At 40.1% G+C, this 144,179-nt stretch overlaps 1 protein-coding gene across 1 annotated transcript; it reads left to right on the top strand.

Annotated features, from left to right (window-relative positions):
- The first annotated feature begins 79,787 nt into the window (after window positions 1–79,787).
- TTC9 (tetratricopeptide repeat domain 9) lies at window positions 79,788–131,845 on the top strand. Its single transcript, XM_036736991.1, has 3 exons — window positions 79,788–80,467; window positions 110,206–110,388; window positions 129,729–131,845. The coding sequence occupies exons 1-3, from the start codon at window positions 80,041–80,043 to the stop codon at window positions 129,806–129,808; spliced, it is 690 nt and encodes a 229-aa protein (XP_036592886.1). The 5' UTR covers window positions 79,788–80,040; the 3' UTR covers window positions 129,809–131,845.
- The last annotated feature ends 12,334 nt before the right edge of the window (window positions 131,846–144,179 follow it).

Raw genomic sequence — 144,179 nt, 5'->3', positions numbered from 1 at the left:
CAAATCCACAGTGTAGAATAGGCTACTTATGAAAGGAATGATATAGTTATTTCCACTATACCATGCTATGTCCTGGTCGTGTAGCTACTAGACCTCTTGATTTTCATCCATTCATTGAAAGCTTACTGATGTAAGGACCCCCACACCAAGAACGTTCCTGTCTTTTCTTATTATTAGAAGACATCTTGTTTTCCAGGGCTAAGGCCCAATAGGCAAAATGTACCCTGAGCTTGGCATAACAACAGTCCTTTGTGTTCACCCTCTGGTGCAGCTAAATCACAGAATTGGCTCAAACCGGCCCTAGGTGGGCCCTGTGCTTAGACAAGCACCTGCAGGAAACACATTCCAGTCATGAAGCCCTGCTGTGAGCAGATTTTTTGTCACTAAACAAACTTGCCACATTGTTGCCTTTACACCTCAGGGCTGTTGTTACACCTCACTGCTTCATTCTTTGTCTTGCTACCTCTATGTGTATCAAGGCTTAGCCTCACTGCCTTGGGTCTCCTCAGTCCTAGACCAGGTTCCGGCACATGTCTAGTTTCCCTCCTCCAATGGAATAAAGAAGGCTTTTTGGCTATAACCTCTATGGGATTTTTGGTAATTTATTTTTCTGAGCTGATACTGAACACTTACTAGATAGGCCACTGTAATAATAAACAAGCATTTCTTAAACCCTTACTATGTTCCAGGCATAATGCTAAATGCTGGGGGTACAAAGAAATGTAAAAAAAAGTCCCTATCCTTAAGGAGATTACATTCAAATAGAGAAGACAACATGTAAAGAGCTATGTATAAACAAGATATATACAGTATAACTTGGAGGTAATCTTGGAGAGAAGCACCAGCATTAAGGAGGATAGGAAAAGGCCTCTTGCAGAGGGTAGAAATTTAGCTAAGTTGGTAGTTACCAGTTTTCAAAGCTCTAGAAATCATTTTTTTTCAGAATCTAAATCCATATATAGATCATTTCCCCCATTTATCCTAGTGACTTCTTATATCATTGGTTTATAGTTAAATTTAAAATTTATCTTTATATCTCAATTGATACAATATACATGTAAGAATATATCATTAATTTTAAGAAATATTAAGCTTATTTAAACATAAAAAGTTACAGATAAAGAATACTACACATAAAGATGCTTTTACATATGTATATTTTTACTTTTTAATGTCACTAAACCTCAACTGACTTAGTCCAAATGCTAGGCTAATGTGCTGCCTTGTCCACACTTAAGTGCTAACACTTTGGTTTTATTAACTTTATTTTCTAAGTATATAACTATATACCAATTGAAAAATCTTTAGACTAAACAATGTTTCCTGTTTCTTAAGTGTGTAAATGAGTGTGGAAATGAGACTCTAATATGTGCAATAGCTTCTTATCTTCTTTGGAATTGGATTCAAAATCCATAGAGAGTACCATCTACTTTTCAAATAACTTTTCCAACATTTTCAAACCAAATGGATTTAAACTGAAGGCTAGGGCCTCAGGTACTTCCTACCAGCTCTGGCCCCATGAAACTTTCAGTCCCCAGATGCTGTGTATGCTGTTACGGGTAAAGAAAGAAAGGAAAAATATGCCTATCCCAGGAAGCAGTTAAAAATTTCAGTCAGAATCCAAGAGATCTCTGGATACAGAATTTTACAAATGATTTTGGCCAACTACAGAACTAGCAAATTGAATAAAAACTATGCAACATTGGTCATAAAGCATATGAGCAGATTTTCTTTCCCTCCTTCTGGTTGACGATATAGGAACTTTGGAGGCTTGTGTCTAGTCATGCATGATGCAGGAACTTGCAGTGGAAGATGAGGAAGAGTCCCTGGAAGAGCTGATTACTCATTGTTTGTACAAAAGTAGCTATTGGTATTTCTGTCTTCCTTTTCTACTTCTAAGTAAGAGAAGAGTTTTGTGCGCTATCAAGAGAGAGGTGGGGGGAAGGGATAATTACTATGAACACATGGCCATCTTTGACTCTTTTATGTTACCTAATCTTAGAGAAATGAGCATCCCATGTCAGATACATTGTGAGCTTTTATGTGCTGAAGACCCTATATTTCAGTGAGGATCTGGCTGGTGGCCAGCTTCTGCCACAGAGATGATAGTTGCCACTGACAAGATGATCAGCCCAACCCCTGACGAAATGGCAAATTAGCAGTCCTGCCAATTGTTTTATTTCCTGATGGAGTTTAAATAGTATCCTTCTGGCTGACAGTAAATGCAGTTGTAAGTTGAGTTATTGAATTCTGCTCCGATCCTGTTATAATACATTGGGATTCTTTTATATTTACTTCTTTTTTGTGAGTAGGAATACATTGCTTATCCTCTACCTGATTCATATTGTCATTAAGTATCTCTTTTACTCCCCTGTTTTGGAGAAGGTACTAGCTATGATTCATAAGTAAAATCATTCCCTGGGTGTTTTTTGGTTTTTTTTTTTAAAGAGCCAATGAGTGTGACAAAGGGGAGATTAATTTCCCTAATTCCCCAGCACAACACCCAGCCCACAAACTACAGTGGTTGCTGCTAGAACAGGGAAGGTTTGAGGACTAAAGCTCCTTTATGCTCAGCTGAGTGGTCTCTCTCTACACTAGAATTTGAACTGTGTTATCTTTTAAATATCATGAAAAGTGTCCAAATTCATGACATTTTGCCCATAATATACTATCAGTCTTTGGCATATTCAAAATGTATGTATATTTAGTAAATTATTTCAGTTTTCTTGTGTGACTATTCTTGCCATGGTCTAAAAATACTTTAGCTTAGCATTTCTCTAACACCTTTTCTTCTGAGGCCCTCAAAGAATTTGAGCAAGGATTCCATTTTAAAGCCTTTAAACATCTCTGAGAATAAATAGGTTCTTTGTCACTACCACTGTTTTATATGTGGATATATTTTTTACTTAAAAAATGTACTATTATATAAAATCAAGAAGTCAGGAGTCCTGAACTAAACTCAAGAACAATTTCAGCATGCAGACTATTATTTATCAAGCTTATAATCTCTGCTTGGCCCACTGACAATATGGTAAGAGTATCGCTTTTTTTTTTAATTTCTTTATTTATTTTTAGTTTACCACACACGGTTCTACATAGTTTTGAGTTCCAGATTTTCTCCCCTCCCTCCCCCCTCCCTCCCCAAGACGGCATGGAATCTCATATAACTGTCATGTATGACTTCGCATTGAATTAATTTATGCACTAGTCAAGTCGTGGAGAAGAATTTTGACCAATGGAATGAATCATGAGAAAGAAGAGACAGAACCAAAAAAAAAACCCCAAAAACAAAAACAAGAAAAGAAGCAAAAAAGGCGAGCATGTAGTGCACCTCGATCTGTATTCAAACTTCGCAGTTCTTTCTCTGGATGAAGATAGCATTCTTCATCGTGAGTCCCCTGGAGTTGTCCTTGCCCCTTAGGTTGCTGAGAAAAGCGCAGTATGTCAGGGTTGGTCCTCACGGAATCCATATATCTGTGGCTGTGCACAATGTTCTCCTGGCTCTGCTCCGCTCACTCAGCATTATGTCGTGTAGGTTTTTCCAGGTTGTTATGAAGTCTGCATCAGAGTATCACTTTTTAAAATTAAAATTTCTCGCACTTTTATATTGCAGGGCCTTCCACTAAAAACTCTGATGCTGCATTATAACATAGAATTGACTCTGGGTTCTTGAAGATTTTGCCAATAGAGAAGAAGCTCTGGAAGTTAATGAGGATGGGTGGGTGTCATAGATTTAGAATTTAGAAGAATCTGAGAAATCATCTAGTCCAGCCTCCATACTTTACAGATAAGGAAACTGAGGCCTGCTGATTTCCTCAAGGTTGCATAAGTAGTGATAGAGACAGGATTTGAACCCAGACTCAGCCTGCTTTCCAAAATGCCATGCTGATCCTATAAAAGGCTTTAAATACATGCCTAGTGAATCTGTCTGGATCGCCAGAGGATGATATATTTTGTTGACAATAATCACTCACAAAAATTATCTCACCTAATCAAGTGTAGAGAAGTTATAATCTGTATCAGTGGATTAAATCTCCTACTCATATTGAGAAAATCACAGAACAGTGAAGTACAAGCAATAGCTTTCTGTTTCCAGTCTTTTCCCTTCCAATCTGTTCTTATACCTTGCTGTTGTCACTGGAAAAATTTTTCCTAAAGCCTTTCCATTCACGTTTAAAAAACGGTCCCATCAGCCAAAATGGTTTTCCATTGCCAACCCAATTCAATACAAACTTCTGAGTCAATTAATAAAACAGTCTTTGCCCTCAAGGAATTCACATTCTATTGGGAAAGAAGAGACCTGTATAAATATAAGCATTTGCAAAATAAATGGCAAGATAAATTTGAGGGGAAGGCACTAGCACTTAGGGTTATCAGGAAAGGAATTATGTAGGAGGTAGAGCATTAGCAGAGCTTTGATGTCTAATGTGGTCCTGGACACTGAGTCCAATCCTTGTGATTATTCACAAGATGCTTGCTGATGCAATTCCCCACAGGGAAGAGGCTGCAGACCCTACTTACAAAGAGTGATAATTTTGTGTAATGGGAGTGCCTTGGAAAGACTTTGGATCATACACAGACATTCTGCAACTCATTCTGGTTTGCTCACAAATGATGAATTGAGGTCTTTTTGATTGGCTATGTAGCTAGGACTGGGGATATGTCTAAATGGCACTAGGCTGGCTACCAGAGCATTAGCCTTTCCCTTCAGCTGACTTCTTCCTGTTGTCAGAGTGCCAGTGAGAGAAGAAAGACAATACCTCGAAAGAGAGTGACATAGGGCTTTCCCCATACTAGAACAACACATGGCCCATGATGACAGACCTCTGTTATTTACCTCAGTGTTTATAGGCTCCTCAACTGTTAGCACATCAGATTTTTACACAATATGGGTTGTGGGTGTCTTGGACACCCACAGAGACATGGACACAGATGAAATTACTTTATCTCTTGTGCCTAGTTTCTATTTTGGAGGAGTTTGAGAGGATGTGAGGATCTGAGAACATATCTAGTCCCCTATCTCATTGGTCATATGACCTCGAAGTCTATTCTATTGTTTCAAGTGAGAGATTGGAGGCAATGATCTTGGGAGTTTCAAAAGGACAGGAGAACAAGGCCATCCTGCCTCCCCCAACACCCCCTTGGGTCCATTCTGGGAGTTGAGTCCATTTCGGGCTTTATAGCCAGCTCAATATTGAAGGAGCAACTTTTAGGACCCAGCCCAATGATAACTGAGAGGAGATTCATCTGGTAGTAATGCCAAATTTGTCTGTGAACTTGGTGAGACCGATGCTATGTAGCAACTATGCTAAGTTTGAGCCTGGGAACATGTTGGAGGCACACACTCCCCTATATCTTCAAAGCAAATGTCGCTTGGTTAGATGGACCTGGGATGCTAGTGACTGATGGCTAACAGGAATACACCAAAATGAGGCTTAAGTCCATGGCAACCCCTCAGGGACACCCCCAGAACCCTGAGGTAAAGGTGTATCCAGTTTGGTTCTAGGTAGTGAGCCAAGAAAGTACTTACTGCAGAAGAAAACTAGGGATGGTAAGAGACAAAGCTGAGGAGCGAGTGAACTCTAGGCATGCCGAATTGTTGGTCTAAGTCACAGATCCAGGAGACGGAATGTCATATGTGAGGAACAGCAAGCAGACTAGTTTAGCTGACCAAAGGCTATGCGAAGAAGATTAAGGTGTAAAGCTGCAAAGGTAGGTTGGGCCAGGTTGTGATATATTTTAGTTTAATTCAAGAAACATCTATTAAGCACTTATTAATATTTAATAATTAATAAATAATTAATTTACATAGTACTTTAAAGTTTGTAAAGCAATATACATATTTTATCCCATTTAATACTCACAACATTATGAAGTAGGTGCTACTATTATCGCCATTTTCCAAATAAGGAAAGTGAGGGCTGAATGAGTTTAAGTGATTTGCTCAGGGTACCACTCCTAAGAGTCTGAGGAGGGATTTGAATTCAGGTCTTTGTGATTTCACCTCTTGCAATTTTAACCACTGCACCAACTAGTTGCTTAACCTACTAAGGTAAAACATTGCCCTTGTCATAAGAAGAGGTAGCACAAAAGAAACTAGTCCCTAACCCTAGGAGTTTACATTCTACTAGGAAATGTCATTCCTATAGTTATTGAATTCAGACTAGTTCCTCATATGTGAGACGCATCCTAACACTGGAAAATGAATCCCCTCTAGTCACTGTAATGGGAACCTTCAAAGTTCTCTCCCTAGGATGCAATTATTGTTTGTCCTTTACTTTCAAAGAGAACAAATGACATCATGGGGTGATGGCTTGACTTGGATTTACGTGAAGCAAAGTTTCACAAAGCTGTCAGCCTCACTTTCACTTCTAGAGTAATCAGAGTTTAGGGGCAAGATGAAAGTCAAGACAACTGATGATGGCCCGGGATGCAGTGGATGACCTTGGCATCTTTGATATCTGACCAAGATCAAGGCACTTCTTAGCTTCAGCAGCTGGAACAAATTGTTTTCATTTGCTCATTCCACATTGTGTGGTCAGGGAGAGCGGAGTCTTCACATGCTGGGTATAAGTATCATCCACGATGCAACAGGGGCTTTAGAATTATGCTTAAAGCTATTGCACCTATCTCCTTTTTCAGACCTGCAAATAAGAAAGGAGACCCACTATATCAGATTTAAAAGATGCTGCTTTGAAAAAGTAGAGAGATCAGGGTAGAACAATTCATTTACACATGTTTGGATCATCTGGTTCATCCCATTCAGTAGGTATTCCTCCCAGCTTTTAAGGTTCTTCCAGATTCACTCAAAATTTGGCAAATTATTAGGTTTTTGTGCAAATTTGGGAGATTTTTATTTGTGACAAACTGTATTTCTAAGTTTTACTGCAATACTGCCCTTGAACTCTCTTGTTGATTCTGATTACAAAAATTCTGATTGGCCCAGAATTTGCTTCAGTTAGATGCAAATTCAGAAGCTGCCTTTGGGGACAGTAGTAGACTATATCAGAAGGCAAGGCTCTGATCTAAAATTATGCTTACTACTGTGGACCACCAGACCACAGTAAAAACTCCATCAAAAAAACAGGGTGAACAAGTAGCCAAAGCAATCTGTTAGTAAGGAAGCTGTGATGAATTCTATTTCTCATTCTGCCAATTTATTCTGGTTTTTTCTCCTTAAAAGTAAGAACAGTTAATGCAAGGTATTGAGCATGTTGGCATTTGTAAGGAGCAATTATACAATAAAATTTACAAGTGAGAAATTCTAAATAATAAGTAACAGATGATACATATTTAACAATAACAACTTTTCCCTCTGCCTTGAAATCCCACACTCTGTTCTTCATTCTCACCACAACCTCCAAACCCTTCACCTCTCAATTCTTTACCAGGCCATCAAACATGCAATGGCTACATTTTCCTCCTTGTCCCCTTGGTGAACCAGTGCAACTCTACACTGTGCTCTTCTCTCAAGGCCCTTGCTCCCTTATCCTACTTATCTTGCTTTATCATGACTCAGCCTTGGTTTACTCCCACCATCCTCTCATGTGCTCTTAACAAAACTGGAGTAATAAATGAAATTCTTTTGACGGGATTGACTACAAATTTATAATACATAATCTCACCGTGACAAGGTGACAAATCCTTTTGCATCTTTCTAATTGACTCACTATTCCACTGACCACAGAGCCTTTTCCAAACCTTTTCAACTCTCCTTAATCCTCTTCTGACTCTCCACACACACATACCCCTACCTCATATTTTGCTGAAAAACTTGAGATCATTTTCCAAAATCTCTAACTTCTCCCCTCTTCTTCATCTCGTATCACTCAGATCCCTTCTGCTCTCTCTACTTTATCATACGAAGGGGTGGCTTCTCTTGCCAAGGCCAACCCCTCTACATGTATAAAGTCATCTCTTGCCATCCTGTCTTCTCTAGCACTATCATCTTCCTGTCCTCCTTCTTTCCCTGTCTCCTGGCTGCTTCCCTACTGCCTATATGTCCCCTTCTCTCCTCTGATAGAGGATCTCATCACCTCCTGCTTGGACTAAGGCAATAACCTGATGGTTGGTTTGTCTCCATTGTCTCCATTCTAGTCCATCTTCCACTTAGCTGTCAAGCTGATTTTTAGATCTGACTGTTACTCCCCCCTTCCCCATTCAATAAACTCCAATGATTCCTTATCACCATCAGAGTCAAATTTTAAAATCTTCTACTTAGTATTCAAAGCCTTTTATATCTGGCCCCCTCCTATCTTTCCAGTCTTACTTCATCTTATTCTCCTTCATCTAACCCCAGCCATATATCCACGTACTCCCTGATGAACTGACACTGGCCTCCTTGCTGTTTCTCACACAAGATACTCCATTTCCTGACTCTAGGCATTTCCACTGACTGTCCATGACCAGAATTCTCTCCCTCCTCATCTCTCTCTCCTGGATTCCCCATCTTCCTTCATGATCTAGCTAAAACCCTACCTTCTCTAAGAACCCTTTCCCAGTCCCCCTTAATGCTAGTGCCTTCTTTATGTTAATTATCTCCAATTTATCCTAGATAGATAGATAGATAATCTGTTTGTGCATAGTTATCTGCATGTTGTCTCTCCCGTTGGAATATGAGCTTTTTGAGAGCAGGACTATCTTTTGCCTTTCTTTGTATCTTCAGTGCTTAGTACAATTCCTGGCACATAATGGGTGCTTAATAAATGCTTATTGACTAACTTTTGCAATGGGCCCTGGACCTGGCGCTTATGGACTAGGTTCAGTCCTAGGGTAATCTGGCCCCTAATTGAGGGGGAAGACTCTTTTTCTCACAACTGACCCTAAACTCCTTTGAAACAGAGAAATTAACCACCAGGGAAATTATTTAAAACATGGGTTTTGTCTCAGTGTCTAAGGTCTCCTGAGATGCTCTATGTACAGTGTAAATCAGATAAGAAACAGCTATTTATTTCTTTCACACTAGACTCATAGGCACACATTGACAAAGACTTTAAAAAGCAGCAGTAATAACTAATAACAATGGTTATACTGTCCCAGGAGATTGAGAGTTAAAATATCAAAACATGAAGCAGATTGTGGGACTGCTAAGTAGAAATTTCACATTTTACCTCAGCTCTGGATTTTCTAAACCGGGGGCAGGGAACCTGTAGCCTCAAGGCCACATGTGGGCTTCTAGGGTGCGACCTTTTGACGAGTCCAAGTTTTACAGAACAAGTCCTTTTATTAAGGGGATTTGTTCTGTGAAGTTTGAATTCAGTCAAAAGGCTGCACTTGAGGACCTAAAGGGCTACATGTGGCCTCGAAGCCACAGGTTCCCCACTCCTGGTCTAAACCATTCCCTCCAGTTCCATGTGTTCTGATAAATCAGGCCAGAGATGGAGCTCCTTATCCTGTTGGTGCTTATCTTCTACACTGCAGAAGATCTCTTGATGCCAATCTGCTCTGATCAAGGGATTTACAATCTCCAGACCTCTCTAACTCGCAGAGTTGCTCCCAAGGCCATAAATGTCCACCAGAGGACTGCTGCTTAGTCACCTATATTTAAACAAAGATTTCAAAACAGAAGAAGCCAGGGACCCAGACTGAGGCTTGCCTTCATAAATACCTGTTCTTTAGCTGACATGTGCTGCTGAGATGGGAAAGGGCACACCTTTCTCTTCCCTTCACTAGAAGCCCAGGGAGTGAAAGATATTTTGTACACAATGAGTTGAAAGAAAGAGAGACAGAAACAGAAGGTGGAGTCATTCCTTTTTTAGGATGAACTGACTCAGTGGCTCTTCCTGCTTGGTGACCAGTACGGGGATTGCTTCATCATCTCAAAGCTTAAGTAATCCAGCACTGACACATGTACCAGAAGTCACCAGATGAACTCAGCACATGCTCCATGGGATGCAACTTCCATTACAAAGATAAAGATATATTTCTATCAGAAATAGTACCTGGAACTTAGATAAAGGGGAAATTAGTCTTTAAAGAATGAATAAAGAATGGTATAATTATACATTTGAAACCACATACTTCTTAAGAATTTTTCCTGCTTTTATTTAGTAAGAATTCCACTGCTGCCAAGTTTTAGAGGCACAATTTAAGGATATGGAATGTTTTTTTTTGTTCCCTGCTTCTTTGTCCCAAATGTGTTACAGTTAGTCTGGGGGCTTTTAGAGGGAAGGGAGGGAAGCAACTCCCTTATGGTTCCTGAAGGTTTCAGCACCATAGATTGAATGTTAGTACTGGATAAAGTATCAGTACCACTGATGGCTAGAAGAGGGTGTCAGAACTGCAGATGAGATGCCAGCACCCAAGAGAGCTCATGAGTTTTCTCTTTTTATACAGAATATGTCCCATTTATGATGAAGGTAAGTGGTATTTCATTTTTCTAGTTCTTAGAGATTTGGGTAAATTATTGGTTAGATGGGATAGTTAGCATAGAATTAAAATGTTTGTTGGTCTTGGCTTACTATGGAGAAATCTCTTATTTACAGGAACTACTGTGCTATAAGAAACTACTTCAGGAGTTGAAGGACCAAGGTTCAAACTGTATCTCTGACATTTGCTAGTTTTATGACCTCGTTAACCTCCCTGGGCCTCAGTTTCCTTTTCTGTAAAATGAGATGGGTTGGATTTGATGGCCTGAGGACCCTTTCAGCTCTGCATCTCTGATTCTGGGATCCATTTGAGCTGAGATGAGCATTATTGTAATTTGCAGAAAGCAGGGAGGGATCTTTGTCATTTTAGGAGTGCAAGGCAAGTTACTAAGGGATAATGAAGTAGGTAAGCTGGCTGGTTGTGGTCCTTTATTCTTGAAGAGGACCCAAATGACATTATGTTAAATTCAAGTTACAGTGTGTCCAGCTGGGGTTGATCAGACCAGTATGAACTCGGAATGCTCTACCACAAGACAGACACAAATGTAACATTCTCTAAATTTGTGCATTTCAAGTTTCTTTTGAGCTACTTCAATTCTATTTTGTTCATAGAGCACAGCACCTTCTTTGATAAGGGCATGCCATGCTGGGTGGTCCCATGCCAGTGTCTTCCATTCCACACAATCAATTGCAAAGTTCCTAAGAGAGATGTTGAGTGCCCTTGTATCGCTTTTTCTGACCATCATGTAAGTGCTTGCCCTTTGTGAGCTCTCCATAAAGTATTCTTTTTGGTAAGTACATTTGGCATTTGAACAACATGGCCAGCCCATTGGAGTTGTGCTCACTGAAGCAGAGTTTGAATGCTTGGCAGTTTAGTTCAAGAAAGGACCTCAATGTCTGGTACCTTATCCTGCCAGATGATCTTCAGAATCTTCCTAAGACAATTCAAATTGAAGCAATTCAGTCTCCTGGCATGGTGCTGTTTTACTGTCCAGGTTTCATGGGCATACAACAATGAGGTTAGCACAATGGCTCTGTAGACCTTCAGTTTGATAGTCAGTCTAATACTTTTTCTCTCCCACACTTTCATTTGGAGCCTCCCAAACACTGAGCTAGCTTTGGCAATGTGTACATCAACCACATGTCTATAATGGCCTTAGAAGTCCAGGGGCTGCATCGACCTACACTGATTGGCTCACTGTGTACCTAACCTATACCAAATAAGTGTGGATAACCCATTGAACCCCATTCAAGATGGCGATCAGAGATTGCAGTTATTCCCCATAAACGAGGAATTCCCAGTAAATGTAGGTCATAAGCTTATGTTAAGTCCCTGCTCTTTGTACACACTGCCTGTAACTGCTACCAATTGGATGGTTTAGTGAGGTCCTCAGATTGGCCCACCAGGGTCCACCCACAGCCCTAACTGAGCACTGAGAAGACAGTCAAACTTGACTATGTAGAGGTTTAAAGTTGGTTAGCTAGAAGATAATCAAAGTGCCCTAAGAAGTTTTCTTTATCTTATAAATAGAATAAGGGAAATAGCCTTTATGAATGATCTTTGGTGAAGCACAATAAAGCCTTGATTCTATATACAAATGTTGACCAACATGGGAAGGGGAAAACTCCAGGTTCTCAATATTAAGGAGCAAAAGGCCTCAACTTACCTATATGACTTCATATATGTGTTATACATGATATTATTTGCCTTGCAAATAATGCCAGTTGACTAGCATTCACAGAGGAGCAATGGAACTTGAAGTTGCAAAAATCCTAAAGAATAAATATATCCTTATATACATTATAGAGTGTATTGTAAATCTCAGTTTAGTTGACTCTGCCACAAATTAGGAGGTAGAAAGTTCAGAAGGAACTCTTTTAAAATTTAAAAGCATTAGTTCTTAAAAGTTCACAGAATCCAAAGGCTAAATGGATCTTTTGAAGATCGTTGATAAAGAAAAAAATCCATTTCAGACAAATTGCGTTTAACCACACTTGCGTCCCTTCTATGTTTAAAGATCCCCAACAAAGGAATTTTAAATTATCTTTATTTCTATAATGTGAACTATTATACATCTCCATAATTTAAAAATTACTCTTTGGAAGGAATAACCTTTCTTCCACAAGGAAATTTTAGAATATCATGTAATAACCATGGCTTCTATGATATGCTTTGACAATGAAACATGCATGGAACTGAGCTGTGGTTACCTGGACACTTCCAGCCACATACATGGCTCAGCACAGAGGGACTTGTTCTTTGAGATCCTGAAACAATCCCCTTATTGGCTTCTTTGTCTTATGAGGGTAGCAGGGAGTCCATGTGTCAAAGGGAATTGGCTGCTGAGCCAGGAAGATCCACCTACTCAATGGACTTTAAAATAAGAAACGACTCATAATCTCATTTCTCCTCTTCCTCTCTCTGGATTGTGTAGCAGTAGCCAAGACTCAGAGAACAATATAGAACCCGAAAGGAGACTTTGTGCTGATTCCAGGAAACAGTTTTTCCATTTTCTAAAATATCTGGGAAAAGCCATAAAGCTATCAACAAATCAACAAGTATTAAGTGATTACTACATGCCAGGCATGTAATTTACAAATGCCAATAGTTTTTATCCTTTGAGGAAGAGATAGCCAAGGACTGCGACTGAGCCCAGACAAAGCTTAATGCCACAGAGCATTCAGCTGAGCAACGATCAGTGGAGACTACATTTCCAGCAGAGAAATATCTGGCAGAAAGTACACATCCCTCTGATCAATGTCTGATAGAGACTTTGCTTATGGGCAAGGGGCATATTGCAGATGAGCACTTGCTTGAGCAGCAGAGACTTTGAGAATAGTTGGTAGCAGGCCAAGGGGGAGCAGTGTGACACCATCTTGATAATACTGCTCAAAGACAATAGTGACTCTGTACAATTGGGGGTGAGAAGTGCATATCTACATGCATGCCCTGACCATACATGTTCCATATAGACAGAGAAGTATAGCTACATAGATATCACACATGGTACATATATGTATAGATATGTGTAAAAGTGTGTGTATATATTTTTACCTGTGATATATATGATTTCAACATTTTACTTTCAAATTTGTCATGCTGACTATGATTCCTTCTGAACTTCCTTCTGTTCTCTAATGTACATTTTAAAATACTTCCATGGTGCTTTTTTCTTTGACTAGTCCCCTCTTCTTCCCAGACCCTCTCCTCCAAAGGAAAAAAAACCACAATCCTTGTAACAAATAAGCATAAATAAAATAAATCCACACATTTACTATGTCCAAAAATGTATGTCTCATTCTATACCTTGAGTTAAGTAACCCTCTGTCATGCTTTGTTGGAGTCATTGCTTGACAAAATTCTTGAGTAATTCCAAGTTATTTTTTTTTTACAATGTTGGTGCCATTACATAAATTGTTTTCCTGGTTGTATTCACTTCACTCTACATAAGTTCATATGAGTCTTCTCAAGATTCTCAGAATCCTGAATTCTTTTTATCGTTTCTTACAAAGTAATAATATTGCATTTGTGCAGTATTCTCCAACTGATCGGGCCTGTCTTTGTTTTCAGGTTGTTGTTGGTTTTTGGCTACTAAATTAACACTTAACTAAATATTAACATTCGACTGAAATTGTTCATTTCAATCAATAAAAATATATTTTCTCTCCCTCCCACATACCCCTCCTCATTGAGGAATGGCATAGAAAAAAAAATTTATAACAAATATGCATAGGCTAGCAAAACAAATTTTGTTTCTAGTTCATTATTGCAACAAAAATTGCTGCTACAAAGATTTTTGTACATAGGATTCTTTTCTTCTTTTTCATTTCTTTGCAATATAGGCCTAGTACTGGTATTGCTGGGTTAAAGAGTATGCACAATTTAGTGATAGTGGGTGGGGTGGGGTGGCAGCTTGAGCAATTCACAGCTTTACCAGCAGTGTACCAATGAATCTGTCTTCCTGTATCCTTTCTAATAATTCTTATTTTCCTTTCTTGTCATTTCTCTAACCTGACGCCTTGGAGGTGGAATCTCTAAGTTATCCTAATTTGCATTTTTTCTAATTATTTGTGATCTGGAACATTTTTATAAAGCTATTAATAACTTGAATTCCATCCTTCGAGAACTACCTATTCATATTCTTTGACTATATTGGAGAATAGCTGTCATTCTTATACATTTGGATTGGTTTCTTATATATGTAGTAAGTTCCTTCTGGAACTTTACTCTTCCAGAGTAAAGCTGGCTATGTCTCTCCAAGGGGTTGGGGATGTCTTTTCTTTATTGCTATTCCAGCCATTCCAGGTATGTTCCCCCATGCCATTAACTGACAATCATTAGCACTCCGGTTCCATTTAACCAATTAACATCAAGCATTTACAGTAGGATATATACCTAGCTATAGCAAAAATAGAAGTATAGTCATTTTTCCACAGCATCTCAGGGGGCATATTCTCTTCTTAACCCACCTCAGTCTCTGAGAGAGTGGGCTAAAACAATGCAGTTTTTACATAGCTTGGTTCCAACCAAGTTCAGGTCCAAAGGTTTTGCTGTTAGACGAATCCTGTCTCAGCTACCACTGAGCTGCGCCATAAAGATCACTCCCTGGGTCCTCAGAATTAGACTGGCTGCAAAATCTGATATAGATTTATGTCCCAGACTCCTGGACCTCAAGTGGTTTGCTTTCCTAATCTTTTGAATCTCTCAACTTTGTATCCTCCAGATTAATCTCCTTCACCTAAAATGCAATAACAAATGCTGAGACAATAAATCAAGGTTTGTCTTTATGGACCACATGTCAGCCTTGGAGAGAGATGGCCCAAGGCCTTTCCTCTTCCAGTATTGTCTCTCACTGGATGCCATCAGCCAAGAAGAACACCTACCAAGAGGAGAGGCCAAACCCAGAAAGACAGGCCTAGGCTCTGCTCAGCTAGAGCCTTTTGAATGTACCATCAGTCAATCCAAAAGGCTCCCCACTAACACATGGATAGACTACCAGAACCAATTATGGGATGTCTGCACATGCTTCAAACCCCTCCCAGGCACTTCTTTTGTACTTTATTATGACACTCCTGCAAGGAAGATCTCTAGCCTCTTCCACATGGGAAATTGCATTAGTGATCCTCTAAGAATACTTTTAAGAATGGGGCTCAGTGGATAACAATAATTATACATATATTCCATATTTATATACATGTGTATATAAATACTTATATACACATATATATGTATGTGTTTCTCTGATATCCTACATATGTATGTATGTATATGTGTATAGATATAGATATTTAGATATGGCTAATTTCCTGACAGTAGGACCTATTAGACATAAGAACTGGTTTTTAAGAGAATCTATGGACTCTCCCTGAAGATTTCCATTATATCAATCTAGATATAGATATAGATATAGATAATAGGTATTATCAATTCCTTTGCTATAATTGCCAGAAAGAACCGCAGAGTTCTCTCTTCCTTGGAAGAATAGCCTAGACCCACATTTCTCTGATAATATAGATGTATGTGCATATGTATGTATGTATATAAGTATGTATGTACATCCACACATGTATATGTATATGTGCACATGCACACATATACATCAAAAGCAGGAGTCTTCTGGGGGTGTCCTAACAGGTCTACCACCTTGCATCTTCCATTATTCCAGTCAAATGAGAAACTATCCTGTTTTTAAGGGCTTCCAGAGAAAGAGAATCCATAGATTCTCTTAAAAACCAGTTCCTGTGTCTAATAGGTCCTACCACCAGGAAATTAAATTTAAGTCTTTCTGAAATCTCACAAGTAATAGCTTAATCTTATTTCCTCAGTAGGGATGATGATAGACAATCCTCATCCTCTATATAACCCGTGCTGTACTTGCTGTCTGGGTTACCATTCCTTTGGCACTTATTTGCCTTAGATTATTTTTCAAAAGGTTCATGTGTGTATGTCTTAAATCCCTGATAATATTTTTAAGCTGCTTAAGGTCAGGGGCTCCTTTCATTTCCAAACACAGCCTGCCTCGGTGCTTTGCACATTAAAAAATCTACATTTATTAAGACCCTTACATATATTATCTCATTTGATCCTTACTACAACCCTGTGAGGCATGGACAGCTTTTGCTTTTGTTTTTACAGAAAAGGAAACATGGGCCTCAGAGAGGCTCCTAGTCACACAGCTAATCTCAAGGATGAGATTTGGTTCCAGGTCTTCCTGCTGCCAAGTCAGATAGTTGATGCACTTTAACATGTTGCCTCTGTCATATTTGCTTCTCAATACTTACTAAATGAATGAATTTATATGCTTAAAAATTCACAGAAGATAATTTACTGGGGAGAAGAAAAGGGAAACAGACATATCAAGCTTCACTTTCATAGCTGAACAAGACATCATACCATCAGTAGTAGTATCAGAGAAGGAGAAATGGAAGGAAGAGAGAGAAAAGAGGGGAGAGGGGGAATAAAATTGAGCTGTTTTTTATTTTTGCTTATTCTATCTTGTGAATAGCCTCCAGGTGCTGATGATGGTTTTTTTGAGTTTGCAATTTTTGGAGGTGTTGAGAACATCTCTGTAATCAAACAGGCCTCCTCTCTCAGTCCTCTCTCTGCTGACTCGTTGGGGATTGGGTTTCCTAAACCTCCGTGCAGTGGTAACATGTTCACTTCATCTCCTGCTCAGACACCTAATTGCCCAGGCTGCATGATGATTGGATGATTCCATCCCCATTCTCCTTTCATTACTCTTTTCTGGAGGCTGGTTGCTTGGTAACCCTGATCCCTGTCATTCTCTCCTACTAATTTTACCTGCTCTTCATACTTTTAATAAAGATGTTTCCTGCCTTGCATTTAAAATTTTTTAATTTATATTTCATCATGTATATGCGTTTCCTCCCAGAAACCCATTTAGAAATGTTTTTTCTTTCTTCCTTATATAGCATGCTTGCATAAGAACATGCGTATTAGACTTGAGAGAAAATAAAAGGTCCAGCACTGCTCTTACTTTCATAAAACCTCAGTGTGTAGTGGGGGAGGTGGCAGAGGTGGGGAGAGGTTGTTTGTATTTTTCCAAATCACCAGTTCCAATTCTTTCAAGTCAAGACCCCATTTGAATTAAGCTCTGTGTAGTGTGAGTAAATGCCTCCCCTATGTTACTGTTATAGCCACCTTGTTTTGCAGGTAATACAATAGGGTCTATATAGATTATAGGATTTATTCAAGGTCAAACAAGTCTTTATAATACAATGAGGATTCAAATTTAATGCCTCTTTATACCTTTTCTCAGGCTGCCAATCTATACTGCTTCCTATGTGTAAGTTGTACAACATATAATTTTGAAGTACAGAATATAAATGCTCAATCTAGAAGCATATCAGAAGTGTGCATAGTAAAGCTCAGGCACTAGGGGCAATGGGGTAGAAGAACCCAGCTGGGCTCATTCCAGCACAGTTCTGTACCTCTATCTCCCTTCTGTTTGTGGCTTTTGGATTGGCCAAAATGAATGGACATGTGCACACCTGCATACACACACACACACACACACACACACACACACACACACACACACACACACATAGATGGATAGGTAGATAGACAGATATTCAATCAGTCTAGAGGAAGGATGGCTCAGATTATAAATCCATCTCTTTGCTTTTATTTCTCCTGATTATCACACAAGGCTGATTTGTGGCAGGTGGCACCATCAAATTTAGAGGTTCCCTGGGGAAAGCCTATTGTTTAACCACTTCCTTGCCTAGTGCTTGCCTCAACAATATGTTCTGGAGAATGGGTTTTTCCCTGTCTCCAGACTGTAATGTATAAAATATCTGGTAATCTTCTTACTGAGACAGGCAGCAGAATCATATCAATTCAATTACAAAACATTCTTTACAGTGATAAAGAATGACTTAGTTAGGGAAGTATTAATTACTTATGAATGGACTGGGCTAATTTAAATAAAATTATAGCAATAACTAAATTAATAACATATTCATACAACATATTAGCTATATATTATTCAAATTACCAATGTTTCTTTACTTTATAGAATTCAAATTCTATAGAATTTAGATTTAGATTCTAAAGAATTTAGATTCTTTACCTTAGAGAATTCAGATTCATCTGAAACAAGAGAAAGATCGTAAAGGAAATAATGAAAAAATGGAAGGAAAGGAGCTTAGCAGGACCAGATCTCAAACTATACTACAAAGTAGTTATCATCAAAACAATTCTGATACTTGTTAAAAAAATAGAAGTTTTTTTCCTACTCATTCTTGAAATAAAAACCAGACATTTTCAGTAATTTGCAGTAAGATTGTAAAAAGATATTTCATTGATCGTTGTGAATACATCTCCCACCACATAAAAAAACCCAATATATCAGTGGTATGTCCCCACAGGATACCTTTAGCCTGAGCATAGTTAATCTTGCCGCTCTCAACCTTACCCCATCCTCATCCCTCACATACACACAAATACAAAGAAGACCCAACCTATCCATGTGGGTTAGAGATTAGACCCACAGAGAAAAATGCATTGTGAGGGGAGGTCTGAAGTATATTTGGGAAGGCTTACTTTTTTAGGGACCCACCGAGGAAAGTCTCATCCAGCGCCCTTAGATGCCCTGGCATTGCAAAGACCCACTACAGAAAAATGAGAATTTTTGTTCTGTTTTTAACACTATGGTTTGACAGTTGGATTTTCTGATGTCTCCATTAAACATCAGACCAATTTCTTTGAGGCAATAAATGCTTATGCGCTATTTTATGCTGAATTACCATATTCACAACAAGTATGGAAACTTATATGATTATTATGGATGTTGCCTCCCTAGAATAATGGTGCCTAACAGTTTACCTAGAGGACATTGTGGGAGCTCATATGTATTATTGTGGCATGAATCTAGACATCTTATCTAAAATCCTTAGAAATTACAGGTCCATAGGATAAGATTTGCCTGGTGGCCTATGAGATGGGCCATACATAATGTGGTGCCAGGACTGGCCAGGCTTGACTGGTGGGTCAGTCCTCTTGTTATTCATTTCTTGACTCATCTACCTCACCTCTCTAAGATCAATCTACTTATCTATTTTCTATGTATCTACTTATTTGTCTTCTATCTAAATGGCTACTATCTATCCTTCTATCATCTTGTATTTTCTATCATCTGTCTTTCCATCTATCAATCCATCTATCTTCCACCTATCTAGCTATCCATTTATCTACCTATCTATCCATCTACCTATCATCTATCTTCTATTACTATATCTATCTATCTATCTATCTATTTATCACAATCTCTGAAGAATTGAAGGTGCAGCCTACCCAAAGCACATTGGCAGGCATGAATTGCCTGTAACACAGGAACTATTGGGTAGAAGTACATAATCAGTGAGAAGTAGGATTGGAAAGAGGAGGCAGACCACTGATGCATCCAGTGATGCCATATCAAGAGATGGAGAGGAAAGCCTCCGGCATACTAAATCCCCCTGCAGGGGGATTTAGGAGAAGATGCAGACAAATCTAAATGAGAAGGTATAGCTGTATTATGATTTGCACCATTGTGAAGCGTACCCATTTCAGTGAAACCACGAATCCATCAAATTATAGAAAAAGTATTATAATGCAGAGATAGGTAGATTAATTTAATGAGCTGCCCCATTGACAGAGGGCAACTAGGTGTGGATAGAGTGCTAGGCCTGGGGTCAGGAAGACTCATCTTACTCACCTTAATGAGTTCAAATCTAACCTCAGACACTTACTAGTTGTGTGACCATGGGCAAGTCACTTAACCCTGTTTACTTCAGTTTCTTATCTGTAAAATGAGCTGGGTAAGGAAATAGCAAACCACTCCAGTATCTTTCCCAAGAAAACCCCAAATGAGGTCACAAAGAGTCAGACATGACTGAAACAACTGGACGACAACAACCCTTTGATAGAAGTCCATGAACTCCTATTATCCTAGTACTAGGACCCTGACTTACTGTCCTCCAAGTATAGCTTATCCCTAATGGTAGGCCTAGTGTGTTCTTCATGGAATATAATTAGTTGGTGAGAGTGAGGAAATGCAACTAGTTAGACCTCCATTACTCTTGAATATGCCATGTGTCACTGAAGCTTCAGTCCACAGGTTCTTTGCCAGTACAGATGGGGAGTCATCCTTTAGTATTCTTCAGCCAGAATTTCAGAGTGGGTAGAAAGTATGGAATTATTTAAGCTTCCTGTGCAGAGCAGTATGATGTCTTCCAAGAAAATCACTAAAACTCTCTTCTGCCCAGAACCTCATTTGTATAATGTAAAGCTGTGCAGTGACTCTTTGTCTGGTACCTTGTATTTCAATCATTCTGTATATAACCGTGGCACAATCATGCTGCAACCAGCCAAAATTAGTCCCATTATTCAGTAGACAAAGCAGAACAGAAAGTAAGGGAGAGTTTGGGGGTTTTACTAGACTATCTAAAACACTCTGGTGTGCATCTGGATTTTTCTTTTTCTTTTTTTCCATTAGAAATGTTGATTTTTTGTTAGACTGAATAGACAAATCAGAATAACAATGGAATGCATTTGCATAAAAGCCTTCCTCTCTGGAACCTAGTCTTCTGTGCAGGGTAGTCAATAATGGGTACGGTTATTCATGTTTTAGAGATGGGTTACTAAAGTTGTAAAGGATCAGAAGACCTGACCCCAATCAGACAACAGGTTGTAGTGAAACCAGCGATAGGACTTGAATTCAGAGCTCCTAAGAGCATGTAAGTGCTCTTGCACTGGTGCAGTGAATAGAGCTGCTGGGCCTGGAGTTAGGCAGATTTATCTTCCTGAGTTCAAATCTGGCCTCAGACACATACTAGGTATATGACCCTGGGTAAGTCACTTCACCCTGTTTGCCTCAGTTTCCTCATCTATAAAATGAATTGGAGAAGGAAATGGTAAACCACTCCAGTATCTTTGCCAAGAAAACCCCGAATGGAGTCACAAAGACTTTGACAGGACTGAAAATGACTGAACAACAACAGCAATTCTCAGGGAATCAGGAAAACCTTCACGCAAGAGACGGTACTTGAGGTGAACTTGGAAGATATAAAAGAGTTGTTAAGAAACTCTCCTACAACCCCACAATCAAGTATAAAAAAGGAGCACAAAGGACATGCTAACAAGTTTTCCTATGATGAAGTACAAAAAGAAACGCAATCCAGCAGCTGGAGAGTCAGTTTAAGAGATTTTGAGGCCAAGTTGAGTGAGCAAAGAAATTCACTTTAGATATACCCAGATAAGAGAGTTTGCTGCTTGAGAGAAGAAGCAGTCTCAGTGAGGATGACTCCTGGCAGCAGAGAAGATAGCAAGCTATTAACTCAGGAGAGCTGGGCTGCTGAATAAACTACATGAGGAAATAAATTACTTCAGGTTGTGAAGTTATGAGGTTGGGAGTTGCCTTAGCCTCACATTTTTTTAAATATGTGTCCCTCACTAACATTGTACTCTAAGCCCATTTTTTCACAGATACTATGTGCATTTGTGGCAAAGTGCACCCCAAGTTTGAGGGGAAATATTTTTGAAGTTATTGCTTTTACTATGCTATTTTAGTAAATGCCTTTGTTCATAAATAGCTGTGCCAGTTAATAACTAGTTGTGTCAACTGGTTGATTATCAGTGGAAACCATACTAGTGGGGGTTTGTGAGCTATACTTTTAAGAGTATATCCCCACAGGACTAGCTCTAGAACTTTCAATAGCAGCCACATTCTAGGGACTCAAGAATATGAATGCATGCTGGAGGAGTAGCATAGGAGGAAAACTGGTATTCTAAGAGGTGGAGGTGAGGAAGAAGTGCATGCCAGGAATGAAGGACAGCAAGTACAAAACCATAGAGATGAGAGATGGCGCAGGAAAAAAAAAAACAAATTTGTATAGTTGAACTGGAGAGTACATGAAGAAGAATAATGTCTAAAAAGGTAAGAAAGTTGAAGCTGGAGCCAAAATGATGAAATAATGCAAGAACTCACCTGCACGCTCCCAAATTCACCTCCAAAAACCTATAAAATAACGCCTCAAAATAGATTCTGGAGCAGCAGAACCAACACAATGATGGGGTGAAACAATTTTCAGCCTAAGATAAATGGGTCTGTTTCACTAAGGTTAAAAGGGGAGCACAGACCAGTGCAGGTGGTACCTGGACAAGCCAGCAATAGTCCATGCCCCAGCAAGCCAGTGGGAGGCCCCACAGCCCTGATACAGCAGGCCAGCAGCAGAACAGGCCAGCTGCAAGGCCTTGAGCCCCAAGTGCAGCAGGTGAATTGCCAAGCAACAGGCCTCTGGTGCAAGAAGCATGGGACAGTGTCCCCTGCACCCCAAGAGCAGATCCCAACTTTAAAAGTCACTGAAGAGGCTAGAAAATGAGCAAAAAAAATTTTTAAGTTACTTTTTTTTTTAGAAAGTTCTTTAGAAAGTTACTATGGGGAGAGGGAAGATCAAAACTCAAATTCAGAAAAGAACAATAATGTCATAATGCTTGTATGTGAAGCTTCAAAGAAAATGTAAATTGATCTCAGGCCCAAAAAGAACTCCTAGAAGAGCTGAGAAAAATGAGAGCAAGACAAGAGAATCACGATAAAAGAGTCAATGGCTTGGTAAAGGAAACACAAAAAATGGGAAAAGATGTACAAAAAAATCAACTCCTAAAAAGTGGAATTGGCCAAGTGGAAGAGGATATATTGAAAACTGAAGAAAATAATTCCTTAAAAATTTAAAATTGGGCAAGTGGAAGCTAACGACTTCATGAGACATGAAGAAACAATAAAACAAAGTCAAAAGAATGAAAAATAGAAGAAACTGTAAAATATCTCATTGGAAAAAGAGCTGACTTGGAAAATAGATCTGGGAGAGATCATTTAAGAATTATTGGACTACCTGAAAGCCCTGATCAAAACAAGAGCCTGGACATCAAGAAATTCAAGAAATTATCATGGAAAGCTACCCTGATATCCTAGAACCAGAAAGTAAAAAAGAAATTAAAAGAATCCACCAATTACTTCCTGAAAGAAACCCCAAAAGGAAAGCTCCCAGGAGTACTATAGCCAAATTCCAGAACTCCTAGGTCAAAAATAAAATACTGCAAGCAGCCAGAAAGAAAAAATTCAAATATTGTGGAGCCACATTCAGGATAACTTAAGATTTAGCAGCTTTTACATTAAAGGATTAGAGGACTTTGAATATGATATTCTGGAAGGCAAAGGAGCTAGGATTAAAAGTAAGAATCAGCTACCTAGCAAAACTGAACATAATTCTTCAGAGGAGGAAATGGACATTCAATGAAATAAGAACTTTTAAGCATTCCTGATGAAAGGACCAGAGCTGAATAGAAAATTTTGTTTTCAAATACAAGACTCAAGAGAAGTATAAAAAGATAAATAAGGAAGAGAAAAAACAAAGGATTCAATAAGGCTTAATTGTTTACATCCCTACACAGGAAGATAATACCTGTAACTTTTAATAAGTGTATTGCTATTAGAGCAGTTAGAAGGAGTATAGACAGAGGGTGCAGGTATAAGTTAACTTTCATGGAATGATATCCAAAAACAACAACAAAAAAAACAAAATTAAGGGGTGAGAAAGAGAATTTCATAGGAAGAAGAGGGAAGGGAGAGTGGGGTAAATTGTCTCACATGAAGAGGTATGAAAGACCTATTATAGATTAACAGAAGAGGAAATAGAATACTTAATTCTATCTTAGAAAAAAATTGAACAAACCATAAATGAACTCTTTAAAAGATCCCCAAGACCAGATGAATTCACAAGTGAATTCTACCAAACACTTAAAGAACAATTAATCCCATTATTATGTAAACTATTTGGAAAAATAGTTAAAGAAAGAGTCCTACCTTTTACAACACAAATATGGTGCTGATACCTAACCCAGGAAGAGCAAAAATGGAGGGAAAAAAAACTATAGCTCAATTTCCCTAATGAATACTGATACAAAAATTTTAACTAAAATACCAGCAAGAAGATTAAAGCCACATATTGCAAGGATCATACACTATGACCAAGTGAGATTTACACCAGGATTGCAGGGCTGGTCTGATATTAGGAAAATTATCACCATAATTTACCATATCAATAATAAAACTAACAGAAATCACATGATTATCTCAATAGATGATGAAAAAGCTTTTGACAAAATATAATACCCATTCCTATTTAAAACACTAGAGAATGTAGGAAAAAATGGAGCTTTCCTTAAAATGATAAGTAGTATCTATCTTAAACCATCTACAAGCATTATCTGTAATGAGAATAAGCTAGAAGCCTTCCCAATAAGATCAGAGTAAAGCAAGAATGCCCATTATTACTACTATTATTCAATATTGTACTAGAAATGTTAGCTAGAGCAAAAAGAAAAGTAAAAGAAATTGAATGAATTAGAATAGGTAATGAAGAAACAAAACTATCACTCTTTTCAGATCATAGGTATACTTAGAGAACCAACTAAAAAGCTACTTGAAAGAATTAAAAACTTCAGCAAAATTGCAGGATATAAAAAACCCACATAAATCACCAGCATTGCTACATATTACCAACAAAACCCAGCAACAAGCAATAGAAAGAGAAATTCCACTTAAAGTTACTGTAGACACTATAAAATATTTGGGAGTCTACATACCAAGACAAACCCAGGAACTATATGAACACAATTACAAAACACTTCTCACACAAATAAAATCAGATCTAAATAAATGGAAAAACATCAGTTGCTTATGGTTAGACTGAGCTAATATAATAAAAATGACAATTTGACCTAAATTAATTTACTTATTCATTACCAAAAATTATTTTACAGAGCTCGATAAAATAATAACAAAATTCATCTGGAAGAAAAAAGGTCCAGAATATCAAGGGAAAAGGAATTCTAGGGAAGGTGGCCTGGCCATACCAGATATTAAACTATATTATAAAGCAGCAGTCATCAGAACTACTTGGTACTGGCTAAGAAATAGAGTGGTGGATCAGTGGAATAGGTTAGATGCACAAGATGCAGTAGTCAACGACTAGAGTCATCTACTCTTTGATAAACCCAAAAAGTCCAGCTTCTGGGTTAAGAATTCACTATTTCACAAACACTGCTGGGAAAACTGAAAAATAGTATGGCAGAAACTGGGCATAGACCAATGTCTTACACTATATACCAAAATAAAGTCAAAATGGATTCATGATTTAGGTATAAAAGCTGATACTATAAGCAATTTGGGAAAGCAAGGAATAGTTTACCTGTCAGATTTATGAAGAAGGGAAGAATTTATGACCAAACAAGAGATAGAGAGCATTATGAAATGCAAAAAGGGTAATTTTGATTATGTTAAATTGAAAAGTTTTTGTGCAAACAAAGCCAATGCAGCAAAGATTAGGAGGGAAGCAGAAAATTGGGAAAGAATTTTTACAACCAGTGTGTCTGATAAAGGCCTCATCTCTAAAATATACAGGGAACTGAGTCAAATTTATAGAAATACAAGTCATTCCTCAATTGATAAATGGTCAAAGGATATGAACAGGCAGTTTTCAGAGGAAGAAATTAAAGATATCGATAGTCATATGAAAAAATGCTTTAAATCACTATTGATTAGAGAAATGCAAGTCAAAACAACTCAGCTTCCATATCTCTGCTGTCAGATTGGCTAACATGACAAAACAGGAAAATCATAAATGCTGGAGAGAATGTGGGAAAATTGGAACACTGTTACATTGTTGGTGGAGTTGTGAACTGATCCAGCCATTCTGGAGACCTATTTGGAACTATGCCTAAAGGGCTATAAAAATGTGCATATCCTTTGACCTAGCAATATTGTTTCTAGGGCTGTATTCCAAAGAGATCACACAGGTGGGAAAGAGACCAATATGTACAAAAATATTTATAGCAGCTCTTTTTATGGTTGCAAAGAATTGGAAATCAAGGAGATGCCCACCAATTGGAGAATGGCTAAACAAGTTGTGGTATATGAATGTAATGGAATACTATTGTGCTATAAGCAATGAGGAGTAGATGGACTTCATAATAATCTGGAAAGACTTACATGATCTGATGCTGAGTCAAGGGAGCAGAACCAGAAGAACATTATACACAATTACAGACACACAGTATCTGTGATGACTAACTTTAATAGAATTGGCTCTTCTCAGCAACACAAGGTTCAAAGATAGCTCCAAAAGACTCATGATGGAAAAAGCTATGCACATCCTGAGAAAGAATTACGGAGTCTGAATGCAGATTGAGGCAAACTATTTGCTCTCTTTCTTTTTTTCCCATCTTTTTTTGGTTTTATTTCTTCTTTCTCACAATTCATTTCATTGGTTGTAATTTTTCTTTACAACTTGACTATTGTGTAAATGAGTTTAATTCAAAGATATATGTAAAGCCTATATTAGATTACATGCCATCTTGGGGCGGGGGGAGGGAGAAGGAGGAGAAGAGGGAGGGAGAGAAAATTTGGAACTCAAAAACTTGTGGAAGTAAGTGTTCTAAACTAAAAATAAAAAACAAACTAAAAAAGAAAAAAAAACCCAGCAGCAAGAGACAGAAAGAGAAATTCCATTTAAAATAAGTGTAGATAATATAAGATACTTGAGCATCTACCTGCCAAGACAAACCCAGGAACTCTATGAACACAATTACAAAACATTTTTCACACAGATAAAGTCAGATCTAAACAATTGGGAAAATATCAATTGCTCATGGGTAGACTGAGTCAACATAATAAAAATGACAATTCTATCTAAATTAACTTACTTATTCTGTGCCATACCAATCAAACTACCAAAAATTATTTATAAAGCTAGAAAAATAATTACAAAATTCATCTGGAAGAACAAAAGGTCAATCCTATCAAGGGAAAAATGTGAAGGGGGGTAGCTTAGCCATATCAGATCTCAAACTGTATTATAAAGTGGAATTCTTCAAAACAATCTGCTACTGGCTAAAAAATCGAGAGCCAGATCAGTGGAATATATTAGGCACATAAGACACAGTAGTGAGTGACCATAGTAATCTGGTGTTTGATAAACCCAAAGGCCCAAGTTTTTGAGACAAGAACTCACTATTTGACAAAAACTGCAGGGAAAACTGGAAAACAGTATGGTAGAAATTAGGTATAGACCAACATCTTATACAATATGCCAGGATAATGTCAAAATGGGTACATGATTTAGAGATATACGGTGAAACCATAAGCAAATTAGGGGAGTGCGGAGTAGTTTACCTGTCATATCTATGGATAAGGGAAGAATTTATGACCAAACAAGAGAGAGCATTACTAGATGTAAAATGGATAATTTTGATTATATTACATTTAAAAAGCTTTTGCACAAGCAAAATCAATACAACTAAGATTAGAAGGAAGGCAAAAAGCTGGGAAACAATTTTTATAGCAAGTATCTCTGACAAGAACTCATTTCTCAAATATATAGAGAACTGAGTCAAATTTAAAAGAATGTGAGTTATTCCCCAATTGATAAATAGTCAGATAATATGAACAGGCAGTTTTCACATTAAAAAAAAGGCTTCTATAGTCATATGGTAAAGATGCTCTAAATAATTATTGATTAGAGAAATGCAAATTAAAACAACTCTGCGGTACCACCTCACAATCATCAGATTGGCTAATATGACAGAAAAGGAAAATAAATGTTAGAGGAGATGTGGGAAAATTGGGACATTAATGCACTCTTAATGGAGTTGTGAACTGATTCAGCCATTCTGGAGAGCAATTTGGAACTGTGCCCAAAAGTCTACACAACAGTGTGTACGTTTTGATCCAGCAATACCACTACTAGGTCTGTAACCCAAAGAGATAAAAAAAGAGGGCAGGGAGGGGTGGCAGAAGGACCTATTTGTACAAAAATATTTATAGCAGCTCTTTTTGTGTTGGCAAAGAATTAGAAATTCCCCATTAATTGGCGTATGGCTAACTAAACAAGTTGTGGTATATAATTGCAATTGGATACTATTGTGCTATAAGAAATGCTGAGCAAGCTGATTTCAGAAAAACCTGGAAAAAACTTACACAAACTGATGTAAAGTGAAGTGACAAGAACCAGGAGAACGTTGTACATAGTAGCAGCAATATTGTATGATGATCAACTGTGAATGACTTAGGTATTCTCAGCAATACGACTATCCAAGACAATTCCGAAGGACTCAATGAAAAATGCTATCTGCATTCAGAAAAAGAACTGATGGAGACTGAATGCAGATCAAAACATGCTATTTTTCACTTTCTTCATTTGTTGTGGGGTTTTTTGGGTCTATATCTTCTTTCACAACATGGCTAATATGGAAATATGTTTTGCATGATTGCACATGTATAACCAAACCAAATTGATTGCCGTATCAGGGAAGGGGAAGGGGAGAGAGGGAGGGAGAGAATTTGGAACCCAATTTTTTTAATGATTGATAAAAATTGTCCTCATGTATAATTGGAAAAAATAAAATATTATTAAAAATAAAATAAGAAGGCTGGAAAATTATGTTGAGATTATGAAGGACTTTAAATGCCTAACAGAGGAGTTCATTTTTGATCCTAAAGGTGACAGGGGGCCACCAGAATTTTCGGGGCTAAGGAGTAACGTGATTCAACTCGCACTTTAGTAATGACACTTTAAGAGCTATGTGGCGGCAACATTATTATTAACTAGTAAAATTATTGAAGGAGTTGCTTCTGAATCAAGATGGTCCAACTTTTTTCATAATGGAAATTTACCTCCTCAATTCAGTCCACATGATACATTAAGGAGTACAGCTTTGAATCAAGTGATTCTTGCCCCATTCATAAGCAGAAACCTTCCCCTTTAATCCATGATCCCCTTTGGACCATTCCTGTACTGAAAGATGACTTGCTATTAGTTGGTCATTGTGACATTGCCAAGGATGATTGAGCTAATTATGTTTCATAATAATTTCTGAGTGTTCCCTTTCAAATACGATCACGTTTATAGGTCCATAAGAGCATAGTGTGAGAGCTAACAGAGATCTCAGAGGTTATTTAGTCCAACCCTCTCACTTCACAGATAAGGAAACTGATTCCCACAGTGACTAACTGAGCATCACAGGCATAGTAAATTGACAAACTGGAATTTGACGTCAAGTTCTTTGACTCCAACTTCAGTGTTCCTTTCACTTGCACCATTCTTTCTCAAGAATAAGAGGAAGGGCATCTAAGTACAGATCCTCGTAGCTGATTCCATGTATAGACTGAGTGAAAGGCAGTCTGATTCCTTTCTTTCCTGAAGAATTCCAACATTCATTCCTACATTCATTCTCCATTTCCACATAATTGGATTAAATAATCACTCTGCTTCTTCACCATCTCTTAAACCAAACACTGTCTATCCATGCTCCATTACATATATACCCAGGAGCTGGATCTTGGGCTAGAATACCAAACAAAAATCACTAGTATGAGGAGAATATCCTGAAGATCTTTTCTAGTCTATGGACTAATTTCCATTTGTGGATATCTCTTCAGTTCTATGCCTTCCCTGTAGGACTTCTTTCATTCCCTCAAGGTTCTGGGTGGGAGGATAAGAGTATTTTGTGCAGTTCCACATTAATTCCCAATGCTGATCAAAATTTTATATTATCTTTCAAATTAAATCAATACATATATTAATACTCATCACCTTGTATCCCTCTTCTGGGATAAACAACAAATAATATCAGGCACTGAAATGTATTATCTCTCGAAGGGTATGTCATTGGGGTGGCATCATGAGCTCCTCTGGTATTCAGAATTAGTTATCATTTTTCTTAACTGAAGCAAAATCTTACATTAGTCTAATTTCACTTCATTTATATTTTATTCTGGCTACTTCTTATTGTTTATCATAGAAATTGTTACATTTAATCACTATGTGCTTTGGAATTTGAAGTGGGGAACAGGTTTTGGTTTTTTGTTTGTTTTTTCTAGAAGTGTACAGTATATTATTGATGCTTTGCTGTCTGTATTCAGAAGTTCTGGGCAGTTTTCTTGTATTATTTCCTACATTGTGGTGTTCAGTTTTCTTGATTTTTCATGTTCTTATGGGAGAATTATGACCTTTAAGTTATCTTTATGCACCGTCTTCAAGGTCAATAACTTTGGCTTGTACGGAATTTTCATATTTTTGTGTTTGTTGCCTTTTGTTTCTGCTAAATTTTACTCCAATTCAGGGTGTGTGTGTGTGTGTGTGTGTGTGTGTGTGTGTATTAGATACTTTAATTTCCCTCTCACTTTTTAAGAGACCTTTTTAAGCAATCTCCATCCTGGATTTAATTTTTCCTTATCTACTAATTGAGTTTTAAAATTCTTCATTGAAACCTTTGCATTCTGCTCCAAATTTCTTCTCAATATATTTTTTACAGATATAATTTCTCTTTTGAACCATTCTGGAAGTTGAGAATCCTCAAAAATCCATCTTGGTAATCCACAAAATTCTATATTTCATCTAGCATTGGTTCAGGTTATAATTGTTAAGAGAACTTTGTATTGTCTTTGAGGCCTAACTACTCAGTTTCCTTCTGGTTTTAGAATCCTTTGTTGATTTATCTTCTTGTTCTCTGGACTTTTAATGAAAGTTTTTCTATTGAAGTATTTGTTGCTTCAACCTCTTTTTTTTAATCCCCCACCACTCATTTTCTTACTTTTCACTCTTTGCTTGTAGGTACACCCCCAAGGCTGGACTCCATCAGCCTCCTCACATTAATGGATATAGTGTTCCCTGCCCTGAGTACCTTTTAGGGGGAATAGGACTGATTTCAGCTGGGCTTCAGTCCCCTTTCCTTCATGTTTGGTGCCACTATATATGCTGAGTCCTCACCCCAGTTACTCACTTGGTTACCCTTATCTTCTGCTGGTTGGGAGGAATCAGTATCTCTTGCTTTATGAATACTGGGCAGAGAGTAGGAAAGTTGTTTTAGCCTGGAAATCTGCCTCTATCAGAAGGTAGTGTGTTTGAGCTCTCCCCCTGCCCACCTACTAGGCAGAATCTGGGTCTGACACTTATAGCAGGGGGTATGCTTGCAGTGGAGAGTGAAGTGGAGAGAGGTCCTCAAATGCCTCAGATATGAGTCTGTGAGTCAATTTGTGTTCCTGTTGAAAGCATGGTGCCTGGTAAGAGAGGGGTACTGAGTGACCATTACTATTAGTATTAGTGTTCTTCAGTGTTGATTCAAAAGTGAAACCCATATAAGCTCAGAGAAGCACCATCCCAATCCCACTCCTATAGACAGGGAGGGTTCCTAGAGCTAGGCTTCTTCTTTTCCTTCAGATTCTAGGAGTAGCCCTGAGGGGTCAAGTGGTGATTCTCTAATACCTTTAGCTTGAACTCCCACTAGTGTGCTTCCCCCAAAGATTATCCATTGAGGCTCAATTTAGTCAGCCAGCCTGAAGAAGCTTTTAGGAAGGGATATTTATGAAGGTGAAATAACAGGTGGTACAAAACCATACTCTCAGAAGTCTATGACAACTTTCTCACCAGTATACAGAATCCAGGGGAAAGTGGGTTCGAACTAAGAGTACATGCAGCAAAGCAGTAACTCACAGCTGCTGGTTGCTGAAAGTCATTTTCTTTCATTCATAGGGTACTTGGTAAGTTCCCATAAGCATGATCAATCTTCATCCATCTTTCTTTGGTTACCAATGCAGACAGTGCTACTAGTGAATCTAAGAACTTCACTAGGACACCAAGTGGGAAGATGGGAACTGATGCTGGCCTCTGGGGATACAATATGATATGGTCTCTTTGCTGGGCTCCCTGTAGAGCTGTGACTACAGTTTGTTCTGGGTAGATAAGGATGCAGATACTCCTTTTAGCTCATCTGGGATGCTCTTTAGGTCTCTGATGGGAGCATGGGTTCAACGTCCTCTGAACCCTTTGAAGCTGGAAGGTCTTCCTCCAGTCAAAATCTGAACTCATATTTTCCTCTAATGCCCCCCAAAGAAACCTTCCCTGTGGGAAGGGCAAAACCATCCTCCCAGTCCCCCAGGTTCAAAACATAGGCATCATATTCACTATCTTTCACTACCCGTATCCAATCTATTGCCAAAGCCTGTCAGTTTCACCCTTTCAACATCTCTATTCCCCCAACTCTCATCACCTCACAGTTGGTCTATTTCAATAGCCTTGTGGTGGGTCTCAAGTCTCTTCCCAATTTAATCCATCCTTCCTTTAACCACCAAAGTGATTTTCTTAAAGCGCAGGTCTGACCATGTCACCGTCCTAGTAAATAAACTCTAGTAGCTCCCTATCATTTCCAGGATCAAATAAAAAATCCTCTGTTTGGCATTCAAAGCCTTTCACAACCTAGCACCCTTTTTCCCACCCTGTTCATTTTCAGTCCTCTTACATCTTACTTCCCTCCATATACTCTTCAGATCCAGTGACATCGGCCTCCTTGGTATTCCTCAAACAAGACATTCCCTCTCTTAGCTCTGGGCATTTTCTCTGTCTGTGCCTTATATGTGGAATTCTCTACTTCCACGTCTCCATCTATTGGCTTCCCTTCAAGTCCCAATTAAAATCCTATCTTCTACAAGAAGCCTTTCTCAATATCTCTTAATTTTAATGCCTTACCTCTTTTAATTATTTCTTTTTCGGTATATAGCTTGTTTGTATATATTTATTAGCTTATCATCTCCCCCATTAGATTGGGAGCTCCTTGAGGACAAGGACTGTCTTGCCTCTTTTTGTGTCCCCATCACTTAGCATAGTGCCTGGTACATTTTAGGTGCTTGATAAATGTTTATTGACTGACTATCTTAAAGGAAGAACCCTAGTTGAAGCCAAGACCTCATCCCAAGCAATTCCTCTTCAGCATTGTGCTGGAAAAGTTTCTTCTCAATTTACTTGGTAATTTATAGTAGAGACATGAGCTATTAAACAAAATTTCCTGTTTGAAATCATTTCACTTTATCCAATGGCTTTAAAAGGCTTTTCATACTTAATCCAAGGCCTATGAATGAGTGATTGATTGAGACATGCACTCACCTAGTTAGGGTATCAAGGCTATAAAATGGGGTGGAGTGATTTCAACCCCGTCTTCACATCGGGATTTTAACCTTGTTGGGATTATTTTTTCCTTTGTCTTGTGGATTTGGTTGTAACTGTTCTATATCTGCTGTACAATTCCTTTTTTCAGGGTTAGAGAGTTAAAGGACACGAAAAGTAACTAATCTTTCATCTTGTTAGTCATGTGACCACGGAGTCAAAATTTATTATATATTAAAAGAAAGGATATGAATTTCAGTCTCAGTCAAAAAGCATTAATCAGCTGTCTCTGTACAATTAGATGCTGACTTGTTTGACCAAAATCTAAGATTGATACCAAATTAAAAGAAAAAATAAAATGGGATGTGACAAGCAATTAAAACTCCAACATGATTTCTTTAAACAAGCTGTTGGTATTGAAGAATGTAAAATGAGCAGTTATTAAAAGACTCTAAGCATCCAGCTGCTGGGGGAAAGGGGAAATAGGTATTGGTAGGAAAGTTGGGGGAGAACAGATCCTGGTATAATCTGGGAGAGTCGGGCAGAAGAAAGTAAGGAATCTCTTTTGTTGGACCCTCAGGTTCTTAGTGGGATTTAGGGGGAGGAGAGGAGAAGGGTCCCCCCTTACTGGGTCTTTATAGTGGTTGGAAGTGCAAGGCTGTATGGTTGCGTTTTGCACATGTAGATTGTATGTGCTCACATAGGACTGTTCAGATGTGGCTCTCAGGGAGGCATGAGTAGACATCTCTGGAGTCTCTTCCACTCCCCTTTTCCAAGGAAAATCAATACCAGTCAGGAGGGGAAACAGGAAATTGGCACCAAAGGCTGGCCAAAGACTTTGCTCTCTCAGGGAGGCAGGTGATGGATGAGAGAATGTACTACGATTATATCTATCTGCCCCACCAGATATTGTTAGTCCAGGGGAAATAATTTTTAGATTGAAACTGAGCTCCTGATCACTCTTCCTTAATGGGGAACGTATGCCCCAATCTATATACAAGGCTTCACTCCCTTCTAACCAAATGCCAATTTCATAAAGAAAACACATAACCAATGCTAAATAAATCCATTTAACCAAGTTGATCAAGAACAGAAATCAGAGGAAGTATATTGACACAGTTGACTGAGAAGTGCAGAGAACAAAAGATTACACTGTGTTTATTGTTTGTCAACCATTTTCAAAAGCATTTAAGTAGGGGAAAACACCACCTTAAAGAATCTCCTCCAACTTGGTGTCCATTGGGTATATGTCGAAACCATCCACATTTCCTTGAAAAACTCCATAATAGAGAACTTTGTTTGATCACCCTCTAATTATAAACATCAAGTAAGTTGCAAAAAGGAGGCCAATGCTTGACATTCAGATTTGACACTGTTATGGAGAATGCTACCATTCTCACTGAGGATGTCCAGCACAAACTCTAAATGGAATTCTCTACAGCGGAAATTCTACAAATGACCTTATTCACAGATAACACTGTCCCATAACATTGCAAAGCCACCTAAATGAGATCCAGGAATACTCAAAAGGTTCATCCCGTCACACAGGAAAAAACAAGTTGATGAAGAATGTCTCTCGTCCAGGCTGATTTGCAGCAGAGTAGACAGCCCATAAAATAGTCTGTCAGCACAAATATTTTGGATAGACACTGCCCATAGGCAAAAAAGGGGGGAGAGAGGGCAGGATTGAATAGGATACATAGAGCAAGATGGTTAATATTTCAGAAAGCGTTCAGTGCTTTTAATGACTCTAAGATCCTCCTTGAAACAAAAGTTATAGGTAGATACATCTAGAGCTAGACGGGACCCCTTTATTTTGCAGATAAGGAAACTGAGGCCCAGGGGATTAAGTGACTTGCCTAGGGTAACATAGTTACTAGGCAGGTTTTGAACCAAAGTCTTTTGCTTTCAGAACCGGTGTCCTTTCCTCTATATCACATTGCTATCTTTTCAATAGACATGTTTTTCTTACGATGCTGTTTAACAATTAAGTATCCCCAGTCTTAAAAGAAGTAAGATTGTAGGTCACCAAAAGGCAATGGAGGGGTGTTTGGTGGCTATGATTAGGCTGCAACAAGGTCACAGGAATCCCACTGAAAAATAAAAGTCCAGTTGACATCTGAGGGTCTAATGAAACACCAACATTGTTTCACAAGGTACTGGTGGCCCAAGTGAAAATGGTACCAAAGAGTCCTATCTCTTTGGCAGCCTTGGTAATTCTTAGATCAAGTTTCCTTAGCCAATTACTATCCCTCTTGAAACAGACACTGAAAAAGTGGCAACACCTCCTACTTGTCAAGGAAGAACCAAGATCTCAGCTACCTGAGTACCACATGTACTCAGGTTATTGAACTCTCACAACTCTTACAGCTTCAGCTGAGTTCTTACTACATTTATAAGCAGGTTAAGTGTAAAAAAGACTATTTTTCAGGCTGATCCTGCTTGATAAAAGTTCCCCCTGATAGTAAGATGCAAATCATGTTAATAAATGGAAAGGCAAAAGACTGACTTTTTAACTGAAAATCAGATTCAACAAGGAAATTGTGTTAGTGGGCATTATTTTGGTGTCTATTAAATTAAATTTGGTGTCTGTTAAATTTTTCCTCCAAGAAGTGCTGAAAAGCACTACATAAATAATAGAAGCATCTTTTAACATATACATGTTAGCCTGTATTTTACAAGGAAATAGAAGAATTCTGATTGCTGTATCCCAAATCTCTCCCTTCATCACTCAAGGTATCACCTATCCCTGAAACTACTACAGGCCTAGCAGTTCTATCTCATGGTCTTACAGAGCAGAACTCTGTCTATTCAGGAAGGTCAAAGGTAAGCCAACATCCACCTGCTAATTTGTCACTAAGACCAGATATATAGAGGTAGGTTTTATAAATCCATACTTGGGCTTAATGAAGAAGACAACACAATCTTCTGGTCATGGAATCAGAAAACCTGAGTTCTAGTCCTGTCTCTGCTGTTAATTAGCTGCGCTACAGCACTGACGAGTCACTTCCCCTTTCTATATTTTAATTTCCTCATCTGTAAAGTGATGGTGATCACTCTAATGATCTATAATGTCCCTCTCAGGTCTAAACAACATTTACTTATTTTGAAGTTGTGTGGAGTTCACTCCTATCATGAGTTTCTGGGGGTGGTAATAGCAATTAAGGCTAATTATACACAGACCTTCATTTTGATCATTGTGAAATGTCAACAAATGACTCACAATTTCAGCATTTAGCCTCCACTGCTGGTTAAGAAAATATTCTGGAGAAACCAGGTTATTAGTATACATTCATTCTGCCTTTGAACCAGAAACTCTCTCTCTCTCTCTCTCTCTCTCTCTCTCTCTCTCTTTCTCTCTCTCTCTCTCTCCACTCTCTCTCTTTCCCCCTTTCATTCCTTTTTCTTAACCCCATCTCCCCACCCCCGCCTCTCTCCCTCCCAACTTTGCTTTTTCTGGCTGTTTCCTTGCCTGGGACTCTGTTTGCTTGTTCATTTATCTGGTTTGGTCACAATTTTTTCTTTTCTTTTTCTATATATATTTTATTTTTTCCACGCCACCACCATTACATGTTAAAACAATTTTCAACACTTTCTTGAAGTGTTGAGTTCTAAAATCTATCCATCTCTTCCTCTTCTCCCCCCTCCCTGAGATGGTAAGCAATCAGATATAGGTTATACATATGCAATCATGTAAAACCATATTAGTAATTTTGCACAAAAAGACTAGATTAAGAGAAAAAATGAAAGAAAGAAAGTAAAAAATAGCATGCTTCAGTCTGTATTCAAACAATATCAGTTCTTTTTCTGGCGGTAGATAGTATACTTCATCATTAGCCCCTTGGGATTGTCTTGGATCATTGTATTGCTGAGTTATTCACAGTTCTTCATCGAACGATATTGCTATTACTGTGTACAAGGTTCTCCTGGTTCTGTTCACTTTGCATTAGTTCATGTCTTTCCAGGTTTTCCTGAAAGCATCTTGCTTGTCATTTCTTATAGTACAATAACATTTCATCACAATCATATGCCACAACTTGTTTAACCACTCCCCAATTGATAGGCATCTCTTTGATTTCCAATTCTTAGCCACTACAAAAAGAACTGCTATAAATATTTTTTGTACAAATAGGTCCTTTTCCCTTTTCTTTATGTCTAATGGTATTGCTGGAACAAAGGGTATGCACAATCTTATATTCCTATAGTTGCAAGTTGTTCTCCAGAATGGTTGGATCATTTTACAACTCTACCAACAGTACATTAGTGTCTCGGTTTTTCCATATCCTCTCTAACATACATCATTTTCCTTTTCTGTCATATTAGCCAATTTTATAGATGTGAGGTGGTACCTCAGAGTTGTTGTAATTTCCATTCCTCTAATTAATAGTAATTCAGATCATCTTTTCATGACTATAGATAGCTTTGATTTCTTTGTCAGAAAACTGCCTGTTCATAGCCTTTGACCATTTATCAATTAGGGAATGACTTGTATTTTTATTAATTTGACTCAGTTCTCTATATATTTGAGAAATGAGGCCTTTATCAGAGACACTTGTTGCAAAAATTTCCCCCCAGTTTTCTGCTTTCCTTATAATTTTGGTTGTATTGATTTTGTTTATGCAAAATCTTTAATTTTATATAATCAAAGTGATCTATTTTACATTTTGTAATGCTCTCTATATTTTCTTTGGTCCTAAATTCTTCCCTTGTCCATAGATCTGACACATAAACTACTCTATGCTCTCTTAATTTGCTTATGGTGTCACCTTTTAGCTGTAAATCATGCACCCATTTTGACTTTATCTTGGTATATACACCAGTGTGTGTTGGTCTATACCTAGTCACTGCTATGCTGTTTTCCAGTTTTCCCAGCATTTGTCAAATAATGGGTTTTCAGTCCAAAAGCTTGGATCTGTGGGTTTATCATCTACCCGATTAAAGTAATTTACTATAATGTAATTTGTACCTAACTTATTCAACTGATACATCACTCTATTTCTAAGCCAATACCAGATTATTTTGATAATTACTGCTTTATTATATTTGAAATCTGGTATGGCTAGCCCACCTTCCTTCCTTTTTTATCATTGATTCCCTTGATATTCTTGACCTTTAGTTCTTTCAGGTGAATTTTGTTATTATTTTTTCTAACACTATGAAATAATTTTTGATAGTTTGGTATGGCACTGAATAAATAGATTAATTTAGGTAGAATTGTCATTTGTATTATATTGGCTCAGCCTATCCATGAGCAATGAATATTTTTCTAATTATTTAGATCTGAATTTATTTGTATGAAAAGTGTTTTGTAATTGTGTTCATATAATTCCTGGATTTGTCTCAGCAGTTATACTTGGACTCTCTTTAGATGCCCGACACTACAGCATTTAAATCCTTTGGCAGAGGCATGGGCCGTCCTAGCTAAACAGTTTGAAAAAGATCTTCCCTCATCTTTTCTCCATAGAAGTTTTATCAGGAGTGGGGTGAAACTTGGGAATAGCCCAATTTGACAACAATTTACTAAATACCTAGCATATGTCCAGCACAACACTAGGCATTGGGGATGCAAAGACAAAAAATGTAACAGCTTATATTTTACTGTGGGGATACAACAGGCCCAGAGATAAGTAAGTGCAAGTTGATCAAGGAAGGGGAGAACACTGAGTGGGGAGATCAGGAGGTGAGACAGCAAGGAATCATTGGAAATTTTTTAGTAAGGGAGTAATATGTTTAGACCAATGGGTATATGGACACCTGGGAGCTATATGGAGAATTGAGAGGTGATCAGAGCCTGACCTGGAATAGTGCAAATATGAATACAGAAAAGGGGATGGCTAGAGAGATGTTTAGGAGGCAGAATCCACAAAAACCCTGCAAATTATTAGAGAGAGGGAAGAGTAAATCTTGACTCTAAGAGTGGGAAGTGGGATGACTAGAAGTACAATTTTAAAAAAGAGAAATTTGGCAGAAATAGGGGAGTTTGGAAAGGGGTGATTTAATGAAGAAATCTTCAGGCATTTTTAGTTATGCCCGACTCTTCATGACTCCATTTGGGGTTTCCTTGTCAAAGATACTGGAGTGCTTTGCCATTTCCTTCTCCAGCTAATTTTACAGATGAGAAAACTGAGGAAAACAAGGTTAAGTGACTTGCCCAGGGTCACACAGCTAGTAAGTGTGAGTAAGTTAGTAAGTAAGTAAGCCCAGATTTGAACTCAGAAAGATAAGTCTTCCTGACTCCAGGGCAGGGTGCTCTATCTATTGTGCCACCTAGATGCCCTTAGTGAGAAAGACAAGTTTTATCTGGCATGTATTAGGTTTGCAAAATGTTGATGAAATATCCAGATGAGGATGTCCAACAGGCAGTTAGCAGTGTCAGACCAGCATCCAGGAGAGATATTAGGGCTGGATATATAGAACTGCGAATCACCTTTATAGATCTGATAATAGAACCCATAGAAACAGTTGAAATCAACCGGAAAAAGAGAGAGAGAGAGAGAGAGAGAGAGAGAGAGAGAGAGAGAGAGAGAGAGAGAGAGAGAGTATAGTAGAATAGTAAAGAGAGAAGAGAAGGCCCAAGACAGATATGTGGGGATGGCCACTCTAAAGAGTAGGAGACACATGATGATCTAGCAAAGGAAACTTAAAAGTGGTCTGATGGTAGAAGAACCAAGAGAGAACAGAAGCCAAGGGAAAAGAAAGTATCTAGGAGGATGAGCTTCAAAATCTGCAGTGAGGTAAAACAGAATAAAAGCTGAGAAAAAGCCATTGAATTTAACATTTAACAAGAGATTCTTGGTAACCTTGGTGAGAGCAATTTCAACAGGGTGATAAGGCCAGAAGCCAGATTACAATAAGCTGAAGAGTGAGTGAGAGGTGGGGAAACGGAGACGATGGCTATACAGGGTGTTCCTAAAGTCTGGACACATAGGCAAAAATGCATATTTTCAAGAAATGAAATGAATGAAATTTTCCAACAACACCTTATTTTAATTGGAATATTAACAAATAGCATCTTCAATATGATTTTCATCATTTCTGATGCAAAGGTTGGTGCGCTTTGCAAGATTCACATGAACTCCACTTGCCGTCAGTTTTAGCACATTCACTCTTTATGCATTCAATCCAGTGCGCTGCATCTGTGCAACTCAATTTTCATTGAGTACACCTTCTCCTTTAGCATACCGCAGAAAAAGAAGTCGCTGAACAACAAAGTCTTCAATGAAACAGTTAATGATGAGATTTCCTATGTGTCCAGACTTAGGGACACCTTGTAGATAATGCTCTCTCACAGTTTGTGAGAAGATGGTTTGAGGGAATGTAGGGCCAACTGAAAGGGTTTTTTATGTGCATGTTGGTTTAAGAATGGGGAAGATCTTTGTATATTTGTAGGCAGCAATGAAGGGAAAAGTGGTTTTTAATGGAAAGAGAGAAGAAATGATTGAAGGTCAAGCTCTAAGTGGAGATGGAGAGGGTACAAGAAGAAGAGTTGGCTTAGAGAAGGAGAAGGATCATTTTGTTCCTAAACATTGGAGCAAAGGAAGAGATAATGAGGGACATTTTGAGATGTAGAGTAGGAGAGGGAGCTAAAGGCATATGGCCTCTATCTTTTCAGCAAAGCAGGAGGCAAGCTCCTCTGTTGAGAGAGAGGGGAAAGAAGATGATGTAAAGAGCATCTCTGAGATCAACTGGCTCAACTTCCTCACTTTAAAATTAGAGAAACTGAAGCCCAGAGAGGTTAATTGACTTAAAGACAGGATTTGAACCCAGGTCTTCTGATCTCAGAGACAGAGCTGTTTCCCCTATACCATGCTGGTAGAATGCCAAAAACCCTTGAAAGAAAACCTAAACTACCTTTTTTATATATTTCTCTCTCAAAGTTATCAGAGTTAAATGGGAAATAAGAAATCCTTAAGATTTTTAGCATGCTGGGCTCCTGTCAAAGTTCCTATCTAGGCACCCTAGATGCCTAGCAGGAGCACTTTGGGGACTGCCAGCATCTTTGCTAAGTAGAGTCTTCAGAAGTTTCTTGAGGACAAACTCGTCTTAATGGCAACCTGCTTTTCCCATGAAAATCCTGAACACAAACCTGGAGTTATAGTTTCTTCCAAGATCACATTTTTCCAAACATATCAGACCTATTAAATCTATCATCTACCATGTTGCTTTCTAACCTTTAATGCTTTCATTAAATTTTTATATTATTCAAAAGTGGTGTCCAGGGTTGGACACCACAAGAGTGATCAGACATAGGGAGAGTAGTATAAGGATATCACAAAAAGAGAAAGGAAATCAAGGTACTACAATGTCAGAGGTGTGAGTAGGGCAACTCACTAGTTGTGTTCCCCATGGGTGTGTGTCTCTACTAGGGTACTCTTTGTGTATATTCATTCTTCCCAACAATAGAGGATGTATTTGTGCAAGAGTGCACTCTAGGTTTATGGAGAGGATGCTTTATTCATGCTGTGCCTTTTCAGTAAATGCCTTTACTTTTAGTTGTGTCAACTCATTGAATTTTGAAGGTGAACAAATACACTGGTGGGTGGGGAGAAGTAGGGTTGTGAACTACACCTTTAACTATTTTTGGAAACTGGTATAGTTGTATACTTTAATTGGGGGAGGGGCACTACACTGCGGAGGCTCATATGAGATACATTAGGGGTGCCTTATGCATTTTCAAGGACTAAATCCTGTAGCCTTTAGCCCACAGAGTACCATAGTCCAACTCAAGAATTCCAGAGCTAACTCTTGCCACTCTCCCTCTTGACTCTTGTCTAGCTCTGGAGCTAAACTCTAAGGGCTTATATTCTGCTGGATGAAGGGTCTCCTAACGAACAAAGCACTCAATGCAAGGTGTATTGCTGATGGGGGGAGAAGGAAAGAGAGAAATCCTCCCCCTCCTCCTGGATTCTGGAAGAAGCAAATGGGAAAAGATGAAGAGCAATTCCCTCTCAAAAGCTGAATTCTTCCTCCATAGCTGGTTCTCTTCTTTTTTTTCCAGAAATGCCTCCCTTGACTGAATGAATTATTTTCGTCTAGACTTGGAGCTAGTGAACTTGCTTTTTAAGGGCCATTAGGGAGATGGCTGATGCTTCAGCCAGCCAATGGTTAACCATCCTTTAATTCCTTCAAATTTGCTTCATACTTCCTGAAGGTAGAAAGTATTATATTTATTGACCTTCCTTTACACTGCCCCATCAGTCTAATAGGGATGGATCCTTTGCATGTCACCCACATGTATCACAGCTGGTCTCAAAGATGCCCTTTACATCAAGGTAGTCAGGGTATGAGCCACCCAAGATTTCATACACTTTAAGACCTGTGAGTCTCAGAGTCTGAAAGAAGCAAAACCTTACCATCACATTGTCTTTCTTACCTGTCCCTTACAGGTAACATTTACATCCTGTAATTTCTTCGAGTGAGCTGGGGATATTCAATTGACTGGGGGTCCCCTAATTAGTCCCCACCCCCACTACACTTTAATGCTATGATCTATGCTCTCCCTAATGTGGATATTCTCTCTGATAGTGCAGATGACTACCCAACTGCACCTTCTCATTTTATGCCCATATCTCTCATTCACATCTTCCCATAAATGCACAGAGGATATACCCAATGTACTTGGGGCAGGGTTCCTCAGGCCTTCCTCACATTGTTTGGATATCAGTGGAGCATATAAATTGTCCATCAGTTAACCCTTCTTCTCACTACATAATGCATATGCATTATAGAATCTATCCAACCTTCTATGGTTCCATATCTCTCTGATGCTATCCTTTACATTGTTTCTTCTGCATAATTCTCTACTAGGAATATGTTGCAGCCTACTTGCTCCTACCACATGACTCTCTGTTGCCATTTGGATGATCATCATCAATTTTAATTCCTTGGAGATTGTGGTAGTCTATAACTCACAGCTATATATCACTGGAAAAAATATTGATATTAAAAATATTTCAGGGAAATACATATAAAAGCATAACCAATCAATCACGAGGATCTCAGAGGTCATCTAGTTCAACCTCCTCGTTTTACACATGAGGAAATTGAGACTCCAAATGATGAAATGATTTGGCCAGAGTCAGACAGAGAGGTCAAGAGCTTACGTCTTCTGTCTCTAAGTCCAGTTCTTTATCACACTGCTTCCTCATGGTGGAAGAAATAAAGATGCCCTAGACCATTTATATGGTGTGAGTGGGTAGCCTCACTGTAATTCCAATCTGTGGTGAGGTGAGAACAATCAAGCAATTATTAAGTGTTATGCCCCCTGGACTGTGCTAAGTAATGAGGTTGCAAAGTCAAAGGTAAAACAATCCCTGATCCCTCCAGAAGCGTACATTGAAACCAGGGAGACAATATATACATATAAAAGTATAACCTTAATAATTGGTGCTGGATCCAGTGAGCCTAAGGTACTGTGCCCTCTCCTGATCCACTAACAGACTCTTCTTAGCTCTAGACTTCTGTAAGGTCTAGAGTTGCACTCAAACTTAGAAGATCATAATCTCCAAAGAGAGGCCTGAGGTTCTTTTGTCCCTTCATTTCTGGCTCTTCATACTCCTCCCCAGAACACCAAGGAAAATTACTTAAAGCTTAGTTATGGCTCAAGTTTTGTTGTTGTTATTCAGTCAGTCGTGTCTGACTCTTTGTGACCCCATTTGGAGTTCTCTTGGCCAAGATATTGGAGTGGTTTGCCATTTCCTTCTCCAGTTCATTTTACAGATGAGGAAACTGAGGCAACAGGGTTAATTTGCCCAGGGTCACCTAGCTAGGAAGAGTCTGAGACCAGATTTGAACTCAGGAAGATGCGCCTTCCTGACTCCAGGTCAGGCACTCTATCCACTGCACCTTCTAGCTGCCCTTGGTTCTACAAAAGGAGAAGTAGAAAGGTACTCAATATATAATGTAGATCAGGTATGAGATAAGCTATTTAGTTACTCTATATAAAAGAAAGGCTTAACATACACAAGACCCATAAGCATGCATTGACCAAAATATGTGAACAAGCAGCAGCTACAACTACACTCTTCTGGGAGTTTGATACATTAAGACGTGAAGCAGTTATGTGACTGCTGAACTGGTATCTTTCATTTCCTTTCCCATGGCATTCTTCAATGCTTTCATTATAAATTGGTATCAGAAATGGATCAACATCCCGATAAGAGAAGCACCTGCCCTAAGACCCCCAGATGTGACCCTCCCTGGATCTCTGTTTCATATGCAAGTCACATTGTAAACAATAGTACAATTGGGGTTAGTGTCACTGGTGCCCAACAGTCCCATTTGTTCTCACCTCCCCACAGACTGGAATTACAGTGAGGCTACTCACTCACAGCACACAAATGATCTTTCTTTCTTCCACCATGAGGAAGCAGTGTGATAAAGAACTGGACTTGGAGACAGAAGAAGGTACTCTTGACCTCTCCGTCTAACTCTGGTCAAATCACTTCATCATTTGGAGTCTCAATTTCCTCATGTGTAAAATGAGGAGGTTTGACTGGATGACCTCTGAGATCTCTTCCAATTCTAAAGTTCTGTGATCTTAAATCATAGGGCAATTAGCTACAAGTCCAAATCATCAGCTCTAGGGAGTTTGAAGAGCAAATTTTAAAGTCACTTCAATCCCAGAAGTCTATCCATATCACATATTAAAGAATCATTTCATTGCTGAATTGGAAGAGACCTTAGAGATCATATTGTCCAACTCACTCAACTTCATAGATGGGCAATCCTCATGTCAAGTGATTTACCCAAGCTTGTTAGTGATAGAGACATGACCAGAAACCAGGTTTCTGGACCTCTAATCTAGTACTTTCCTAATCCACAGAATTACAGAATCTCAGTTGGAAGGGAACTCAGGGGCCATCTAGTTCAAGCCATCTATAATCCACTCTACAACCTACCTGACAAGTGGTCAACTGGCCTTTGCTCAAAGACCTTCAGTGAAGAGGAATTCACTTCTTCATGAAACAATTCATACTAATTTTGACAACTCTAGTCATTAGAAAATTTCCCCTATCCCTGGCATCAGGGATAGATTTATCTCTTTATACCTTCTACCTTTGCTCTACGTAGACCAATCAAAACAAGACTAATCCCTCTTCTGTCCGACATGCTCTTAGATATTAAAGACAGCTACTGTGGTCCACTAAATCCCTTCTTCTAGAGGATAAACATCACCAATTCTTTAGTCCTCATATATTATGATCTTGAGGCCCTTTGCCATGTAGGATACCTTCTTCTGGTCACTCTCCAGATTGTTATCCAGTCTTTGCTAAATATATTGCCCAGAATTGGATAGGATACTCCAAATGGTATCTTGCCAAGGCAAAGTACACCATGTTGCCTTGAAAATTCATTTTGTTTAACTTTGAAAATATTGTAGCAAAAAGATTACACTTTTTGCGTTGAATAGAAGCAGCATATGTAATTCAGACAATCAAGCAATCAACTAGTATTTTATTAAGTACCTACTATGTGTCAGGCATTAATGCTAGGTGTTGGGCTTATAAGTACAAAGAATAAAACATTCTTTGCTCACAAGGAGATGACATTCTAAAGGGGGGGAACAAGTACATACATAGGTGTAGACAATATAAATATAAAATAAATAAATACAAATGTGACAAATGTTCTATAGCTACTCTATCAAGCCCCCACTCCCACTGGCAGGCTGGGTTTCTAGATTACAAGTTGCTACATCTCTCCTCAGGGTTTTTGAGGTAGCCTGAAGATTATGAGAGTGGTTTTCTAATGCTGTAATTTATGAGGCCCCATCAGTGTGCTTCCCTTCATGATAATTGGCTGATATCACTTTGTCAACCAGACTTAATTAGGTGACAGAAAAGGGTATTTACTAAGGTGGTATAATAGGAACAACTGGTACAAACACTGCCCATCCACCCCACTCTGACCCCTGCCAAAGTCGATAACTCACTCTTCCACTAGTACATACAGAGTACAGGGGAAAGTAGGCTTAAGGTTAGAAAGCACAAATGGCAAAAGAGCAACTCACACCTCCTGGTTCCTTTTCTTCCATTGGTTGGGGTTGCCCTTAAACATGGTGTAACTTCTCTGTTGTGCTCCCTGAAGAATCTTAAAGCTGCCTGTTCTCAGTGTGTCTAGTTTGTCCTCAGCTCCCAAAGCAGACACTGCCTCCAGTCACTGCTATTCCAGGGACACAGCTAGGACACTTATGAAAAAACTCTAAATTTTTTGGCCCTCTAAAAGTCATAAAGTCCTCTTCTGATCAAAGGGGACAGAGAAGACGAAACAAAGGCTCTATTCCTCCCCCCTTTCAAACAATTCTTTTTAGGAGCTTTACTGGAACTGTTGTCCCCTAGCCTGACACTGGAATCTCCTAGGTTCTGAACCGATCTACTAGTTTATACAAAATGCACGGGATAACCTTCAGGCAATCCCCAAAGACCTCCTGCACAATGATAATCCCTTTCATGCAGAGGCCAAATGACTTTCATGAATTCTCAGACCTAATCTAACGTCCTTGACTAATTAGTTGATTTAATAGAGATATCTAGGCCGTTTTCATACCTGTGTTTGATTGATTCAATCTTCAAATTTCTCGCCTGATCAAAGTATCACGACTTGAATACTACTAACTACAGTAGTAGTAGTAGAGTAGGGTAGTAGTAACTAGTGAGTAGAGCACCGGCCCTGGAGTCAGGAGGACCTGAGTTCAAATCCACCTCAGATATTCGACACACCTACTAGCTGTGTGACCTTAGATGAGTCACTTAACCCCAATTGCCCTGCCTTCTCCCCTCCAAAAAGGAAAAAAAAAAAGAGTGGTAGTAACTACCAGAGTAGTTACTTTAAGTAGGATGGGGAGATGGATGGATTAACTCAATCAGCCCCAACCCCTATGGATTATTATTATTGTTCAGTTGTTTCAGTCATGACTCTTTGACCTCATTTGAGGTTTTCTTGGCAGACTTACTGGAGCGATTTGACATTTCCTTCTTTGGCTCATTTTACAGATGAGGAACTGAGGCAAACAGGGTTGAGTGACTTGCCCAGGGTCACGCAGCTAGTAAGTGTCTGAGGCCAGGGCAGTGAGTCTTTCTGACTCCAGGCCCAGCACTCTATCCACTGTGCCACCTAGCTCGCATCCTTTACAGATACATGATCTCATGTGACCCTTACAACAGCCATGTGAGGTAAATACTATAGTTATGATGATCTCATTTTTGAAATGAGAAAACTGAGAGAGCTTAAGTGATTTTCCCAAGTGTCAGAAGAGGAACTTGAACCTGAGATTTCATGACTTTGAGCCTAATGCATTGTTCATTGTGAGCCAAGCTTCCCTCCTGGAATGAATGATGGATATTGATGGACACCCTGATTCCAAAGGAATTCTACCAATCCCACCATGTTTAGTTGTCTCTAACATACTTGTGGTTACTATATTCAAAAGTGCTTGGAATCTACTTGCCCTGAGATACGGTACATTTGCAAAGAGGTACAGTTCCTATCATCTACCTTAACATAAAACTGCCCTGGCCCTAAAATCTGTGATTCATTTAACAACGGGACTAATTGTCTTGATAGAGCTCACTTCTTCCTGGGAGCAGTTACACTTGTGACTTCATTTCCCTAAACCAGACAAATGCGCAGTATATGACAATAAAGCAGAACACAGATGAATTCATTTGCTCTTCTTGTATGAATATGTCCACATAGTTTGCATACAGGGTGTTCCCAAAATCTTAATGTAGTTTTAAACTATTATAGTAAAACTATATTAAGATTCTTGGAATATTCTGCATCAGTCAGTAAATCCTGTCCTTAGATCAGATGAATCTGAAACCATCTCTGTTCCTTGAAATCTTAAACCCGACTAAAATATTCATGGATACAATCATAGGTTAGCCTTTATACATGGGCAGGAAGGCATAGATATTAAATTGGAAGTTTGACACCAATATACAAAAGCTGTGCTTGAGGCACTAGGATGACCTAGGGTCTATTTTTGAGGCCACAAACATGCTGTATTGGCAACAAGGAATCTCAAGTCTTACTCCCGCTTGCACCAGTGATCAAGTCCAACTATTCAAATCTGATAAGTCTACTGTCCTTTGAATGTTTCATTAAAGCTATAATTGTTGTTTTTTTTAAATGCCTTTAATCCCTCTATGGCATTCCAGGCCCAATGTAAACTTCTAGCTGTTCCTACAGAAGGAAATGAACTGTCATGCATTTCATTTTCCCCAGCTCTCTCCTTTTTACCTTTATGAGCTGAGAGCTAATAAGAGAGCTACATCTCTTCTTAGGTTCTTGGGATAGCATAGAGATATTGAGAGTGCTTTTCTAACGTTATAGTTAATGAGCCCCCACCAGTGTGCTTCCCTCTGTGAATTAAGTCTAATTGTTATACACAAATTAGATGAGAATAGTCTTAGCTGGGTGGTTAAAGCTGAGAAAGGTCTTTCTGCTACAATGTCACATGCCCTTGAGAGATGTATCAGCAACCGAACATATCATAGAAGGCAAGAGGTGAGGTTGCTATAATTAGCATAATGAGACTAGGTAAATGCTACTCATTGCCCTACACGGGAAGTGAATTGATTTAATGTCCCTATATGCTATCACCATCTTTATGGCTGAATATAATGTTTAAAGGACCTAGCCCTTGAGATAGCACAGGTTACACTTTCTGTGTAATCATGCAATGCAAAGTTAGGCTCTAGCTACTAAAGATGTGATAATAATAGCAATAACAACAAAGTAACAATACATACACCCATCCCCAAAGCAATAAAAAGGAGACCTAGGCAATGTAGTACAATGGAAAATAAATTTGACAGAGGAATTAGTTTTAAATGCTGGCTCTTCCATTTACTATCCAGGTCTCCTAAGACAAGCTATTTAAACACTATTGGCCTTAGATTCTTTTACCATAATGTTAGATTAGAGAGTCACTAATATCCCTTTCTAGTTCAAAATCTACAATTCTGTGACTTTTTTTGCGGGGGTGGGGGGAAGACAGGGCAATTGGGATTAAGTGACTTGCCCAAGGTCACACAGCTAGTAAGTATGTTAAGTGTCTGAGGCCGGATTTGAACTCAGGTCCCCCTGACTTCAGGGCCAGTGCTCTACTCACTGCACCACCTAACTGCCCCAATTCTGTGAATTTCGACATGTCAACAACAACCATTCCACATTCTTACTTTCTCATTACTGTAAAATTTTTATGATAACAATTCACACTTACAGTATAAGAAGAGATTAGATGATGCAGTGGATAGGATACTGGCCTTGAAGAGAAGAAGATCTGAGTTCAAAACCTGCCTCAGACACCTACTGTTTATGTGACCCTGGACAAGTCACTTAACCTCTGTCAACCTCAGTTTTCTCATTTGTAAACTGTGGATAACAATGACATCTACCTCCAAAGGTTGCCAAGAGGCTCAAATGAGAATGTATATAAAGCACTTTGCAAATTTTAAGACACTATATAAATGTTAGCTATTAATGCTATATAAAGTGGGAACAAACAGAATTCCTCTAAACGGTGTTTTAAAGTAGACCGCATCTTCACAATAAAACAATTGACTGAGAGGAATGAAGATTCTGCTGTACTTATCAATTGATTTTTTTAAAAAGCGCTTTTGACTTGGTAGAATGAAATGTAGCATTGGAAGTGTTTTCCATGCATGCATTAAAAGACATATGGGAATGCAGAGATAACTTTGATCAATTATTCCACTGAGAATTGACATCAAGCAAGATATAAAACACAGTGACATATGTTCCCCTAAAATGCCTTTTAAGAGTCCAAACAAAAAAGAAATTTCAATTGATGGTGAAATTTTCCAAATACTTCTCTTCATAGATGGCATTATACTAATCACACCAAGTCCAGGAACATTAACTTACTTAGTGGAATCTGTAGTAATTGGTAGAGCAACAGCAATAAACATTGCTCTGAAGTCCACATTGGGAAGGCAAAGTAGATGAAAAAGGCATATTACCCAAACCATGACTTGCATCTAAACAAGTAGCTGATTGAGTTAATTTTGGGCAGCTGCATATTGAGCTGGGTGGCTTCTAAGATGCCTTTCAATTAAATCTGTGATTCTGTAGTCCTATGATTTTGACTAAGAAAGTTTTCTGAGAGGAGGTGGTATACAAGATGGCTCTTGAAAGATGGCAAGAATCCAATAAGCAAAACAGAATAAGAAAAGAAGGAGAGAGAAGGAGAGCTCAACAGAGTCACCAATGCATATAGTAGATTCCAAGGACGCTAAGGAGGCCAGTCTGGCTGGAGTCATTGCTTTAGCAAGGACAGTAGAACCACAAGATAGGAAAGTCAGATGGAAAATACAATGTAGACAACTTTGAATACCAGTCCAAGGAGCCTGAAAACCATCCTATTTGCAATCAGGAGCCACTGAGGTTCCCTAAGCAGGGGCTACAACTGAATGGATCTGTGCAAATAGAGTCTGGAGTTAAACCATTCAGGAAGTCCAGGCATGAAGTGATAAGTGTGAATAATACACAGTAGGTGTTCAATAAGTGTTTACTGAATGATGGTTTTTTAAAAATCAGCAAAGAAACAGACAATTAATAGCTTTAGTAAAGTAATAGGAATATACCTCCAAAAATCAATAGCATTCTTATACAGCAATAGTAAAACTCAGGAGGAAATAATAGAAAGAGAACTCCCATTCAATGTAAGTGTAAAATGCATAAAATGTCTAGTAATTATTCGAGTTAAAAACTACAATTACAAAACACTTTTAGTACATGCTTTGAGGCAACTATCACAAGTTCCGTTTGCACTAAGAATTGGGTTCCCAGAGCATAACTACTTTTTCTCCCCTTAGAATGACATTCCCCCTAGGGATGTTCCCAAAAAGTTAGGGGGATGTCTTCATTATGCTATACCTCACAAGCCCCCATCAGTGTGCTTCCTGAAATAGTTGTCATTTGGCCAGCCAGACTTAACTAGCTTTTAAAAAAAGAGGTGTTTACTAAGGTGATATAATAAACAACCCCCTCTAAAAAGTCTGTGACATACTCTCCCACAAGTCTATACAGAGTCCAGGGAAAAGTGGGCTCAAATTTAAAGAGTACATGTGGTAAATAGGTAACTAACAGCAGAACTGGCTTCAGGTTGTATAGACGACCCACAGGGCATAATCAAGTTTTCTCAACCAATCTGATTACTCTTCCAGCCAACATCACTCCCATTCATCCAAGCAGTTTTTGCCTTTAATCTAAATTATTTGATCAGTTGGTTGAGACATTAATGTATCATTTACTTTTAAGTAGAGTGAGGTGACTTGATTGATTTAAGCAATTCCTATCCTTACACATAGGTAGTTGGGTGGTGCAGTGGATAGAGTGACAGGTCTAGAGTTAGAAAGACTCATTTTCCTGAGTTCAAGTCTGGCCTCAGGCACTTACTAGCTGTATGACCCCAGGCAAGTCACTTAACCCTATTTGCCTCAGTTTCCTCATCTGTAAAATGAGCTGGAGAAGGAAATGGCAAGCCACTCCACTATCTTTGGCAAGAAAACCCCAAATGCCCTTTGATCCAGCAATACCACTTCTAGGTTTGTATCCCAAAGAGATCATAAAAATTGGAAAAGGACACACATGTACAAAAATATTTGTGGCAGCTCTTTTTATGGTGGCTAAGAATTGGAAATTGAGGGGATTCCCATCAATTGGGGAATGGCTGAGCAAATTGTGGTGTATGAATGTAATGGAATACTGTTGTATGAACAGGTGGACTTCAGAAAAACCTGGAAAGACATATATGAACTGATGCTGAGTGAAGTGAGCAGAACCAGGAGAACATTGTACACAGTAACAGCTACAGTCTGTGATGACTGACTTTGATAGACTTAGCCCTTCTCAGCAATGCAAGGACCTAAAAGAATTGCAAAGGACTCATGATGGAAAATGCCATCTGTATCCAGAAAAAGAAATATGGAGTCTGAATGCAGATCAAAGCAGACTGTTTTCTTATTTTATTTTGTTTTATGTTTTTCTTTCTCATGGTCACTCCCATTCGTTCTTCTTCTTTGTAACATGACTAATATGAAAATATGTTTAATAGGAATGTATATGTGAAGCCAATATCAGATTGTGTGCCATCTTGGGGAGGGGGAGGGAGAGGGGAAGAAGGGGGAGAAAATTTTAAACTTATGGAAGTTAACGATGAAACCTAAAAATAAATAAATTAACTTATTTAAAAAAACTCCAAATGGGGTGACAAAGAGTCACACATGACTGAAATATAACTGCATGACAACAAACCAAAAAACCTTTATATACTTTTAAAAGAAATAAAGCATGCGAATAACTAGAGGAAGATTCATTGCTAATAGTTGTGTCATGACAATATAATAAAATTTATATTACTATCTAAATTAATTTACAGATTTGGTGCTACATCAAACAACCTGGGGGTATTTTGGAGTCAGGACTTAAAACCAAATCTTCTGGACTCTGTGGCCAGCTATCTGTTATGTCATGCTGCTCCTCTGGTGCTGGCAAACAGTTAAAATAGGAAGAAAATAAATATAAAAATGAAATAGGCCCTGATTTCAAGGAACTTGTCAGGGCAGATATTATATATATTGTGTGTATATATATACATATATATGTGTATATATATATATAGATATAGTGTGTATATATGTATATATTATATATTGTATATATGTTTATACAATATATTGTATAGATAGTACAGATATATATGTATATTGTATTGTATGTATATATGTATATATAGCGTGTGTGCATATATGTATTGTATATATATTATATATAGTATGCATATATAGTATGTATATTGTGTATATGTATATATAGTATATATATTGTATATATATAGGGAGTGATGTTGGCTGGAAGAGTAATTGTATATATATAGAGAGTATATATATTATGTATGTATATATTATATATATATATATGTATTATCAGGGGAGATATGTATGTGTGTGTATGCACACAGACACACACAAAATAAAATATATGTAGTGTTTCCTTGAACCCCCATCAACCATTGTATGCCCTGAAGCAGGCCCACTTCAAGGTTTCAGTCACTTGACTGGAATTCCAATCTGAGCTATGCATAAATGTAATATAATTTTGTAGGGGAAAAGGAACTAGCAAGTGGGGAGGAAGGGCTCGTATAAAAGGTGAGCTTTGAAGGAAATCAGGGATCCTAAGAGATAGAGGTAAACAGTCAGTGCATTCTAAGCAAAGGAGACTGTCTGGGGCAAAGGTATGGAGGTAGAAAATGAAGTGACCTATATGAGGAACAGAAAGAAAATCATTCTGGCTGGACTATAAAGTGTGTGTATATAAGGCTATACAGGTAGGTAGGAATCAGGATGCAAAAGATTCTAAATGCCAAAAAAGTTTATATTTTATTATACAGGTAACTGAAAATCCCTGGAATTGACTGAGTAGGAGGCCATTGCAATAGTCCAATAGGAGAGTGATGAGAACCTAAAATAAAGTGGTAGCTGTTTGAGTGGAGAGAAGGTGAAGAATGCTAGAGATGTGCTACAGATAGAAGCAACAAACTTAAAAAAAAACAACCAGACATTTATTAAGCACTGCACACAGCTAGCTAGTTAGTGTCTGTGTTCAGGTTTGAACTTGGGTCTTCTTGACTCCAGGTCCATGGTTCTATCCACAGCACCACCTCTTATCAACTACTCAGAAACGTGGGGTAAGAGACTGAGGAGTCAAGGATGACCTCAAGGTTGTGAACCTGGGTAACTAGAAGAACGGCAGTGCTCTCACAAGAAATAGGGAAAATTGGAAGAGGGGTAGGTTTTGGAGGAGAAATGATGAGCTCAATTTGGACTTGTTGAGTTTGAGATGTCTATGAGACATGTGGTTTCAAGTGTCGAATAGGCAGTCAGTGATGCAGGATTGGACTCTGAGAAAAAGACGAGGGCTGACTACAAAACCCCCACCGCTAATCTCACCTCAGACACTTCCTAGTTGTGTGACCCTGGGCAAGTCATTTAACCCTGTTTGCCTCAGTTTTCTCATCTGTAAAATAAGATGGAGAAGGAAACAGCAAACCACTACAGTATCTTTGCCAAGAAAACCCCAAATGGGGTCAAGAAGACTCTGACAGGGCTGAAAATGACTGAACAACAACCCTTACACACTCTTTAAAGAAATAATGTTTCAGGACTGAAACAACAACAACATAAAACCTGGGAATCATCTGCATAGAGATGTCAATTAAAGCCATCCAAGTTGATGAGGTCATTAAGAAAGAAAGAACTTAGAAAGAGAGGGGGGAGAGGGGAAGGGGGAGGAGCCAAGATGGTGGCTGAAAAGCAGGGACTTGCGTGAGCTCTCTGCCCCCGTCCCACCAAAAACCTATAAAAATGGCTCTGAACAAATTCTAGAGCTGCGGAACCCACAAAATAACAGAGGGAAGCAGGGCTCCAGCCCAGGAAAGCCTGGATGGTCGCAGGGAAGGGTCTATCACATGAAGCTGGGAGCAGAGCAGAGCGTAGCTTGGGCTGTGCCAGGACCAACCAGACTGGGAGCCGGGTGGAATAGACCCTAGCACTCTGAATCAGTGAGCTGTGGCAGTTACCAGACTTCTCAACTCACAAACACCAAAGACAACAGAGAAGGTTAGTGGGAAAACCTGAGAGGACAGAGTGAAAGGAGTTTGTGGTTTGGCTGCGCCCCCGGGGCAGTGGAGGTGGTGCAGCTCTGAGGACAGAAGTACAGCTGCAGTTGCTTCTGGCCCAGGCCCAGCTGGTGGGAGGAATTAAGTGGCAGATCAGAGTGGGAGTGAAGAGACTGCTTAAGATCTGAGTCGAGGTCAAGGTTGGCAGTTATTGTGGGAGGAGGAGCACTGGTGTGACAGAGCTTGCTGTGTAGAAATAGCTCTGAAAACAACAGTGCAGCCCCTCAAGCTTGGGACAAAGTACTCTCCACTCTACAAGCAGTCATATCGCCATGAAAAACTCAAGGGTCAAGTAGTTGGCTAGGAACATGGCCAGGCAGCAAAAATGGACTCGGATTCAGACTCAGACTTTGGAATCTTTCTTTGGTGACAAAGAAGACCAAAACATATAGCCAGAAGAAGTCAACAAAGTCAAAGAGCCTATATCAAAAGCCTCCAAGAAAAACGTGAACTGGTCTTAGGCCATGGAAGAGCTCAAAAAGGATTTGGAAAAGCAAGTTAGAGAAGTAGAGGAAAAATTGGGAAGAGAAATAAGAGGGATGCGAGAATATCATGAAAAACAAGTTGATGACTTGCTAAAGGAGACCCAAAAAATACTGAAGAAGATAACACCTTAAAAATAGACTAACTCAAATGGCAAAAGACATATACATATATATATATATGTGTATATATATATATGTATATATATATATATGTATATATATATATGAGTGAGTTGAATATGGAGGGATGATATCTAAAAAAAAAATAAAATCAAATTAAGGGATGAGAGAGGAATATATTGAGAGAGGGAGAAAGGGAGAGACAGAATGGGGTAAGTTATCTCACATAAAAGTGGCAAGAAAAAGCAGTTCTGTTGGGAGGGAAGAGGGGGCAGATGAGGGGGAATGAGTGAATATTGCTCTCATAGGTTTTGGCCTGAGGAGGGAATAACATACACATTCAACTGGGTATCTTACCCCACAGGAAAGAAAGAGGAAGGAGATAAAAAAGGGGGAATGATAGAAGGGAGGGCAGATAGGGGGAGGAGGTAATCAAAAGCAAACACTTTTGAAAAGGGACAGGGTCAAGGGAGAAAATTGAACAAAGAGGGATAGGATAGGAAGGAGAAAAATATAGTTAGTCTTTCACAACATGAGTATTGTGGAAGGGTTTTGCACAATGATACATATGTGGCCTATGTTGAATTGCTTGCCTTCTTAGGGAGGGTGGGTGGGGAGAGAAGAGGGGAGATAATTTGGAACTCAAAGTTTTAAAAGCAGATGTTCAAAAGAAAATTTTTTTTGCATGCTACTAGGAAATAAGATATACAGGCAATTGGGCATAAAAATCTATCTTGCCCTACAAGAAAGTAAGGGAAAAGGGGATGGGGGGGGAGTGGGGTGACAGAAGGGAGGGGTGACTGGGGAATGGGGCAATCAGAATATATGACATCTTGGAGTTGGGGGGGAGGGTAGAAATGGGGAGAAAATTTGTAATTCAAACTCTTGTGAAAATTAATGCTGAAAACTAAAAATATTAAATAAATAAATAAATAAAAAGAAAGAGAGGGGGGAAAAAGAGGCCCCAGGACCAGAGTAGTAAGATACTAGTGATAGTTAATGAAAGGAGACTGAGAAGAATAGATGAGGGAGACTGGAGCACCAAGAAAGAAGAGTGTCAGGAAAACCCAGAGATGAGGGATTCTCTTGGAGGAGAGGATGGTCAGCAGTGTCAGGTGCTTCAGAGTATTAAACAAAAACACATTTGGCAGTTACTCTTCCTCTTCCCCTGCATTCTGCAGACTGCTAATGCTAACCCTAAGATTTTAAAGCAGATAAATTAGACGCATTGATGAAGATTTGAGCTGGCAACTCAGCTTTCTGTAACTCTTAATTCCAGATATCCCCGTTTACTCCAACACTGTTCTGTGGCAGCCTGTTTTTCTTAATATTTAGTACAATAAAGCAAATCTTCAGTCTTAGGGAGCCCTCTGCACTGCATATGAGAATGCTTAAGAGGCTCAATGCCTACTCATATGATGAATATCCTCTTAACCAGCAGGAAGTTTTGCCTCCCCAAGGAACATCCCATTCATTCCCTGTGCTATTCCTGGGGCAAGAGGCATGGAGTTTTCTTTGCAGTATCAAAAGGGGATCTTGGACCTCTCTGATTCATCCCAATGGGGTATCAGCCCCTCTCAATTGTCTCATTTCTTATACTGCAGAAAGGTTGGTATAAGTGTGATTAGGTGTGGGATGGGATGGAACTTCCCTGGCTACTAGTCTTATATTTTGGGACCTAAACAAATTTAGGAAATTGAGTTTGTGTGAATTGAGCCTCACCTCCTCCTCACTACCCCTTTTGGTAGCCTCCTCAGACATCCAGTGTGCCCTTGAATTGTAAATAGCTAACCAAGGTCTGTGACAGTGTATCCTCCTTCTCCTCAAGCTCAGAACCCTCCTCTATCAAAACTTACCTGTCCTGAGTCTCATTCCTTGATAATCTGATAGATCTATTAGAATACAATAATCACAAGGAACTTAACACATACTTTTACAATTCATTAATAATGGCTTATTGAGGCAGTGTTGCTTAATGAATAGAAGGGTAGCCTTGGAGTTAAGATGACAAGTATAAATGCCACCTCTGACATAAAAGTCATTGTATCACTCAATACCCTTGGAAACGAACACTGAAAGTTATAGATGAGTTGCAGATCTATATTAATGGAGGTAGTTTCCATGCTGGGAGTTCTCTACAGCAATGAAATAACAGATTTGAGGAAGCTTCCTCCTTCCTTGAACAGTACTAAATTGAGAATATACTACATGCTCCCTCACTCACTTCATGTTAGTATTTCTAAAAGTACTTTCTGATAATAATACTTTAATTAAAAGAGATCACCTTAAGAACAAATACTTTAGGTTCTGATAGGGAGATGCCCTTCAGAAGCTTCTCAGGAGTACCTGTAACCTGGGGCTCAAGCCTAGGCATTTACAGAAGACTCTCTTCATTGGGAGAACGATTACTTGTTGCTCCATGATTGCATGAGGGGTGGAGTTGGCTTGGCAAATGCCCAGAGCACCTAATGTGGCATCATTCACACAGAAAATTCTATGGAGCTCCTTCCTGATGCCTGAGGAATTGACAATAAGGAGTTACTCCTGAGAATTTCATATTAGTCCACCCTCTGAGAATGAAGAATTCCTTAAAGAGGTAGGAGCCCTTCTAATCAATCATAGGAGGCATTGCTATAAAGAAACCGGATGTCATAATTATATCCAGAAATGCCACTTTATCTGTGAGTAAAGCTGAGGTCATACCCTTTTGGGTAGACAGATAAACACAAAATTGATATTTTCTCTGGATGGGAACCATGTCCCTCCAGGAAAACAACACTGGAAGACTTGGATTGGACAGTCAGATTGGGTCTGAGACACTAGAAGGCCCCTAAGCCAGACAAAATGATAAGACTGAGAGAGAATCTAACAGGAAGTAATTTCCAACAGTCTTCCACATGGATGACACCATCTTAGGTGGTCTGGGGATTCACCAAACCCCCATTATACTTTTACCTACATCTACTTCTAACCCTGCAAAGAGCCATAGTGCAGGGGCCCCTTTATCAGGCTAGTGAAACCTATGAACCTCTTCTCCCAATAATATTTTGTCACCTACGTTTGTAATGGAAGGATATGCTCAATTTCAGTTAGAGCAAAGGTTCCCAAACTTATTTGGCCTACTGCCCCCTTTAAAAAAAAATTTATCCATCCTCCCCCCACCCCCAGAAATTACTTTCTTTAACCCTTTAACAGATTTTTTTAATTTGCATTATTTCAAAAATACAATTTTTTAAAACAATGCATATTAAATTGAATAATTTGTTGTAAATTTATGGGTTTTTTACTGCATTGAAATTTAGATAAGGCAATATTACACCATGTAACCATCTAGTATTATATTGTAAACAAGTCACTACATGCACATAATCCTGCCGATGCATTTGGACTTTCCAACAATGTGCAACAAGCTCATCTGCCAACACTTGCTTGTTAAGACATAACGATGGACTTGACCATTAATAGGTTGTAACTTGCATTTTTTGTGTTTATTTGAAAATAATGTAATCACTATGAATTTAACTCTGTTATACAACAGATGAAATATGTAAGAATGGTTTTTCAAAATTTTCTTCTCTTCTATGCTTCCATCACTTCCTTATTTTTATTCAGTGCCCCTCAATTGCAACCAAGGCTACTAATGCCCCACCGGACAGTTCCAGCACCCCCCAAAGGGCAGTAGCACCCACTTGGGGAGCCTCTGAGTTAGAAGTTAGTGAAAATTAAGATGTACTATTTTTCTTATCCAAGTTGATTGACCATCATGGAGGAGATAGCTTTTGAGCTGAGATTTGAAGAATGATAAGATTTCAAAAGGCAGGTTGGGGGCGGTGATATCAGAGCTGTGTTTTATAAAAATTAATCTAGTAGTCATGCATAGGAGGGGGTGCTGTAGGTAGAGATGGACTAGAAGTTGGGGAAACAGTTTAGGGGGCTATTTCAATAGTCTGTGTGAGACATGATAAGATGGTGACAGTTGGAATGGGAAGGAAGGAATGGATTTCATAAAGATTACAGAGGCACAAACTGACAGGACTTGTTGTTTCATTGGCATTGGGATAGAGAGGAAGCAAAGGAGGAGAAGATCTTTCCAGGGCAGTGAAATGGCAAGCAAAGTGGGACTTTTTGCTGTTTCATCTTTTGGAGTGCTTCTCAGCACTAAGGTAATCAAGTGCCTTTGATTGAGTCTTGCCTTTGTTGGAATCAACAGTCTTTGATTGAATCAAGAGTCCTTGACTGAAAACAGTATATATACTCTGAGGTTAGCATTTTGCTTTGGGGCTCACTTGTTGGAAGAATGTTCGTGTAATTTGGCCAGATAAGACTCTGGGTAGCTGTTAAGGAGCCCCCTTGCTTTGAAAGCCCAAATGTTGGTGCTTCTCTCTCTGGTGAATATGCATGTATTGCTATGGACAGACAGAAGCCCTGTCTATTGATTTGTGTTATTTGCTCTGTTTATATCATTTCTGCTCGTAATTTCTGTTTGTATTTTCTCTGAAGTTCAGGGTGCTGACTTTTTTCCCCTGAACTAAGTGAATGATATATGTATGTTTAATTAAAGTGAGATTGTAAGCCCCTTAAAGTTGCTTTCCTTAGAAAAGCAGATCAAAGAATCTGTGCTAACACCCCTCCTGTGTGCTGGTGTCATTGGTCTCACACCTCCACAGCAGCTGCAAGCAGCATTGTTGTTACAGGCAGTGGTATTCTTCAACTTCACTATTCTCTGTAATCCTCATCAATTAACCAGAATCCTGAACTACAGGAATAAGACTTCATGGTCTTGGGACCTTCAGTTGATCCAGATCAATTCAAACCCATAGCTACGATGGCTTCTAGGAGTTCTTTCCCCTATAACACTTGAGTCATGTTAGAAATGCCTGTACCCAGGGAGAAAATACTGTTCTGATAGAGCTATTGGATATCTTTTTATGTACGTGTATTGACTCCCAAATTAGATTGTAAGCTCCTGGAGGGCAGTGGCCATATATCCTTCATCCTTATCATCTAGGGTGGTACTGAGTACAAGGCAAGCTCAGTAAATGTTTGCTGATGATTATAAAGATTCCATTCAACAGACAGTGACTGGATGCCTGCCTCATGCCTAGCCATGCACTAAGCATGTGGATGCTACAAAGATGCATACGGCATAGTCCTTGTCCTCAAATAACTTAGAGTTTATTCAAGGGAAAGAAAAGATTCTAAATGAATCATAATTTGAAGCAAAATGTGATGTGTCTTTAGAGAGACACAAAGTGCAGTGTGAAGTCAGAGGGAGGAAAACCAGAGAATTAGTGAATTTCAGCGTCAGGAGGGACCATAAGAGACCATTGTTCTCATCTAAACTAATGAAGACCCTCCTCTGCAAAAGCCCCTACTATTTGTTTAAAGACCTCTGGTAAGAAGGAAGCCATTTATCCTCTGAAGCAGGAGAAGAGGAGAAAGGAATAAGCATGTATATAGCATTGTATGCCAAGCACTGTGTCAAGCTCCTTACAAATAATATCTCATTTGATCCTGCGAGGTAGGTGCTGTAATGAACCCCATTTTACAGTCACAGAAACTGAGGCAAAGAGAGGTTAAGTGACCTGCCCAGGGTCACACAGCCAGTAAATGTCCATATCTGAACTTGGTTCTTCCCAGCTCTAGGCTCAGGGCTCTATCCACTGTACCATCCAGCTGCCTTATTAAAACAAGCATTTATTAAGCACTTATTATGTGCCAGGCACTGTGGTAAGCACTTGAAAATGATCCTGGGAGACAGATGCTATTATTATTGCCACTTTATAGTTGAGGAAACTGAGGCAAATAAAGATTAAGGGACTTGCCCAAGGTCACACACAGAGACTTCACCATTAATCCTCTAAGACTGAAATTAATGACTGTATTGACCAGAGTGCTGAAGTCTTTCAGTGTTATTTTCCTTTGCATTTTTGCGGTTGTTGTGTAAGACTGTCCTTGTTCTGTTTCCATCACTCAGCATTCCCTGAAAGAGTATTGTAACCTGGCACTGCATGTGTGCTCTAAGAAGACAGCCTCACCTCTCGATTAGTTTTATCACTTCATACAAGCTTTCTCAAATCTCTCCGAATTATATTCAGTATTTCTTACAGAGAGTCATTATTCCATTGCATTCATATAGAACAGAGAGTTGAGTTATTCCGGTCCTACTCTTTCCCAGGCTCACTTCTAACTTTTTTATCCACGTCATAGCTCATTCTGTTGTGCCCTACAGAAATCCTGCTCTGTTAGCCAAAAAATGTCCTGTGATTTCAAATTTTCAAATGTTAGAACTCATGTGCCTTCTGCCTTCTTGTTTTAACAACCTAGATCTCTCCTTATGAGCCCAAGTCCCTTGTAAAATTCTCCAATGGAGAATCACTCCAATGGAGTCACTCCTCCTTATTTCCTACAATAAAGTGAAATATTAAAAGTATGACTTTATTTTAAATTTAAAGAGATCTTCTTTGCTATTTCAGTCTTTAGAGAAGAAACATGTTATGCTTTTAATAGCACTGAGACAAAATAGATATTTTACAGAGTATAGACAGCTAAAACATTGAGCTCAAACTTACAAAGAAATCTCTTGTAAGTAATGTTCAATTAAAATATTCCCTCCATCATCCTGCCATTATTTTTATGAAACTAAGGTTAATACTATAAATATATCCAGGCAGAATGTATGCTATTCAAAAGTAAAAAGCATGAAGATATAACTAATGAATTCAGACAAAAAAAGAGAGGGCAATTAACATTTACTCAAGAAAAAATTTCATAGTACAGTATTGAAATGGTCGCAAATTAAGAAAATATTGATATTAATGTTCAAACTACAATATTAAAGCATAACACTACACACAGACATATTTTAAAACTTAAAATAATGAATATAACACATGAATAAGGATTGCCTGTTTTGCTGCCTGGAATTATTATTTCTCATCCACCCTGTTTATTACTTGTACTGTGTGAAATTCATAATCCATAGCCTTACAAACTCTGGGCCCATACTGACCAGTTTCAATTTCAGAGCAGTTTCTAAAAGATCAGTCTCTTTGGATCATGTTCCCCCTCTCAGATGTGAATATAGTTCACATCTACATGTCTACTAATGTGGTTAGAATGATCTTTAGTTCCTATACAAGTACTCAAGGTAACATGGATATCGGGTAGAAGAGAGCTCCATAGAAAATAACTCATAGCAAACAAAAATGAACATAAATGAATACATAAAACATTCACAATAATCCCTAAAAATCCTTTCTGGTAAGTATTACTTTCCCTCTAAACTAACATAGGTTCCCAAAGTGGGCCATACCACCCCCTGGGGGATGCTGGAATGATGGGGGGCGGGGGAATAGTAGCCTTGGGTGCAATTAGAGGAGCATTGAATGAAAATAAGGCAGCAGTGGAAGCATATGGAAGAAATTTTGAAAAACTCTTGGTACATGTTTCATTTGTTGTATAACAGAGTTAAAGTCATAGTGATTATATTGTTTTCCAAATAAACACACAAAATGCAAGTTATAACCAATCAGTGGTCAAGTCCACTGACAGGTCTTAACAAGCAAGTGTTGGCAGGTGAGCATGTCATGTGTTGTCAGGAAGTCCAGTATGCATTGGTAGGAATATGTGTGTGTAATGACTTGTTTACAATATGATGACACAATATTGCATCATCAAAATTTCAATGCAGGAAAACCCCCACAAATTTACAGTAAATTATTCAATTTAAGATGCATCATTTTTAAAAAATTATTTTATGTTTTTTTGAAATGATGCAAATTAAAAAAAAACATTAGAGGGTTAGGGGGCAGCTAGGTGGCACAGTGAGTAGAGCACTGACCCTGGAGTCAGGAGGACCTGAGTTCAAATCCATCTTCAGACACTTGACACACTTACTAGCTGTGTGACTTTGGGCAAGTCACTTAACCCCGATTGCCCTGCCTTCCCCCTCCAAAAAAAACATTGATTGGTTAAAGAAAGTAGATTTCTAGGAAGGTTGGATAATTTTTTTATAAAGGGAGCGGTAGGCCAAATAAGTTTGGGAACCTCCGCTCTAGAGTTTTACTGTCCTGATTTAGAATCACCTCATTGCTTGAACTCCACTCAGAAGGAAACTAAATTTTTTGGGTTGCTAACAGGGTAATACCCTACCATTCTGGAGAATCCTTAGCTCTCCCACAAAGTCCTAAATATAGTATTTTCCATAGTGCCACCCTGTGGCTTGGGGCTGGTAGACAAGTAACTCCCTTCCTATTGGAGCTGCATCATTTGAATAACATGGTAATTGTGAAGAGCAAAATATAATCCTTATTTTCCCCTCCATGTTGACATTTATTCCTTGTTTTCCTTCTAGCCACAGGGGCTAAATGGGTAATCCTCCTCTCTCCGACAAGGATGATTTTCAGATACTTACCTAGAAGGAAAAATTTCCCATCACTTAAACTTGGGGTTATTTATGGGACAACTCCCTAAAGTTATCCTAAGGCATCTCTCTTCTCTGGCTAGAAGACTAGATTCTAGCATTGTACTGCTTAGGAAATCTGCCCTTCTCTAACTAGAAGGCAGGGGTTCAGGAATGACATTCTTAATGAACTCTCCTAGCTATGTGTGTGATTAAATACAGGTGCCATTTGCTTTTTCCACAAAGTAACCATTTGTGGCTCTTGATACTGAAAAATAAATTCCTGCTCCTTCCTCCTCTCTCCTTACCCTAAGCTCTGTAATAAAGACATAAGGAAGAAGACAGTAAAAAGCATCCTGCCATGGGAGAAATCAAATCATATTTACAGGGCAGCAGAAAACGACTCCTCACAATAGAGTTCAATCTGTCAATGTACCAATCCAACCAAATCATCTTGGGAGCAATTGGGAGCAGCCCCAAAGATTACTTTGGAGTTGTCTTTTGTGCTCTTAACAGTGTAACAGGCATGGACACATTATAAGGAAAAAAGTATCAAATGTTCTAAACAAAGGATCACCTCCCATTCATCGGATTGATCAGGGATCATCTCTGATCAACCTTTCTTACATGTGTATTTCTCAAAGGAGCATAAGTTTAGAACTTGAGAGGACTTAGGAGTTCAATCAGTTCAACCTGTAAAGCTGAGATAAAGAAAAGAGGTAACATGAGGAAGGTGACCTAACCAGCAACATCACAATCACTTCCCCACTCTGTTCTTGGTGGAATTCATTTAGGACCCTGTGCTCAATTGCCCTTGAAGTAATATTGTTCCCCAAGCCACCAGTCTTCGACCCGGCCCGTGTTGCTATTGTCCATGGGGGCATCCCCAGTAGAGATGGGTCTAGGCGGCTGCCTCTACTAGGTAGCTGACCTAAATGCTACGGCTACTGAAGACCTAGAAAAAACTATTCTGGACACCCAAGTCCTCAGACTGTCAAATGGCTTAGCATTAGAAAAGAGCATGGTTTTATCAAGACAATTGACACCAAGAGGGAAAGGGACCTATTTATACAAAAATATTTATAGCAGCTCTTTTTATGGTGGCAAAGAATTGGAAATCAAGGGGATGCCCATCAATTGGGGAATGGCTGAACAAGTGATATGTGACGCTGATGGAATTCTGATGCAATACTGTTGTGCCATAAGAAATAATGAGCAGAATGGTTTCTGGAAAAAACTAGGAAGTTAAATGAACTCATGCAAAGTGAAGTGAGCAGAATGAGGAGAACATTGTATGCAGAAACAGCAATATTGTAAAGATGATCAGCTATGAAAGACTTAGCGACTTTGATCAACACAGTGATGTGAGACAAATCTCAAGGACCCATGATGAAAAATGCTATCCATCTCTAGAGGGAGAACTGATGAATGCAGATTGAAGTATACTTTAAACAAAAAAACTTCATTTCTCTCTCTCTCTCTCTCTCTCTCTCTCTCTCTCTCTCTCTCTCTCTGTTTCTGTCTCTGTCTCTCTCTCTTTTGGGGGGGTCCATATTTTCTTTTGCAACATGGCTAATATGGAAATATGTTTTGCATGACTTCACATGTGTAAACAATATTAAATTGCTTGCCTTCTCAAGTAGGGGAGGGGGAGGAAGAGATGGAGAGAACTTGGAACTCAAAATGTTTATTAATGACATATAGAAATATGTTTTACATCATTGCACATATATAACCTATACCAAATTGCTTACCATCTTAGGTAGGAAGGAGGTGAGGTAGGGAGGGAGAAAATTTGGAACTCAAAATTGTTAAATGAATGCTAAAATTTGTCTTTATATGTAATTGGAAAAAAATACTATTTATAGTATTACTATACTATACTATACTATAAAATACTATAAAAAAATAAATTTTTTAAAAGATTGTTAAATTTTTACATGTAATTAGGAAATATTTAATGAAATGAAATATATTAAAAATAATAATAATAAAGGAAAAATGACACTATTTGTCCTTGATACTCCAGCCAAACTGAATTGCTTGATATCTGGACTGTCCAGTTTTACTAATTGTCCTGCCACTGAACTCTAAGAACCACCTGGCCTTTCCGTTCTCCCTTCAACTGAATCTCTATTGTTAAATGAATGCTAAAATTTGTCTTTATATGTAACTGGAAAAAATTAAATACTATTAAAATAAAATTTTAAAAGATTCTTAAATTTTTACATGTAATTAATAAATATTTAATGAAATAAAATATACTAAAATAATAATAATAAAGGAAAAATGACACTATTTATCCTTGATACTCCAGCCAAACTGAATTGCTTGACATCTGGACTGTCCAGTTTTACTAACTGTCCTGCCACTGAACTCTAAGAACCACCTGGCCTCTCCATTTTCCGTTTGACTGAACCAACTGAATCTCTATTGGAATGTGAGCTTCTTGGAAGCAGGACGTGTCTCTTCTATTAGTTTCCCCAGAATTTAGCACAGTGAACTGCACTGAGTAAGAGTACAGCAAATGCTTTTTATTAATTTATTCATTCACTTTTCAGCTTATATAAAAGAGACCCAGAGCAATGAAGTGATTTGCCTAAGGTCACATACGTAATAAGTGACAGAGGCTGTCACTTATTGTATATTATTATGTATTACAACACTATATTATATTTGTTATTATTATTAGTGGCAGAGATACTTGGAGCATTTTGCCGGATTTGAATTCAGGTCTTCCCGACTCTAGGTCCCGTGCACCTGAGTTCAAATCCACCCTCAGACATTAGCTGTGTGACCCTGGGCAAGTCACTTAACCTCTGTTTGCCTCTGGAGAAGGAAATGGCAAACCATTCCCGAATCTCTGCCAAGAAAAACCATGGACAGTATAAGTGAGCTATAGTCCACAGGGTCATAAAAAATCAGACATGGCTGAATGACTGAACGACAATGTAGTGTATGTTTAGGGGAAGAACAAAGTAGATGAGAAGAGGACTGTGGAGGGCCTTGGATACAAGAATAATGAGCTGGACAAGGGAATAACAAAATCCAAGATATTAAAACCACCAGGTGGTGATGGTGAGCAAGCTGGGCCAAGCTGTCAATCACCCCTAAGCTTAGGGTTTTGTTTGGGCTTGCCAGAGGAACTCATTTTTATTTCTTTTTGTAGTAGAAGAGCTTCCCTAGCAACTTGCTCCCTTTCTGGGGTGACTTTTCTTTAAAACTCGGTGTTTAAACTGGCTGCCTTCCTTTGCTCACTTACCTCTAGTGTTGCTCAAAGTCAACATGGATTGTTCTCTCTCTCCCTCTGGCCAACTTTTAAAACAAACTAATAAACTCTTATCTTTATTAGGCATGTGACTCCAAACCCCTAGCTAGCTTGTACAAGCAAAATCCAAATTGGTTTACAAAGCCTCAATAATTTCGATCATTTCCCTTTTGGGTTGTCCTTCTCTCCTTTCTAATCCACTCATATACATTTAATTAAGTAGGGCTGGCACAGATTCAAGAGCTATCTGATTTTAATACAATTTCAAGTGCATAACAAGAAACTCAAAATGCCACATAATGACATAACAATTCCAAACATCAGTTACTTAGCCTATGGAGGAGGTGGGGCAAGGAGTAGGGATGATGGGTGGGAGGGGACCAGGGAGGACAGAGCTAATCATGTCTTCGTTCTCTGTTAGGATGAGTGAAAAATAAGAGTGAATGGAGGCAAATAAGCATGGACTTGGTCTTCATTCCCAGGACTGCACCAGCAGGATCCCGAGAGAGTTTCATCAAAAGACATCCTTGTGTCACTTTGTTGTAGTTCAGTCACGTATGATTCTTTGTGAACCTGTGAATCATAGCATACCAATACCAGATTTTCCTGGCAAAGATACTGGAGTGGTTTGCCATTTCCTTCCACTGGATGAAGACAAAGAGAGGTTAAGTAACTTGCCCAGGGTCACATAGCTAGTAAGTATCTGAGGCTGGATTTGAACTCAGGTCTTCCTGACTCCAGACCTTAGTGCTCTAAGCACTGCACCACATAGCTGCCTCTTCATGTGTCATTGGCATTAGCAGTCTCTAGACTGTCACTTTTCTACATAGTGCTTTGTACTCCTCTAACCTTGGTCAGGTGACCATTCAGCCTACAACTTGACCCCATATGGGATAAGTGCAGCATAAAGATTCTGGCCTCTGCCAGTCCTTTCAGCTAATCCCATCACCACCTTTGTCTGTGGCTTTCAAGATTAAAATGATAATAATAATAATAGCTAACATTTATATAGCACTGTCCTAAGCACTTTACAAATATCTCATTTGCTCATCACCACGACCTTGGGAAGTGGGGGGGGGGGCTATTATTATTCCTGTTTTGTCAGATGAGGAAACTGAGGCTGAGAGCAGTTAAGTGACTGGACTAGGGTCACACAACTAGTAAGTGTCTGAGGTCACGTTTGAACTCAGGTCTTCCTAACTCTAGGCCTGGTGCTCTATACACTGCCCCACCTCACTGACCAAAATCTCTCCTCTTTCCTAGGGAGCACTTCATCACCTTCTCTAAGGCCAGTGAAAACAAGAAGATATATTGGATGTAAGTGCCCATGTCATGTCTAGCTTTCGAACCCAATCGTCATCAGGCTCTGGGAGGTGATTTTGTTGTTCATTCGTGTCTGACTCTTTGTGACTCCATTTGGGGTTTTCTTGGTAAAGATACTGGAGGAGTTTGATATTTCCTTCTCCAGCTCACTTTACAAATGATGAAACTGAGGCAAAGAGAATTATATGACTTGTCTAGTGTCACCCAGCTAGGAAGTATCTGAGGCTGAATTGGAACTCAGGAAGATGAGTCTTCCTGACTCCAGACTAGGCGTTCTATCCACTGTGCCACCTAGCTGCCCACCTGGGAGGGGAACTATATTATATTTTAGAAAAATTACACAGCAGTAGTAAATAGGATGAATTAGAGCAGAATTAGACAAGTTGAGAGATTTTTACAAAAGCCCTATTGCCTTCTAATTCTATGAATTGGATAAACAACGATCCCTTCCTGAGTTAGAATTATCACAGTGGGGATGTTGTTTGTCCTTTGTTCTTGAGGAGGATCATGACATCAGGAAGGTGATGCCATGACTTGCAAGTGCATTGGATTTAAGGAGGCAGGGTCATGCAAAGTCACCAGCCTCATGTTCCCCTCTAGAGCCATCTGGGTCCAGTGGCAAGATATAAATCAGCATGACTGGAGGTGGCGCCCTGCAGCGGGAACAGAAAGGAAAGGATAAAGATGAGGGATGTGGAGGAGGTGGACCTGATGGGACTTTCCAATTAATTGGATGAGTGACTGGGAGAATGGTGTTTCTATTAATAGATATGGAGATGTCAGGAATTTTGAGGGAAGGAAGAGGAGTTGTTAAGTTTGTGGTAACAACAGGACATACGGGTAAAGGGGACCTCAGAGTAGTTGGTAATATAATTCTGGGGCTTCTAAGAGATACCATGTCTGATGATTTGAATTCAGAAGTCTAAATAGATGGGGTGGTAGATGGAGGGATGGGCCTGGATTCAGGAAGACTTGAGTTCAAATCTGACCTCAGTCACTTACCAGCTCTCTGACCCCGGGCAAGCAAGTCACTTAACTTCTCTTTGCTCGGTTTCCCGAACTGTAAAATAGGGATAATAATAGCACCTACCTCTCAGGTTGTTGTGAGGACCAAATGAGATGATCATTGTAAAGCATTTAGCATAGTGCCTGGCACATAGGAAGTGCTATGTAAATGTAAGCTATTATTATTTATATTATTTTATTATATAATTACATATTATATAATTACAATTATTAATAGCTTGAAATTAGGAAGACCTGAGTTCAAGTTCTGCCTATGACACATACTAACTGTGTAATGTAGGCAAGTCATTTAACCCATCAATGGCAACAACTCACTACAAATGAGTTAAATAAAGGAATAAAGCATTTATTAAGCACTTACAGTGTGCAAAGCACTGTTCTAAGAGATGGGATAGAAATATAAAAGTGAAACAAACACTATCTTCTCTCAAGGGGCGCAGTCTAACAGGGGAGATAATACATATAGAAAGTTTCCACATATAGAAAAGTCAGATGTAAAGATCCCATAGCTGTTAGGATGCAAGCGTTAAGCAGATGTGCATATCATTTCCACTGATAAAATCATATCACTTTCTGATATTGAACCATTTGTAGCACCCGCAGGAGCAGTTGCCAGGCTGCAGCTCCACAGGGGTTGCTTCCCAGGACAATAGTGAAAGATACGGGCTGCTGGCAATGCTATTCCCAAGGTTCTTGGGCTCATGAGGAGAGACTGATGAAAATATTGGATAGGCTAGAGAAAGCTGGCAATGGACAAGCAGCAGATTTGCAAAGCTTCGGTTAAGTATGTGGGTCACAAACAAGGCATGGGCACTATCCTAGAAAAGATAGAAGCACTCCTGACTTAACCACATATACAGAATACTTAAGATCAAAGCCTTTTTTCCCTAGAGTTCGGTAGTCATCTCAATTTGGTTAAGAACTATGCTACTAGACCAGGGGTGGGCAATCTGCAGCCTCAAGGCCACATGTGGCCTCCAGGTCCTCAAGTGTGACCCTTTGACTGAATCCATACTTCACAGAAAGAATCCTAATATTTTGAACACTGCCACTTTGGATGTTTCATACCAGGGATGGATAACAACGCAAAGTAGCCATGAATTCAGCATACACTTTACAAGCCAGGGAAGATTAATATGGATATAGATGCTTTGTTCCAAAGGCCTTATGACCCTGGGGTCATACCAAAAGAAGGTATAAAAGCTATATGTGAAACTCAGGGACCTGGACTACAATCAAGTAGAAATTTAATTGAGATTAAGATTAAAAGGGAGACAAGTAACTAGGGAAAAAATCTTTCCAGGAAGTTTCCACGATATGGGTCTCATTTTCAAGATATATAAGGAACAAATTCAAAGTTATAGAAAAAAGAGCCATTCCCCAATTGAGAAATGGTCTAAAGGTATGAACAGACAGTTCTCAAGGGAAGAAATCCAGGCTATCTATAACCATATGGGGGGAAATGCTCTAACTCTCTACTAATTAGAGATATGCAAATGAAAGTTTTCCTCAGATTCTACCTCACACCCATCAGAGTGGCAAAGATGACAAAATTGGAAAATGATGAGTGTTGGAGGGCCTGTGGGAAAACAGGCATGCTGATGCACTGTTGGTAGACCTGTGAATGGGTATAATCATTCTAGAGAGACTGGGATTTCCCCAACGAGGCTGCCAGGAGCATATTACAACCTGTAATATTATTTATCAGACATACTATCAACCAGCCAAGTATAGGAACAGAGCAGTCACCAGGTCACCAAATAGCCAGTTTAATTTGGATTGTGACCAGACTAAATTAAGATGCTAAAGGGGAACCTGGAAAAGTTGCTTGGCATAAAGTCAGGTGAGCTTGCCCATGTCAGGTATGTAATTGCATATTCATTGATGCACGTGTCAATTACTGCGTGCTTGAGTTATGTTCCTATTTTATTATTTTGTTTACGAACTTGTGCTATGTTCATAGCTTAGCAACATCTGCCTGTTAGCCATGCAGTTTTATTCACTGTTTATTTGTATATTATACTTATTTTCTTCTTTTCATGGGCCTGTTGATAACTGTTATAGCTAGCTAGCTAGCTAGCTTTTTTTTCTATTTATGATCATTTGCTTAAGTACTATGGATATACATATTCTCTCAGGATATGCATATACTATGCCCTGCATGTAACTTAGAGATTTAGTTCTTGAAGTATCCTGTCAAGTGATACTTTGTATAGTGTTAAACCTATTGCATGTATTGTTAATACTCATTTCTCTTCAACAGTACCATGGGGAGGTTACCTGAGATTCTAGGATAATCACGCTTGTTACGTCAAAGGAATGATGTTTATTTTGATGCTTGTGCTGTATAATTAAAGATTTTAAGTATACCCCAGTTCATTTTTGTAAGGACTACAAAATTTTCGGCCCTGAGGAGGAATTTACCCTTGTGCTTCTGAGCACCCAGCACAGATAGCACTGGAGATAAGAGTTTTAAACAAATGTTGTCCTAGATTTCACCTATTGAGTGATGTCTTTGAAACTTGGATTTCTGGGACTGTGGTTTTATAGGAGAGACAAGCCAGAAGCCATGGGAAGTCAATCTTGTTCCATATTATGGGTAAGGAACTGTAGGTCAGATATAGTAAGGTAGCCAATCTCTGCCCCCCTCCCCCTTCCCTGATGTCCAGCTCCCCTTCCTCTTCCTCTGAGATTGGATGAGGTTCCATGAGAGATGCTGGAAATCAGAAGTTGATGAGTGAGTGACCCTTCCCACCCCAGTGCACAACACACAGGGTTTGCTTTTGCTTTTCCCCTCACTTGCCTGTCAAAGAAAGTAACCTCAAAGCTCCTATCTTTGTTAAGCTGGTGGGCAATTTTCCCTCTCTTTGGGAGAAGGTTGAACTGAGGGGAAGAAGTCAATTCTATTTCCCATTGCCAACAGCTTAGGCAGCTGTTTCCTTAAACAATTTGTTCTTTAATTGCTCACTCTTATTGTTATTGCTTATGTATCTGTTCCCTCTCTTTGATCTAAAAGAAAATTCAGCAACCATTGAATCTTGTGTGTGTGTGTGTGTGTGTGTGTGTGTGTGTGTGTGTGTATGGCACAATTAATGATGGCAGTGGGCTGTCCTTAGAGGCACAGAGGACTCAACTTTACTTCAGCAAAGCTGAGGCATGAGAGAAAGAAGAGCAGACAGTAATTCCATTTGGAAATTCCAAACACAGTGACGGTATACTGAGTTAATACATGGGAGTACCAAAATCCCCATTGCAGCAAGGATTGTACACATACATATGTATGGATAATTATCTTATTATACCTACATGTATAAATAATGTATTATGCATATATGTGTATATATGTATGTGTATCCCCAGACCTAGTAGAGATAAATCCTTGAGGCAAAAGCGAGCCAGGTTTTTGAAGAGGGTGATTACCCACCCATCAGGATACATATCACTTGCCATGTGTGGAAACCCAATCTGGTACCCACAGGAGTCCAGAACTGGGACTCTATAGTGGAAAAGAGCCCTCAAACCCCATGACCAACTGCAGTGTTTAATACACAGGGGAGAAAATAATGCTTTTGCATTTCTTATAAATAAGAGCCTATCTGTATACTTCTTATATTTTTATCCCCTAGTACAATGTCTTTCACAGAGTCTCAACCAATATTTGAATGAATGGCAAAATGAATCCATTTTTATCATTGACTTGATGAAGAAAGGGAAGAGAAAGATCAAGGATTCTGTTGGTTCTAGCCTGGGTGACTGACAAGATGGTGGTGCTGATGATAGAAATAGGGGGAGTTGTAATTATCATAGAACAAATGGGATTTACCCCAGAGTGCCATTATGGGGTTGGGGTGAGGCACTACTTCCTTTTCACTGTGGCTACCATCCCTGTACCTTGCTTCCTGGTACTCTGGTGGTCTATACCATAGGTGTTAAATACCACTCACCATGGCCCCAACACTCCCAAAGTACAGCCCAAACCAGAGTAAATATAATTGGGAAACATTTAACAAAACAAAAATACAACAGAATATAGATAGTGTTAATATGTGGTTTTCAAAGTCAATATGGTAGTAGGGATCCTTATATATGGTTTGGAAACTTGTGTTTCTATTTGAATTTGACATCATTGGTCTAGACATTCCTGAAGCAGAACTGCCTCTAAGCTACCTCCCACCTCCACAGCTCTGTCACTGTGGTACTTGTCTTATGGAGCCTGCCTTTCACCAAAATCCCCATTGCAGCAAGGATTGTACAACCCTTTCTTTGCAGATAGGTGGTGCCAGAGTGCACATAGTGCCAAGCTTGGAGTCAGGAAGGCTCATCTTTCTGAGTTCAAATCTAACCTCAGACACTTCCTAGCTATATGACCTTTGGCAAGTCACTCAATCCTGTTTGCCTCAGTTTCCTCATCTGGAAAACAAGCTGGAGAAGGAAATAGCAAACCAATTCAATATCTTTGCCAAGAAACCCCAAATGGAACCACAAAGAGTCAGACATATCTGAAACAACAGGGCCAACAACAAACTGCTAAGTCTCCACTGAACTGTTTCTGCTTCAAGTGAAAGGATTCCTGGTTACTGCACTGGAAATAGGTAAGTCAGAAAAAGGGGCTGGTTTGGGGGCATTAGTTTAGTTTGGAACATGTTGATTTGAGGTGACACAGGGATATACAGGTGGAGAGTCCAAGAAACAGAGCTCATCCTTGAGCACCCTCACTAGTCTCCAGTGTTTCCCATCTACATACAGTAGGTGTCCAATAAAAATTGCCCTTTCTTTAATGAATGAATAATTATTTTCAAGGTTATAAAGATAGATGCCACTGTGACATGGACCCACTTTGGAGGGTCCTGAAGAGGAAATCCAGATGAAAGATGCCATTGTGGAGCTGGTAGACAAGGCAGGAGAAAATGAGGAAGATTAGAATGAGCAGAGCTAGGAAGAGTGGTTCTTATCTTTATCGTGAAGAAAATGAAAGGAAGTGGGATGAATGAGAATATAACTCATTTTCCCCATGAAATAAAACCAGGAATAAAATAGTTAAATACTTCATGAGTTATTTTATTGACGCAAATATGGAACATAGGTGTAGCCCCAATTTCAAAAACTTGCACAGAAGCCACAAAAACTATTACTGTTACTTTAAGAAAAAAAGAAGCTATGAAAATTATAATTGTTACTGCTTCTTCCTGTGCGGTCAGGAGGAGTGTGGGTTTTTACCTTCGATCTATGAGAATCTATGAGATAAACCATGGAGAAGATAGAGGGAAAGAAAGTGAAGAGAAACTACTTTCTAGTAGGAACTGTCAACTTTTATCAAGTGATATCACAAGTGACTCTGAAGAAAGACTATTAAGAGTATGACTTGATAGAAGGTGAAGATACTGTTTTCCTGTAATGGTTGAAGAGAAGCTGGAGAAGGCAAAGAAAAAGAAGATGGAGGGATGATCTTTCTTTCTGAAACTACAGTAATCTTTATCATGAAGAAGATTCTTACAAAGAGACCTTGTTATTCTGAATGAACAAAATGGCTTGGAATTGTATTTTCAGAAGTGAAGTCTTTTGTGAATATTGGTGAGGGTTTGAGGTCATTCTGGCTATGATCATTCTCATATCCAAAACAATTACTTATATCTGTTTTATTATTCATTTAATTTTGAACTGCCTAGTCAGCAATATTCATATTTATTTAATCCTAGGAGATTAAAGGATTTAAAAGGCAGAGAAATATAGCTACTGTTGGGAAAGAAATTTTTCAGTTTATTGAATAACATTTGATGAATTTGTGTAGAGGCTCTGAGCTTAGTTGATGGAGAGGTGTGTTAAAATTTTATTAATTAATGAAGAAATATCCAACATGCCTCTAGACTGCCCTAGAGTTCAGGATAATAAGTTTAAATATGGAAACTGGTCAAGTAGCAGGCAGAAGGGTAACCTACAAGTGAGGTAGGTGACCTATCTAACCTTTTTCTATTCGTGGGGTCTTCATTTGAGCCCTGTTGGGTAAAAGCTGTGATTTTCTGCAGGTAAATTATAAGAGAAGCTGTAATTACAAACAGAAGTCAAAATATCTTTGACTGGTCATGACCAAACTCTGAATTACTTAGAAAGGAACATGAGAAACCTAAAAATATGGAGAGAGAAGACAAGGAAATCAACAGAAAGAGGGGTAGATTTGCATGGGTAAAGAAATAGTTACATGATAGGAACCATTAGCATGGACTAACAAGCCCAGAGGTCAGCTAGAGGGTGTAGTGAATAGAGTCCTGGGCCTGGGGTCAGGAAGATTCATCTTTCTGAGTTCAAATCTGGCTTCAAAACACTTACTAGTTGTGTGACCCCGGCAAATCATTTAACTCTGTTTGCCTCAGTTTCCTCATCTGTAAAATGATCTGGAGAAAGAAATGGCAAAACTATTTTTGCCAAGAAAACCCCAAATGGGGTCACAAAGAATCAGACACAACTGAAAAACAACTCAACAATAATAACATGAGCAGAGAAATAGTAATATGGATACAAAGATGATAAGTAGACAAACATCCCCAGTCAAATCAGGAAATATGCAGCTGCCTCTGTCATTATACCCCGTTTCCCTTCTCCTTTAAAATTCTGTTCTAAATATCCCTCTAGGAAGAGTTCCCACACGAACTTCACCTGAATCTAGCTATTCTAGTTGAATTGGCTGTAATTAGTAATAATTAGTAAAGTGTCTATAATCTTTTTGTATGACTCTTAAGCCTGCACTGATTTTCTCATGAAAGTGAAAAACACAGAAGACATCGCTGTCCCCTCACCTCCACCCTGATTAAGAGGCAGGGGCAGCGTCTTCTATAGCTTTTGCAACTTTACAAAGTGCCCAGAATATTGCTTTGCTTATAGTAGATGCGATTGTATGTGCCCTTGTCATGTGGCTTACATCCCCTTCACTCTATTGAAACAGTGTCCCGGAAGGCCGATAATGGCATCCCCATTGTCAGACCCAATACTCTTTTCTCTGCCTTTATTCTTCTCAACCCTTCTGCAACCTCTATATCTGACAATAAAGGTTACTGTCATGGACATGCTTAATGATTTCTTATCGACACCTACTTTCCTTCGTGCATGGAGTTTGGAGGCCAGCTTTGAGAATCCCACACAGTCATAATAGCTTAGTGGATAGTGCACTACCTTGGGAGTTGGGAAGACGTGGGTTGAAATCCTGCTTCTGACACTTGCTAGCTGTGTGAGTATGGGTAAGTCATGTTGCCTCTTAGCCTTAGCTTCCTTATCTGTAAAATGGTTATAATGCCTACCTCACAGGGTTGTTGCCAGGATCAATGAAGTAATTCATATAAAATGTTTTGCAAACTTGAAATCCCAATGTAAGTATCAGCTATTAGTATGAAGAGTTGACAAAACAGAGAAGAAAAACTTATGCTGTTAAATAAAGATACAATAAAGATATGTATTGTTGGGAGGTGTGGTGTGGATGCCATGACTCATATCCATCTACAAAAGCATTTTCCAGGCAGTCTGGTCTGATGGATGGAAGGCTGCAATTGGAATCAGAAGACTTTGATGCTAGTCTTGTTTCTGTAACTTCGTGAGTACAGGTGCATACTTGGAAAAACCATCTAGCTCCCTGAACCTTAATTTGTCTATTAAAGAAAAACAGGAGTGTTAACACTGTTACCTCACAGGATGATCAAAGGAAAGCACTTTCTAAACTGTAGAGCACCATATAAAAATCTGAGCTATTATCATCCTATTTAATGGACAGCATCATAATAGGTTTTATGTCCTGCTGTCTTTTTCCCAAACTCAAAGCCTAAGAATTAACTTCTAGACCATTAGGTGATAGCATTGTGGGAAACAAAAGGCTTTTTTTTTTTCTCTTTTTTTTCCTCCTTTTTCTTTTCTGGGCTTCTTGCCTTTCAAATCTTTATGACCTGGCAGACCTAATTCATCTTTTAGCTCTGTCACTAGCCAAGCCCCAGGCCTGGATTTTCCAACATTATGCCTCAATATTTCTTCCTATAGCCTTAGTTTCCTTTTGCAGTGAAAATTCAAAGCCCTCATTCCTCAGCCTCCAAGTTCCCACCTTTACTCTTGACTAAAGGTTGTAGAAAGAGTGTTAGACTTGGAGCCCAAAGACCTCAAAGGACTGGAGATGAGTACTTGTTATGTGATTTCAAGTAAGTCACTTAACTTCTCTGAGGCTGTGCTACCTCACACAATAGAAATATTAGTGCTATCATATCACCTGCTTCAAAAGGTTTTTGTGAAGATAAGATGAAAATAGTGAAATAGTAAACTGTTTTGTAACTGTAAAGTGCAAATATGCTTGAATACTTCAAGGACCTGTGAGATGGTTGGTGTGGCTACTCTCCACCCATCTGGATGCAAATCCCAACCTCTTTATCACTTAGTAGATACTAGTAATAATGGCTAGCAAGTATATACCCTTTAAGGCTTGCAAAATGATTTACATATATTGTTGAATCCTCTTAGCAACCCTGTGAAGGAAATGCTATTATTATACAGACTCCTTTTACATATGGGGGCACTGAGGCTGAGAGAGATTAAATGGCCTGCTAGGAGTCACATAATAAGTGTCTCAGGCAGGATTTCAACTCCTACCTTCCCAAGCAGATCAAAGATTCCCGATTGCAAGTATGGTGAGCTGCCAAGTTGCCCTGACCTAAGTGATCTTCTGGCACTATTGTGATTGAAAAATTCATTGCTTTGCAGCCAATCTGGTAATGAATCTCTCCAAACTTAGCTGGGCTCCTGGTACTGGGACAAAAGACATCCAATTCATCACGCCCACAATTGAAGTCTTTCTGGTTCAGTTGGACTTCCCAGAGCCTGTGCTCTAACACCATAGACTCTGAGAATTCAGGTTCACCTCCAAGCCATGATGAGCCATTGGAGTAGGATTTTAGTAGGGGAAAGTGCTATGTAAACGTAGCCTGTTATTACTATTACTATTAACACAATGATGTTAATAATCATTCTGACATAACAGTTTCCTCAAATGAAAAAAAGCCAGTTCCCATCTGTAGCCTTCATTCTAGGGCTGCCCTGGCATACATTAACTATGTGACCTTGAGCAATTAAGAGATTATTTATGATGCCTACTATGTGCTCTGCTGCCAAACTCAGCTGTGCCCCCATTTCCTCTCTGCCCCTAATCATGTCTGCCCTTTAGTCCTACCCAGCGTTGTTATGAGATCAAAAAAGGCAATAAATGTGAAAGCCCTTTGAAAAGTCTGAACCTCCGTATAAATGCTGGTTGTTATTAATTGCTGTTGTGACATCCTTATCAGGGAGCATCCTAATTAATTTAAAGCTTTGCCAAGAGACTAAGGACCGTCTGTGGAGGTGGGATGCTCCCTGATATGGATGTCATCCTGGACAGTGTCTGCGGAGGTGGGAAGCCAAAACATCTTCAAAAGCAGAACCTTTGATAAGCAACATTAACAGTTGTAAAGTCAAGGACTCTGAGGAAATCTCTAAAGATGTAGTTGCTCACAAAAGAAGTGGGGGTACCCAGAGGCGCCTAGACATAAACTGATTCATGCTCACTTGGCTAGCCACTTCAAAGAGATGTGTATACGCAAATTCACACCTTAGCTACAACTCGGAACCCCTAAACAGGAAACTTCCCCTTTAAAAATATTACAAATAGCAAGAAGGTGATGGATCTTGCTTCTCTTGCCCCCATCCCCACCCACCCCAGCCTCAACTACCTTAAAAAAAATGATTCACCGTGTGCACACGTAGACGTTGCGTTGCCATCTTCCCCTCCCCCGTGTTTTGTTTTTATTTTTTTTCCATCCTCCTCCTCCTCTGCCCCCTCCCCCTCCTTTCTTCCCTCTTTTCCAGACCTTGCTTTGAAGGTTGGATTGAATGGGAGAGAGTTCGGCTCTCTTTGTCATTTTTCTTCCCTCCCAACGGTGTGCAAGCTCCTTCCGGGTCAACAATAATTATCATCCTTCTAATCACACCCGCGATCCCCAGCACCAAAGCAATAAAGGCAGCCGAGGCCCGACCACAGCCCCGCAGGTTGCTGGAGGGGTGGAGGAAAGGGGGAGGGGCAGGGGGATCCGGGGGGCGGGGAGGGGAGAGTGGAGGAGGAGGGCGGAGGAGCAGGAGGAGGGAGAGGAAAAAGAGAAGGAGCCAGCCTCTGACCGCGGGAGAGAAGAATGGGAGTAAGGGGCAAAAGAGAGCCAAGGAGGGTCACGGGTTCTAGAAAGACTGGGCGCTCTGAGACTCGCTCCTGGGGCTTCTGAATCCCGGAGGGCTTGGCAAGATCGCAGTGAGCTGGCGAGCCTGGGCACGGTAACTGCAGACACTGGGGCATGGAGAGGAACAGCTCGGGCGGAGCGAAGCTGAGTGCCAGCCACCGCCTGGCAGGGGATGGGCAGCAGCAGCCCCTGAAGTCCTGTGCCCTGGGCAGCGCAGGCGGCGGCAGTGGCGGTGGCGGCGCTGGTAGCGCCCCTCGGGGCCAGGCTGGGGCGGCGGCGGATCTCGGGGAGCTCCTACAGAGAGCCCAGGATTTCAAAAACCAAGGAGCGCAGTGCTACAAGGACAAGAAATTCCGCGAAGCCATCGGCAAATACCACCGAGCGCTTCTGGAGCTCAAGGGGCTGCTGCCAGCCCTAGAGGAACGGGACAAGGACACCCAGGCACCTTCCACTGCCCACGGGGCCAAGCTGGGCCACCTAACTGAGGAGCAGAGCAAGACAGTGGAAGCTGTAGAGATTGACTGTTACAACAGCCTGGCAGGTAAAATGCAGCTTTCCTTCCGTACTCCCCTAACCTCTCCTTCGCCTTTATTTACCCGAGGCCATCCTCCCCAGTGCCCTCCTACTTTCCAGTTAATCTTTGGATCATTAGCCATTCTCTTCCACCACCACCCTCATCTACCCTAAGTCCTCCCACTTTTCCAGTTCATCTTTTGATCATTAACCTTGACCATTAACCGTGTGTCTAGATTTTGAAACCACACCACGATATGACTATCCTTTTTGGGGGGCCGAGAATAGGGCTTTGGAGAAGTATGACTTTTTTTAAAATCTACCTTGCTATAGGACGTGGTCAGTTTCACTCTTTTCTATATTCCCCCCCCGCCCCCCCTCCCCCCAATAACTGGGGCAGACCGAAGAGGGAGACACGGCTGCTGCTAATCAGGCGACAGAGGTCCAAATGCATGAAGGAGATAGGAAAGGGTCCGGGCCACTCATACAGCATGCTCTGTTTACTTCAATTGCAAGACGGTTTAGGGGGAAGGCAGAGGGCCGGGGCATGCCATTAATGGATCTGTTGAATTTCCCAGAGCATTGATACTTTCTTACATAGAGTAAGTACTGCAAGCCTGTCCCTCCCTCGCCAATGAAAATCTTATTAAAAATCTAGGGTGATAACCCTAGAGTTGGAAGCTAGTGAGGGAAATACCCTTCCATAAAGTTGTATTCCTTTTCTCTACGAGGGCAGGCTGCCACAATATCTACACTGTAGTAAGCCGGCAGATTCCCCAGAGACCACTTTTGCTCAGCCCTTCCCTATTCTTCCTACTTCTCTGTGTCAAATGAGGAGGAAGACCTCACAGAGACTGGAGATCGGGTCTGGGCTTGTACCATATGTGTTCCATTATCTCCCACTAACCTCCAAATAGAAATGTCCTGCCTCCTATCTGGAGCACGGGGCATCAATTCTGTACACTAGGTGCAACCACTATAACAGAGAGGTAGGGTGGGCCCCAGGATGAGAGGTGATGATGATATGGGGAGATGATGATGGTGGTGGTGGTGATGATGGTGATGAGCATGAGTACCCCGGCTGATTTTGATGATTGTGGTCAAAATCAATTTCTTCCTTCCTTCCTCCCTTCTCCATTCTCTTTTTAACTTAGGAAGAGGATTTAAAATCACTAGTGGAGGAAGAAGCTGGGTCTTTCGAGAGACTGCCGGGTGGAAAGTGGAAGGTAGTAGCCTTGAAATGGGTTTGCCACTGGTCTCTCATAATCTCCTTTTTGGTACAATCCTGGCAAGGTTGAGCTATCCTATTTGGGTTAGAGGAAACCATTTTCCTTAACCCTTGAAGGGTTTCCAAAACTAGACATAAATGGTCGTGTGTGTGTGTGTGTGTGTGTGTGTGTGTGTGTGTGTGTGTACACCCTTGGGTGTGGCTGTGTGGTTGTGCTATGTTTGAGGCTGGGGGAGTCTGGTATTGAAAGTAAACATTCTCCAGGACTCTTCCTGTCCTTTTCTAAGTGAAGATCTGTTCCTTTCCCCCTGGTGCTGTCAAAGCAGCCTGACCCCTCCCCATGCAATCTTAAGCACCAGTTTTAGCCAGACTACATAGGTCCCTGGGAAATGTTGGTTGCCGCCTGTGTGCTTTGCAGTACTAAGCAAAATTCAGAGGATCTGTCTTCAAGGTGGAATGTCTAAACCCATCCAAAGATCTAGTTTGTTTCCCTTATTTCCTGTAACACCTTGGCACACACACTCCCCAATTAATATTTAAAGGATGCAGAGGAACTGGGGAAGGAGGAAGCAGTTTGAGGTGGAAAGAAAGGTTGGACTGATAATGCAGTCAATTCTAAATGGTAATTGAGCCTTCTCAAAAGTTTCAATCTTGGTGACCAGCATTTGAGCCCCTTCTCTTCCCCTAGACTTTTGTCTGTGTGCCAGGGAGCTACTCTTACCCTCTTCCCTGTAGCTAGCTGCATCTCTGTAGCAAAACCAGAGGCATGTCCTTGGTCAGAGTTAGGCCATCCATAGGGTAAGGCTGAGGCCTGGGCCTGGTACTTTGGCAAGCAGCTGTATTGAGTTACACAGCTAGGTCAGAAGGTGAGAGAGAAGTAATGGGACACTTAGACCCTTACATTCTCTTACCTCCTCCCCTCCTTCCTGATATACTGCCAGGCACCCATCACCTGTGCCCTGCACTTCCAAACACAAACACTTCCAACCTTGTGCTTCATAAGCACCTCTGGGGGGTGCCTGGCGCTGTTGCTAGGCAAATCAGTGTCTCCTTTAAAAAAAATTGAAATGAGGGTCATTTCTCAACATTGTCCATTTTCACATATGGAATAAAAGGGAAAGGAGGTTCATTGCAGGCAGAGCAGTGCTCTTAGATTCAGGAACCAGAGCCAGACTCTTTAGACTTAGAATGTTGAGGGGAGGAGGCAGCTGTAGACAGCTACATAAGAAATCACCTTTGGACACTTGGGTGACACTCATGCTGGGCTCTTTTCATGGGGCCTTGGCATCAGGTAAGTCTGGGGAGGTAGATGTAGGTAAAATTCACTTCCACTGGTTTGTAGTCCTTGGATGATACGACAATGAATTTTTTTGTTAACATTATGTCTAGATGGAAAGAGCTGGAAAGCATACAAAGGAAGAGAAAGAAGCATTATTCCAGGGATGGATTTGGCCACTTGTAAGACTTTACTCTCTCCCATTCACCCACGGAAAAATCGAGAGCCCAAACAATGGCAGAGTCAAATAGAAAGACTGTAGTCTGCTTCCAACTGGGCTGCAGCTACTAGTAACCAGGCAGGTTCAAGGAATCAAAGTCTCTGAAGATTTCCTCTGATCTGCCCTCCCTTTGCTCAGGCTGCGTAAGTCCATAGTGGGTGGAGCAATGCAGGGGCTGAGGAGGGAACCCTAACTGGGCCAGAAGTGCCATGGCAATTAGGATGTTGCTAAGGGGGAATCTCGGCTCCAAATGAGAGGTGCAGCCTCCAAGAATTTGTGAAGCAGCACAGACTCTTTGGAGCGGCTTCACTCAGCTCTGGGGACTCCTCACCAAAGGAATAGCAAGGAGGCACTGCCCGACATGCTAAATCAGGCCAGCACTGAGTGAGTGTCTGCTGGGCTGGGGAACATCAGGCCTTCACACCACAGTGCACAGGTGAATTGTAAAGTGTAAATGGGTGACCTGCCCTGAACTCATCCATTTTTGGAGGGATGTTGTGATTTCCCTAGACTTGAAATGCATTTCTTTTATAGTAATCCCTTCAGGGAAAGAGGAAGGAATTTCAATGACTGCCCTGTAATGATCAGGAAAGAAATCTTGACAAAAAGCCTCAAGCCCTACACTGGTACCCTGAGGAATCTCTAGGCAATAGAGGCCCCAGAGGAAGTACATTTCACTAGACAGATTGGTAGGTTGCAATTCTCTCTGACCTTGAGTGAGGCACCCCTTTTTGCTCTCAGTAGGTCCACTGGGAGGCAGAAACCAGTGCAGGTTTCTGAACCAAAGGACCTGGGTTTGAATCCTGCCTCTGCCCCTCACTACCTCTGTGACCCTGGGCAAGTCACCTTATCATCTTTGCATCAGTTTCCTCATTTGTAGATTTAGGGGATTAGTCTCTAAGGTACGTTTGAGTTCCATTGCCATAAATTTAGATAATCTTGTGGATAAATGGCCAATCCCTTGCTCCTGTCCTGCTGCTGTTATAGAGATGGCTAGGGTGAATTCAGGAGCTGGCATGAGGCACATTGATTTCTTTTTAATGTCTTCAGATGAGGTTTGAGGATCAAATGTCAAGAATATGGAATGGTAGTCACGGGATTAGACCATGGAACTAGGAGTCTAAGGCTTCTATCCCCTGAGTCACTGTGTGACCTTGGAGAAATCTTGTCACTTACCTTGGCTTCCCGAGGTGTTGAAATCATCTCTTCTCACCACCGCCGCTGATAGAACTGATAATGTTTAGAAGTTTCCAAGGAATGGTGTGAGAATTAACATTGGTCAAGCATTTGTAGAAAAGACACCTGATGAGATGAGGTCAGATGTCAGGAAGAACTTTTTGATTGTAAGGGTAATTAGATGGAATGAGTTTCTAAGGAAGACTGTGTAGTCATCTTAGAGAAATGGACTGCTTGACATATACCCCCTCCCCCAGCCTCTAGTATATCCTGGAAAGCTTTTATAATTTCAGGACCAGCCCTGTAGAGGCCACAAAAGACAGGTGACACAAAGCCAGTGCAACCCAGAGGCCAAGAGGCCGAACAACCAAGAACAACAGGTCATGTTTGTCATTCTTTCAGCAGATGTTTCTTAATATCTGTGTTTGATGTGTGGGCTGGATGCTGAGGCAGGGGGCAGGGCTCATACAAAGATAAATAAGATAGGGTCTCTAACACAGAGATTGCAGTCAAGCAGGGTAAAGAAGACGGTGCACACAGATCAGTGTAATAATACTAATTAGAATGTAAGTAAATGGGAAGAATATAAAATGCTATGAAGTCAGATGAGAGATCATTTCTAGCTTAGGGGATCTAGAGAGGCTTCATTAAAAAAAGGAAAAGTGGTATTTGAGCTAAGCCTTGAAAGATAAATAGGTAAAGTGTTAGGTTAAGGGGGGGGGCAAGGATAACTTGAGAGAAGGCATTCCAGGACTTAGGAATTACGTGAGCTAGGCGTTAAGACAGGAAAATGTGTTGAGTGTTCAGGGGGTAGTAGGTTGTCTAATTTGGCTGAAGTTTATGTGAAAAGAGAATAGTAGGAAATAAGATTAGGAAGGATGGAGCAAGATTGTGGGGGTCCTCAGATGCCAGGATGTTAGAAATATTCATACAACGTGAAAAGACTCTAGATGGTCAGATCGCACACACAGATTTGTGCAACTGCTGTATTTCATCCTGGAGGTATCTCCGTGGTGCCAAACAACCGTGTTTAAAACCAAAATCTTCAATGAGTTATCCTGATGTCTCCAAATGCCCAGCTGCTAGCTTTGAGTAGGCCGACTTTCCATTTTCATCCAAATAGTTGATAGCATATAATCATAGCCACAGATAGCAATCCGGGCAGCTGCCAAGTCTTAAGGTATGAAGGATGATGACATCAGATTTTAAGATTTTCAAGCGGATTTCAATCAGAATAAGGTTACAGAAGAGAAGAAGGAGGAAATTTTGAATTTAGGCCGTTCTAATGAATTATTTAATCTCTTAGTCCATAGAACCACAAAGAATCTATTAGCTGTTGAAAAATCTGTTCTTTCACACAAATGCACACTCCTAGATACTCATCCCCCCCACACACAAACACACCCTCACCGCCCTGGAAAACTGCCTCTTCTGACAAAACCCTGAAGGGATAATTCCCTAAATTTCTTGAAGAGGAAGCAAAAGTCTCCTCTCTTGGCAATATGCCTAGCACTGTACTCTGTTAGGGGTAGGTACTCAATAAATGTTGAAAGAATGAATTAAGGGGGAGGGGAAATGGGAGAGAGGTGATGAGGCATTGTGGGCCTAAAGCCAAAAAATGAACCCAAAGCGGAACAGGGTCAGGAACAAGCCCCTTTGCCATCCTTCTACTGAAAAGACTTAGGAAAGACTTGCAGATGACTTCATATGTATAATGGGTATCCTATTTCCTGCCTTCTCAATGGGTGGTGGGGAGGGAGGGGATTGGAACTGAAAATAAACACTTTTTTTAAATGAACAACAAAAAAAAATTAAAGAGCTGCAGAAAGGGTCCTGGCTGAAGGGGACCCACTCCGTATTTGACCTGTACTGAAGGATAGAAGAGGGGAGGCTGAAAAATGCAGAGCAAACCCTTTTTGGGCTCCTCAATAGGGCCTATTGAGAAAAAGCATCAGGGGACATTTCCCCCACTCCGGTTGTTAGTCAGCAAACACTTATTAAGTATTTACTATGTGTGAGGCATGTTGCCAAACACTGAAGATCCCAAGAAAGGCAAAAAACAATCGCTGCCCTCAAGGAGCTTATTGAGGAAGACTATAGCAAGGAAGGCCATGAAAAGGCCATAGTCTCAGTGTTTAATCTACTCTGGGAAAACCTTGTGTAGTCCCTTCCTTGTCACTAGGATGATGCTCTGGAGAGAGGAACGGGATGGGTGAATATTCTTCCTCTTTACAACCCTGAAGGCCATTTGAAAGCTTAACCTCATGTTCAGTATGTAAATCTCCTGTGGAGGACCTCAGGTAGAGGAATTATTTGGAATAATGAAGCAGGAGCAAGGAATAAGTGTATGTGAAGAAGGGTTGTTTGGAGGCTAGGCTGGCAGCCCCAGTCCCATGCCAAAGGGCGAGTTGAAAAGAGCCCTGGCCTCAGAGTCACAGCAGCGATGTGGGGTAGCGGCTGAAGATCCAGAAAGGCCTGAGTTCTTGTGTTTCCTGGCTGTGTGACCTTGGACAAGTCACTTAAGCTTTAGGAGCCCTAATTTCCTCATCTGTAAATTCAGGAAAAGGTCTGAGAGAGGCAGTGTGGCTCCATAGGTAGAGACCTGGCCTCCAAGTAGGGACAAGTCTTGACTCTGATGCACATTGGTTGTGTGACCCTGAGCAAGTCATTTCTCTTGTTAATGCCCCAGACAACTCTCTGGGCCCATAAATCCCAGGGAAGTTGTTGATCTGCATGGATGGATTCTCACCAGAGACTTCCCTGCATGTATGATATCATAGCAGTAGCAGGAGGAATTTTGGACTTTCTCCTATGAGTAGAATACTCTCTGTCTGCTTTGCTGCCTCTTAGATTTCCTAGTTCCCTTCAAATCTCAGCTCCTCTGTCACCTTCTGCATAAGACCTTTTTGAATTCCTCTCTCCCTCACCAGCTGCTAGTATTTGTCCCTCCCTGAAATAACATACTTACTTGGTATATATGGTGTGTGTACAAGTTTCTCCTGATAAGAATGCAAGCTCCTTGAAGACAGTTTTATTTTTATCTTTGAATCCCCAGTGCCTAGCATAGTACACGGTATACAGTAGGTACTTAATAAAAACTTGTTGATCGTGGAGACCAAACTAAGACACCCTTTTCTCCTCAAAGATATCCGAGATCTGGGCGGTAGGAATGCCTTTTTTTGACATGGCTAGGTGGCCATGGATTTTGATCCAGAGCACCCATTGTAGGTTGGGAGGTGATATCCTAGGTCACCATGGCACTGGCAAACGCAGTTGGCCATCCCAATCTAATATGTGGTAGGGTGGTCTGTACTATTCCCTTCTCATTGGTATTTATTGAGAAATGATTGTTCAGGGACGTCACAGGCAAGACTGTCATCCAGGCAGTCTCTGAAGGGTCTGAAGGTTGTCAAAGGAAGAGGCTCACCTAGAGTCCTCAGCTGAGAGTGTTTCTTAGGAAAAGGGATTGAGTGAAATGGGAGAATCTTAAAATTCCTGACACTAATGGTCTCTGTGACAATAAACATGGTGGAACAAGTCCAGGAATTACAGGGCCTCAGTGCTTGTACCAGTTTTGTACTCATTAGCTGTATGACCATGGGAGAGTCATTTTATTTTTATTTTATTTCTCTGATGACCTCTGAATCCCTTCCAGCCATGCTAAAACTCTCTAACTTCTATGCTGGAGGTGTAATGCCCTTCCTCTCAGATCTGCCAAAATTATGAAACTGTGGCAACATTGACTCTTCTCAGTGGCAACAGAAAAAAAACTTTCTTTGAGAGCAAGTTGGCTGAATTGAGTCTGGCAATAACCCCTGTGTAAGTTATCAAGGCCACACTAGCATCAGAGGAATTTATCCACCTTGGCTCAAGGGCCTGGGATCCACCTGTGGTAAGTCCAAGCACTGGGGAGCCTCTGATGCTTTGGTCCTTTTCGGCTGGGTGCCTCCCATCCATCCAGCTCCAGGTTCTTTGACCATCTGAGCTCTGTTCCTTTCATCAGAACGGTTCCGGAGAGCAGAGAGAAAGGAGAGGTAGGAGAAACAGAGGGAGGCCACAGCAAATCTTTTTGGCAGCCATAGGGTGATTTTTTTTTTTTTTTGTGGATTAAGGCCTATGAAACTCAGAACATCAGCTCTCAAGCCTAGATTCCTACTCTAGCATGTTCTTAGAGGAAAGTGGTTAAGAAATGATGAGGAGAGAAGAGATGGTAGCAGAAGAAGAAGGAATACTGGAAAGTAAAGTAAAGGCATGAGAAGAAAAAGAAGGGTAAGAATATGATTTGCCAGCTCTTGCATATTTACTGAGGGTTAGGGTGGGGCAAGGGCACTATCTAAACTAGTCCTCAAGTGCTAAGAACCATCACCTTTTGCAAGGGATTTTTAAAAGTGGTACCTTCTTGTGGTTTAATGGGGACCACATTCAGAGGAAACCCAATGGGCTCCTTCCCTCAGGGTATCTGAGCTTCAGCCCAGCGACTGATCTGCCCAGATGGAGCCCCTGCCCTACCTCTAGGGGTGGGTGAAGCCACTTGGCTCTGGAACTGGTCTGTCTAGTACAGAGTCCTGTCATCAGGTGCTAAATATCTGCATGGAAGAGACTTAAATATCCTGTGATCAATTATGGAACTTAGCAAACCGGATAGCTGGCTGGACTGAGAACTGATACTTATACCGTAGAGCCCTGAGACTCAAGGGAATGAGAAAACATCAGTATAAGAAGGTGGCCAAGTGGATAGAAGACTGGACCTGGAGTCTGAGAGTCTTAGGGCTGGCAGGGACTCAGAGGTCATCAGAGAAATAAAGTGGGCCTTTTAAAAAATGCATTTTACCTCACAGGAAGGGCGGGTTTAACTTGAGATACCAGGAGAAGGGAGGGCAGGGGAAGAAGAGGCAAGCATACATTGGGTTCACAGTTACCTGAGAGGAACAGCAATACAAGCCCAGATAAAATGTTCAACTTGGCCTGTGGGTGAGGTGATCTTGAGCACAGATGTCAAACACACCCTTTCAATTGTGACCCAGAACACTCCCAAAGACTGTCCAAACTAGATTAAAATTGGGAAATGTTTCACAAAAGAAATAAATATATAATAAAACTAGGTGGCACAGTGGATAGAGTGCCTGACCTGGAGTCAAGAAGGCTCTTCCTCAAAAATAAAAAAAAAAAATTAAAAAAGACTCTTCCTAAGTTCAAATCTGGCCCCAGACATTTACTGGCTGGGTGACCCTGGACAAGTCACCTATCCCTGTTTGCCTCAGTTTCCTCATCTGTAAAATGACCTGGAGAAGGAAATAGCAAACCACTCCAGTATCTTTGCCAAGAAGACTTCAAATGGGGTCATGAAGAGCCAGGCATGACCGAAATGACTCAACAACAAAAATACAGACAATAAAATCAGTATGCAGCCCACCACACATACTGTTTAGTGGCCCCTGATCCTATTTGAGTTTGTCACCACTGATGTTGAGGATAGGGCAGAAAGAGGAAAGGAATCAAAGACTGTGCCCTCTGGATCTCCTTAGTTCAGTGTGGGTACCCCTGGGTATCACACCACACCCAATGTGGGTAGAGTGTGGGAAGGTTCATTCCCACAAAACAGGAATGTTAACCTGTATTTTTGAGATAAGGAAGGTTAGGTGTTTTGCAGGGTTGAGAGGGGCATTGCTCAGGCTTGTCTGATTGGTTTCTCATTGCTGATGTCACAGGCAGGCAGGAAGGCAGGCATCAGTTAACTAAGATGCTGGAAATTTCCAACAAGGCTATTTCTCCATAAGAGAGATTCCAGAAAAGGAATAGGGTAAACATACTGAAGAAAGGGCCATCTAGAGGGATCTAGGTGGGGAAGTTCATAGAGTGGAAGGCTTGGGGTCAGGAAGACGGGAATCCCACCTTAGATACTTGTGACCTTTGGCAACTTACTTAATTTCTTTGAGGCTTGGTTTCCTAAAAAGGGGATAATAACACCTACCCCTCAAGTCTCTTGTAAGAACCAAATGAAATAACATAGGCAAAGTACTTTGCTAACCTCTTTACCTCAGTTTCCTCATTTGTAAAATGAGCTGGAGAAGGAAATGGCAAACCACTCCAGTATCTTTGCTAAGAAAACCCCAAATGGGGTCAAGAAGATGCAGACATGCCTGAAATGACTGAATAACAACAAAAACCTTAAAGTACTATACAAATGCTAGCTATTAATACTATTGTAATCATCAGCATCATTTCTAGGGAAGAGACAGACTATTTCAAGAAAAATTAAAGCTTAGAAAACAGTGGTTTGTTTGTTTCTTTTTTGGCCTACCATACTCTAGCATCCAAGATATTAATTATTCCTCCAAGTTTCTATTCATCTGTAGACTTGATACAAATGCTATCTTACAACTTCACCGAAGTCATGGATTAAGAATGTTAAACAGCACAAGACCCTAGGGGCTCTGATGATTCTTAAGATATTAGGAAAAGCAGTGTGGTCCATAGCAAAATCTGAGGTAGAAATTTAGATTCATTGATCATCTTCAGGCCTTTCGTGTTCCCTTATAGGTCCTTGTCCCCTCTCGGGACCTAATTCTCTCTTGCTTCCTAGTAATGTCAAGTTCCAAATCTTTCTTGACCATTTCCCCTACCCAAGTGCCATTCTGTGACCTGGTGCCTCTGGGCCCTTTTCTCAAGTAACAAGGGGTAGCAACTAGGCTTACACCTTGCTAATATATTGAGTAGATGATGTATTATCCCTTGCAGAATGCCAAATATATACCATATAATACCATATACCATAAAGTGATTGGTCTCAATAACTTCTATCATCCCTTTCCAGCTCTAAACCTATGTGATCCCATGAATTCCTTAGAGTCTTGAAAGTGCTGCAAAGGTATGAATTTTAGGCATTGGATAGACTATTTGAGGTGGGGTGGGGAAAAAAGATTTTTTGGTCAGGTGGGCAAGCTTCCTCTCTAATTAGATCATGTAATGTATTGTTGGATGAAAGATAAAGAGAGGCAAATTTGGGCTTGCTGTAAGAAGAAGCTACCTAACAATTAGAGCTCTTCAAAAGTGTAATCAGCTGAAATCAGAAGATAGTGGGCTATTCCTCACTAGAAGCCTGCTAACAGACTTCTTAACTATTTGTATGAGAAATATAGAAGGAATATATGGGTTGGCCCCTAAGGTTCAACCAACTCCAAGATTCAGTAAGCATATTATATCAGGTACCAAGGATACAGAGGCTGAATGAAACAATCCCATCCCTGAAGGAGCTTACATTCTATTAGGAGAAAACAATATGTAAACACATAGTAATAGGACTAATACAAAAGAAGTTTGTCAGTAATAAAACAGGGATTCTGGAGGGCACAATATAGGAAGTCCAGTGCTTAGTACAGTGCCTGGCACGTAGTAGGCACTTAATAGATGCTTGTTGACTTGACTTGAGAAGGGAACATTTTGTGATTCCCTTTTGTTGTTGTTAGGTCAGTTGTATTGACTCTTCATGACCCCAATTGGGATTTTCTTAGCGAAAATGCTGGAGTGCTTTGCCATTTCCTTCTCCAGCTCGTTTTCCAGATGAGGAAACTGAGTCAAACAAGGTTCAACTTGCCAAGGGTCACATAGTGTGAGGTCATATTTGAAGTCAGTTCTCCTGACTCCAGGCCAGGCACTCTATCCACTGAGCCACCTACCTCTGATTCTCTAAGATAGCTCTATTCCTAGAGGTCAGCTTTGAGACCTGTGATTGACATTTTCACCTTCATTATGGATGATGGAATAAAGTTGCCATCATTGTCTCATCAGGAAAAGAAGGCAAGATCAGAACTCATAAAACATTTCTCTGAAGGTCTGTCAGAATGCAGCGGACTCTCAGCTTTCCAGGATGAGCTGAACTTGGCCTTCCCCAAAGAGTGAAGGTGGCAGGAGACTAGAGTTTGGGAGGGTCCCTTCTAGCTTTAGAATATAAGAGTATGGAGAAGTGGAGGAGAGTGTCTCAAGTCCAGACCAGTAGTTATGCGAACTAAAAGTTTCACACAAAAAATGAGTAAGACTAGTAATGCATAAAGTAATAAGGTGTTTTTTATCTCACGCAAAAGGCTACTCAAGACCTAACGTGAAACACCCAATTGTAGGATAATTACAAATGAAGTCAGAGAGGAAGATAGAGGGAACCCATAAAGGAAGTTCACAGGGGATTCTGCTCATTTCGCCTCTAGGCAGCTCTGACTTTTAGAGAGTTCTTTCTTGAATTGAGCTAAAATCTGACTCCCTATAGATCCCGCTCATTGGGCCTAGTTCTTCCCTCCAGGACCATATAGAATAAATCTAATCCCTCTTCCAGATGTAGCTCTTTGAAGGCAGCTCTCGCATCCCCACTAAATCATCTAATTTTTAGGTTCAACAGACTTTGCTCCTCTGTCCATTTTTCATATCACATGATTTCCAGATTCTTCTTCATCCTGATCTCCCTTTTCTGGAAGCATTCCAGTTTATCAGTATCCCTCTTAAGAGTGTGGTGCCCAGACCAGATATGGTCTGATCGATATGGAGGACACTAGAACTGTGGCTGCTTCCTACCACCTTGTTCTGAACAGCGTTGTCGTTCTTGGTCAGTCATTTTTCAGTTGTATTTGACTTCATGACCCCATTTGGGGTTTTCTTGGCAAAGATACTGGCATGGTTTGCTATCTTCTTCTCCAGCTCATTTTGCAAATGAGGAGACTGAGACAGACAGGATTAAGTGACTTGGCCAGGAGGTGTCTGAGGCCAGATTTGAACTTGGGAAGATGAATCTTCCTGATTCCAAGCCCAGTGCTTTATCCGCTGCACCACCTAGTTGCCCTGTGCTCTAAACATTATTTTTCTATTAATGTAGCCCAAGTTAACATATACTTTTTTTGGCTGCCATGTCAAAATGCTGACTCTGCTTGTTGACAGGAAAAAAAACCCAAAACAAAACCCTTTCATATAGGCCTTTTCACATAGACTATTATGAAGCTATGTCTCCCCCTTTCCGTATTTGTATAGTTGATTGGTTTTTTAGTCTAAAGGTAATAAGACTTTATGTTTATCCCTATTAAACTTCATCTTGTTATTTTCAGCTTTTGGTGATCTCGATAGTCCCTGACTCTGCAATTTATAGCATTAGCCCCACCTATACCTTACTTGGCATATCCTTTCTTGCTGGTTCCCAGTCTGGACTCCACCTTCCCAAAGGGTTTATCTTTGATTCCAAAGGGCATGAAGGGGGTAGAAACTTTGCTATGGTAGAAGCTTTTCTATGGTAGAAGCATCCAAGTGAGGGGCTACCATTGTTCTTGGAAGAAAACTTCCAGCTAGGTGTGGTGATCCACAGTTGAGGCTGTGATCTCTTGAGTCCAGTTCTTGAGTTCTGAGCTGCAGTGTGCTATGCTGATTGGGTGTCTATATTAAGGAATCACTGACTTGCCTGAGGAGGGAACAAACTGACCTAGGTTTAAAAGAGAGCAGGTCTAAGTGCCCATGCCAGTCAGTTAATGGGATTGTCTAATGAGTGGCGTTAGTGTTTCCAGTCTGGGTAAGGGGAAGAAGCATTGAATGAGACAACGTATATGAACAATGGTTGTGTACCCTGGAGAGTCTGACAGGAATGCCAGTTATTGTTACTACTTATTCCATGAAGTCCATCTACTGTCTTCAACTACTTTGGCACAGAAGCTCTGGATACCAACTGTATGATTGGTCCTGACTGTCAGGGAGTTGCTGAGGCCATGCCACAAACAAGGAGAGACAGGACCTAGCTGCTCTTAAAACACGGGCAAAGGATTCATTTGTGAGCAGACATTGGTTTGAGAGTTTGGCAAATTTCATATTCCCACAATCCCTGGCTTTGGAGGCCTGGTGTGGGGATGGAAAGGAAGGCTAAGCACCGGACTAGGGGCAGAGAAAATATACAGGAAATAAGGGGGGGCTCAGTGCTAAGGCCTCTGGAGTCAAGCTTTGGCCAGGCCTCAGGAGCAGACAGACAGCTTCCTTTGACAGCTAGCTAGTGTCCAAGGTGGGACTTCAACCCTAATTTCCCTGCTTGCTGGTTCGAAGCCATTTCCATTATAGCACACCATCCTTCTCCCTTTTCCTCAAATCTTTCATTTTACAGATGAGGAATCTGGCGGCCGGGCTTCGGCCAACTAAGTCAAGGGAGTTAGGTAGTGTAGTAGAGAGAACCCTAGAGTCAGGAAGGACTGAGTTCAAATTCAGCCTCAGACATGTACTAGCAGTGTGACCTTAAGCCAGTGGATTAACCTCTGTTTGTCTCAGGGTCCTCAACTGTAAAATGGAAATATAGTATTACCCACCTCACAGGGTTATTGTGAATATCAAATGGGCTCCTATTTGTAAAGCACTAAGCACGGTGGCTCAGCACGTAACCTTGCTGTCATCGAGTGGTTGTTTTATTCATTTCCAGCTCTCTGTGACCCCATTTGGGGTTTTCTTGGCAGAGATACCAGAGCGGTTTGCCATTTCCTTCTCTGGATCATTTTACAGATAAGAAAACTGAGGCAAACAGGGTTAAGTGACTCGCCCAGGGTCGCCCAGCTAGGAAGTGTCTGAGGCCGGATTTGAACTTATGAAGAGGAGAGTCCCTGACTCCAGGCTTAGCACTCTATCCACCACACCACCTAGCTGCCCCTAGCACATCAGAGGCACTTAATAAATGCTTGGTTTTTTTTTTCCATTTCACCAAGTGTTTCAAATCATTTGAAAGATGTGAAGAGGCAAGGCAAAGGCAATGCCCCCCTCCCAGCATCTTTTCTCCAAATATCAGAGGTGGCGGGGGTAGAGTTGGGAGCGGAGAGGCTACAGAGAGCTCTGGGCCTCAGGGGCTTTAATGAACTTACAGGGCCAGCTTCATGGTTTTTGACCTCTTACAGGAGGGGCTGTAGACAGAGGAGCAGAAGAGCCTTTGTAGATGTTAATGGTCCAAGCAGTTGGGTAGTGACCAAGAGCGTGTGGAACAGTAGAAAGAGGCTGGTCTCCAGAGTCAGAGAACTTTGGCATTTACTACCAGTGGACCTTTCTGCTTTCTCCCTGAAACACAGACTTGCTTTAGGACCATAGGCAGATTATTTTCTCATTTTTGAACCTCAGTTCATCTGTGATTCTGGGTAATGAAAAGAACCTGTCTCACAAGGCACACTGTGAGGATTGCTAGGCTAAGGCAGACAGAATTGCTTTGAGATCCATCTTTGGTCCAAATCATTATGTGATTCGATAGTTACAGTGGAAGGATTTGTAAGACCTTTGAGGTCTGTTGTTCTTAAGCCCCATTTGATCAGTAGCTAAATGTAGGAGGAGGAAAGAAGCTTTTTTTGGATCCTGTGTGAGGGCAAGCAGGGAATCTTCTAGACCCCACAATGGTCCTTCAGGAAAATGGTGGGGCTGTAAGCATGTTTATCGTCATTTTATAGACCTCCTAAAAATGAAGGATTTTGTTTTTTCGGTTTTTTAAAGACTAGGTCTTCCCCTTACCCACACTGGAAACACTAACGCTACTCATCTCCCTCTGGGAGACAAGTAGTTCAACCTTCATTACTATCATCATTTTACAGATGAGGAAACCAAGGCTTGGAGGAGTTAAGTGCCCTTGCCTAACGATGAGTAAATTTAAAAAGCCAGAGCTGGAACCCAAGTCCCTTGCTTCCAATTTGAGTGGGCTTTCCTGTTATATCACAGCAGGCTACATGTGTGTACCTCCTTCAAAAGAGAACCTCTTCCAGGGGCTAATGGTCACCACTGACCCTACCTTGGGCTCCCCTGAATGCTTCAGGAGAACCACCAACACCCTAGAAATGCTGCCAATGAAGATGGAACCAAATACCTATCTTTTAGGAGCTGCCCAGAGGTGAGGGAGAAGGACCTAGAGAAGACCACTGGATTGAGTAGTTAAAAAATCCTTTTAACAGAGCAGTTAGTGAGTAGTGAGTCTGGAAGCCTGATTGTAAAGGCTTGAGAAATGAGTGAAAAGAATATTAAAAGCGGCAGATGTAGATTCTTATTCTAGGAACCTGACAGTGAAAAAAGGAGAAAAGATGTTGAAGGGTATTATGGGTTGAGGGAATGGAAGTTTTTTTGAGGATGAATGGAGGAAACCCAATCTTGAGGGAAAAAAGCAGGTTTTGAAAACCTGCTTTAGGATTTGAAAGAGTTGATTAGAGAGAAATCAAAGTATCAACTGTGCAGTAGCAAGGACCCAGTTGAGATTAGATAATATGAATTAGGAGTGGATTTAGTTGGCATAGTTGTAAGTGGCATTAGGTAGCACAGGAACACAAGTAGAGAAAGCAGATGGTCAGTTTGACCTTAAGGTTGAGGACTGGAAGGTATGAATGGCCATAGAACAAAGGGCCAAGGAATTCAAGCGAGACATAGAATTGAAAAAGTTAGCTATTGAGAGGAAAGGAAGGCCTGAGTGGGGGTAATAGACTGGGAAAAAAGGGGAACAATGGAGAGAGCAGAGACTCTAGTGAGAATAAAGCCTAGAGAGATGGAGGGATAAGAGATGATGATGAGAAGGAAGAATTTCCAAGCCTAGGATCCTGGTTTGGGGAGTAATGAGATTTAAAGATGTTCTTGAAAGAAGTCATGATAACTGAGGAGGTTGGTAGATGGGGAGACCTAGGCTCCTTGATGATTAAGTGAGGGGAGAGACATGAAGAGGCAAGGGAGAAGCAGTGGCCTCCCCAGTATATCTTTTCTCCAAATAGCAGAGGTGGGGGGTGGAGGCTGCAGAGAGCTCTGGATCACTAAGTACTTAGTGATCTGGTCCCCAGGGGCTGCAATGAATTTACTCACAAGGCCAGCTCCAAGGTTTTTATCCTCTTATAGGGAGGGACTGTACACAGAGGGGCAGAGGGGCAGATGTTAATGGCCCAAGCAGTTGGGTGGTGACCAGGAGACTAAAGAACTCTGTCTCTACAGTCAGAGGACCTGGGTCCATATTCAGCCTTTGATATTTACTATCAGTGGGACCTTGGGTAAAGTCACCCTCTCCGGGCTTCCTCTTCCTTATCTGTAAAATGAGGGATAAGATCAGGGGTTCTTGCTTTTTTGCGTGTCTTGATCTTTGGCAGTCTGGTTAAACTTATGGACCTCATCTCAATACAATGCTTTAAAATTCAAAAAATACACATGATTACTAAGGAAACCAATTAGATTTAAATAGTTTTATATATATATATGTATATATATATATATACACACACACATATATATACATATACATAGGATATATCACTTATGTTATAACATATATGCACATATTATATACATACATATAGTTTACTTAATACATATTTACATACATACATATATAGATACCTATATCTCTATCTATCTATCTATGATTTTAAAGTTCCCAGACCCCCAGGTTAAGAACTCCTAAACTCAATGACCTCTGATGTCCCTTGTGGCTCTAGATTTCTGATCCTCTTGTCCCACATTCTTATGCCCTATTAGATTAGAAGTTCCTAAGGGCAAAGCCCATGTCATTTTGTATTTTTTATATCCAGGGTGCCTGGCACAGTGCCTACAGAATGTATATTGCTTTTGGAGGGCCCAGATTGTTTCGTGGTTTTATCCTTAGCACCTAGCCCAGTGCCCGGGAAAGAGTAGGCACTTAATGAATGCTTGGTGATTGAATGTGCTTCATAACTGTTAAATTGCGTTGAATTGGGAGATCAAGGGAAAATTGGAGGACTAGGCTGACAGCCATGACTTAATAACACAGTCTCCCCTTTATTTGATTAAACTTCTCTTAGTGTAGACCAACCAAATAAATACAGGAGTGAGAATCCAGGGAAATAGATTCAGCCTCTCTCTCCCACTAACCAACACACACACACACACACACACACATACTGCCTGACATGAAGAAGTAAACATCTAAAGCAGGGGGTCCTTTAAAAATTTTTTTTTATTGATGTCATTTGTTTTTTACATCAACCGAATTTCTCCCAGTATCCCTTTCCTCTCTCTCTCTTCCCAGAGAGCCATTTCACATAACAGATTTTTTTTTTGAGAAAAAGAAGAGGGAAAAATCAACAGAACCGATCAATACAATGAAAAAGTTTGAAAATATATGCTACGTTCCACACCTGTGGTCCTCCCACTTCTGCAAACAAGTAGGGTGAGAATATCTTCTCATCTCTCTTTTTTTTGTTTGTTTTATTGTGTCTGACTTTTCATGACCCCATCTGGGGTTTTCTTGGCAAAAATACTGGAGGTTTGCCATTTCCTTTCCTAACTTATTTTACAGATGAGGAAACTGAGGCAAACAGGGTTAAGTGACTTACCCATGGTCACCCAGCTAGTAAGTATCAGAGGCTAGGTTGAACTCATGTCTTCCTGACTTTAGGCCTGCTCTATCTACTACTACCTGCCTTTACAAACTTCACAAGTTTGGATTCAGTCAAAGGGCCACACTTGAGGACCTAGAGAGCCACATGTGGCCGTGAGGTTGCAGGTTCCCCATTCCTGGTCTAAGGAGTCCATGGCTCACAGTGGGTTAGAAGCTCTGGAACAGATTGGAATTTGATTCTCTAGTGAGGATTCTGGAAACAAGTTCTCTGGGCCTTTAAACAGTGAGGCCAAATATATTCATGAAAAGGCTGAAGGTAAAAGGCATGGGTTTGTGCTTTTATAAACTGAATTCTAGTCCTCTGCAAGAGTCACCCTGTGATTTTATCTCATCCAAAGCAATGTTGAACCTATCATTTGGAGCAGAACGGAAAAACCTGTGCATGCTTCATAGGGGAGAAAAGAGAAAACAGTCAAGTATCAGTTGAGGGCCATACCTTAGCAAGACAACTGCCACTACATCTGGTACATACACATGGCTTTTGGGTTCCATACACAAAGCTGCGTGTATTTGGCAAGCAGGGAATCTTCTAGACCCCACAATGGTCCTTCAGGGAAATGGTGGGGCTGTAAGCGTGTTTATCATCATTTTATACACATAAAATTGAGGACCAGAGCCGAAAGTGAGGGGAACCAGTTTCAAATTGGATTTCCAGCTGACTCCACTCTCCATTTTTCTGATTTCAACTTCATGGAACGAGATGCACCATTCTTCTGGGTACCACCTGGCATTTCCCCCTTTCTGGTTTTCTGTATTGTCTTTCTCCATTTGATTGTAAGCTTTTTAAGGGCAGGGATTGTCTTCCCCTACCCCTTATTTGTATGATCAACACTTAGTACAGTGGCACATAGTAGGTGCTTTTGGCTTGAATTGAAAATTATTGTTTTTTTCACTTATCACCTGAGAGGCCTTGGGCAAGTTTTTCCTCATTCTTGGGCTTCAGTTTCTCCATTTGTAAAATGAGAGGCCTAGACCAGATGATCTTCAAGGCCTTAGCCTTAAATCTGATTTACTTATCCTAAGAACCCCAAGCAATTTGGAGGCAGAGCTGGAGGAGATAGTTCCTAAATACTAGCTCAGATTTTCTTAAAGGAGTCAGAAAAGAGTGCCACTAAAAATCCTTTCTTCTTCCTCAAGGGCTCCTGGTAAGGAGTCTGGAGCCAGGGCTGTTGTTTTCCCTCACACAAACTGACTTTTAAAGCTTTAAGCTGTGCTCAGTCAATAGAACTGGGGGGAGGTGACAGAAAGAGAGGTGGAGGGGAAAGGGTGGAGAGGAGCCCAGGGGATTTCTGTCTGGCCTCAGGCACCATCCAGAAGGCTCTCAGCCCGACAGCTGAGTTCTGATCAGAATCTGTAGCTGGTGATGTAAAGAGATAAAAGACCCACAGCAGGGTGGTGAGACTGCAGGGGAACTGATCAGGGCTATCAGCTAGAAAGTTCCCTCTCCCCTTCCCCCAAATGTTGACTCACAGGCTAAGTTTGATCTGGATATGATTAGGAAGGAATTGGCCCCAATCCCCATCACCTCTTTCTACCCACTGAGCATTCAGTAATGTCTCTTCTCCCTCCCTGCTGCCTCCTGGCTCCCATAGAGATAACCCCCTTGGGAAAGGAGGGAAAAAACCCAAAACTTAATTAGAAAAAAGCATCCACCTAGATAAGAGGATTGTTTAGATAGGTCTAAGCATTGATCCGCTGTGTGACTCCCCTGCTCCCCCCCGCCCCAAGTCATTTAACCTTTCTGTATCTATCTCAGTTTGTTCATCTGTAAATTGCCACCCTCCTTGCCGAGCATCCATTCTAGACTTGGGGACTGTTTGGGGCAAATGATATGAATTTATGTGGCTCCTAGGAAAATAGTTTATGTCAATGCCTAGATAACCAAAAGAAGGGAGGCTCTGTCTAGAATGTTCTTTGGAGTCAAATCATCACGTAAACAGGCTGGTTCACTGATAGAGAGATTTGTTCGAAAGCTAAATGGTAAATAAGGATTTGCCTGAGGGAGACGGAATGGCAAATAATTCTGACTTAGGGCTTTTTCTTCCATCACCATCATTTCTTCCTCTTTCTCCACCCCCTTCCCAGCTGCCTTATGTCCTATTGATCCTGTGTAGTGTCACTATGGGGGCCCAAAGTCCATTCTTTATTAGGTATTAAACCTGTTACATAGAATCACAGAATTGGAAGGAACCTCAGCAGTCCTTAGTCCAGAGATTGGCAACCAGCAGGCCAAATATGGCCCGCTGCCTATTTTTGTAAGGCCATTGAGCAAAGAATGGCTTTTACATTTGTTAATAAAGTTTTATTGTACAATATTTTAAAATGTAAAAACCATTTTTAGCTCTCAGGCTTTACCAAAACAGGCGGCAATCCCAGGCTATAGTTTGCTGACTCCTAAGCTAGTCCAACCTACCCGAACTAGGATTGTCTTTATGACATTCATGAAAAGTGGTCTTCCAACTTCAACTTGAAGGCCTCCAGTAATGAGGAACTCACTCCCCTCCTTTCTTCTATCTACCCCTCATCAACCTGTTCTGTAGTTCAGTTGAGCCCAAATCTTCCTTATTCTCTCCTAGTCCTAGCCTTTGGAGATCTATAGAATAAACTTAATCTTTTTTAAAAAAATTATTTTAAATTAATGAAAAAATGAGCATTTCTATAACATAGTAGAATAATAAAAAAAGATTGCATATGAAACTGCAGATCTACTATGTACAACTTGCTATTCCTTTTAATATATAATAAATTTATCATGTAAATTTTTTTCTTTTCTTTTTTCTTCCCTACCCTGTGCCTCACTAGAGATGGCAACATCTTGAAACATCTGAAGTTCACATTAATGGCACTTCCCCCTACCCTTAACCCAAAGAAAATGATCTCTTTTCCAAGCTAAACATGCTTTAGCTGTTCTTTACATACCATAATATCAAGTCCCTTTACAAAGTGTATGGTTCCCTCTTGTTAATGTCCGTTCTTGTGTCTATGTCAGACTTACTATTAAAAAATTAATTTGAATTGGTTGTAGCTTTGTCTGTGTGCATTATGTACTGTGTATAAAACTCATAAGACCCCTTTGATCACTTACCCCAGCACTAGTGTCACTACAAAGGCAGACCACCTCAAGATAATTAATAGGAAGGATGATACTGCCTTTGAGATGCTAAAAGTATAAAGTACTATATAAATATCCCAAAATGATGATCATCAATACTATACTTACTATTTAAAGGTGAGGAAGTAGTAATACTGAATAAATGTCTTTGCTAATTGTGTCCTCTGACTATCAAAGGTAAATTCACTGGTAGGGATTCATAAGTTATAGTTCATAGGCTATACTATGAGTGCTTCCCTATAGAGTAGAGGGTGACCCTATGGTGGAGTGCTGTCCTCCAGTGTCTTATGCTACAAACAAGACCCATCAAGGTCCATGTATCATGGTTTTTGGATAATCTAAAATTAGCATTCCTCTATGAGAGCTGGTGGGACTGGAGATCACACAAATATTCCTAAATATATGGCTATACAACTCAATAAACACCATTTTACAAAATTCTCCTAGGTTTCCATTTGTCTTCATGCTTTCAAAGTTCTGCCCAACCCAAAGACAATAAAGGAAAGAAAATTAAGTTTCCCTTCCCAGAGGGAAAGTCTGATTCCAACAGAGCTCCCAACAAGGGGAATTGTGGCTGAGTAGAAGTCACCTTCTTACATTCCTAGGTGAAAATCCCTTGGGGTCTTTGCAATGTATTAGGGCACCTGACACTTTCCCAGTGGTTCCTTGCAACACATGGGATATTCCAAGAGGATGCCCTCCTTTACCCCACTGCTAAGATAAGCAAGCTAGTTTAAACAGAAATCAAACAAACTCAGAAAAGTCCCAAGAGGTGGGACTCAAAGGAAAGGATTAAGCACTTGAAGTTGACTATTTATGATTTCTAGGCCATGAGGAAAAATCTTTTCCAACATACAAAGTTGACTATTTATGATTTATAAGCCATCAGGAAAACCTTATCCTATGTATGAGTAGTACATAAGGCATTCAGACAAGCTGTCTAGATGCATACCACAATGAGGCAACAGTGCAGATCTGCAAAGCAAAATTTTGAAATATTAACATGGATGATCCTTCATAGTATTCTAGGGATGTTTAATGTCCATGCTGCTCCTGTCGGCTTCCATACTTATGATGCACATACTGATATCAACAGATGCAAGTACATAAACATTAAAAAATTATTTTAGAGAAAATGTTCTAACTGGTGAAAGAAATGTATCAGAACACTGAGCAGTCATAGCCTGAAAATACGCAAATTTTTTTTTCCTCCAGTGGGTCCCTACAGATGAATGCAAAACCTCAGAGAATCCCCTCCAGAACTACCTACTTCTTGTCTCTCATACCTCAAAAAGAGATAACTTCTTTATATTTCCCAAGATGACAGATTCAGAGATGGAACAAACCTTAGAGGCCATTGAATCCATCTTTCCAGATGAAGGAAATGAGGCTGAGTGAGGTTAAGTGACTTGTATAGGGTAACACAGCTAACAGATATCTGACAAAGAATTTGAACTCAGGTCTTCCAGACTCTCAAGTCCAACACCCTATCTATATATCTACCTAGCTACCTCTTAACATCTTTCTTTAAGATTGGGTTTCTTAACCTTTTTTTGTACCATGGACCCTTTTCATAGTCCAGTGAAACCTATGTACCTTGTCTCAGAACAATATTTTAAATGCATAAAGTACATAGAATTACCAAAGAAACCAATTATATTGAAATAAAGATGTGAGTTTTCCTCATCTTCATTCAGGGAGCCCCTGAAATCTATTCACACACCCCTTGGGGAGAAATCAATTGACCAGCCACCATACTGCCCTAAAATGAAACAACTTCCCCTAAAGAGATTTGAAAGCTGATGCTATTCGTACTCAGCCATTCTTACAACATACTAGCTCTAAGATTTTAACCCAGCTTTTATCTCCCTAAGAATGAATTTCCCCAGTTCCTGGAGAAAAAAGAAGGGGACTGGGCTTTGGTAACCCTACAGAGGACTAGTCATTGAGCCAGAGAGGAAAGGACTCCACTACTTCCTTCTTAAAAGGCTCCTTGTAATGTCATCCCCTTGACTGGCAAGAGGTTTGTGGTGTTGACTAACAGGCCACCCACAATGTTAACAGTTTGCTCCCAAAATTAAACTGATCCTCCTCGAGGCACTTTCCCGGCAAAAGTGAAAAGACATGAGGAGAAAGGAAAAAAAGGAAAGCATTAAGTTAACCTCTTGGCAACCATTTTGCTTCTTTCTGTTGAGTTACCTGGCTTCCCTTCCATTGAACCTGACTAGCCTGTTCCTGCATCCTTTGCCATTCTCTTTCACTTCCTGGTTTTCTTGCCCTCAGGTCCTCAACTTCAGAGATCTTGGTTTGTGCCTCCCTAATGTTGTAAGAGATGGTTTTCTTTCATCCCAAACTTGTCAGTTACAAACCACTCAATGAAAGGTTTGTTCTTTCTGAATGAATGTATTTCCACATTCCTGATGACTGGGAAGGCATCTGAATTGGCAGGATTCACATTAGACCTTTCCAGGAGACATCAGTCAATCAACAAGTATTTATTTATTGTTGTTCAGTTGTTCAGTCGTGTCAGACTCTTTATAACTCCATGGACTGTGCTGTCCATCGTGTTTTCTTGGTCTTCCATTTCCTTCTCCAGTGGATTAAGGCAAACAGAGGTCAAATGACTTTTTCAGGGTCACATAGGTAGTAAGTGTCTGAGGCCATATTTGAGCTCGCTCAGCTTTTCCTGACTCCTAGACCCAGAGCTCTATCTACTGAGCCGCCTACCTGCCTCAAGCATATGTGTGTGTGTATGTGTATACACAGACATATATATATACATACATACATACATACATATATATACATATATACATACATACACATATATATACATGTATATTTATTTATTTATATTTATACACACACGTATCCAGCATAAATATAAAGTGAATAAATATAAATTATACAAGGTAGTCTGGGAGGAGGGGTACTAGCATTTGGGGGAGGGGGAAGGGGAATCAGACAAGGCTTTGTGGGGTTGGGGTGTGGAGGGAAAATAGTGCCTGAGCTGTATCTTAAAGGAAGAAAAGGACTCTGAGGCTGAGGTAAGGAAGGTGTGAATTCCAGTCATGGGGCCTGGTCAGTACAAAAGTCAAAAGGAGAGATGGGGAGTTCCATGTGAAAAACTGAGAGAAGGCCAGTTTGGCTGTAACCTGGTGTACATGGGGGGGAGTAGCTTCTAAGACGGTTGGATAGGCCAAGCTGTGACTTTAAAAGGACTTCTTTAGTATCTAGTTTAATAATTTGTTACTGTCTCAAAAGTCATGATTTCCCAGACTTTGTGAGCCTGAAGCAAGGTCAGAGAGGGGAGGAGCCCAGCTAACATGCAAGGGCCATAATTTTCTGTATCAGTCCCTTATTTTCCCCATCTATTTTCTTAAGAGCTGAGAATTATGCCCTTTATTTATTTTCTCTTCTCCCAAAGTACCTAGCACTGTGCTCTGTACACACTGACGGTGGTATGAGGGAAGGCTTGTGACATGGTACCTGAACTGAACTTTGAAGGAAGGTGAAGAGGTAGAGGAGAGGGGGTATGCATTTCAGAACTGGTGAATGCCCTGTATAAACATCAGGAAATGGGAGACTGAACAGCAAGATCTTGGAATGGCTAATATAACATCTTGATCGGAATATAGTGTCTAAGAAATTTCAGTATGAAATAAGGTTGCAAAGGTGTGTGAGAGCTAGACTGAGGAGGGTCTTAAATGCCAGGCTAAGGATTTTGCATTTTATCTTCCCGGTATTGAGGCACCACTGAAGTTTTTTTGAGTAGGGGAGTAACCCGGTTAGATTTGTGCCTTAGGAAGATTATTTTGGAAGTTGTGTGGAGAATGGACTGGAGAAGGGAGAAATTAGAAGCAGAGAATCCTATTAGACTATTTTATAATATAAGCAAGAGGTGATAGAAGCCTAGGTTGAGGGCTCTGTGAGTGCAGAGAAGGGTATGACTAGGAGAGATGCTATAGAATGAGAATTGACAAGTTTTGGGAACTGAGCATACATGGAGGGAGAGAGAAGAAAAACAAATGAGGAAATCAGCATTCTATTTGAAGAAACATTAAAGAGTCAAAGATTAGAATTAATTAGAACAATTAGAAGAAAACTCTGAGGTTATGAATCTGTGGTGAGGATTGGAGGGATACAGGAACCCCAAGACTCAAGTTCCTGGGGAGGGGCATCTGGAATGAATTCACAGACTCAAGCAATCTTTAAGTCAAGTTGGCAAAAGTTTATTGTTATGCTTTTCAGCAGGCAAGAGTTCTTAGGGAAACTGTGATCTAAAGGGGATACAGATAAAGTTTATATAGGTTAAACTATAGTAAAATATATGCCAAATATGCTAATTAGGTGATGCAGGGTGGAAATAGGGAGTAGTTAGAGTGGTTAGTTCTTAAAGGGACATGCACTTTTTGTATCTACTGCGCAGGTATTTTACCCAATTTGGAAATAGCCCAAAGTGTGGGCTACAGTGAGGTGTGGTTTTAGGTTTGAAATGTCACTAAGTCAACTAACGGTCAAGGATGACTGAGAAATACCCAGGCTGCCCCCATCAATGTCTAGTTAGAGAAGACAAACATAAGGGAGTATACATATATCAAAGTCTAGGATACACATATAATGAAGAGTCCAGGATACATATGATAGATCAGTGAGTAGTAAATATCTCTATGAGCCAGTACACAGCCAGTTCAGCCAGTACATAGGCAGTTCAAACTAATAAATTCTATGGGTGCAGCTGCCTACTGTATCAGAAAGAGAGATAAATGTTTTGCCAGGGCATGCTATCCTGTTTTGCTAGAGCATACTGTCCTTGGGCTAGAGAGAAACACTGAGACAGTGTTTTGAGGCTAGGGAGAAATGTGATTTTAGAATTGAGATCCAAGCACACACATCCAAGCACCCCATCAGGAGGATATTGGTGCCCTCAAAAGAAATAAGGAAATCTGGAGGGGGAGTATGTTGGGGAGTGGGGATTGTGATGATGAATTCTGTTTTTGGATATGTTGAATTTGAGGTGCCTTACGAGGTATCAAAGAGGAGATAGCTAATGGGCACATGGGGATGTGTGACTAGAGTTCGGGAAGAAGGTTAGAAATCAACGTAGAGATTTGGGAATTATCTAAGTAGAAATGATCTTTGAAATGAATGAATGAATGAATGAAAAGTATTTATTAAGAGCTTACAGTATGCCAAGTACTGTGTTATGCTGCAAATACAAATGCAGAAAATAAACAAATAAACCAAAAGAGTACCTTCCGTCAAGGACCTAATGAGGGAGATGACACATATGGGACAGTGGTGGCCTAGCAAAAGGAGCTGTCGTCAGGGAAGTTCCAAAATTGGTGAGTGGAACAATTTGGTAGTCAATTAACACACCCTTTTCAAAGGTGATAATAACATCAATATGATAATGGTTTTCAGAACATGAGGTGGAAACGTGGGATATAATGACAGAGCAGAAAATGGAAGGGGTCAAGAGGAGGCTCTGTCATCCCAGAGAGTGCCAAAATGAGTGGTCTCATTCCTCCCAGGCGTGGTTTCTGGTGATTTATCTTAGAGAGCGGAGTAACGGTAGCAAGAGGGGCAGCTAGATAGAAAATCTATTGAGATCTCTTTGTGAGGAGGGGGGAAAATAAAGTCCAGATCAGAGTTGTGGTTGATAGTCATGCTGAGGTCATAGAAGGTGGATGATAATACTCTACATCAAAGGAGGCTGAAAAAGAGTGTTCAGTCTCATAGGAGAGCTAGGAGAGAACTGAGTCACAAACACCAAGGGAGAAGCAAATGTCCAGGAGGAAGGAATGGTCACCAGTATCAGAAGCTACAGAGAGAACAAGAATGATGAGGACTAAGCAAAAAGATGAATGGATTGGTGAGTGCCCACTATAGCTCAGCAAGTTCCAGCTATGACTCTCTTTACTTCCTGGGCATCTTCTCCCCTGAGCCTCGCCACCATGTGTGTGCCCTTTCATCCGTCTCATTTGCTGACGGAATCATTTTCTAGATTTTTTTTTACTTCTTTGACATGGTCACTGCCTTATAACAGTTAAGCTTTTGCCAGAAATAATGAAAATCAAGGTTGATATCTGTCTTTTACATTCTCGTTTTTCAGCATCAATGATAGATCTTGTTGAAGCTGTTGCAATTATACAATGTTTTCTTGTCATCCTTAGTTTTTCTTCCAATTGGACGCTGATATTACCATTCGTTCTAACTCAGCAATGATCTGACTGCACACAGATGCTCATGTGACTTCCATATCAATAATCATTTACAGTCTCTTAATAGGATCACTTTCACTTTTTTGTGCCACTCATCAGTGTTCACCAAGTCTAGCACCTTTATAGCCACTTTTAATTTAGTCCTAATATGCAGGTGTACCTGTAGGAAACTAGGTCTGTATCTTTTTTTGGAAAAAAAGGCTTCTTCTCTTTATATGACCTGCTACGTCCTAGACCATTACTAGATTTAGAACAAGAATATATAGCCTCACTTTACAGACAAGAAAACTGAGACCCACAAGGGTTAGGTAACTTGTCTAACTTCCAACACTATTCTGGAATGCGATCATGGTATATAAAGGTGAGATTTCTTAGTAATCTACAAGATATCTGCCTATTTCATTTCTCCAATGTGAGCCACCTTTTCCAACATATTTATCACCATCCTCCGCTCATCCAACCTTTGCACTGAAGTCACCAGGTATTAACATATATATTGACTTGGTTTGAAGAAGTCTATCAAGTTCTTTGTATAATTTCTCTATTTCCTCATCCTTTGCAATGTAGTTTGGTACATAAATTGTAGTTCTCTTCTTACTTTGTTTTTTTAAAATATTTTTCTATTTTTCCGCCAATTATATGTTAAAATAACATTTTTTTTTAAGTTTTGAGTTTCAAATTTTATTCCTCCCTCCCAATATAGTAAACAATTGGATATAGGTTATACATGTGCAATCATGTAAAACATTTCCTTATTAGTCATTTTGTTCAAGAAGATTCGAATAAAGGAAAAAGAATGAAAGGGAGAAAGTGAAAAACAACATGCTTCAGTCTCTATTCAAACAAAATCAGTCCTTTTCTCTAGAGGCAGATAGTATGCTTCATCATTAGTCCTTTGGGATTATCTTGGATGATTGTATTGCTGAGAATAGCTAAGCCATTCACAATTCATTGAACAATATTGCTATTACTATGCATAACGTTCTCTTGGTTCCGATCACTTCATTTTGCATCAGTTCACGTAAGTCTTTCCAGGTTTTTCTTTAATCATCCTGCTTGTCATTTCTTATAGCACAATAATATTCTTGGTGGTCTTTTAGCTTATAGTCATCATAAGCAATACTAGACAAGGAGCCAAAGGATCTCATGAAATAGTTTGTTGTATTGGGTACATGGTGAAGCCGAATACCACCAATCCCTTTGTTTCTCCAAGGGACTTCTGAACTATCCTAAAATTTAGGTGAAACTCTTTGTCTTTTTGTGTTGAATATTTATGATGTTGAGTGTGTATGTTTTATATTCATGATGTTGACTCATGGTGTTGATTATTCATGTGATTCAGTTTTCTCAATGTATTGTGCATTAGTTAAAGATCTCATCTCTAAAGTAGCTGCAGTTAAGTTAAAGTTGTGATTTCATCGCTACAGGGAACTTCTACATAAGGACACTCCCTCTTTACCAATGCAGATTGGCACCTTCTTTGTAACTTTTAATATTAGAGAATTGCCTAGATAACTAAGAAATTACATTATTTGTCCAGGGTCACACAGTCATTATGTGTTAGATGTTCTTCTAGCTCCAAGGTCAGCTCTCTATTAGACTATGATGCTCTGTAAGTTAAAGTTTATAGATGGACTAAAATCTGTGGCATTGGGAACATTTTCAGGTGCTTTTTCTACCATTCTAGCACTATTACTACAGAAGAAGAATGAGGTGGGAAGGCACACAGAGCAGAGAACCATTTTTTCCTTTGTTTCATGAGTTACCATGGCCAAAGAACTCAAAATGCCATGGCCGGGTCATGAACCTTTCCATGCTTAGGTTGGTCCTTAGCAGAATCAGTCTTTTACAAAGAGATCAGTTTAGATTTGATGTCAGGAAAAAACTTCCCAATAGTTAGAACTGAGTGAAAGTCAGGTGGCCTGGTTCAGGAGGTGGTGGGTCCCCCCTCTTTGGAGGGCTTTAAGCAGAGACTGAAAAACCACTTATTGGAAATAACATGGTGAGGATTCCCTTTGTGTGGGGGTTGGACTAGAGGGCCACTCAAGTGCTTTCCAACTCTCCAATTCTGTGATTCTGCGAAGGAGGCTTACAACTTATTCTATTCTGGGTTCATAGCCTTCTCTCTTCTCCCCTCTCAACCTCTATAGCCTGTCTACTCCAAGCTGAACTGGTGAATTACGAGCGAGTCAAGGAGTATTGTCTCAAAGTTCTGAAGAAAGAAGGGGAAAATTTCAAAGCTCTCTACCGGTCAGGAGTGGCTTTCTACCACCTGGGGGACTATGACAAGGCCCTCTACTACCTGAAAGAAGCGAGGTCCCGGCAACCAACAGGTAAGGCAGACTTGTTTCTTATTGGCTAGCCAAAATAGGTTTTTCTGGGGTCTTCTTACATAAGATGGCCTGTTTTCAGGTAATGGAGTGATAACAAGGGTTAGGTTGTACCTCTGCAGCTTTTCAGCATGAATACTTATAAAGGGTGGATAGAAGTTTTGGTGCCATATTGAGGGTAAAGAAAGCAACTACTTAGCCTTTAATGGTGGTCCAGTGTTCTATATCCACTGTACACCTCTCCCAGCATAGCAGATGAGCATTTAAGCATCCTTGATCCTTAGCTAGCATAGGTTTCTGAAAAATGAGAGGTGACCCCCCTCATTATTAATTCAAATAATTCTAGAAAAGCTATCTATAACAATAAGGCTAGAAAATAAAATCAAAGATATAAACATCATCAAAGAGGAGACAAAACTATCTCTGTTTGCAGATGGCATGACAATGTATTTGGAAAATCCAAGAGAATCAGTGAAGAAACCTAATTGAGATGATTAATAACACCAGCAAGATGGCAGTATACAAAATAACCCTCCAAAATACCATCTTCATTTCTACAGCATAAAAACAAAATTTAGGAGATAAGGACAAAGGACACAAAAGGTCAGGGAAATAAACTATTAAGAAGCACACCAAGATTCTTATACATACAAACTCAAAATTCTCTTCATAGAGATAACAGAAGACTTAAATAATGGGTGAGAGATAATAATAGCTAGCATTTATATAATGACATTCGCTGCTTATGAATGGGCTTTGTCAATGTAATTACAATGATAATCTGTTCAGTCATTTTCAATCATGTATGACTCTTTGTGACCCCATTTGGAGGCAAAGATATTGGAGCGGTTTGCCATTTCCTTCTCCAGCTCATTCTACACATGAAGAAGCTGAGAAAACTGAGTCAGGAGGCCCTGAGTTCAAAATGACAATGCTAACTAATTAATTTATAGATTTAGTCAATCAAATTATTGAAGTGTTAATTTTTAGAACTAGGAAAAAAACCAACTGAATGTACTGAGAAAAACTAAAGATCTAGAATGCCAAGGGAAATAAGAAAAAGAAATCTGAAGGAGAGCGACATAGCATTACCAGACCTAAAACTATATTACAAAGCAGTAGTCATCAAAATTATTGATACTGGTTTTTAAAATAGATAAATAACTGAAACAAACTAGATAAGCAAGAGACAGCAGCAATAAAAAACAGTTGTATTGGATAAGTCCAAGAACATAAATTCCTGGAAAGATTCCCTTTTTGACTGTAACTGCTAGGAAAAAATGGAAAGCCATTTGGCAGAAATTAGGTTTAAACCAAAAGCTTATGCCATGTACCACAGTAAACCCAATATTAATGCATATCCTGAATATAAAAGGTCACATCATAAAAAAAATCAGAAGAGAACAAGGTCAGTTATGGCAAGGTTAACAATTCTTAACCAAACAAGTAATAGAGGCGCTCATAAAAAAACAAAACATAAATTTTGAGTACATAAAAATTTTCAAATAAATAAAATCAGTGAATCTAGAACTAGAAGAACAGTGGTAGAGTTAGGAAAATTTTCATCAAATGCCGATCAATACAGGACTAATATATAAAATTATGCATAATATATAACACAGGTATATAAAACTAGGAGCCATTTGCAAATAAGTAAGTGGCCAAAGGCTATCGACAGTTTTCAAAATAAGAGTTGCAAACTATAAATGAGAAAAATATATGCTCCAAATGACTAATAATCTAATTAATGCAAATGAAAACAACTCAGTTTTCATTATGCAAACTGGAAGAGAAGAAAAAAGATAGAAACAGTCGGTGCTGGGGAAGATATGAAAATGTAAGCACAGGGATTCACAGTTGATGGAGCTGTGAAGTGGTTTTCTTATTCTTGATTTCATTTTGGAATTGTGCAAGAAAAGTGACTAAACAGCCCATACTATTTAACCCAGCAATCCCAATCCTGAGCATATAGCTCAAAAGCTAAAGGCAGAAAAAGAGGTCCAATGGACACCAAAAGATACGTAGTTGTATTCTCATAACAAAGAATTGGAGACAAAGGGGGTGCCTATAATTTGGAAAATGGAAAATAATTTATGTAATGAATGTATGAATGTCCTAGAATCATATTATGCAGTAAGAAATGAAGACAAATGTATGGATACAATAGAAAAATATTATGTAGTAAGAAATGGAGACAAAGAATTCAGAAAAAAGTGAGAAGATTTGTATGACCTGATGCAGAGCAAACAAACAGCAAGAAGAAAGTTGAACTCTGAGTAATGGAAAAAAATCAAAATGAAGGGCCTGGAGAAGTGATAATGAAGCATACTTCTCTCTTATAATAAGGAGGTAGGAGAAAATATTTTATAAAATTGTCAGACATCGTTTCTGATTCAGATGTTTTACTTTGCTGTTTTCCTTTATCACAAAGAAGGTTTCCTTCTGGAGTGAAGGGTGAAATGACTGATTTTAAAATGAAAGACATCAATAAAACATTTAAAAAAAGAATAAAGAGGGGTAGTTAGGTGGCGCAGTGAGTACAGCACCGGACCTGGAGTCAGGAGGACCTGAGTTCAAATCCGGCCTCAGGCACTTGACACATGTACTAGCTGTGTGACCTTAGGCAAGTCACTTAACCCCAATTGCCCTGCCAAAAAGCAAACAAAGAATAGAGTTCGGACAGTGAAGATAAGTAGCTTAGGATCAGAGTTAGTCCTAAGAGATCTAGAGGGAAGAGAATTTGGCCTAGTCAGTATTTACATAGGATGAAAATCCCATCATACCAGTCCTGCTGGTCCTTCAAACCTGCTGTGAATTAGTAAACTGTATGACAGGGGCCAAGGCTATGGCTAAGAGGAATAATAATCAATGTGATTGGGTTGGGTGGTGGTCAGTAGCTGTGGTAAATGCTGTGGCAAAGGAACAAAAGGGAGGAGAAGTGAAAGGGACAAAATGTGTCTATTTTACAGTCACTGCACTCAGGATCCCTAATTAATTGTACATAGACCTGCATAGAAAATAAAGCTGTCATGGTCCCTGCCCTCTGTGAGTTTATATTTAAAGACAATTACACAGAACAATCCAAACAGACCCAGCCCAACAGAGAAAATGTCAACATGACAAGCAGATAGGTCACAGATGTGGGAGGCAAGAAAAGGGAACATTATGAACCCAGAAGAGGGCTGACTCATAGCCTTCTTTCCCTATCTTATAGGTGAGAAGGGTCCCTGAAAAAGGAGGCTGGGAAAATGTACATAGCAGTGTAATTTAGGATAACAATTACTTGGAGGCAAAATATGTGCCCAAGAATTGGAGAATGGCTGAATCAATCAAACAACATTTAACAAACACCAACTTTGTGCCAGACGCTATGCTAAGTGCTGGCCTCAAGTAGATTACAGTGTAATGGGAGAGACAACATGCAAACAAATATATACAAAGCAAGCTATTTTCAGTATAAATAGGAATTAATTAAAAGAGGGAAGGCACTGGAATTAAGAGGAATCAGGGAAAGCTTCCTGTAGAAGGTGGGATTTTAGTTGGGACTTAAAGGAAGGCAAGGAAGTCAGCAGTCAGAGCGAAGGAGAGATGGGGAACAGCCGGAGAGAAAATGTTCAGAGCTGAGAGATGGGGTGTCTTGTTCGTGGAACAGCCAGTGTCACCGGGTCAAAGAGTTGTTGTTGTCATTTAGTCCATTAGTTGTGTCCAACTCTTCGTGACTCCATATGTGTGGCTTGCCATTTCTGTCTCCAGCTTATTTTACATATGAGGAAACTGAGGCAAAAGGGTTAAGTGCCTTGTCCAGAGCCATACAGATAGTAAGTGTTTGAGGCCAGATTTGAAGTCAGGTCTTCCTGACTTCAGGGCCAACACTATCCACTGTACCACCTAGCTGCCCTAGATCAAAGAGTATGTGTTGGGGAATAAAGTATAAGAAGACTGGAAAGGTAGGAGGGGGCTAGGGTAAGAATGGTTTTGAATGTTGAATAGAGCATTTCGTATTTATTCCTGGAGGCAATAGAAAGTCACTGGAGTTTATTGAGTGGTGTGTGTGTGTGTGTGTGTGAGAGAGAGAGAGAGAGAGAGAGAGAGAGAGAGAGAGATGATCAGACCTGCAGTTTAAGAAAATCACCTTAGTAGCTGAATGGAAAATGGATAAGAGACAGACTTGAGGCAGGCAGACCCAGCAGGCTATCAAAGTAATGGAGGCATGAGGTGCTGAGGACCAGCACTATAGCAGTGACAGTGTCAGAGCAGAGGAAGGGTTGTATTCAAGAGATGTTGCAGAGGTGAAATCAACAGGACTTGGCATCAGCTTGGATACAGATGAAAAGTAGTGAGGAATCCAGGATGACTCCTAGTTGCAAGCCTGAGGGTCTAGGAGGATGGTGTTATCCTCTACAATAACAGGGAAGGTAGGAGAGGGGAAAAGTTTAAAGGGGAAGATAATGAGTTTCATTTTGGAGAGATTGAGTTTAAGACGTCTAGTGGACATCTAGTTTACAACACCTGAAAGGCAGTTGGAGATGCAAGATTGGAGATCAGAAGAGACTCAGGGGCAGGAAAAGGTAGATTTGAGAATCATCAGCATAGAGATGGTAATTAAATCCATGGGAGTTAATGAGAGCACAGTGAAATAGTATAGAGGGAGAAGAGAAGAGGGCCCAGGACAGAGCCCTGAGGGATACCTACGGTTAGAGGCCATGATCTGGAGGAGGATCCAGGAAAGAAGACTGAGAAGGAGTGGTCAGATAGGTTGGAAGAGAACCAGGAGAGGGTAGCGTCTCAAAAACCTAGAAAGAGGAGAGTATCAAGGAAGAGAGGGTGATTAACAGTGTCAAAGTTCAAGGAGAATGAAGATTGAGAAAAGACCACTGGATTTGGCAACTAAGAGATCATTAGTAACTTTGGAGGGAGCAATTTTGGTGGAATGAAAAGGTCAGATTGTAAGGGGTTAAGAAGAGAGGGAGAGAAGAGAAAGTGGAGGTGCCTATTATAGATGGCCTCTTTGAGGGACTTAGCTACAAAGGGCAGAAGAGATAGAGGATGTTAGTTAGCAGGGATGGAAAGATCAATTGGGGGTTTTTTCAGGGTAGACGAGACATGGGTACATTTGTAGGCAGTAGGAAATGAGCTGGTAGAGAAGGAGAAATTGAAAATAAGCAATAGCATTGGGTAACAAAGGGGGCAGTCTGTTGGAGGAGACAGGATGGAATGGGATCGCTCGAACAGGTAGAGGGATTGGCTTGGATAATGAACAAGGCCATTTCATCATGTGAAACAGGGGTGAAGGAGGAGATAGAGTCAGAAGGCACCTGAGTGATAAGAGATGAGGAAGAGGGGAGAAGGAGTTCACAGTGAATGGCTTTAATTTTTTTCTGTAAAATATAAGGCAAAGTTCTCTGCTAAGAGATTAGGGGAGAGGAGGAGAAACCATTGGAGGTTTGAAGAGGGATTAAGAAGTTTGGAAGAGCCACTATGGAGAGTGGAATGGTGAATTGATAAGAAAGTATAGTAGGAGTTAGCTAGCAGCAGTGAGGGCCCAGTTGAGGTTGTATGACATAAATTTGTAAGTGAACTCAGTCGGAATGGTTGTGTGATTTTCTCTACCTTTTTTCAGCAGCAGAGGTGTAGACTTGAAGACAGTGGGAGTGATCAATTCAATTATGACCAGTTGGTGAGAGTGGCCAATTCAATTCAGCCATAAGATAAGGCAGCTAAAGATGCAAGAAAGGGAGACAATGAAGAATAGAATTGGTTTACCAAGGAGTCAAGATGGGGAGAAGAGGAGAGAGTGGCTAGTACAGGGGAGATAGTATAGGAGAGAATTGAAGACTCAAGGGAATAGAGGTTGCAGTGTGAAGAAAGAGTAGGGTTTTATAGGAGAACTCAGAGGGAGAGATGAAAAGCTAATTGATTATGGTTGGATAAAGGAATTTCAGAATTCTTTAACATGGAGGTGGTACATTTGTGGGTGATGAAAAATGTCAAAGGTATGACATTTTTGTCATTTGTGTGACTGATGTGGGAGAGGTGGAAGAGCAGCTTATGGGAAGTGAGCAGGTTGAGGAACTGAGTGGTTTAAGTATTTGAGGGAGAATCAACATGCATGTTGAAGTCCGCTAGTATGATGGCAGGTGCTGGAGTGGAGAGAAAAATTGCAAGCCAGGTATCAGACTTATTGAGGAAGGAAGGGGCATGACCTAGGGAATTACCTGATCTGTAAACAGTAGCTACTAGGATTTTGATTGTGTGGTAGATATGAATAGTATAAACTTTAAAAGAAGAGAAGTTGCTGAGTGATGAAGGAAGGGAGAAAACCTGAAAGTAGCAACAGGGAGCAAGAAGTATCACAACTCTCTTGTCTTGACCAGTGAGCCAAAGAGAATGAGTGAAGTTGAAACTAATACTTTATGACTGGGAAACTGGGCTGGCCGCAGGAGGTGGAAGATACCTTGTGTTGGTACAAATGGACATGGTTGTTTTGAGGCAGATGGAAGATGCCTGGCCCGGCCTCAAGCAGCCTTTCCTCAGGGAATGGGCTGCATCTAGCACAAGGGAGAAGGCTCAGGATGCTAGCACACCTGTGGTCTGAGGTCTTCTCACCTGAGGAGGATAAATTATATAGCATGTTAATGTAGCACCTGCTCTGTTTGCTCCCCAAACTTGCACTTATTTGGGCGCTCAGGGAATGACGGTTACCTCAAGTTCTAGGGTTAGTCCTGTTACTGTAGCCTTAAGCCCTCATTAACATGCTTCTCATTTGTGGTCATCCAAAGATTTAATTAGCTCTTAGCAAAGGCATTTACTCAGATAATATAGCAAGAACAGTAGTTGTAAGATATTCTCCCCATAAACCTGGGTTATACTCTTCCACAGATTAAGTGTGTTGTCCTCAGGGAGAGTTGACTTAGAGTGTTACTGAAGTATACATGTAGGATACACACATGGCAAAGGCAGCTTACAACTTCTGGTACTGAAGGGCCTGGACATCCTTTCTCTCTTTGTAGAGTCCTCACACAGCTCTTCTCGAGTGGGGCATCTCTGTTGGGTGGGTTGTTCAGCTGAGGTTTCAAGATTTCCTCCTATCTACAACTCACTTCTTAATCACTAGGCCTGGGTCCTGTTTTTCCCTTAGGTGACTCTCTCCCTTTTCTCAAATGTGAAAACTTATATGAAGTGATGCAGAGGGAAGAAAGCAGAGTTAAAAGAACAATAGTTGCAGTACCTATAGTAATATAAATGTAGCACTGTCTCAGCATTATCAAGAAGATTGGGGTGCTAGAGATGGTGGGCATTCACCTATGGCACCCTGAGCTCCTTGGCAATGCTCACAACATAAATATAGGAAATATTGAGAGGTGACAAAATTCTGGTTGAATAAAACCATCCATGTTAGTATCATACTATCAAAGTTAGGCAAAGTAGCTTAGTGGATAGAGAGATGGTCATGGGGTCAGGAGGACCTGGGTTCAAGTGCTGCCTCTGCCACAGCCCGTAGACCTGAGAATGGGAGAGACCTCAGAGTCTATCCTGTCTAAACCTCTCAATTTGCAGACAAGGAAACTGATACCCAGAGAGATTAAGTGACAAAGTATTAGAAATAGTGTCAAAGCTAGGATTTGAACACAGGTGCTCTGACTTGAGCAATATTAGCTTGTGATCATGGGCAAATAAATCATTTACCCTCTCAGTATCTAGGATACCTCTTTAAGACTATAAGTTGCAGAAAAGTTGAAATCTGTATCAATGGATAGAATTTGTACAATGGAAGCTCGTTACGCTAACAAAAATCAAAGTCAAAGGACACAACCCTCTTTTCAGTTAATAAGCTATATGGTACAAAATGTGTTTTATAGTGGGGTCTGGTAGAAAGTTCCTATGTATCCAAACAACCTTTTTTTTCCAGAGGAAAAGAAGCTAGAAATAAGTTAAAAGGGTAAAAAAAACTCATCAGTTTGATGAAATCTCCAAGGGTCTTAGTTGTCTTCATCCAGGCCCTGGCTGCTTCAGTGTGGTCTCATGCCATCCACTGCTGGCCATCCCAGTCTTTCTCATGCTTTAGGAACACATCATCAGAGCCCAGCTGCGGTTCTGAGGGAGTACTTTTGTAAAGGGCATGCAGGAATTCCTTCACACAGGCTCCCTCTGTTCTGAAAGGGGTGCCTAGTGGAGCCATTGAACATTAGAACTGGAAGAGACCTAGGAAAGCTACAGTCCAACCCCCTCATCTCATAGAAGTGAACTCCGCAGACAGCTGCCAAAGAGAGATCAGGGGTCAGGAGCAAGGGCAGGCCAGCTGCATTGCTCGCCTCCTCCCTTCTCCAGCACAGAAAACAAAGGTCAGGAGACACAAGAACTTTATAGAACTCTTGTTAGAATGAATGCTGTACTTGAAAAGGGGGGTCTCTGCAATCCCGAGAGGCTGTCCTGTTGACAAGGGTAGGAGGCATCAAGTAATGGACAATTAAATTTAATTCAGTAAGCATTTATTTGGTAATGGCTGCGTGTGGAACACCACAGTGTTCAGTGCTAGGGGACATATAAAGTTTAGATTTGAGCTTAGAGTCAAGAAAACCCAAGTTCAAATGTGGCCTCAGACACTTACCAGCCATCTGATCCTAGGCAAGTCAAAACAAAACCAACTCTATTGCTTGTTTCCCCAACCGTAAAATAGGAATGAGAATAGCGTCTACCCTCCAGAGTTGTTCTGAGGCTAAAATGAAGTAATATCTGTAAAGTGCTTAGCACACTGCCTGGCACACAGTAGGTACCAAGTAAATGCTAAAAATTATCATCTTCTTTGTCGTTGTCAGCATCAGTGTTATTGTATTAGATACGGTCCTTGCTCTTGTGGAGTTTAGAGTCTAAACTGGGAGAATTAATAAAACGACAGCAATGATAATAGTTAACATTTATGATGCTTTCAGGTTTATAGAACTATTTAACAGGGATCATCTCGTTCAATCATGAAGTACGTGTGATAAGTACGATGGAGAATCGTGAGACAAAATGCTTGTGAGATGAGAAGGAAGAGGTCATTACAGAGGAGAATTATCACGCAAGGTGTTTGAAGGCAGTAGCATTTGAGTTAGGCTTCAAAGGATGGGTAGGAATTCAGCAGACACGGGGGGAGGGGGCTTAGGGACTGGTGTGGGCAGAAGGCACAGAGTGAAGGAAATTTATTGTGTTTTAATTTGGCTGGAGTATGTGGAGAGGAGTAAGATGATGATGATGATGACGATGATGATGATGATGATGGTGATGATGACGACCATGATGATGACGATGAAGACGACGACAATGGTTAGCCTTTACGTAATGCTTTAAGATTTGTAAAGCTCTCTACAAATATTATCTCATTTGATTTTCACAAAAATTCCGGGAGGTAGGTGCTATCATTATTCCCATTTTATAGACAAGAAAACTGAGTCAGGAAGAGGTTAAGCGACTTACCCAGTATCACACAGCTACCAAAGTGTCTGAGGCTACATTGGAACTCAGATCTTCCTGACCCCCAGGTCAAGATCTCTACCTACTGCAATAAGGCATGAGGCTAGAAATAGAAAATTAAGGTAGCACCAAATTGAGAAGGGCCATGAATGCTAGGCAAAGAAGATTGAACTATATTTGTTAGAGGATAGGGAGCTCTTGAAGATTTTTGCATTTAACTATCAGGTAGCATTCATAGCCATTTGCCCATGCTTATCCCATGGCCAGCTGGGTTGGAAATGCCCCGTAAGGGCGATGTTTTCTATGGTTACCAATTAGCCAGACTCTCACTTCTCTCAATAACATGCTGCCAGTTTATCAGGGGATCTGTGAATAAATGGGTGTAGCCTATCAAAATCAACTTCTGACTGTCATCCTCTCCACCCTTGTCATTCCATCCATCCATGGAAAACCATCCCACCCTTTGAGCTGGCTTACTTCATTTGGCATTAATCATGTGACCATGGCATAATGGAATGAGCTTCATGCAGGAACAGACAGGCATACCTGGTTACTATAAGTGGCATTTCCTCTTAGCAAAGAATCACTAAGAAAATAAACATTAAATAATAACCAGGCTATGCATATAGAATAGTCATTAAAGTATGTAAAACAACCACCAAGCACTTGGCAAGCCCGAACTGTGCTTCCTCATGTAATGGAAATCTCACTTAGTTCCCCACAGCCTTTGCTTCAGCCAGCAAAGCCGAGTCCATTTGAATTTTGTCTCGCAAAATAAAGAAGCAGGCCTCCTGGAAGTACTCTAATCCTGGTATTCAAGGCATAGAAAATAGACTCTGGATATAGATGACATCAAGAGCTCAGTTTTAGGCCAAAGAGTATAATTCAGGATCTGAAATGAAAAGAAAGCCAGGAGGGCCCATGCTTCCCCTGGCCTTGGCTAGCTGGTTGCTGGCCAAGATCTCTGGCATTCTTTTTCCTTTCAGGGGCATTGCTCTGTGGCACTGAGTGCATGGGCCCCCATCTGCCTTAGCTTCTTCTCAGACAACTTCTCTCTCAATACAAAGACCCCACTAGTCCTCCTAGAAGAGGGCAAGGTGCATTGTAGAGTGAGGAAGCTTTTCATGTGTAAAGCAGAAAAGGAACTGTATAAAGTTCCATCTTAGGGGAATTTACATATTACAAAAAACCTTCTCTCATAAAAGGTTGCGCAGGACTGCACCCCCAACCTCAGGAGAAGGAATTTCTGAGTTCCCAGAATGGTAAAGGGAAGCATAGAACTAGATGTGAGATAACCAAACCTTAGGAGAGATGAGTTGATCATCTAATGGCAAGGACCTCATGTCTTGAGATAGAGAACAAATCTCAACGAACCTTACCACTTTCATTGGACACTGCCTCCTTAAGGAGTTGATCATTCTAAGAGTGAAGCGTGACAGAAAATGGAAAGAATGGGGCAAGATACGTGAATGTAATAAAATAGAAATAAGCTATGAGAGAGCTAATATTTGATCATTCACAAAGTCTATACTCATTATGGACACAATATTGAAAGAATAGGATGACAAAATTCTGACTAGACAAGAAAGGAAAGGAAATGAGAAAGACAAAACAAAAGAACACTTCTTAAAAGAGGATGCAATAAAAAATATGCTCCTTAAATAAGAGATTAGAGATAAGTGGAAGGGAAAAGAGAAAAGATTGATATTTCCACCTCATATTTAATTGGGTGAAGAGATAGAAAGCACAAAATATGAGAAGTAAATAAAAATAAAGTTGACAAAATTATCAATTTAAATAAATTAAAGGAACAGGTTACTTCAAGTAAGTGAAAACTGGGGGAGAGCCTGTAGGAATAGAATAATATCAAAGTAGTATAAGCAAAACTAGTCACTGCATTGAAAAGAGATAAAACCAGTACAAAAGAAATAATTGGAGAAAAACACAAGCCTAATAATCATAACGCTAAATGTGAATAGATTAATCCAATAAAATGAAAGTGGCAAAATGGATAAGAAAACAAAATCCAACACTCTTCTGTATACAAGAAATTCACATCAAAATAAATGTACCAAATAAAATTAAGAGACTGGAACAAAATTTTCTATGCATCATGTGATTCCAAAAACAAAAACCCAAGAGTTGGAATCACATCAGACAACACAGAAATACAAATTCATAATGCCAAATGCCAAGAGAAATAGAGTAACTACATCAGGTTTAAAAGAACCATAAAAAATGAAACAGTATCAGTACTAAATGTACGTGCATCAAATGGTATTACATCAAATTCATAAGGGAAATTAACTGAATTTGAAAAAGCCATAAGCAATAACATAATAATTGTAAGAGATTTTTCTTTGGAGCTGTAAAAATCTACCAGAAAGACAAACAAAAACGAACATACAGACTTTTAGAGAAGTTCAAAGAACTTATACCATCTTTTGGATGGGAACATTAAGGAATGCCAGGGCAGAGAAATTATAAACAAATGTAAAGGAAACAGAAATATTAAGCACATCTTTTATATACTATAATGCAATGAAATGCAGGGTATCCCAAAAGTTCTTAGTGCAGTTTTAAGCTTTAATAACTTCATTTTGTCTAGCTTTATAAAGTACCCTCTTGGTAATTGAATTGGTCTGTCATTAAATTTGTAAATTAATTTAGGTAGTATCATAGATTTCACCATATTGATGTAATATTTATCATATTTTTATAAACTATAAGCTACAAAAGCTTAAAACTATGCTGAGACTTTTGGAATAGAATGGAGAAACAGATATAGGCCAAAATGGAGACTTAATAATGACATCATACATAATGATTAGGCCAAAGAACAAAACATAAAAAATTAATAACCATGAAAGAGTATGAAAGCAACTAGACAACAAACCAAAATCTCCAAGAGGCCACCACAACAGACCTTAGAGGAAATAATTATTTCTCTGAAAATATACATTAAAAATAGAAAAAAGAGAATTAATGAACTGAGTGTGTAATTAAAACAAAACTAATGGATTGTTGCTGGGAACGGGGCAGGAAGAGGTATATAAGGAAAAAGGCTATACAAAAATAGAATCTATCAATTAGAATACATTTTAATTTGTTTAAGCTAGAAAATCAATAATAAAACATCCAAAATAAGCACAGGAGAGAAAAATCTTGAAAATTAGAATAGGTACACAGTAAACAAAGAGGCTGTAAAAATAATAAGCCAAGCTAAATCCTGGTTCTTTGAAGACTAACAGAATTGATGAACCTTTTGCTAACCTAATTTTTAAAAGAAAGAAGAAAAACAAATTACCCAAGTCAAAAAGAACACAGTGAAATCACAACAGAGAAGAAATTTTAAAAATGATCAGAACCTTACCTATAGAAGTATAAAATGCCAAAATTAACAGAGCATGAAATGTGGATCTTATGTAACCCAATCAAAAAAAAATAACATTGAACAAGACACAAAGGGCCTCAAAGAAAAAAAAAATAAATCCTAGTCCAGATGAATTTAGAGGCAAGTTATAGCAAACAAAGAGTAATTAATACCCATGCTACATGTATTATTTCCAAAACTTGAGAAAAAACACTTTATATTTTTAATATAGTCCTCATACCTAAACCCAGGAAGGATGAAGCAAAAACAGAAAACTTTAGGTCAATCTCACTAATTAATTGTTGTAGATAGCTCCGAGTAAACAATTCAGGATCAGCTTCTTATCTTCCACTTAATAGTGTTAGAGAGTAGCCTGGGGAAGCTAAAAGATTAAGTGAATTGTCCAAGGTCACACAGCCAGTATGTGTTAGAGACAAGACTTGAACCCAAATCTTCCTGACTTTAAGGCCAGCTTTATATCCAATATGCCATGCTCCCTCTCTTTCCTGATGGATATTAAAGTAAAAATTTTAAATAAAATCATATACAGCAATATAGCCAAAGGGGAAGGAAAGCATTCATTATAACATGTTTATACCAGAGATAGTTCAACATTAATAGAACAATTAACATAATTAATCACAATAAAAACTAAACGATCCCCCCAAAAACGTGATTTTATCAATTGATGAAGAAAGGCCTTTCATAAAAGGGGAAGAAAATTAGGATTTATATAGTGCCAACTACCAGCCAAGTATCATGTGATGTGCTTTACAAATATTATCTCATTTGATCCTCACAACAACCCTGCAAAAGTAGGTGTTGTTATTATCCTCATTTTACAGTGGAGGAAACTGAGACAAACAGAGGTTAAGTGACTTGCCCAGGGTCACACAGCCAGTAAGTGTCTGAGGTCAGATTTGAACTCATATCTTCCCCTCTCTGGGCACAGTGCTCTAGCCACTCTATCCACCTAACTATCTCTATAACATTCATTTTTACTAAGAACCCTAAAAAGCATAGCATAGAAGGACCGTTTAAAATATTATACAAACATATATATGTAAAATTATAACTTAGAATTATCTGTAATGGGAAAACACTAAAAGATTTTCTAATAAATACAGAAATAAAGCAGAAGTGCTGGTTTTTCCCACTATTATTTGATATCGTTCTAGAAATCTTAACAATAGAAAGAAAACAGAAAAATATATTAAAAGGCAGAACTATTGATGAAGAGGAGAAAAAAATATAACTCTATTTGCAGATAACATGGTATTTTCCTTAGAAAACCCTAGAGAATCAGCAAAGAAACTGACTAAAAAAACAATAGCTTCAATAGGCATATATATATACATATATGTGTACGTATATACAAAAGAAATTCACACAAACCAGCAGCATTTCTATATGGCAATAACAAAGTCCCCAGGAGGGAATAATAAAAAGAAAAGTCCCATTCAAGATAATAAAAAAATTCACAAAATATCTCTATGAAGATACAGAAATACACTCTTTAAAGAAATAAAGAATGATATAAATAATTGGAGCCATGTTAACTGTTCAATATAATAAAATTTATGATACTATCTAAATTAATTGAAAATTCAATGATAGATCACATAAACTACCCAAGAGTGTACTTTTAAAACTAGAGAAAATGAAAACAAAATTAATTTGGTAGAACAAGAGATTGAGAAGCTCGAAATGAGTAATTTTTTAAAGAGTGAAGAGTAAAAAGTACTCCCAGACCTCATATTATATTATAAAGCAATGATAACAAAATTGTTTGGTACTGGTTAAAAATTATAAAAGTAGATCAATAAGACAGACTAGGTGGGCAAGAATAAAAATAATCAAACTCAACAACTTTATCTTCAGTAAACCTGAGAACATAAACTGTTTGGGGATAAACTCCCCATTTGGCAAATGCTTCTGGGGAAACTGGAAGGCATTTGGGCACAAATTAGGTTTAGACCAGCCTTTATACTATATATAGCAAATAAACTCAAAAAGAGATACATGACCTGAATATTAAAGAACAACATAAAAAATAATGAAATCCAGTCAGTATCTTTTATGACTATACTTAGGGTAGAATATTTTAAATTTTGTATTGATAGCTTTTGTTTTTTCATCACCTACATTTCTGAATGTAATTCCCCCTCCTCTTCCCAAACATTCATTCCTTGTAAGAAAGAGAAAAGAGACAGAAAAACAAATCAACATACTAGCTAAGTCTGACAAGTATTCCACACACATAGTCCCTTCCCCACCCTCCCTCTGCAAATAAGGGAGAAGGAGAGAAGCATATTCTTATTTTTTCTTTTTGGGGACCAAACTTGGCCAATATGGTTTCACAACATTAATTTTTGATTATTATGTCACTAATATTCTTTCCACTTACATTATTATAGTCAGTGCTACAGGGAGAAATTCTAAACAAACAAAAAAAGGCTGGAGGAGACCACAGAAGAGAAAATAAATAATTTTGATTATGTGAAATTGAAAAACTTTTGTACAAAGAAAATCAATGCAGCTAGGATGCAAAAGGAAATTGTCCATTGGAGACAAAATTGGTTTTGCATTTCCGACGGGGCTTAGATTAGCACAAATATATGACCAAGAGTCATTCCCAATGGATCAGTGGTCAAAGAATATGACCAAATACTTTTCAAAGGAAGATTTTCAAACTATGAAATTTGCTCCAAATCACTAATAATAAGTGAAATACAAGTCAAAACAACTCTGAGGTTTCCTTTGAGGCATATAGATGGTGCGATAGATAGAACTCTGGACCTCCATTCAGGAAGACTTGACTTCAAATCCAGCCTCTGACATTGTGTGACCCTGGGCAAGTCACTTAACCCATGTTTGCCTCAGCTTTCTCAACTGTAAAAGGGGAATGATGATAATAGCACCTCCCTCTCAGGGTTGTTGTGAGGAACAAATGATATAATATTTGTAAATCACTTAGCACAGTGCCTGGCACATAGTAGGTAGTTTAATGTCAGCAGAGCAGTTGATCTCCAGTGAGAGCTGTGCTAGACCTCATGTTGTTTTTAACATTTTTATCAGTGCCTTGGATAAAAGGCATATAGATGGCATGCTTATCAAAGCTATCACAAAGTTAAGAGGTATAACTGGCATAGTGAATAACAGTACGGATCTCCAAAAAGTATTAACAGGTGTTTGAGCTGAATCTAAGAAGAAGAATTCAATAGAAATTAAGTGTAGCCTTATACTTGTGTGCAGAAAAGTCAACTTAACAAATCCAAGATGGGAAGGCATAGCTAGCAGTTTGTCTGGAAAAGGTATGAGGGATTTAATGGACTGCAAACTCAGTCTGAGTCAGCAAGGTAGTATGGCAGCCAAAAAAGCCTAATGTGATCTTGGATTATATTTAGAGAGACGTAGCTCCCGGGAATAAAGAGATGATTGTCCCTTTGTATTCTGTCCTAATAAGACCACAACTAGAGTATGGTATTTCACTTCTGGACTCCACAGGGTAATAAGGGCATTGCTAAGTTGGGGCACATTCAGATGAGTGCAATCAAGATGGTGAAGGGACTGAAGTCCTCATCACATGAGGATTTTTGTTGTTGTTTGTTGTTGAGTTGTATCTGACTCCCTCATTTGGGGTTTCTTGGTGAAGATACCAGAGTGCTTTGCCTTGCTTCTCTGGCTCATTTTATAGATGAGGAAACTGAGGTAAACAGGGTTAAATGAATTGCTCAGAGTCACACAGCTAGTAAGTATCTGAGGCCAGATTTGAATTCAAGTCTTCCTGACTCCAGGGCTGGTGCTGTAACTACTGCACAACCTTGCTTCCCATATGAGGACTAGTTAAAAGAATTGGGCATATTTGACCTGGAAAAGACAAATAGCACATGGAAGGTATACTTTCCCTCCCCTTTCCTTCCTCCATTGCTAGATAGCTAGATGGATATAGTAATATATGTGTATATATGTACACGTGCCTATATAATTTTAAGCTTTTATGTAGATATTTACTGGGAAGATATTACAAGAACAAAAGTGTAAACAATACTTCCCCCAGCACTTTGAGCCACACTCCCCCCATACTACCTTCGTCTTTAGGCAGTGTGGGCTCAAGCCTAAAGCAGTTTCTACAAAACATTTCATGCAAGCTGTTTTGGGGTTTGCATTAGAATAGAGCTGTTATTCTGCTTATCTCCAGAAAAAAGAATCGGGAGCAACAAATGGAAACGACAAAAATACAGATTTGGGTGTGCTGTCCCGAAAAACTCCCCGACAGAGACATCCAAAATTAAACGGGCTACCTCAAGAGGCAGTGGGCTCTGTCTTCTTGGAGGTCTTCAAGGCAACAACCACTTACTATGTGCCAAAGCACTGTGCTAAATGCTGGGGATACAAATACAAGTGAAAAGACAAGGAACTTACATTTCAACTGGGAAAGACAACACCCAGAAGGGAGTTGAAAAGAGGGTAGAGGAGATGGGTACCTACTCACAAGAGCATTTGTCTTGGAATCCAGAAAGTCAGAATTGGAGCCAGGAGAGGAATGAAGGTTGGCTGTCCTGGGCCTCTCCCCAAAATGGAGACCCCAGGAGGAATTTAATGATGAGAAAACACAGGCAACATGGTGGAGGAATGCTCTAGGGTGAGAAGGTTTCAGGGGTGGATGGATATTCCAGGATGACGAGGCCCCCAGTACCGAGGGAAGTCCCAGGATGAGACTGCAGCTGAGCCCTGGTGCTAAGGTCAGGAAAGTCAGAAGTACAGTCAAGAGAGGCCGAGGGAGTAGGTATGTCAGAGTGGGAATTTCTTTGGGGTTTGTGTTGGACCAGACAATTGTCGAAAACTGTGCCAACTCTCAAATTCCATGATTCTGTGATGTCTTCTTTCCAGTTCTTTGCTACTGGAAAAACATTACTATTAGTGTATTGGTGTGTTTGTGTGTTTATCTGTATATGTATAACAGTACTATGCATGTGGAATACTTATCACATTTGGCCAGTATACTGATTTGTTTCATTAATTTTTTTCCCTCTTTCTTTTTTTCTTTGTTTATAAGGGATGATTCTCTGGGAAGAGGAGGGGGAAATATATTGGGAAATGTAGGTGATGGAAAAACAAAAGATATCAATACAAATTTTAAAGTATTCTCTCCCCAGTATAGGCATAAAGTATATTGAATCTCTTCAGGACCCACTCAGGGACTCCCATGAGTCTATGGAACATACTTTGAGACCTGCTGCATTAACTCATCAGCTAGACAGTCAAAGGAAATGAAGGCGATATATATATATATATATATAAATATATACATACATATATATGTACATACATACACACATATACATAGATATATAATTTTTAGTCATGCATGTCCAACTCTTCGTGACCCCATTTTGGGGTTTTCTTGGCAAAGAAACTGTAATGCTTTACCATTTCCTTCTCCAGCTCATTTTACAGATGAGGAAACTGAGGCAAACAAGGTTAAATGATTTGCCCAGGATCACACAGTGAGTAAGTGTCTGAGGCCAGATTTGAACTCAGGAAGACTCGTCTTACTGACTCCAGGCCCAGCACTCGTTATACCCCCTAGCCCCCCCCTCCGCCCCTCTCTCTCTCTCTCTCTCTCTCTCTCTCTCTCTCTCTCTAGCTCTTGTGCTCTCTCTCATAAGTGTGTGTGTGTGTACACACGTGTGTCTACACACATATTCACATCCTTCCTTGGCATATATGCCTAACAATAGGATATAATTCCAAATCGCTTTCTAAAACGCTTGCATCAATTAATTCACAGCTCTACCAACAGAATTACGAATTGTTTTGCATAACAATTTCATTTATCTGTATCTTGTTTTCTAGCCAGACCACTATGCTACTAACACAGCGCTGCACCCTTAGCCCAATATTTGTTGTGTACCTTCTGTCATACTGGCTATGGTCGATAGCCTGCAAGTAAAGGGTGTATTTGAATGTGTCCTAGTTCCTTCCATTACCCAGTGGGATGTCTTGCCAGCTGTCTATAGGAAACTCTGCCCAGTGGTCCGGCATTGTAGGAATCTGTCCAGCCTGTTTCATGGAATTTGTCAGGCCAGCCCTGGATATAAGGATAAAGAGATACTAGAGATGAAAGCTCTGTGCCCCTTACCTTCACTCCTCACCTTTCCTTCTGTTCCTTAAGGGCTCATTGGCCAGGGACTGAATCTCACTGTGGGAGGAGCTGCGCTATCTCTCTCTCTCTCTCTCTCTCTCTCTCTCTCTCTCTCTCTCTCTCTCTCTCTGTCTTCACCTAGGTCTACAGCCAAGTACATCAGGCCCCAGTTCAGAAAAAACCTTCTGGCTCCCTTCACAAAACATTAGCCAGATGGTCACAGACTAATCAGTGGAAAGTATTGGATCAGCTGAACTGGTTGGTTCTACTCTGTCCACTTTGTGTAGACCCAGTTTATTTGGGACTGAGAAAGGGCCAACAGTTTTCCCTTATCTGGTATTAGCTCACATGTCTTTCATTTTCCTACAGATACCAATGTGATACGGTATATCCAACTGACAGAGATGAAACTCAGCAGATGTTCCCAGAGAGAGAAAGAAGCCTTGTAACCAGGAAGCTTCCTTCAGAGATGGACCCATGGTGGACATTGTGCTTCCAGGGGCCCAGCAGGTGGATTTCCCCTTCCTGGGTTTGGTCCCTTTCCTGCACCTCTCCTATCTTCCTTCAAAAGCCCCCTTAAACTCTTTGTCTACTCCCAATATGAAGAGAAAGAGAGAGAGAGCAAGAGAAGCCAGCTTAGAATGTGGCCAGGTGCCAGAAAATGGTCAAAGCCTTGCTCCCTTTGTTGAGAAGAAGCCTGAAGAGGAGATTTGTGTCAGAGTTGGAAAAGGTTTAGCTGGTGATTTCCGCTACCTGGATCATACCTGGAAGGCAATTCATCTGAAAGGCAACCTAGAGTCTGTAAGCTTTTCCCTTCTAATTGCCTCCCTGATGGACTAAGCCAGCCCTAACAGACACATCTGAAAGATGGGCACAGAAAGAGCTGGAGACCCCAAGCCCCTCCTAGAGGGATGTAGATGTGTATACCAATTTCCCTCCCCCTCCCACACTCCCATTCTTGGCTCCTGTTGTATTCTGTGTGCCCCAAATCCCCAGTCTCCCTTTGGGGTTCTAGGACTCTGTTACAAGCTCATCTGCCACTGAAGCCCCCACTAAATGCCTTCTCAGTGAACTTACATCCCCTTCCCACATAGTGACTTTGATGGCAGAAAGGAGCAGATATGGGAAAGTTAGGGCGATGGCAAGAGTGAGGGAAGGGGGACAGTGATACAAAAGCTGAGAAAAGCTTTGTATAAGTCAGGGGATAAAACTATGGACTAATTAAATGCAAATAAAAATAAATTAACAGGTAATAATAACCTGTCATTTCTTTTTGAAATAGCCCCCCCTAACCATTTTTCCCACCCCTCACCCCTCACACCAAGTCAAGGATGTACTCACATAGCATTGGATGACCTTCAGAGCAGCTGACCATTCGCTTAGTGCCCTGTGGAGTTGCTTATACTCTGTACCATGTGTCCTCTGCGGATGTGTCTACCCCCAGCATGTGTAGTCCCAAATCAATCCAACAAGCATTTATATAAAGCACCTACTATGTTCTAGGACTGTTTTAGGTGCTGGGGACACAAAGACAAAATACAATTAGTCCCTGCCTCAAGGAGTGCACATTCTTCTCTTCCTTAACCTCAGTATAACCTAGTCAAGGTTGGGTGGCAAGACATCAGTTGAGCCATGAGTCCATTTTTGGATAGCTATAATTGTCAGGAAGTTTTCGCTTATTTTGAGATGAAATCTGTCTCCTTCCTACTTCTGCCCATGGGGCCTTGATCTTGGGCCAAACAAAGCAAATTGAATCTATCTCTCACATGATAATCCCTCTACTTCCACCACTAAGTTTTGTCTTCTCTAGGCTAAATATCCCCTGGCAGGGTTTCTAAGTACCCTCACCATACTGGTTGCCCTCCTCAAGGCATTTTACATTTTGACCCTGCTTTCCTTAAAATAGGGTATTCAGAGCTGGGCTCACTATTCCAGATGCGTTCTGAACAGGACTGAGTACAACGATGTTCTCCCTTCCTACACCTGGACATCACGCCCTAGGATTATGGTAGCTTTTCCGGCAGCCAAAGCACACTGCTGACTTCTATGATACTTGTAATCTACTAAAAACTACTGGGTCTTTGTTACATGAATTGCTTTCTAGGATTATCTTCCTCACCTTGTATTGTGCAGTTGGTTTTTCTGAGCCCAATGTCAGAACGTTATGCCTACCCTTATTAAATTTCATCTTAGTGTCAACCAAACATTCCAACCTGCTGAAATCTCTTTGGATCCCACATCTCAGATTCCATTATATTATTGATCCCGTCCAGCTCAAGGACAACCATTTCATAAAACCTGCTTATATAATCGACACTGGTATTAGTTCTGTCTTCCCAAATCATCCTTACAGCCCACTGGTTCTCAAATGTTTTGGTCTCAGGACACCTTTACCTTGTTAAAAATTATTGAAGACCCCAAAGAGCTTTTATTGATGTGGTTTGTAGCTATCATTACTTACTGTATTAGAATAGTAAAAATAAATAAATTTTAAAAATATTTAATCATTAAAAATAATAATAAACCCATTATACATTAACATAAATGACAAATTTTTATGAAAAAATACTATTTTCCAAAACAAAAAAATTAAGAAGAGTAGCATTGTATTACATGTTTTTGCAAGTCTCTTTAATGTCTGACTTAATAGAAAACTGCTAGGTTTTCCTAATTGGCTTTTGCATTCAATTTATTATGATAGGTTGTTTCGGGCGAAGTTTATGAAGAAAATCTGCCCTCACACAGATATGTAGTTGGAAAAGGGAGGAGTATTTTAGTAGGCAAATAACATCTTAGTATTATTATGAAAATAATTTTGACCTCGAGGACCTCCTGAAAGGATTATGGGGCTGTGGAACATACTTTGAGAACCATTGCGTTAAGCCATGATCAAGACGTTGAGAGCAGACGAGAGCATGGAGATTGAGTCTCCTCTTTCCTTCTCCTTAGGTCGAGCTTAGCAGTAGTTCATGGTTATATTGCACTTTACAGTTTACAAGGCACTTTCCTTACAAAGATCCTATAAAGCAGATGATGCAAAGACTTGCATCTCCATTTCACAGATGAGAAAACTGAGAATCATCAAGACTAAATATCTGCCAAGGTAAATCAATCAGTAAGCATTTACTAAGTGCTTACTTATTGTGTACCAAGCTGTTGGGCATACAGAGACACCCATAAAACTTTTCCCATCGTCAAATGCAAAGAAATTTTGTTAGGGGAGGTCCTAGCAGTTGAGGAAATCTGGAAAGACCATATGTAGGAGGAGGTGGTATTTGGGCTGAGTTTCGAAAAAGGCCAGGACTCTAAGAGAGGTGGCTAGGTGGTGCAATACATAGAGTGCCAAACCTGGAGTGAAGAAGGTTCATTTTCCTGAGTTCGAATCTTAGATACTAGCTGTGTTACCCTGGACAAGTCACTTAACTCTGTTTGCCTCAGTTTCCTCATCTGTAAAATGAGCTGGACAAGGAAATGGCAAACTACTCCATTATGTTTGCCAAGAAAACCCCAAAACGAGTTCATGAAAAGTGTCACATGACTGAACAACAAAACAAAGGATTCTAAGAGGTAGAGATGGGGGGGGGGGGTCACATAACTGATAAATGTCACAGCCAGCTTTTTCTTTGGCTCCTGAGCACTTAGCCAGGAAGTACTGAATAAATGGTTGTTGATTGATTCATTGCCTTCTGATTTGCAGTCCATCACACCCCACTGCTTCCTCTTCCCACTCCCTGTCCTGTTGGACAGCCTCAAAAAACAAGGTCGGGGGAAGATCCAGGTCAAAAGAAAATCCCAAGGTACCAACTCTCTGCTAAAAGAGGGAATGGTCTGCTGCCATTTCTTCATCTGACTCTCCAACTATACAAAGGACAGAACCATGGTCTCTAAGCAAATGCCCAGATTGCTCTCAGGGGTGAGCATTCATTATACCTGGCCCACTAGTACTAAAAAGACCACCACCTATCATTGTAGAAAATTTACCAAAATTCACATAATGTCCTCAATCGTCCTTGACCCTTCTCTGTGAAGTGTACTAGGATCCTGCCCCTTCTCTATGAAGTGTATTAGGACCCGTGGTTGAGGCAGAGTGCATGTGAATCACCTGAAAGGAACTGAATCAGGTAGAAAGTTACAGCCCATTTGCTGGGCATATTGAAGAATCAAAATGCTGGGCCCTAGAAGTGACCTCAATGATCATCGTAATCCAGCTGCTTCATTTTATGAGAGAAAGTCAGAGAGTGTAGACTTGTCTAAGGTCACAGTTAGCTCGGCACAAAACCCAGTTAGAGCTCAGTTCTCCTGACTTCTTTCTCCTGATACTTCTTCCTATCACTGAATGCTCATTCAAAACTTGTTTGATTAGAGTTGTGTGGTGCAGGAACACAATCAAGCCCTGAAGGAGTGTTTGCTGATAACGAAAAAAGTATCCAGCATGATCCAAGTCTTTGTAGTATCAAAGACTTGGAGTTGGAAGACTTAGATTAGTTGATCTAATCTAACACTTTCATTTAAGAGATAGGATACCAAGGCCTAAGTAGTCTAAGTAATCTGTGCAAGGACACAGTGGCAGTGAATGGCAGAGACAGGAATCTAATCCACACTCTCTGATCCAGCATTCTTAGTGTGTCAAGTGATTATCGACAATCAGTTATTCTTACCACATTGAACTTAGGTGGCAGAGGGATTCAGGAGTGGTGAATCCCATGGAACAGTGCGATTACCAAGCTTTGCCACCAATCCAAGCAATTTGTGGAGTCTGGAGAAAGATGGATTTAGCTATAACTAAGGCAGGGTGACTAGGACTTTTCCCAGGAAGCTCAAATTTAAAGGGTGCAAATAACATGGTTCCAGAGTCATGCTTCTTGTCCCCTTCTGGAAGCTGTGCCCCCAGATAGCTCTCCCCACCTCCACTTGCCCCAGACACAAAAACTAGTTAGAGTTCTGAAACTCACTACCTGCGTGACCATGGGTAAATCCTTCAACTTCTCTGAATCTCAGTTTTTTCATTTGAAAAATGGGGATAATAATACCGAGAGTACTTAACTCACGAGGATCAATGGAGAGAATGCATGTAGAGTGCTTTGCAAATCTTAAAGCTTTATGTAAATGCCAGCTATCACCATTAATATTATTACAACCAATAAGAATTCCATCCTCATCTTTCTGGATACAGTTCAGGTAGGAAGGGTCCTGAGACAAGCCACTATCCTGCTACTATATTTTTAAATCTAATGTTTTGTGAAATCTTGCACAAGCGGATAAAATACTTGTCCTTTGTAACTGAATAAAAATATTGGAATGTAAGTTTATCTTCTGTGGGCTCACTGAAAGTATCTTTGAGACAACTCCAGTAGCAGACAGGATGAAGGCCGTGACATGTACCCCATTCCATCCCCACATGAACTTTATCTCCTCTGCTGCATTTCTAGATTTTGAAAGCATGTTGTTCCATGTAGATTGAATATTATGACATTCATTTTTAAAAAACTGGTCTTAAATTTTTATGGATCACTGTTATGTCTGTGTGATTGTGGGCAACAGTTCAGTCTGTGAAAATCGTATGTTCCAACAATTTATTGACTAAGATTGCCAAGATTTTGGGGGGAGGATGGGGGAGGCGGGTCCTATAGTTGTAGTATGAGGATTTGACATCTCTCAAACTACAAAAGACTGAGCAAGCTTCTGATGCATAATTCTAGCCACCAGGTCAAGCCTTGCTAAGTATTCAGTAGGTGCTACATTTTTACAGTCTATATAGTTGTGTGGCATAGTTTCTATGCCATTTCCCTGTATCATTTACACTGATCACTAAGTCTGAGTTTCTGTAGGATAACCATTCAGTAATTTCTGGTGGCAATGTTCTTTTTCTAAATTGCTATCTTAAACCCCTCCATTGCTGCCCCCCTCAAAAAATTGACACAACAGTCATTTGTTGCTTCCTTGGTGACACTGTTGACTGAATTTGACACAAATGTCATCCGTGAAGCACTTTTTTATTCTATTTTAGATATTAGCTGTTTCATAGACTCCATCTGATGGTAAATCACTTTAAATTACATTCAACAGATCCAACAGCATTTACCTGTTATCAGCCTTTACTCAGCAAAGTATGTCTGCTTGTTCCAATAGTATTTCTGTAGGTTTTTGACCTGTAAATTATGCGCTCTAAAAATATCTATTGACAAAAGGCAGCATAAATGTCATAGCACTTTCATGTAGTTTGTTCAACAATTACCGAGTCACTAATAAGTTTCTTTTCATGATCCTAGAACGTCTTGGCACACGTTTTTGCTCAACCAATATGTTGTTTTCTTATGTGTTTCTAGATTTTTTTCATGATCCTGTAAATGCTTTTTATAAAGTACTTAAATGTGTAATTTGCTGATATTTGAGGGAGTCGTTGGTGTTCTCATCTTCTGGTAATAGATATGTGATGCTTTCTGTTAAGCTGGTAAAGTGCCTTGCTAATAATTCATGCTCTACTATGGAACATCTGAGCCAATAATGATGGATCTTTGATGATGATGGACGATGATGATGACGATGGTGATGTTTTCATCTTTATGTTTAATGAAGTACAGATAGAAACAGTCCTAGAACAAGTCACATTATCTTACTATTGTGCTTTTGTGTTTAGTGTTCAGCCTACTATTGTGCAAGTAGATGAAATGATTGATTTTTTTTGTAACTGAATTAAAGTGTTGGGATGCAAATTCATCTTCTGTAGACTCACTGAAAACATCTTTGAGACAAGTCCCGTAGTAGACAGAATGATGCTTATGTTTTCTCCCTCTCTTCTTGCCTTTCTCCCTTCTCTCCTCCCTCCCTTCTCTCTACCTCTTCCCTTTTTTGTTAGTCCCACCTTTCCAGCCACAAAAAAACTTGGGATCTAAGTAGAAAGTGTTCCTTTGTGGGGGTCGGGAGGGTGTAGGATGGAGTGGGGGGGTAGGGGTGGAGCACAGAGAAGGAGGGCTAAGTCATATGGGCTTGCATATTCAGTGCCCCAATTCCATTTAAAGCTATTCTGTGTCACCAAAATAAAGTAATAGTATGGTGTTTTTAATCATTTTTGGTTGTGGGGGAAACACAGCAGCCTTAAAATTGCCAGAGATGCTGGCTCCTGGCCCAAGGTGAATAGGAGACAAGGGAAGGAAGGAGGTTATAATTGAGTTAGAAATATTAATGATATCATATGCATGTTATTACTCTTATAAGAGATGTTAGAGTTCTCAAGGGACTTTCACACACATTTATATGTTTTTCAGAACAACTTGTGAGGTAGGAAAAGCAGGATTATTAACTCCATTTTATAAACAAGTTTTGACAAACATATTGCAAGATAGAACCAATGAGTAACTATGAAGATCAGGACTAAAATATGTCATTAGGGAAATGTGGGATTAAAAAAAGGAAAATATGCTGGTCACTTGCTGAGGATAAGGTATAATAATTGGACAGACCATGTGCTCCACTCCACTTGATGTCAAAAGAAAACAGGTAAGTCTTCTGAGCACTTTAGGTGGATCCACTGGGGAGAATTTACAGGAGGACGTGGGTAACAATAACCCAGGATGGACAGATATGGATGGGTTTCAACCTATGTGGAAACTGGACCAATCTTCCAAATTGTTGAGACTGCAGATGATTTGGATCTTTGCATACTTACATACAAGACTTGACCAAATGATGAAATTTAGAGTCACCTATTACAAAGGATGGAGCTGAAACAAGAGCTCAAGTCCTTTAATTCATGATTCAGTGCTCCTCCCAAGCCCCTTCTCTCACAGCCTCTCAAATGGCTCCAAATTCCTGCTTGAAAGCTGGAGTAATTTTGGCCAATAATAGCCCCCACCCCAACTTCAGTGGCTCATTGTTTAGTTTTGATGGCTTAGAATGAGTATAAATAGCAGAAGTTTTCTGTTCTTTACAGAAACTTTGAGGGTCTTCCCCTAGCAGATTGATATTTTTGTGCTCAATTCAAAGCTTGGGTGGGGTATACAATCTTTGAATTGATATCCTAAGGCTGCCCAGCTAGAAGATCTAGTCTAAGTTGGCTTCCACCAATGCCTTCAGCCTGACCAGTCCACTGAGCCCTGCCCCTAGTGACAGGCTTGTCAGAGAGAGGAATTGCAGGCAGAATCTCTCAATCTGAAGGGACCTCTATAGGCTTTCTAGTCCAACCCTGTGAGGGCCATCTCCAGTTGTCCTGGATCTATATCGCACCACTGGACCCAGATGGCTCTGGAGGAGAAAGTGAGGCTGGTGACTTTGCACAGCCCTCCCTCACTTAAATCCAATTCATGTGCATGTCATGGCATCACCTCCCTGATGTCATGGTCCTCTTTGAGAATGAAGGACAAACAACAAGCAATATTTTTGTGATGGTAAATTAGGCCATCTTTTGTCTCAATTCTTACCTAACCCTTAGTCATTGAATGAGCGTTGCCTCAACCAAACTGAGGCCTGGAAAAACCTTAACTTAGAAAGACCAAGATCATCCATTGTACCCCAACCATCACCAGTCATCTTGACTTTTGTCTTGTCACTGGACTTCTGTGACTGGAGGAGACAGTGAGGCAGCTCTGCCTCACTTAAACCCAATTCATTCCCTAGTCGAGGATGTCATCGGTCCTCTTCAAAAATGAATGACAAACGACAACTACAAATTACTGCTTGGCATCTTGGCACCATCAGCACTGGCCTGGACACAATCCAAACAGAATTTACCTCATGCATCATTTCCATCTAAATCTTGACTTATCCCCTGATCATGTTCCCCACTGCAAAGTCCTCTATCACAGTCTAAAGTCTAAACCCACCTAACCTAAGAAATTAACTCTATGTCCCTCTGTCCTCCTTTAGTGTTGCATTCATTCATTGCCACCTGCAAACTATGGAACTGTGTCCATAGTTTATTAATGACTCCCTGAGTTTAGGAGGGGAAAAAAGAGAAACAAAACTGGTGTGGGTGAGTTGAGCCCACTGATATTTCTGTTACACCATCTACATGGATTATCACTACCCTAGAAACTCAGATGAGGAGAGACCTAAATCCAGCTCTTATCACCATCCAATTGTAACTGGGGTGAGGTAAATGTGACTTTTCTCAAGGTGCCAAAATTAAGAGAATGACAACGCCATTGATCCAAGGCACATGATGATATTTGCTCTAGGATCCCATGACATTGGGGTTGGGTAAATTAGACAGGGTGAGGGAGCAAGGGGAGAGCAATGAGAAGAGGTTCTGTAAGAATATATAAGCCACTTAATGAGTATACTAGCTGTGAGTTTATTCCCTGGGCGTGTTCTTCATTTGTACCGATTTCAAGTCTCTCGCCTTCTTGCCCTACCGATTAGGTTAGAAAAGGCCTCTTCCAGATTCCACAGGAGTCAGATGTGAGTGTTTCCTAGTTACATGTTATGGAACAAAAGAAGGAAGACATCCTTCCTCAATCCCGACTGTCAGTTTCTCCAGGCAAAGATCCCCACCAGGGAAGCTGCCTTTAAACTCTTCCCATTCAGAGGAATGTAACTGGCACTTAGCCAAGATCAAGAATAATGCTCTGGCCTACTCTCACCCCTCGTCTTTCTTTCAGTCTTTATTCAGGAATAACATTAGTGGGTTCATCCTCCCACCATCTATCTTGCTAGTCTGGCCCAGAGTGGGAGTGACTTGGTAGCCTGTGTTGTGTACGTTATCAGGAAAGAAGAGGAGATAGAAGTTTGAGGTATTATTGCTGGGCCAGAAGAGCTCTTTTTCTGTTCAGAGGGTGGTCATAATGCAGTTTGAGGTACTGGGAACCCTGAAATGCAAGGGCACAGGGCAGGTCTGCCTTGAAAAAATTCGACCACTCAAGCCTTCTTTCAGTCAGAGTAGTAAGGTTTTATTATAACACCTGTTAGGAGGGCAAGATTTCTAGTAAATCTGCAATATTGTGCTGTCAATAGAAGTGGGTGAGATTCTAAGTGAATCTTTATGATTTAATGGGGGTGAGACTGGTACTTTTATACAGATAAAGCATCAGGGAAAAGATTTTTATAGGATTAAGAAGTGGTAAGTAGCCTGGGGTGGTCCAGGAGCAAACAATGAAAGGAGTTAAGTGGTCTGAGAGCCACAGTGAAAGGGCAGTTAAAAGGAGTATCTAGGTGGACTGGAATGAACCAGATGCCTCAGGGAAACCTCAGGGGACTGGGCTGTGTGTGGGAAAGTTCTGGGGCAAGACGTGGTCTTTTCCTTTTAGGGGTCCAGGTCCCATTCCCATCAGTCAGTCTAACCTTCTGAGGGGTACTTGGGTTCTACAATACTTCTCAGAAGATCTAGCCCTCCTCCACACAGTCCTCAGCTCCCAGTAGTAACTAGGAATTCCAGTACCTATTAAAAATTCATTTGAGTTGGAGGTGATGGAAGAAGGAGGAGGGAATGAAGATTGTGTCCAAGAGATGATAACCATTGCTCTACATGGTTGAGATGAGCTGGAAACAGAAATCATAGCTAGTTAGGAAGCTGGGAAACCAAGAAGCCAAGGAGTTTGGAGCTATAATCCTACTGTAGAGCTCTCTGATAGCATTTCCTTTTAAAAATTATGGTAGTAAAGTTGGGGTGGATGAAAAGACTGATTCCAGCATTGTACTTATTGGAGAGGAAGAAGAATCACTTGAAGGTTCTTTAATGACAGCTGCAAGGATTTGGACAGGATAAAATGCACTTTAGTGTTATATCTTCCAAGGAATTAAGGGGGTGCTTGTGCTTGGATCCCCATTCGAAGATCAAGGCATAGCAGCTATATTGAGGACCCCACTGGCACTTGGGTGCTTAGGGCGGTTGCCAGTGGGGCCCTCAATAGAACTGCTATGCCTTGATCTTGGAATTAGGGTCCAAGCACAAGCACCCCATCAGAATCACCTTGATGTGATAATTAATAATAATAATAATAGAATTTACAGAGTATATTAAGGCTTGCAAAGCACTCTACAAATATCTTGTTTTATGCTCACAACAACCCTGGGAGGTAGTCTATTATTACCCTCATTTTGCAGATGAGCAAACTGAGGCAGACAGAAGTTAAGTGACTTGTCCAGGGTCACACATGCTAATAAGTGTCTGAGATGAGATCTGAACTCATGCCTTATATCCAATTTTGGTACTGTGACCATTGGACCACCTAGCCGTAAGAGGTCTTCTGTGGTGATTTTGTTATTCTGAACCAAATGCTTTTTTGTAATCAACAAATAATAATCACAAAGGGATCTTACATGCCAAGTGATGGTGGCAGAAGAAACTGCTAGTTATAAGCTGTGAGCTGGGAACTGGGTGGAAAAGGGTTAGAACTTCTTTTTTTAAAACAATTTATTTATTTATTTATTTTTAGTTTAGAACATTCAGTTCCACAAGTTTTTGAGTTCCAAATTTTCTCCCCCTCCCTCCACTCTCCCCTCCCCAAGACGACATGTAATCTGATATAGGCTCTACGTATACATTCACATTAAACATATTTTCACATTAGTCATGTTACAAAGAATTATAACGAATGGAATGAACCATGAGAAGGAAGAAACAAAACAAAAGAGAGAGAGCAAATAGTATGCTTCCATCTGCATTTAGACTAATTATTTCTCTGGATGTGGATGGCATTTTCATCATGAGCCTTTTGGAGTTGTCTCAGAACCTTGCATTACTGAGAAGAGCCAAGTCTATCAAAGTTAGTCATCACAAAATGCGGCTGTTACTGTATACATTGTTCTCCTGGTTCTGCTCCCCTCACTCAGCATCAGTTCATGTAAGTCTTCACAGGGTTTTCTGAAGTCTGCCTGCTCCTCATTTCTTATAGCACAATAGTATTCCATTATATAAAGCACAACTTGATGAGCGTTCCCTCAATTTCCAGTTCTTTGCCACCACAAAAAAGAGCTGCTATAAATATTTTTGTACACGTGGGCTCTTTTCCCACTTGTATGATCTCTTTGGGATACAGCCCTAGAAGTGGTATTGCAGGATCAAACGGTATGCACATTTTTATAGGGGCTAGAACTTCTGACAAGCATTTCAGAAACCCCAGGCTCCCTTCACAGGGTACCTTCAGACCAGCCCTTTGAAGAAAAAGAAGAGCTTTTTTGGCCTAGTAATAGTGACAACAAAGACTAAGAGGTATGCCAGGTTGCCAGCTCCTCCTCCTGGCCCTGTGTTTTAAGGAGCAGCCAATGTATTATTGTCAACACATGGAAAGCTAGGTTTCCATGAGAACTAGAAAATGGAAGGAATAAGAGAAGAGATCTAGAATGAAGAGTAATTTGTTAACAAAGAGTTCTTAGGTGTGAGTGGATAATTCTTCCAGCTAGTTCGTGTCTAAGGCCACATTTGAGCCCAATTCTTCCGAACTCCAGGCCCAGAAGACAAATGAGTTTATTTCCCTCATCAGACACATAGTCATTTTAGCTTCTCAGAACCTCTGTTTCTTCTTCTGTAAAAATGGAGATAATAAGACTTATACTGCCTACTTCATGGAGTTGTTGCAAGGAAAGTGCTTTATAAATCCAAAACAACTGTCTAGGGTGTCCCAAAAGTTGTAGTTCAGTTTTAAGCTTTAATTAATTTTAGAGGTATAAATGGAACAAAGTTACCCCCCAAAAGACATAATTGAAATATTAATTATTTAAACTTATTTTATGTTCATTTCATTTTTGTGAATGTTGAATAATAAGTTTTTAATTTTAATTTTAACAAGAGAGGTCACCCTGTCATTATGTACCATGTATACAACAGTTTCTGAATGATACTTTTCTCAGACTGATGTGGTTTGGGGTTGCTGGGAACCCAAAAATATCAGGGTATGGGGGAGTCTGCCTAGAAAGAATTTAAGCACTCAAACCTTCTTTCAGTAAAAGCAGCAAGGTTTATTGTAACTCTATTAGCATTACAGGTGAGATTCCTAGTAAATCTGCAACTTGATGGGGTGAAATTGATACTTATATATTTTTTAAAAAGGCAGTAAGAAGATCTGGATGGTATTAAAGAGTGGTAATAGCCTGGGGTGGACCAGGTGCAACAGTGAAAGGAGTTAAGTGGTCTGGGGTCCATCAGGAGCCACTGAGAAAGGACTGTTGAGTATCTAGGTGGGCTGGGGTGGACCAGATGCCTCCAGAGTGCCACGAGTGATCTGGGTTGCTGAAATGTGTGGGAAAATTCAGGTACTGGGCTGCTTTCAAAGACATGGTCTTTTCCTTTTAGGGGTTCAGGTCCCATCACCCATCAAGAGCTGTAGTTCTTTTCATCCCTAGCAACTAGCACAGAATAGACACTTAATCAATGTTTGTTGGTTGATTGATTTGTATACATATATTATATAATAGAAGTAATCAAGCCCTACTTTTCCCTTACACACACACACACACACACACAGACACACACACACATGCCATCTGCTCTGGCTAGAGCACATTCCATGGAGCCATGCTTCCCAGACACTTGCAGGTATACCTAAGCCAAGACCTGGAGGACTTTGGGATCCTATGGTAGATATTTAAAGTATCAACTTCCAGGAAACATATAATACTAGTTGTGGATTGACATGTCATGTTTTAAGTCTTTTTGTTAATGTGCACTCGTCAGGCTTTTGTGTTTTAAGCTTTTCTTTTATGTGGAAGAAATAAATTACTGTCCTATACTTGATGTACATTGTACACTGAGTGCCTTTCTGTTCCACTTTGGGGATACCTTAGACATGAGCCAACCCTAAACTTTAAGTGATTTTTCTCTAGGGCTCCATGATAGTATGTAAAGAGCAAAAGACAATGTAAAAGACCTTGACCACTATTTTTAGAGGCCAGGTTATTCCAGGATTGAGTCCAAAAGCTGTAGCCCCTTAGTGGGAGAGGGCACCCTAGCTCCCTGGGTCAGAAGAAGTCAATTGTTACTTGGTGGGATTGCTAACTAGCCCTTTCACATTCACCTCAGCTCTGCATTACCAGAACTACTTCCAGGATCATGTCCTCTGCTGAGCAGCTTAAGCTCATCCTCTTGTTGGTAGCCCACTTCTCTAAGATGGGTGTGGTTGTAGAAAACTCTTGGTGCCACCAGTCAGCTCTTACTGTGGAACCAAGAAGCTACAGAATTCCTCTTGTAGCCACTCACAAAGAGTCTCGGGATTGCTGTTTGATCATCTGGGTTCATGGGAAAGAAACACAAGCAGAATAGAGAGAACCAGGTACCAGAGGTCGTAGGCTGACCTAGGCAGTACATATGCCTGCTGCCATCTATGAATCTCTATCTCTCTCCCTCTTATGAGAAGTGAGAGGAAGAGGGAAAGAGAGAAAAAGAGAGGAGAAAAGAGGAGAGATAAAAAGGAGATGGGAGAGGGGAGGTGGGGAAAGGGGAGGAGAGGAGAGCAAAAAAAAAGGAAGAAAGAACAGACAAAGAAAGGACAGAAGAAGAGAGGAGAAGGAGGGGGAGAAGAGGAGACAGAGAAGAGAAGAAGAGAAGGAGAAAAGAGGAGAAGAAGTGAGAGAAGAGAGGAGGAGAGGAGTGGAGAGCTGCTTTAAAATGTTTCACACATACGCTACCTCCTTTGATCTTCATCATTCCCTTTGATTTAGCTGTTATTATTATCCTTATCTTTCAGATTAGGAAACAGGATGAGAGAGGTAAATTCATTTGTCCAAGATCACACAGATAGTAAGCACCTGAGGCAGGATTCAAACTCGGGTCTTTCCTGACTAAGTCTAGAGCTCTATCTACTGTGTCTCCTCATGTAGGTGCCTGGATCCCATGAGTGTATTACTTCTCCTCTCAACACTAAAGAAAGCACTTATTCCAGGCTATCAGCT

The sequence above is a fragment of the Trichosurus vulpecula genome, chromosome 8 (genome assembly GCF_011100635.1).
Source record: "Trichosurus vulpecula isolate mTriVul1 chromosome 8, mTriVul1.pri, whole genome shotgun sequence".
Lineage (NCBI taxonomy): Eukaryota > Metazoa > Chordata > Mammalia > Diprotodontia > Phalangeridae > Trichosurus > Trichosurus vulpecula.
The sequence above is the reverse complement of the archived record's forward strand: the minus strand, read 5'-3'. Positions and strand labels throughout refer to the sequence as shown.

Coding starts and splice junctions, on each gene's coding strand:
- TTC9 (XM_036736991.1), top strand. CDS start 80,041: ATGGAGAGGAACAGCTCGGGCGGAGCGAAGCTGAGTGCCAGCCACCGC. Junction 80,468..110,205: donor CTGTTACAACAGCCTGGCAG/GTAAAATGCAGC, acceptor CAACCTCTATAG/CCTGTCTACTCCAAGCTGAA. Junction 110,389..129,728: donor GAGGTCCCGGCAACCAACAG/GTAAGGCAGACT, acceptor ATTTTCCTACAG/ATACCAATGTGATACGGTAT.